The sequence below is a fragment of the Pan troglodytes genome, chromosome X (genome assembly GCF_028858775.2).
Source record: "Pan troglodytes isolate AG18354 chromosome X, NHGRI_mPanTro3-v2.0_pri, whole genome shotgun sequence".
NCBI lineage: Eukaryota > Metazoa > Chordata > Mammalia > Primates > Hominidae > Pan > Pan troglodytes.
The window spans coordinates 116,890,606-117,034,253 of record NC_072421.2 but is presented as its reverse complement, the minus strand read 5'-3'; the positions used below and the strand labels follow the sequence as shown (position 1 = coordinate 117,034,253).

Genomic DNA, 143,648 nt, shown 5'->3' with positions numbered 1-143,648 from the left:
TAGTAGCATGATTTTGACTCACTGCAACCTCTGCCTCCTGGGTTCAAGCGATTCTCCCACCTCAGCCTCCCGAGTAGCTGGGATTACAGGGGTGCACCACCACGCCTGGCTAATTTTTGTATTTTTAGTAGAGATGGAGTTTCGCCATGTTGGCCAGGCTGGTCTCGAACTCCTGGCCTCAAGTGATCCACCCATGTCGGCCTCCCAAAGTGCTGGAATTATAGGCGTGAGCCACTGCACCCGGCCCTAGAGTGATTTTAAGGTACACCTGGTTAATTCCTCCTAAAGAGTTTCCCTATAGGTCTTCCATCCTTTATGTCCTAAAATTTCTATAATTGGAGTCACTTGGGCACCAAAGCCTTTGTTGAAATGTATGTTCGGTGACAAATCTGCGCAGGAAGGCCGAGTGAGGCCCCATCATGAATGTTGATTTTATTCTTGAACTGGACATTTCATTTTTTCCCTAAGAACTGTATTGTTGGCCGGGCGTGGTGGCTCATTCCTGTAATCCCAGCACTTTGGGAGGCTGAGGCAGGCGGATCATCTGAGGTCAGGAGTTCGAGACAAGCCCAGCCAACACGGTGAAACCCTGTCTCTACTAAAAATACAAAAAGTAGCTGGGCGTGGTGGCAGGCGCCTGTAATCCTGGCTTCTCGGGAGGCTGAGGCACAAGAATCACTTGAACCCAGGAGGCGGAGGTTGCAGTGAGCCAAGATCGCACCATTGCACTCCAGCCTGGGCAGCAAGAGGTGAAACTCCGTCTCAAAAAAAAACAAAACGAAAGAACCGTATTGCTACTGCTACTATGAACATGGTTGTTGCTTGCTCATAGTTACTCTGGAATAACAAGCTGGTTTCGTGAGCAAGGCACGGTTGGTTACCTAACCTACACTTTAGGCCTAGTGAATTCTCATTATAACTGCTCCCCCTCATGTGGGGGACCCTTTCTTCACAGAACAGTGAGACATTGTTTTTGAATGATCATCCACATAATTCCTGTATGGATTTTAAAAGCCGATTGTTTAATTGGATGGTGTACTTGTCTATTGTCACTCTAGTACCTGATGAACCACCTGTTCTATATTTCGTTATTATAGCAGTGTTTTTTTTCCTTGAAGCTTCAAATTTCGTTTTCCTTTGTAATTTTCTACATTTTGTATTTGCCTGCTAATTAGATTTAATCCTGATTTTTATTTGTCTACTTGTAGACAAGTGTTTATCTTCTTTATTGTCAGGCCTGAAGTCGTTTTCTAATTGGTTTATAATATTTTAATATCCACACAGTTTTGTTTGCCACTAGCAAGATTGTCATCATTAGCATCAGCAACGATTGTTGTAGCGAAAATTATAATTATATACTGAAGGCCTTGAATTTAGGCCTGGTTCAGGAAGTAGTTTAGGTAAAAAGTTGCAGAATTTAGGAACACGGTCTCACAAAATATTCTCCTCTAAATAATATAGACATTTCCTCATAAAAACTAACAAAAATCCATAGGAGGAAGGACAGATATCCAAGTGACCAAGAATGACAGAGCCTTGAAATCGCGACACTGTTTGGGCCTGCTAAAATGATTTTTTTAGTTTCAACTAAGACCCTAACATCGCTTGGCAATCCTATTGTATGTCCCTGGTCAGCGCATCTTCAGTGTCCTGAAGCAGCCATTTCATCATCATTTCACTCTTCTCTAGCCCCCAACCCCAGCTAGCCCCCTTTTCATCAGAAAGATTGGTTTCCATCTTCACGGAGCAAAATTGAAGCCAACAGCGTGAACTTCAGCCTCACACCAACTGGGCTGCAGATTCAACTCAAATGCAATAGCGCCCCCTTCCTCTCTATAGGAGACACTGCAATGTGCTTCCCTGATCTTCACAACAGAAAGACTCAGTGCCTAACAGTAGAGAGCCCTAAGCTGGTGGACCCCTTTGGGGACAGCCTCAGCTGAAGAAACCCACTTTGCCCAAGGGCATGCCTCCTTCCCAGGGCAGCCTATGTCCAATGAATGACTGATGTGGGGATATAAAGGCCTGGCCCCCTTGTCTCCACTCTTAGCTTCAGAGCTTCCCATAGGTCTGGCTGAGGCCTTTGTTGAATCTGCACTGCAGCCCAATGTCTCCTTTCTCCAGTCCTGCTTCCATTCCTTCCTTTCCACGCGTGATGATCCCAAGAGCACTTCCTAAGAAACCTCCTGCATGCTAATCTCCATCTCAGAGTCTGCTCAGCAAATCCAACCTGCACCACCCTCTCCCCCTCCCCTAACTCCCTCCTCCTGCCCCGGGCTGACACCCACCTCCCCCATGTATTCAGTTCAGTCCTCCTCACTTCCCCTTGGACTTTGCTCTATTACTTACCTCCTCTCTTTCCTGAAGCCTCAACCTTCCCCTCTTTCTCCATCTCTCCTCCTCAGCATGTACATTTGAACTAATGCCTTCAACAAAAACCTTTGACACAGAGCCTACTTCTAGCTTTCATTCTTTCCTCCCCTTCACAGTCTAAGCTTCTTGAAGAGGCCTACTGTGATCTTGCTTCGGTCTCTATCACTGCTGAAATGGTTCTCCTTTTTCAGCCCTGTCTTATTTGACTTCTATGTGAGTGTGGCTCCGATGGCCATCCCCTCTTCCCTTCATTTCTAGGACACTTGGCCCTCTCCCACTTTCTTTTCTTTCTTTTCCTTCCTTCCTTCCTTCCTCCCTCCCTTCCTCCCTCCCTCCCTCCCTCTCTCTCCCCCTCTTTCTTTCTTTTTTTCTTGTTTCCTCACTCTATTGTCCACGCTGGAGTGCAGTGGTGCAATCTCGGCTCATTGCAGCCTCCGCCTCCTGGGTTCAAGTGCTTCTCCTGCCTCAGCCTCCTGAGTAGCTGTGACTACAGGTGTCCATCACCACGCCTGGCTAATTTTTGTATTTTTTGGTAGAGACGGGGTTTCGCCATGTTGGCCAGGCTGGTCTCGAACTCCTGACCTCAAGTGATCCACCCGCCTGGGCCTCCCCAAGTGCTGGGATTACAGGCGTGAGCCACTGCATCTGGCCCTCTCCCACTTTATTTTTTTATTTTACTTACTTTATTTATTTATTTGAGACAGGGTCTTGCTCTGTCACCCAGCTTGGAGCGCAGAGGCTGGAGTGTAATGGTGTGATCATTGCCCACTACAGCCCCAAATTTCTGGCTTCAAGCAATCCTCCCCGCTCTGCCTCCCAATGCACTGGGATTACAGGTGTGAGCCACTGTGCCTACCCATGAAACACTTTTATCTCCAACTGACTATTAGACACCCCTACGTTCATGTCTTACAGGTATCTCAAACCCAGTGTATTCACAATGGCTCTTGTCTTCATTCCCTGCTTCAAACTGGGTCCTCCCTGTGTTCCCGGATTCAGTGAATGCTACTATGTATCTGGTTACTCAAGCCAGAAAACAGATTTCTCTCAGCACAATCTCTCTCCCTTATTACTTACTCCCCAGCAACCAAAGTAATTTGGTGGCACGTGCCTGTAGTTCCAGCTACTCAGGAGGCTGAGGCAGGAGGATATCTTGAGCCCAGGATGCCAAGGCTGACCTGAGCAACATAGCAAGACTCCATCTCAAAAAAAAATGTAATTTGGATCATGGCATTCTTCTGTTTAAGATGCCCCAGTGGCCCCCTGTTGCCTTTATTTATTTATCTATTTATTTTTGAGATGGAGTCTCACTTTGTTGCCCAGGCTGGAGTGCAGTGGTGTGATCTTGGCTCACTGCAACCTCTGTCTCCTGGGTTCAGGCGATTCACATGCCTCAGCCACCTGAGTAGCTGGGACGACAGGAGCCTACCACCACGCCCGGCTAATTTTTGTATATTTGTAGAGAGGCATTTCGCCACGTTGACCAGGCTGCTCTTAAACTCCTGGCCTCAGACGATCCACTCACCTCAGCCTCCCAAAGTGCTGGGATTACAGGCGTAAGCCACCGTGCCTGTGGCTGAACTATTTAATAAATGATGAAGTATTGAATAAAAACCCCTTCAATTGGCACCCCTCTCATATGGCCCTTGCCTGTCTGGTTCCATCGCCCCCGCCCCATCTAGCACTTTATATTCTAGCACAACTGGGCTACTTGAAGTGCTTTGAACATGCTTCATTCTGTCATGTCTTGGGGCCTCCTTTGCATATGTTCTTCTCTCTGCAAAGCTGCCTTGTTCCTCCCTGGTTACTCTTCCCTCCCCCACCCCTTATTTAATCTTCAGGTGTCTTTACAAGTGTCCCCGACTCTCTGAGGTTGACTTAGGCCCTCGCACTTCCTCTCCTCTTTACAGACATCCACTGGATCTCTTGCAGCCTATCCAGTGCCTCTCTTTCTGTGTCTGTCTTTCTATGAGACTGAGTTCCTTGAAGGCAACAGTTTCATCCTGTAATCCCACGACCTGGCACAAGGTTTGGTGCTTGGTTGCCACTCATTAAGTGCTTGTTGGATGAATGAGTCAGTGAAGTGCAAGTAGACAGCAGGAGAAAAGGAAACGAGGTTTGACGGGAGACAGGAGGCTCTTTGGTATCTGACAGACCCAGATTATCCCAAAACGCAATCTGCCGTGATCTCTTAATTTCTCTGCATTACAAAAGAAGCACAAAGGATCCAGAGCCTGTGGAACCCTGCCTTGTGCCTGGGCCAGGCATATAAGACCCTTGCCCAACTGTGCAATGATGGTTTCTACCTGTGTCTATGGACTCTGTGGGTGTCTAAGAGGTAGGGCCACCCACCCAAACGTTTTGTTAACTGACTTATATGGAAAGAGGAGAAAGAGAATCCTGACAATGCTCACTGCTTCTGCAACTGCTTGTATAATACAGTCACATCTGTCAACCCCACGTGCTGCAAAAAGATTCCAGGAATCCTGAGATGTTGCTGCTCTCAGCCTTTGGGGTAGCTGGGCTGAGCCTGGGGCAGCTCTGGCCACAAGAAGCCTCCTTCTTTGTGCAACACAAATACCATTTTCTGTGTCTGCTGCAGACTTAAAAAGGTTAATGAGCACTGTTGGATAATATCTAATCATTCTGGTCAGGTACTGCAATTTTGTGAGTGCCCACCTGGGACCTTGGCATCTTGAATTTACCCATATATTTTCCCCCAATTAAAGCCTTTTCTCGGCCGGGCACGGTGGCTCACACCTGTAATCCCAGCACTTTGGCAGGCCGAGACGGGCAGATCACAAAGTCAGGAGTTTGAAAGCAGCCAGACCAACATGGTGAAACCCCATCTCTACTAAAAATACAAAAATTAGCTGGGCGTGGTGGCACGTGCCTGTAATCCCAGCTACTCAGGAGGCTGAGGCAGGAGAATTGCTTGAATCTGGGAGGCGGAGGTTGCAGTGAGCCAAGATTGTGCCGCTGCACTCCAGCCTGGACAACAGAGCGAGACTCTGTCTCAAAAAAAAAAAAAAGTATTTTCTCATGTTTTCAAGTAGGACAGGGATCTTTGTTTATTCCCCATTGTATAGGTGAGGAAACCAAGGCGCAGCGAGGTCAAGAGACCAGCACACTCCAGCATTGTCAGAGACAAATCAAACTGAGGAGCTGGCTGAAGCCTGCACCCTCTGAGGCTGTCCAGCTGCAGTGCATTTACACTCTGCCCACAAGAGGTCAGTAGGTTCCACAGGAGCAGAGCTGGCTACAGGGAGGCCCGCACAATGAAAGGTGGAGCCATCCTCCCTGAGAGCAGCCCTGGTTACTGGCTGCACAGCAGCTACCTAGAAGGAAATCCTTCTAACACCAGGTTTTCCAAGAAGTCCTTCTTCCAGGGGTGGACCAGCGGTTGGGGCTGGCCAACGGTGTGTATCCTGGGAAGGCTGTGGGAGTTCCCAGGGGCAGCTGCTTTATTATATTGCAATCCTCAGGGTTTGATAAGCTATTTGTGGAGGGCGGTGTCTGTAGATGGGGCAGCTGGCGTGCTTCCATCTGCCTAGAAAGCTGCAACCATCTCCACGGTAATAACTGGAACCAAAAATATCACAGGGCTGTGTCTGCTAGGCCAGAACGTTCCTGTCTGTCTGCTCTCTGGAGGCTGAGGGTGGAGGAGACTTAAAAAGCCATATATTGCTGGGCACTGTGGCTCACGCCTGTAATCCCTGCACTTTGGGAGGCCGAAGTGGGTGGATCACTTGAGGCCAGGAGTTTGAGACCAGCCTAGGCAACATGGTGGAACCCCGTGTCTACCAAAAAAGACAAAAATTAGCTGTGTGTGGTGATGCACGCCTGTAGTTCCAGCTACTGGGGAGGCTGAGGCACGAAAATCACTTGAACCCGGGAGGCAGAGGTTGCAGTGAGCAGAGGTCATGCCACTGCACTCCAGCCTGGGTGACAGAGCAAGACTCCATCTCAAAATAAAATAAAATAATAAGATATATATATTTCTATATATATATTTATATATATATTTATATATATTTATATATATTTTATATATTTTTATATATATTTATATATATTTATATATTTTATATATATATATTTTTATATATAGCATCCCCAAGATTTAGAATCAGACAGACCTGGGTTTGAATCTTGATTTTTCTTCTTATTAACTGTGACCTCAGGCAAGTGGCTTAACTTCTCTAGGCCTCAGTCTCCTCATTAATAGAATGGGGAATAATAATACCTGCTTTTCTGGCTGTTCTGAGGATGTATTCACTCATTTGAAAGATAGTGGCATGCCTGTCCTACAGTTGTTACTAGGTTCAGGGGATACAAGAGATTCAACGCCTGGCACATAGTAAGTGCTGAATTAATGATAACTTGTTTTTGAAGGTCATGCCACGAATTTGGACTCAAAATAGCAGGCAGTTGAAAGCATTCTGAAAAGAGAAGTAGTAAGAAAAAACACTTACTTTTTTTTTTCTTTCTCAGGCAGGGTCTCACTGTTGCCCAGGCTGAGTGCAATGGCACAATCATGGCTCACTGCAGCTTCGACCTCTTGGGTTCAAGCAGTCCTCCTGCCTCAGCCTTCCAAAGTGCTGGGATTACAGGCGTGAGCCACCATGCCCAGCAGGAAAACAATATTGAAGAGGCTTCACCCCTACCTGCAGTGTAGAGGCAGGATTGAAAAATGCCAGCCTTATCATTTTCATAGAGTTGTTCTGAACATCATAAAATAGGACAGAGCAAGAGGCCTAAGACTAATAAATCGTCGGGAGTTGAACCCATATTGCAACTGGGGACAGGGACTGCTCCTAAAATCATAGGGCCACAGTCTGCCTCTCCCCTGGGAAGCAGCAAGCGGAAGGAGGGGCTGAGAAGAAGCCTTCTGTCTGCTCACTGGAAGCTGAGGGGCTTCATTTTGCCGATCACCTGGCCTGTCTTCGGGCAGTGGTTTCAGGATGTGGGAAGAAGGTGTGGGCGTGCATATGCAGCAGTGAGGATGTTTGAAGGATGTGAGAACACAAGAACATAAAATGCCACCCTGTGGCTGAGCCATGGATTCCTCTGACTCAGACAAGGTCATCATGGAACATGAAGACCCAAATGTCATCTTTGAGTCCTTTGGTAAACTATCAGGTGTGAGTTTATCCAAAGCTTTCAGAAATTGCAGTATTTCTTTTCACCCTGCCTCACCAATTGGGATGTTTTCCACACGTTTTCGCTTCCATTTAAAGATAAGTTATTTTATTAAAAACATATCTCTCTGGAAGAGCTCTACAAGGAGAACTACAAAACACTGCTGAAAGAAATCATAGATGACACAAACAAATGGAAACACATTCTATGCTCATGGATGGGTAGAATCAATATCGTGAAAATGACCATACTGCCCAAAGCAATCTACAGATTCAATGCAATTCCTATCAAAATACCAACATCATTTTTCACAGAATCAGAAAAAATCCTAAAATTCGTATGGAACTAAAAAAGAGCCAGAATAGCCAAAGCAATCCTAAGCAAAAAGAACAAATCTGGAGGTATCACATTACTGGACTTCAAATTATACTACAAGGCTATAGTTACCAAAACAAAATAGTACTGATATAAAAGTAGTTACATTAACCGGGCACGGTGGCTCACATTTGTAATCCCAGCACTTTGGGAGGCCGAGGCTTGTGGATCACCTGAGGTCAGGAGTTCGAGACTAGGCTGGCCAACATGGTGAAACCTCATCTCTACTGAAAATATGAAAATTAGCCAGGCATGGTGGTGCGTGCCTGTAATCCTAGCTACTCAGGAGGCTGAGGCAGGAGAATCACTTGAGCCTGGGAGGCAGAGATTGCGGTAGGTCAAGATCACGCCACTGCACTCCAGCCTGGGCGACAGGGAGAGACTGTCTCAAATAATAAAAATAAAATAAAATAAAAGTAGTTATATTAGACCAATGGAACAGACTAGAGAACCCAGAAATAAAGCCAAATACTTACAACCAACTGATATTTGACAAAGCATACGAAAACGTAAGTTGGGGAAAGGATACCCTATTCAATAAATGGTGCTGGGCAAACTGGCTAGCCCCATGTAGAAGAATGAAACTGTATCCCTATCTCTCACCTTATGCAAAAATCAACTTGAGATGGATCAAAGACTTTAAGACCTGAAATCATAAAAATTCTAGAAGAAAACCTAGGAAAAACTCTTCTGGACATTCTTTGCCTAGGCAGGCAAAGAATTTATGACCAAGACCCCAAAAGCAAATGCCACAAAAACAAAAATAAATGGGACCTAATTAAACTAAAAAGCTTCTTGCACAGCAAAAGAAAAAATCATCAGAGTAAACAGAACCCACAGAATGGAAGAAAATATTTGCAAACTATGCATCCAACAAAGGAGTAATATCCAGAATCTACAAGGAACTCAAACAAATCAGCAAGAAAACAAACAAACAAATAATCCCATTAAAAAGGGGGCAAATGACATGAAGAGACATTTCTCAAAAGAAGATATACAAATGGCCAACACACACATAAAAAATGCTCAACATCACTAATCATCAGGGAAATGCAAATTAAAACCATAATGAGATACCACCTTACCCCAGCCAGAATGGCCATGATGATGATTATTATTATTATTATTGAGACAGAGTTTTGCTCTTGCCCTCCAGGCTGGAGTGCAGTGGCATGATCTCGGCTCACTGCAACCTCTGCCTCCCGGGTTCAAGTGATTCTCCTGAGGCTGAGGTGTGCGGATCACCTAAGGTCAGGAGTACAAGACCAGCCTGGCCAACGTGGTGAAACCCCATCTCTACTAATGATACAAAAATTAGCCAGGCGTGGTGGCAAGCACCTGTAATCCCAGCTACTTGGGAGGCTGACGCAGGAGAATCACTTGAACCCGGGAGGCGGAGGTTGCAGTGAGCTGAGATCGAGCCATTGCACTCCAACCTGGGTGACAAGAGCAAAACTCCATCTCCAAACAAAAAAAGAAAAAAAAAGAAAAAGAAAAAGAATGAAATAATGTCTTTTGCAGCAACTTGGATGGAGCTGGAGGCTGTTATTCTAAGTGAAGTAACTCAGGAATGGAAAACCAAATACTGTATGTTCTCACTCAGAAGTGAGAGCTAAGCTATCAGTACACAAAGGCATGTGGAGTGGTATGATGGACACTAGAGACTCAGAAAGGGGAGGGTGGGAGTGGGTGAAGGATAAAAAACTGTAAAATGGATACAATGTACACTACTTGGGTGATGGGTGCACTAAAATCGCAGAATTCACCACTATATAATCCATCCATGTAACCAAAAACCACTTGTACGCCAAAAGCCATTGAAATAAAAAAAATTAAAACAATAAAAAAAGTGAAAAAAAATGAAAATAAAAACACACCTGTCCAAGCTAGGTGTGGTGGTGCATGCCTATAGTCCTAGATACTCAGGAGGCTGAGGGCGGAGGATTATTTGAGCCCAGAAGTTCGAGGTCAATCTGGGTGACATAGCGAGACCCCATCTCTAAAAAATAAACCAATCAACAAACAACCCCTTCCCCACTTGCCACAAAACACACCTTTCCCAAAGAAAGTATATATACCAGAAGAAATGATGCCCTTCTTCTGGTATGTAAGAATTCCCGGCCGGGTGTGGTGGCTCACGCCTGTAAATCCCAACACTTTGGAAGGCTGAGGCAGGCGGATCACGTGAGCCCAGGAGTTGGAGACCAGCCTGGCCAACATGGTGAAACTCCGTCTCTACTAAAAATACAAGAATTAGCCGGGCGTGGTGGCGCACGCCTGTAGTCACAGCTACTCTGGAGGCTGAGGCATGAGAATCGCTTGAACCTGGGAGGTGGAGGTTGCAGTGAGCTGAGATTGTGCCACTGCACTCTGGCCTGGGGAACGTAGTGAGACTCTGACTCAGAAAAAAAAAAAAAAAAAAAAAGGATTCCTTCCAGGAGTCTGTTAGCAGTTGCCCTCAAGACCAGCAAAACTGGAGGGTGAGGGAACTGAGATTTTCTGGAATAGCCTTTTTTATGTCTTTTTCTACGTAAGCAGATTGAGGATCAGAAAGTTAAAGCGACTTGTCCGAGGTCTACAGCTACTAAGTGGTTGATAGAACTGGAAAGCCTCCTAGGTTTCTAGTCAGGGAGACAGGTCTATGCTTTTTTTCCCAAAGCAAATGACTTCCCATTTTGGATTTATTTTTCTAGACTTCCCTCATTGCTTTAACTCTCCTTACATCCTCCCATGACCTCTTTTAATTCTGTCCACACAGCCACAGTTGGCAGCTAGACCAAAGTGGTTTGGTTTGTCAGATCCAGGAACAAGGGGCAGAGGCATCTAGCTAGCCTGGGCCACCTTCTGGGGAACCAGCTAGGTTTTAATTCAATGCCAGTGTTCAGGAAGTAAAGCAGTGGCTCTTCCTGGCAGGCATCAAGGAGGCATGCTGGAACTAGAGTCCTTGCCGAGCTGGACTGAGAGGGAAGCAAGGAACCCGTGGAGAGGGCCATTTCTAGACTGAGGAATGCAGGCCTGGCTCTCCACTCAAGGCCATCCCCGGGTGATGTTAGAAGTCAAACCAAAGTTAGCTGACATAGAAGAGCCATTCATTTTTTTCTAGAAAAACTGATTGAGGCCGAGTGCGGTGGCTCACGCCTGTAATCCCAGTACTTCGGGAGGCTGAGGTGGGTGGATCACTTGAGGTCAGGAGTTTGAGACTAGCCTGGCCAACATGGTGAAACCCCGTCTCTACCAAAAATACAAAAATTAGCCAGGTGTGGTGGTGAGCACCTGTAGTCCCAGCTACTCAGGAGGCTGAGGCAGGAGGATCGTTGGAGCCTGGGAGGCAGAGGTTGCAGTGAGCTGAGATCGCACCACTGCACTCCAGCCTGGGTGACAGAATGGGAGTCTGTCTCAAAAACAAAAACAAAAACTGTCCCGGCATGGTGGCTCACGCCTGTAATCCCAGCACTTTGGGAGGCCGAGGTGGGTGGATCACATGAGCCCAGGAGTTGGAGACCAGCCTGGCCAACATGGCGAAACCCCGTCTCTACCAAAAATACAAAAAAAAAATTAGCTTGGCATGGTGGTGCACGCCTGTAATCCCAGTTACTCAGGAGGCTGAGGCAGGAGAATGGATCGAACCTGGGAGGCGGAGGTTGCAGTGAGCCAGGATCGCGTCACTGCACTCCAGCCTGGGCAACAGAGTGAGACTCTGTTTCAAAAAAAAAAAAAAAACAGTAATGGGCTTTTGGCTGGGCGCGGTGTCTCACGCCTGTAATCCCAGCACTTTGGGAGGCCAAGGCAGGTGGATCACGAGGTCAGGAGTTCGAGACCAGCCTGGCCAACATAGTGAACCCCTGTCTCTACTAAAAAATACAAAAATTAGCTGGGCATGGTGGCGCATGCCTGTAACCCCAGCTACTCGGGAGGCTGAGGCAGGAGAATCGCTTCAACCCCGGGAGGCAGAGGTTGTGGTGAGCTGAGATGAGGCCACTGTACTCCAGCCTGGGCAACAGAGGGAGACTCCATCTCAAACAAAACAAAGCAAAACACACCAAAAAAAAAAAAAATGATTGAGCTGACTAGGTGCCAAGGATACCACTATGAATGGCAGAGATGAAGTTCCTACCTTCATGGAGTTTATGGCCTAGTGAGAGCAAAAAAAAAGTTTTTGTTTGCTTTGCTTTTTTAACACATAGATGTTTTCTAGCCACGTTGTCTGTCCTCCATCATGTTCTGGTCAGGGTTGGAGTACCTCTGGGACCTTTGAACCTTGTGTTTCTGGTGCCAAAGTAGTTGTGAACCTTGGGCTTAACCAGTGGTGAGTTTGTAAATGTTTAACGACCAGCTCTCGGGGTGGGGTAAGGTATGTGTATGTTTTTGTGTGTTTATGTACATAAGCTAATTAATTATAAATTTTACTTATGTAAAGGATATATAGTACACGAATTAGCCATAACAATAAAATATACAATATTATTTATTGTAAATTCAATATAGCCAAGTGATTCTCACAGAATGCTTTCATCGATTGTTGCCCAACTCTTATATCTGTGGTTGCACTTGATGAACAAATGTAGTTTTTTTTTTTTTTTTGAGACAGAGTTTTGCTCTTGTTGCCCAGGCTGGAGTGCAGTGGCACGATCTCGGCTCACTGCAACCTCCGCCTCCTGGGTTCAAGTAATTCTCCTGCCTCAGCCTCCCGAGTAGCTGATATTACAGGTCGACACCTAATCAACACTCAGTAAACATAGTAGATGCTCAATAAATATTAGTTGGATGAATGGATTAAATAAACATTTAATCTACTGTTACCCAGAACTTTACTATTATTTTGAGACAGAGTCTCACTCTGTCGCCCAGGCTGGAGTGCAGTAGCATGATCTCAGCTCACTGCAACCTCTGCCTCCCAGGTTCAAGCAATTCTCGTGCCTCAGCCTCCCGAGTAGCTGGGATTACAGGGGTGCACCACCATGCCCGGCTAATTTTTTGTATGTTTAGTAGAGACAAAGTTTCACCATGTTGGCCAGCCCAGTCTCGAACTCCTGACCTCAAATAATCCACCCGCCTCGGCCTCCCAAAATGCTGGGATTACAAGCATGAGCCACCACGCCCGGCCGAACAAATGTAGTTCTGACATGCATGTTGGTTGATATTTTCATTTAAGTGAGAAACAATGATGTCAGAACTGCATTCATTTGTCCACAATGTGAGTGATTTCTTTCTTTTTTTTTTTTTAAATGGAGTCTCACTGTGTTTGCCCAGGCTGGAGTGCAGGAGTGTGATCTTGGCTCACTGCAACCTCCGCCTCCCGGGTTCAGGTGATTCTCGTGCCTCAGCGTCCTGAGTAGCTGGGATTACAGGCGCACAGCACCACGCCTGGCTAATTTTTGTATTTTTAGTAGAGACAGGGTTTGGCCATGTTGGCCAGACTGGTCTTGAACTCCTGGCCTCAAGTGATCTGCCAGCCTCAGCCTCCCAAATTGCTGGGATTACAGGTGTGAGCCACCGTGCCTGGCTGATTTCCTTGCTGAATAGGTTAGTGGTTTTCAAACTCTGGAAGACTATTTTCTCATTTTTTGGTATTATTCACAATCTAACAGCTATAGATATGGCACACCTTTGAGTTTTATCTGCATTATTAACATTGTTTCTATTGCTTTCTTTCCTCTAGATAGACAACAAAAGAATAGATCAAGCCTGATTTATAGCATTTGCTGATTTCTGAGTTGTAAGTGTTCCCACTGTGGCTGATTTCAAGCAGTTAACTTCAATGTGATGTTGGGAAGAGACACAATTGCACACTATTATACAGTATTTCAACTCTACAGATACTGTAGACATAAATCATCTGAAGAGCACAGGTAATAGTAAAATGAAGGCCGGGTGCAGTGGCTCACGCCTGTAATCTCAGCACTTTGGGAGGCCGAGGCGGGTGGATCACCTGAGGTTGGGAGTTCGAGATCAGCCAGACCAACATGGAGAAACCCCGTCTCTACTAAAACTACAAAAAATTAGCCGGGCATGGTGGCACATGCCTGTAATCCCAGCTACTTGGAAAGCTAAGGCAGGAGAATCGCTTGAACCCAGGAGGCAGAGGTTGCGGTGAGCTGAGATCGTGCCATTGCACTTCAGCCTGGCAACAAGAGCGAAACTCCATCTCAAAAAAAAATAAAATAAAATAAAATGATTAGGAGATGATGAGTTTTGGGACATTGATTACCTTAGTTTTTAATATAATTTATTTAATTGTAATTTTATATATTTTAAAATAAGTGCTATGCTTAATGACTGACTCACAAAACTTCTGAAAATATAGCATCTGGCTCTCATGGGCCAGAGGGAGCCAGCTCCAGCACATACCCGGGGCCAACTATATTTCCAAGTCCTGAATGACCCTCATCCCTACTCCCATGCCCCTTTGCCATTCATTCAGGACCCCATAGCCCACCGCCTTTGATGGGAGCTCCTGGATTCCAAAGCAAACCCTAGCTGGCACCAAAGCCTCACTGCCACCTTGAGCGAGAGTTCTGGCGACAGATTGACAACAGTGGCTTTTCCATGGGTGGGTGGCCTCTTTTTGCCTGGGAAGGGGTGGAAGAGAGCCAGGGACACTTGCATTGACTCTGGAATGCACACCTGGCAAGCACTCAAGTCTAAGAGGAAGAGAAAGATCAAGGTGTGAGTGCAGGGGAGCTCTGGCTCAGCCCTCTGTCAACTTGGCCCTGCTCCTGGCTGGGCTGAAATTGACTTCGGAAGGCTTTCCAGAAAGGCTGGTGATGCTGGAGACTGTGGGCTGGGGGGCAGGGCAAACATTTCTCTTCTGCCTCCAGGATGTTACCCAGAGCTCTGGAAGCTGCTCCCAAGGGTGATCCAGTGTTTGCCCTTGAAGTCTACATTTTCGGCCCTATTTCCTTTTCAGCAGTAGAAGTGGCTGGCAGTGGAATTTGGGTCTGGGCCTCATGCTGAGTGGCTGTCGGCTTTGGAATCTGACCCTCCCTGGTGGAAAAAGCTGGGCCAGCATTTGGGGCGGTCCTCAGCGTGCAGGCCCTATATGCTGTCTACTTTGGGCCACACGCACTTGGCTTTGCTCCTCAGGTAACTCCTGGGAAACCCATCAGGTGCAACTGCTCTGATGCAGTTGGGGCAGTGTTGTGATGGGCTGCTGTGATGTCATTGCATGAATGAAGGTTCTGTGTCTGCACCTAGGCTGGCAGCTCTCCAGGGGCACAGTCCTCAGCCCCACCCTAGCCAGCACTCAGTAGAAGGACCAGCCCTCAGAGACTGGCTGAATGAATTGATGAGTACAAGCCTGGCTGACATTCAAGATTTCTTCCTGGTGAAACAGAAGCACAGTGTGGAGTCCTGTGTGGAAGCTCTCATCTTGACGTCTTGTACAAAGAGTGTCCTTCATTATTGCTAACACTTGAAGGGAGGGGAACCTCACTAATCCCCCCCTGCCCGACACGTACAAACACACAAAGGTTTCTACTAGCCGGATGTTCTGTAACCAGGAAGTTCAGATGCCTTTTTTTTCTCCCAGTCTATGAGAAAAGTCACCTCTGTCCCCACCCACATGCGCACTGCTACACGCTGTGCCTACCAAGGCTGGCAGAAGTGTGCTGGCTGGGAGTGATTTGCTCTTGGCATCAGCCTGAGAATATCCTGTGCGGCTGAGAAGGTGGTGCTGCCCTCCCTGCAACACAGGGATTGGGAATTGATCGGGGTGAGGGTGCACACACTAAGGACTCAATGCACTCTGAAAGGGGAGGGCTCCAACCTCAACAGAATTACAAGTGCTCCACTCCCTGCCATGCCCCCTGCATCCCAGCATTCACACACATCCTCCCGCAGATGCTGTCTGACACTATTCACAGGGGTTTGGAAAAAAGGGAAGGCCTGCCATAAAGTCTGCAAAGAGGTGTGACTATGGAGTTTCAGTAGGAAAAAAATCTCTGGGGGATCACAATTCCTATTGTCCTTATGGCTATGGATCATGGTTATGGTTATGGACAATTAAGGAGATGATGTAAAAATCACTGTCCAGGAACCCTCCCTGCATGTCCCCGAGGATGACACCTCCACACCCTTGTCAACATGTCCTGGGCTTAATGACCCTGTGAGTGCACCTAGCTTTGAAAGTTCTGGTGTTTGCACATGTGTGTGTGTGCGCGTGCGCGCGCGTGTGTGTGTGAAGGAGAGAGAAACAGTGAGAGAGAGAAAATTAATACTCTTGTTTCCAGACCAGACTTTGCTTCTGTGCTCGAAACACACACACTCCCATCCAAGTGCCTCCTGGACAGCCCCACTTACATGTCCTATAGGCAACTCCAATTGAATCTACCCAACACAACTTGTCATCCTTTCCTTCCCCCTCAAACTCACAGTTTGTCCTGCCTGATGATCCCTTTCTCAATAAGTGGCACTGCCACTCACCTACCTGGCCAAGCAGGAAATCTGGGCACACCCTCGTCTCACACTCCCATAGGCCTAGTCATCAAGTCAGGCCTGTTCTAGCCTTCACGTTTTCACTTCAACAACCTCGCTCTCCATGCACAGTCACTACTTCGGGTCAGGCCCCCATCTATGTGGAAGTGCAGCAACGCCTCCTGATGAGCTTTCCTGCCTCTAGTTCCCCGAATATCCCCACCCCACCCTCCAATCCATTCTCAACCCTCTCAACAAACCAGTCCCGAAGGAAGTGCCCAAGGCAGCAGGAAGCAGACCTGCCTGACAAGTCTTTCTCCAGGTTGTAGGTGCCTGATGTTCCCCCTTATTCCAGTAGTTTCTGGGGACAGCACTGCCATATTAGCTAGCTCACCACTCTAGGTTATCTGATTCACCCTACTGGCATTGGCAGAAAGGAAGGAATGTGAACTGAGAAGAAAGTTTTGAGGCTGGGCGCGGTGGCTCATGCCTGTAATCCCAGCACTTTGGGAGGCCAAAGCGGGCGGAATACCTGAGGTCAGGAGTTTGAGACCAGTCTGACCAACATGGTGAAACCCCATCTCTACTAAAAATACAAAATTAGCTGGGCGTGGTGGCACATGCCTGTAATCCCAGCTACTCAGGAGGCTGAGGCAGGAGAATTGCTTGAACCTGGGAAGTGGAGGTTGCAGTGAGCCGAGATCGCGCCACTGCACTCCAGGCTGGGCAACAAGAGCAACACTCCGTCTCAAAAAAAAAAAAAAAAATTGACACCAATGAGGAAGTCAGGGGAAGGCCCAGAGAAGGGTAATGCTCATGTCCATAGGACCAGAGGGGATTTGTGGGGAGTGGCTTCCTGAAAAGGTGTGGGCTGGGTTCTGAAGGGACAGCCCATGAGGAAGCCCGGCCCTGAAGAAGGCAGGGCCAGTGGAAGGGAGCGGTCTCAGCTTGCCAGCTCCTGCCATGACAGGTGACTGTGCTTCCCTCCCAAGGTCTTTCTGTGGGGAGAGCCAGCAAATAGCTCTCAGGGGGAGAGTTATGATCTCCCAGAATGTGGTGTCCAGGCTTCCTTCCAGGAGGCAGAAAGAAACTGGCAAGAGGAAATTTGGGGGTGGGGTTGAAAAAGGGCTCCAATTCTCCCACTCAAGACCTATGACCTGAAAAGTTGACAGAGCCACGCATTTCTTCCTCTGGGTGGGCGGATCCTGATCCTCTTCAGAGTCTGAGGGAGGCTTTTTCTCTTACAAAATTCAAGTCTCTTCTTAACCCCCATCCTCTAGGCCAGCTGGAGAGACAGCCCCCTATAAGATATAGCTTGCACCAACCCCTCTCCAGTCCTGCAAGGTGACATTGAAGCCCATGCCCTTCTGTGGCCGCCTCTGACATCTCCAGGACACTGCCGCAACCAGTCCTCCAGGATGTGACACCACCAGACTTCTTGAGAAGAGCCCACCGTGCCTCATTCATCTTTGTATCTGTACTATGATGTGTCGCTCAAACATAACCAGAGCTAAGAAGATGACCACCATGCATCCTTCTACTCAGCCTGCAAAATGCCCATCTTTTCTCTATCCTGGTACTTCCTCCAAGGTCAACCCCTTCCCCTACACCCTTTTCGTTTTCTGTCCTGTGTTTGCTTTTTGGAGACAGGGTCTTGCTCTGTTGCCCAGGCTGGAGTGCAGTGGCGTGATCATGGCTCACTGAAACTTGACTTCCTGGGCTCAATCGATCCTCTCACCTCAGCTTCCAGAGTAGCTGGGACTACAGGTGCATGCCACCACACCTGGCTAATTTTTGTATTTTTTTGTAGAGACGGGGTCTCTCTATGTTGCCCAGGCTGGTCTTGAACTCCTGGCCTCAAGAGATCTTCCTACCTCGGCCTTCCAAAATGCTGGGATTACAGGCATGAGCTACCATGCCTGGCTCCTTTCACTCCTTTGGGAATATACCTTTTACTGCCCCGAAGTCCAGATTCTGACCATGGTGAGCAGGTCTCTTCAAGAACTAGCTGCTGCTTTCATTTCTCACCACTCCCTCCCCAATCCTTGGTACTCTGTGTCTTGCCATACTTTTTTATTTTATTTTTATTTATTTATTTTTATTTATTTTGGGACAGAGTCTCACCCTATCGCCAGGCTGGAGTGCAGTGGCACGATCTCGGTTCACTTCAACCTCTGCCTCCTGGGTTCAAGCGATTCTCCTGCCTCAGCCTCCCGAGTAGCTGGGACTACAGGCATGCGCCACCATGCCCAGCTAATTTTTGCATTTTTAGTAGAGACGGGGTTTCACCATGTTGGCCAGGATGGTCTCGATCTCTTGACCTTGTGATCCCCCTGCCCTGGCCTCCCAAAGTGCTGGGACTACAGGCGTGAGCCACCGCTCCTGTCCTATACTTAAAAAACTCTTTATTTGGAAGTAATTTCAGGCTGGGCGCGGTGGTTCACGTCTGTAATCCCAGCACTTTGGGAGGCCGAGGTGGGTGGATTGCCTGAGCTCAGTAGTTCAAGGCCAGCCTGGCTGACATGGCAAAACCGTGTCTCTACCAAAAATGCCAAAAAAAAAAAAAGAAAAAAAGGAGCCGGCAGGAGGATCACTTGAACCTGAGAGGCGGAGGTTGCAGTGAGCTAAGATTGTACCTCTGCACTCCAGCCTGGGCAACAGAGTGAAACTCCATCAAAAAAATAAAAATAAAAATAAATTCAAATTTACAAAATGTGCAAAAATAAAAAGAGCACGAGGAACACTTGTATAATCTTTACCCAGATTCATCTGCTTTTAACATTTTATCTCATTTCCTTTATCATTTGTGTTCTCTCTCTCTTTCTCGCTCTTTCTCTCTCCATACAGATACACACACACATTATGTATATACATTTTATACATACACACTATATATACACATATACACATACACGCATAATATATACACATTATGTATATACATTTTATATGCATACTATAAACACACACACTTTTTCTGAACCATTTGAGAATAAGTTGTATATATCATGGTCCTTTACCTCTACACTTCAGTGTATATTTCCTAAGAATAGAGATATCCTGTTCCAGATTTTTAAAAAAGCTAAATGCAATACCTGACCCTAGAGTAGCTCCTGTACTTGAGAGGAAAAAAATGTTCTAAAGAACATTCCCACAGCATTTTTTTTAGATGGCATGATCTTGGCTCACTGCAACCTCCACCTCCTGGGCTCAAGCGATTCTCCTGCCTCAGCCTCCCGAGTGGAGCTGGGATTACAGGCGCGCGCCACTACCGCCCGGCTAATTTTTATTTTTATTTTATTTTTAGTAGAGATGGGGTTTCACCACGTGGGTCAGGCTGGTCTCGAGCTCCTGACCTCAGGTGATCCGCCCACCTCGGCCTCCCAAAGTGCTTGGATTACAAGCATGAGCCACCATGCCCCGGCCTGTTGTTTCTTTAAATCTTTTCAAAAACCAACTTAAAAAAAACTTCAGTAGTTTTCTGGGGTACAGGTTGTTTTTTGGTTACATGGATAAGTTCTTTAGTGGAAAACTGACTTTTCATTTCATTGATCTTGTATTTTTTTTAAGTCTCAATTGTATTTATTTCTGCTCTGGCCTTTATTACTTCTTTCCTTCTACTAATTTTGGGTTTGGTTTGTTCTTGCTTTTCTAGTTTTTGTTTTGTTTTGAGACAGAGTCTCGCTCTGTCGCCGAGGCTGGAGTGCAGTGGCACGATCTCGGCTCACTGCAATCTCCACCTCCCGGGTTCACACCATTCTCCTGCCTCAGCCTCCCAAGTAGCTGGGACTACAGGCGCCCACCACCACGTCCGGCTAATTTTTTGTATTTTTTTTAGTAGAGACGGGGTTTCACCGTGTTAGCCAGGATGGTGGTCTTAATCTCCTGACCTGATCTGCCCGTCTCGGCCTCCCAAAGTACTGGGATTACAGGTGTGAGCCACTGCGCCCAGCCACTTTTCCAGTTTTTTGAGGTGCATTGTTGGGTTATTTGAAATCATTATATTTTCTTGATATAGTTGCTTATTGGTATAAACTTTCCTCTTAGTACTGCTCTTACTGTATCCCACAGATTTTGGCATGTTGTGTTTCATCCGATATTTTTTTCTTTTTGAGACAGGGTCTCATTCTGTCCCCCAGGATGGAGTGCAGTGGCACGATCACAGCTCACTGGAGCCTCAAACTCCTGGTCTCAAGTGATCTTCCCACCTCAGCCTCCTGAGTAGCTAAGACTATAGGCTTGCACCACCGTGCCCAGCTTATCTTCTTAATTTTTTGTAGAGACAGGGTCTCGCTGTGTTGCCTAGGCTGGTCTTGAACCCCTGGCCTCAAGTGATCCTCCCACCTAAGCTTCCTAAAGGGTTGGGATTACAGGCATGAGCCACCACATCTGGCCCATCCAATCTTTATAATGATATTTGCAAAATGATGTGTTTCCAACTCTCATGCTCCCTCCATCCACATTTGCCAGTTGGCCCTTGCACTCTAGCCATTTTGAACCACCTTTGGTTCTCCACACCTGCTAAGTACTATTGGCTAACTCCTATTTATCCTTCAGCCTGGGCTGTTACAATTGGTAATGCACAACATTCACATTGTAGCCATGCCACGTGGCAGCTGTGGTTGAGATGGCACTTCCTTTTTTTTCTTGAGACACAATCTTGCTCTGTCAACCAGGCTGGAGTGCAGTAGTGAGATCTTGACTCACTGCCACCTCTGCTTCCTGGGTTCAAGGAATTCTCCTGCCTCAGCTCCCCGAGTAGCTGGGATTACAGGTGTGTGCCACCACACCCAGCTAATTTCTGTATTTTTAGTAGAGACAGGGTTTTGCCATGTTGCCCAGGCTGGTCTCGAACTCCTGGCCTCAAGTGATCTGCCTACTTCGGCTTCCCAAAGTGCTGGGATTACAGGTGTGAGCCACCGCGCCCGGCCGAGATGGAGCTTTCTCTCGGAAGTGTTTCCAGATTCCCCAAATGTCAGTTAGTTAAACATTCTTCCTTCTTTGCTCCCAAATCTCAGTCTGCTGACCCCTCTTAACACTCTTGTCACACTATATTGTAATTCTTACTTCTCTGCCTCCTTCACTGGGATATAAGCTCCATAAGCGTAGGATTTTTTCTCTCTTCTTCTCTGCTGTGTATCCCTTGCTCCTAGTACAGTGCCTGGCCCACAATATCTGCTCAGCAAATGTCAAGTCAATAAATAGTTTGGTCTTATGTTACAGCTCGTTTTAATTCCACTTTATTAAACTAATAAACTAATTCCATTTATATATGTGTGACTGGCTTCTCTGGCAGAGGACAAAGTCCTTAAGGGAAAGGACTATGCTTAAGTCAACTTTGCATCCTCTTCCCCTCCCCTTGGTACTTGGTACAGGACCTTGTTCATAACAGACACTCAACAAATGTTTACTGAATGAGTCTGTATGTGTATATTGGTTGTTAAGGGTACACTTTTTTTTTTCCTTTCCATAGAACTGCACTAAACTGTTTGTGAGCAAGATCTGAGAAGCAGGCGATGTGCTTTTTGAACGCCTGCTGTTCTGGCACACCTGGGCCCAACCCTGACTGAGCCCGAGGCACAGGAAGGAAATGCAGTTGCAATGTGATTAGGGTCATGAGGGTTTCTGTAACTGAGGGACGCCAAAACCTGAGTGAGTCTCTGAGGGCGATCAAGGGTTGCCCAGGACCTATCCTGAAGCTCTGAAGCCTTCCTAGATGACAGTGTCTGACTCCTCCTATGGAATCCCTCATAGGAGCCCCTGGCTGGGCTAGATCCCTAGGATAGGTGAGCTGACTTTGGAAGTCTTTCTGGTGCAATGTCACTTGGAAGTCAAGCTGTTTGTGTTGGGATAATGTAGAAAGAAGAAGCCTGAAGAGAAGGCCTAGGAGGGGCTGGGCTGACAATCCAGCCCTTTGAAGAGCAGGGGCCACCTCTGTGGTCTAGGGCACAGCCTGCCAATCTGGCAGGATGACCTCAGATGATGGCGGAGACAACAGCTGGATTCCGGATTGTTGTCTTGCCCTGCAACCCTGGGGCCCCCGTACCCTCAGGCCCATTGCCACAGCAGCACACGCTTCTTTGTGGAGGCTGAGACCTTTGATCAGCTCAGTAGCCACAGCAACTCTTCCTAGAAGGCACTGGCTTGGGAAGCTCTCCTGTGGACTCTTACCAGCCCTCTAGAGGCAGAGTGGGGGCCCCAAGAACAGCACCAGGAAAAAGTCAATGTAGTAAGAACTTTAGATGACACAATCTTGCCTTTATACAGGAATTTTAGCCTAGATACAGGCTATTTTTTAGTTTTTCCTTTCTGTGTAAGAAATGCACCATACAACACAACATTTAGCTTTTTCCCAATAGGAAAAAAATGCACCAAAGGGCCTAAGATCGGTAAGTGAAAACCTTGAAACTTACAGCCAGGGAATAGAGGGACATGCACCAAACACGGGAACCACTGACATGGACGTTTTTCTTTTTGTTTAAAAAACATGTATAGGCGGGGTGCAGTGGCTCACGCCTGTAATCCCAGCACTTTAGGGGGCCAAGGCAGGTAGATCACCTGAGGTCAGGAGTTTGAGGTCAGCTTGGCCAACATGGTGAAACCCTGTCCCTACTAAAAATGCAAAAATTAGCCAGGCATGGTGGTGGGCACCTGTAGTCCCAGCTACTTGGGGGGCTGAGGCAGGAGAATTGCTTGAACCCAGGAGGTAGAGGTTGCAGTGAGCCGAGATCGCGCCATTGCACTCCACCCTGGGCCACAGAGTGAGACTCCATCTCAAAAATAAAATAAAATAAAAACAATAAATAAATAAATAGCATGTATATTGCACTTACCACATGCCCAGGCACCGTTCTAAATGCATTGCAATCTGTTAACTCACTGAATCCTCATAACAAGTCTTTTAAAGTAGGTACAGTTATCCCCATTTTACGGTGGAAGAAATGGAAGCAGACAGAGGTTAAATAACTTGTCCAAAGTTGTAACCACCCAATGGGTTCACCTTGCTCACTGCCTAGATAGAGATGATTTATCAAGACAGGGGAATTGCAATGGAGAGTTCGGCCTATGCCCAGGAATGAACAAGGACAGTTTAAAGGTTAGAAGCAAGATGGAATCGGTTAGGTCTGTTTTCTTTCACTATCATAACTTCCTCAGTTATAATTTTGCAAAGGTGGTTTCAAAGTCACACAGGTGATAAATGGCAGAGTCAGGATTCCAGCCCAGGCAGCCTGTGTTTGCTTCGGCACTCTGCCCTGCTGCCTCCTTGAGTTTACAAGCCTCGTGATCATAGAACAGGACAGGGAGTGGCCCTCTTACTCCTCCCTTTTTCTTTCTTCCTTAGGTTCTTTTATATGGATCAAGTGCAGGAGTCCAGCCTGTCCCCTAGCCACATCAGGGAGAAAAAAAATGTGTGTGTGTGTGTGAGAGAGAGAGGGAGAGAGAGAGAGAGAGAATATGAGAGAATATGAAGGTGGCACTGCTGTCTGGATGCTTCTGGAAAACCCAGCTCTGTCAAGGACTGAGGAATACTGCAGTGGAAACTCCTGCATTTTATTTCCTGAGCCAGAATTCTGAGATGAGTATGCTTAGAGACTCCCCTAAGATGAGCAGCATCAAAGTCTCTTTAACCCTTGCCTCAGGGAACAGTCACCTAACAAAGAGGAGCTGGGGCTAAGCTTCTGTTTTACACTGAACAGAGCAGGGAAGAAAATTCATGCATCAGGGTGCTCTTTAGAGTTCTATTGTGAAGGAGAATAACTTGTTTATATTAGGCAAGGCCCCAGTAGCTTCTTTGTAAATTTCAGTCTGGAGAAAATAAAGCCAGAGCTGCAAGTCCAAACAGGTAAAAAAAAAAAAAAAAAAAAAAAAAAAAATTTTTTTTTTAAAAAAAAATTTTTTTTTTTTTTTTTTTTTTGAGACGGAGTCTCACACTCTTGCCTGGGCTGGAGTGCAATGGCGCAATCTCAGCTCACTGTAACCTCTGCCTCCCAGCTTCGAGCGATTCTCCTTGCCTCAGCCTCTCAAGTAGCTGGGATTACAGGCACCCGCCACGACGCCCAGCTAATTTTTTTTGTAATTTTAGTAGAGACGAGGTTTCACCATGTTGGCCAGGCTAGTCTCGAACTCCTGACCTCGTGATCCGCCTGCCTCGGCCTCCCAAAGTGCTGGGATTAGAGGCATGAGCCACCGCGCTTGGCTCCAGGTAAAATTTTGATAAGCTCGTGAAAATTTCAACTAGAGAGTTCAGGCACCCATGGCTGGGATGAGGGCAACAAATCTGGAGCAACAAACATGCAACCAACAAGCTTTTTTTGACAGCATACTTTTGTTTGGCACTCCTCTACGCACTGGGATACAAATATGAGTAAGAATGCTACCACCTAAAATAATAGATGCCTGGATAGGCATAGCTTATCTCTGGAAGGGAACACCAGAATGTGGTCATGGAGATTACCTGGGGGTGGCGAGGGAACAGGGGTGGGAGGGAAACTAACTTGTTGCTGTAAACCCTTTATACCTTGTCAATTTGGTATCCGAGGATATATTACCAATATATTACCCATTCAAAAGATAAATGTGGTATCAGGGAGACACAAATACGTAAATGTGTAAATAGAGAAGTAAATAGCAGCATCAGCTCACAAAAGCATGTTCACAGTGCTAGAGTTATTGACAACAATGGAGGAACCATGATATAAAGACTGAATTTACTAGCCCAGGCATGATGGCTCACGCCTGTAATCCCAGCACTTTGGAGGCCCAGGCCGGCAGATCGCCTGAGGTCAGGAGTTCGAGACCAGCCTGGCCAACATGGAGAAACCCTGTCTCTACTAAAAATACAAAAATTAGCTGGCCGTGGTAGCTCATGCCTGTAATTCCAGCTACTTGAGGGGCTGAGGTGGGAGGATCACTTGAGCCTGGGCTATCGAGGCTGCAGTGAGTTGAGATTGTGCCACTGCACTCCAGCCTGGGAGACAGGAGTGAGACCCTGTCAAAAAAAAAAAAAAAAAGACCAATTTTACCAATTTGGTTTCCTGGCTTAGGACAGAATTGAGGCTTCAGCCATGATAGTGACGTCTAAGAAGTCCCTCTACCTCTAGCCAGAGGTCCTGGCTAGAAGAAAAAAAAAAAAAGTGTGTTTTCTTGTCTTTTTCCAAACACATCACAAGAGCAATATATAACCTGACAAGAATGCAGGGGCAGGTAAGACCTGCCTAAGGCAGAAGGAGTTTTGTCCTTCCATAGGCATTGGCCTCCTCCTCCCCTCACAGACAAAGGTGACTGTGTCAGTAACAACTATTTACCTTGCAAGCACATACCTGTGCCTAGCCAGACCTACTCCCTTGCATAGAGAAGTGATTCCTGACAGACTCTGCATCCAACTGGTCTTGGGGCAACGCCACCTGCTCACTCTAGCCTAAACCTGCTGAGGAGCTAGCACAATCCTGAGAAAAAGGGTCAAGAAATCACGTTCTGGCCGTTGAGTGGTGGCTCACTCCTGTAATCCCAACACTTTGGGAAACTGAGGCAGGAAGATCACTTGAGGCCAGGAGTTCGACACCGCAGTGAGCTCTGATCACACCACTGCACTCTAGCCTGGGCAACAGTGAGACCCTGTTTCAAAAAAAAAAAAAGAATAAGAAGTGGATAACTCGATTATCCACAGGTGGATTGTTTTTTTCTGGATTATAGGCTGACAATTTTTTATTATTATGTATGTATTTATTTATTTATTGCGAGACAGAGTCTCACTCTGTCACCCAGGCACGATCTTGGCTCACGGCAACCTTTGCCTCCCGGGTTCAAACAATTCTTCTGCCTCAGCCTCCCAAGTAGCTGGGACTACAGGCACCTGCCACAACATTCGGCTAATTTGTGTATTTTTTAGTAGAGACAGGGTTTTGCCATGTTGGCCAGGCTAGTCTCAAACTGCTGACCTCAAGTGATCCACCTGCCTCCGCCTCCCAAAGTGGTACGATTACAGATGAGAGCTACTGTGCCGGGCCTATGCTGACAGTTTTTAATCCTGGCCTGATTTTCCCTCATATACCCCTCCCCCAGGCTACCTTTAGACTTCCTTTATCCAAAGCCCAGTGGGTCTACTAGGGAAATAATGTCATGATAACTATGATTGCCACCCTTTATTGAATGCTTCCAGGAGCCAGACATCAGGCTGTGTTACATGTATTAGTCTTCATGCAATCCTCACAGATACCCAATGAGAAAGGTATTCTGGCTATATCTGTGTTTTGCAGATGAAGAAACTCAGGGAGATAAACAGCTAGCAAATGGTGGTGATTGGACTGAAAACCAGACTGTGTGGCTGAGCGCCCATACCACTGGTCTATAAAGGCTCTTAACCACTCTCCTATTCTGCATCCCATAAAGTTAATTTTAATTAGCCCAATCCAGCTCTATTTAGGAAGAGAAATATGCTGCCAAAAATCACTTACAATATCCAAAAGCTAAATATAAAAGGCTTTTCTATTATCACTTGTTTGGGGCTATTTAGGCCAAGGCTTCCTTCCAAGGGCCTGTGTAACCAAGGGTTATATGGCAGCTTAGCATCTGGGCAAACAGGAAATGAGCCCAGCTCTGCTGGCTCTGTCAGCGCCCTAAAAAGATCTACTCATGGGGGAAGTTAAACTTATAGAACCAGGATGGGCCAGGTGCGGTGGCACACACCTGTAATCCCAACACTTTGGGAGGCTGAGGTGGGCAGATCACTTGAGGTCAGGAGTTCGAGACCAGCCTGGCCAACACGGCAAAACCCTGTCTCTACTAAAAATACAAAAATGTAGCTGGGTATGGTTGTGTGTGCCTGTAGTCCCAGCTACTTGGGAGCAGGAGAATCGCTTGAACCCGGGAGGTTAAGGTTGTAGTGAGCTGAGATCGCGCCACTGCACTCTGGCCTGGGTGACAGAGCAAGACTCTTTCTAAACAAACAAACAAACAAAAAAACAAAACCCAGCATGGAAATGAAAACCTTAGACCGGGCCCTGAGATCAGAAATGTCAAGAATAGCCTTCCAGTTTACTGTCCCTGGGGTGGGGAGTTTGGGGGTGGTGGGGGGACAAATGCCCGGGATGAGCATTTTGCAGTTGATAGCTGAGGGTTTCGTGGGCTGGCTTCTGGGTCCCACTGGGTCATGTTCTTGGAATTCTAGACATATGTTCAGGCCCAGAAGAAAGAAACTTCCAGAGTCGCTTATCCCATATTATTGGCTTCTCTGCACCTGCAGAGGGAGATTGGGCCTCATCTTCCTTAGCTTGCGGTCATAGATTTGCCTTCCTCTTCTAAAATGCTGTGGCTGGAGACCAAGAGACTTCTCTAACAATCATCCGAGACACTGTTTCCCTCATATTACTTCTTTGTTTTTACTTTTGTTTTTGAGACCGAGTCTCGCTCTGTCACCCAAGCTGAAGTGCAGTGTCATGATCTCGACTCACTGCAACCTACACCTCCCGGGTTCAAGCAATTCTCCTGCCTCTGCCTCCCAAGTAGCTGGGATTACAGGCACCTGCCACCATGCCCAGTTAATTTTTGTATTTTTTGTAGAGATGGAGTTTCACCATGTTGGCCAGGCTTGTCTTGAACTCCTGACTTCAGGCGATACGCCAGCCTTGGCCTCCCAAGTGCTGGGATTACAGGCGTGAGCCACCGCACCCAGCCCCTCATATGACTTTTTCACTGACTTCTTAATGCACAGTCGGGGAGCTGAGCAGCTGCCTGTACCTGGCTGGGCTGGGCCTGAAACCACTCAGCCCCATCACAGCAGCCTCCATCCTTGCCGATGCAGACCCATGGGACCAGCCCTGAAGACATCCTGTCTTTCCCTCTTTCTGGAATGCCCTCCCTGCTCCGTTCTCACACCTCCTGCCCCTTCACCTTCAATCAGTCAGGGAAAAACCCACTTTCTACTCACCTGCCACTTGTGTCTTCCAAGGTTTTTCTGTACTCAGTATAGTCAATGGTACCACATTGCTTTATTGTTACTGGAACAATAACATGGATTCCAGCTACCATTTACTGAGCACTACCTGTGAGCCAGGCTCTATCTCATTTATGCAATATCTCACTGAAACCCCACAACCACCCTGTGAGGTGGATACTGTTTTTGCCCTCCCCATTTTACAGATGAGGTAACTGAGGTTCAGGAAGTTCAGCAGCCTGATTTATGACATAGTGCTAAGAAGTGATGGGACCGAGATCTGAACCAGGTCTCTGTGATCTCTGAACCAATGTGGGCTTGCCTTTTCTCTTCCATCAGATTGGGTTTGGTGAAGGAGTCTTTGATTTCTCCTGGATTTCCACCTCCCCACACCCAATCCTGGGCTCGGCTTGCAGTGGGCACTTGCCCAACTGATCTCAGTTTGCAGGGGTCTTCCTAGCACCATCAGGCCCACTGGGCCTCACACTCTGCTGTTTCCTGGCCCTGTTAGGGAGATGAAAATGGTAAGGTGTCCAGGAGCTAGAAGCAGGAGGAAGTGTCAAGTTTGGCCAATAACCAATGTTCCCTGTAGTCCGGTAAGGGCTCTTTGGCTTCCCAGAGCTTGCCTCATTGCCATATGGCAACACGCACACCTCTGACGTTGCAGCTCCTGCTAATAGGGCAGGGGAAATGGATGGCATTGATATCCTCCTTGTGCTTGTTCAGATAGCTGAAGCACCTATGAGGGGAGATTACCTTTATTTTTTATTTTTCTGAGATGGAGTCTCGCTGCGACGCCCAGGCTAGAGTGCAATGGAACGATCTCGGCTCACTGCAACCTCCGCCTCCCGGGTTCAAGCCATTCTCTCGGGTTCAAGCCATTCTTCTGCCTCAGCCTCCCGAGTAGCTGGGATTACAGGCGCCTGCCACTACACCCGGCTAATTTTTCTATTTTTAGTAGAGATGGGGTTTCACCATATTGGCCAGGCCGGTCTTGAACTCCTGATCTCAAGTGATCTGCCCACTTTGGACTCCCAAAGTGCTGGGATAACAGGCATGAGCCACAGCGCCCGGCCGGGAGATTGCCTTTTAATATCACTAGTATTGCCATCGTAATTGGACTTTGCCAGATATAATCTGCCCCCTTGTGGACGGTGCTGTCCTGACACTTTGAAGGAAGAGAAGGAAAAAAAAAAAAAAATCCGGCAGTCTCTAAAATTCCTGGGAAAATGTTATTGCCCAAAAAATTTGCAGCGTCTGGGAACTGGCCATTCCAACTTTCACTGACCAGGGCCAGCAGAACCCCCTGTGAGTCTTCCGGGTTATTTTACACTTTGACAGGAGGTGGCAGACAGGCTCAGCTCTGTGCTTTTTGGCAGTAAAACACACGTAGCAGGTCTCTGCATCTTTCTGAGTTCACACCTATTTCTCTTTTCTAATTTGCAGTCATCTCTCCACAGTTTCCTTTCAAAAATAAGTTCTGGCCGGGTACAGTGGCTCACGCCTGTAATCCCAGCACTTTGGGAGGCCGAGGCGGGTGGGTCACGAGGTCAGCAGTACGAGACCTGCCTGACCAACATGGTGAAACCCCATCTGTACTAAAAATACAAAAATTAGCCGGGTGTGGTGGCACGCACCTGTCATCGAATCCCAGCTACTCAGTGAGAGGTGACAGCATGCTGGCAGTCCTCACAGCCCTCGCTCGCTCTCGGCGCCTCCTCTGCCTGGGCTCCCACTTTGGCGGCACTTGAGGAGCCCTTCAGCCCACCACTGCATTGTGGGAGCCCCTTTCTGGGCTGGCCAAGGGCAGAGCCGGCTCCCTCAGCTTGCAGGGAGGTGTGGAGGGAGAGGTGCGAGCAGGAACCGGGGATGCATGAGGCGCTTGCGGGCCAGCTGGAGTTCCGGGTGGGCGTGGGCTTGGCGGGCCCCGCACTCGGAGCAGCCGGCCAGCCCTGCCGGCCCTGGGGAATGAGGGACTTAGCACCCGGGCCAGTGGCTGCGGAGAGTGTACTGGGTCCCCCAGCAGTGCCGGCCCACTGGCGCTGCGCTCGATTTCTCACCGAGCCTTAGCTGCCTTCCCGTAGGGCAGGGCTCGGGACCTGCAACTCTCCATGCCTGAGCCTCCCACCCACTCCATGGGCTCCTGTGCGGCCCGAGCCTCCCCAACGAGCACCACCCCCTGCTCCACGGCGCCCAGTCCCATCGACCACCCAAGGGCTGAGGACTGCGGGCGCACGGCGCGGGACTGGCAGGCAGCTCCACCTGCAGCCCCAGTGTGGGATCCACTAGGTGAAGCCAGCTGGGCTCCTGAGTCTGGTGGGGACGTGGAGAGTCTTTATGTCTCGCTCAGGGATTGTAAATACACCAATCAGCACCCTGTGTTTAGTTCAAGGTTTGTGAGTGCACCAATTGACACTCTGTATCTAGCTGCTCTGGTGGGGACGTGGAGAATCTTTATGTCTAGCTCAGGGATTGTAAATACACCAATCAGCACTCTGTGTTTAGTTCAAGGTTTGTGAGTGCACCAATCGACACTCTGTATCTAGCTGCTCTGGTGGGGCCTTGGAGAACCTTTATGTCTAGCTCAGGGATTGTAAATACACCAATCGGCACTCTGTATCTAGCTCAAGGTTTGTAAACACACCAATCAGCACCCTGTGTTTAGCTCAAGGTTTGTGAATGCACCAATTGATACTCTGTATCTAGCTGCTCTGGTGGGGCCTTGGAGAACCTGTGTGTCCAAACTCTGTATCTAATCTGATGGGGACCTGGAGAACCTTTGTATCTAGCTCAGGGATTGTAAACGCACCAATCAGCGCCCTGACAAAACAGGCCACTGGGCTCTACCAATCAGCAGGATGTGGGTGGGGGCCAGATAAGAGAATAAAAGCAGGCTGCCCAGCCAGCATTGGCAACCCGCTCCGGTCTCCTTCCACGGTGTGGAAGGTTTGTTTTTTCGCTCTTTGCAATAAATCTTGTTACTGCTCACTCTGGGTGCACGCTGCTTTTATGAGCTGTAAGACTCACTGTAAAGATCTGCAGCTTCACTCCTGAGCCCAGTGAGACCACGAGGCTACCAGGAGGAGCGAACAACTCCAGACGCGCTGCCTTAAGAGCTGTAACAGTCACCGCGAGGGTCTGCAGCTTCACTCCTGAGCCAGCGAGACCACGAACCCACCAGAAGGATAAAACTTTGAACACATCTGAGCATCAGAAGGGACAGACTCCAGACGCGCCACCTTAAGACCTGTGACACTCACCGCGAGGGTCTGCGGCTTCATTCTTGAAGTCAGTGAGACCAAGAACCCACCAATTCCGGACACATCAAGAGGCTGAGGCAGGAGAATCGCTTGAACCCAGGAGGCAGAGGTTGCAGTGAGCCAAGACTGCGCCATTGCACTCCAGCCTGGGCAACAGAGCGAGACTCTGTCTCAAAAACAACAACAAAAAACAAGTTCTGTTATGCTTTCTCTGCCATACCTGTCCTTTCATCCCCATTGCCATCACCCTAGCCTGTCCCTAATCCCTTTGCTGTTGCAACAACTGCGACACCTGTGTCTCCTCCTCCACTTCAACCCACACCTCACACCACATCTGTGTTGATTGTCCAACACCCATTGTCCACATCTGTGTTCATCGTCCAACACCCACCCTACTTTTTGTGCGAAGCTCCCCATTGCCTACAGGGATAAAAGGTTCAAGGCCCCAAACTTCCTCTCAGTCAACCTGTATTAGCTGATGACCTACTGTATGCAAAGCACTCCTCCGAAATCTGCTTCAGCCTAAGGGGTGTGATCACAATGGCCACCAATTGTCCTTGAGGGTTGCAGCAGGCACTTTACTCACATTGTATCATGTAATCTGTTTTTTTGGAGAGGGAGTCTCGCTCTGTCGCCCAGGCTGGTGTGCAGTGGTGCGATCTCGGCTCACTGCAACTTCCACCTCCTGGGTTCAAGCGATTTTCCTGTCTCAGCCTCTTAAGTAGCTGGGACTACAGGCATGCACCACGACGCCCAGCTAATTTTTGTTGTTGCTGCTGCTGTTGTTTGTTTTTTTGAGATGGAGTTTCCCTCTGTCGCCCAGGCTGGGGTGCAGTGGTGTGATCTCAGCTCACTGCATCCTCCACCTCCTGGGTTCAAGCGACTCTCCTGCCTCAGCCTCCCGAGTAGCTGAGATTACAGGCACCCACCACCATACCCAGCTAATTTTTGCATTTTTAGTAGAGACAGGGTTTCACCGTGTCGGCCAGGCTGGTCTCAAATTCCTATGCTCAAGTGATCCTCGCATCTTGGCCTCCCAAAATGCTGGGATTATAGTGGTAAGCCACCACACCTGGCCCACCCTTCCGCCCTTCCTTTCCTTTCCTTCCTTCCTTCCTTCCTTCCTTCCTTCCTTCCTTCCTTCCTTCCTTCCTTCCTCTCTTCCTTCCTTCTTTCCTCCCTCCCTCCCTCCCTTCCACAAACATGTATTGAGAGCCTACTATGTGTCAGGGACTGTGCTAGGCACTGAGGGTAGAGCAGAGGCAGAGGGCCCTGCCCTCCTGCACTTGGCATTCTCGATCATTCATACCTTCCTGCTTTTGTGCCCTTAGTGCATGCCCTTCCCTCTGTCTGGATTGTCTTCCTCATGCCTCTTCACCAAAGATCAACGCCATCATCAGGGCCCAACTGAAATCTCACCTCCACCATGCAGCCCTGACCACCCCGCCCAGTGATTGCTCTCTAAGAGAATCCATTAAATACTTATCATCTGGACAGCGCATTTGGCACATGTCAGATGTTCTGGCACTCTTAACTCTCATGTGTATATATGGATCCTATCACTCAGGAAACATTTCCATTCTCCTCAAGAAACATTAACTGGGTGCCTCCTATATATTTTAGCAGTGGTAAACAAAATGAAACTTTGTGGTGCCTCTTTCAGTTACAACAGCTTTCATAACTATTTTATCATTTGGTTTTCACAAAACACCATCACTTCCATTTTATGCTTCAATTTAAAAAAATATAATGTATACCCCAGCTAGAATAGCTATTGTCAAAAAGACAAAAAAAAAAAAATGCTAGGGAGGATGCAGAGAAAAGGGGACTTGTACATTGTTGATGAGAATGTAAATCAGTACAGCCATTATGGAAAATGGTATGAAGGTTTCTTAAAAAAAAAAAAACAAAAAAACTACAAATAGGACTACCATATGATCCAGCAATTCCACTCACTACTGGATATATACCCCCAAAAAGGAAATCAGTGTATTGAGATACCTGCCTCCCCATGTTTATTGCAGCACTATTTACAATAGCTAAGATATGGAATCTATCTTAGTGTCCAGCAATGGATGAATGGATAGAGAAAATGTCATACATATACACAGCAGAATATTATTCAGCCATAAAAAAGAATGAGATCTTGTCATTCATGACAAGATGGATGAGCTTGGAGGACATTATGTTAAGTGAAATAAGTCAGGCATGTTCTGCATGTTCTCACTTATATGTGGGAGCTAAAAAAAACCCCTGAGCTCATAGAAGTAGAGAGTAGAATTATGATTATTAGAGGCTGGGAAAGGTAGAGGGGAGGGGAGGATAGGGAGAGGTTGGTTACAAAGTTACAGCTAAATCGAAGGAATAAAGCTGGGTGCAGTGGCTCATGCCTGTAATCCCAGCACTTTGGGAGGCTGAGGTAGGTGGATCACTTGAGGTCAGGAGTTCGAGGCCATCCTGGCCAACCTGGTGAAACCCCATCTCTACTAAAAATACAAAATTAGCTGGGTGTGGTGGTGAGCGCCTGTAATCCCAGCTACTCATGAGGCTGAGGCTGGAGAATCGCTTGAACCCAGAAGGCGGAGGTTGCAGTGAGCCGAGATGGCACCACTGCACTCCAGCCTGGGCAACAGAGCGAGATTCTATCTCAAAAAAAAAAAAATGTGTACTGTTAAAAATGTAATTTAAATTACTTACTTCATGGATAAGTATGTTCTCATGAACATTAAAACATTATAAATCTGGCTATCATTGTAGATCTGACCACCGCTACCCTACTCCAGACTCCCTCGGAGATACAGAAGAGGAAACTGAGACTCAAAGAAGTGACATGGTGTGCCCAAGGCCACACAGCTAGTGCCTGTGGGGGATTTTCTGATTCTAAGTCTCTCTCTGTTTTTTTTCTTTTTTGAGACGGAGTCTCACTCAGTCGCCCAGGCTGGAGTGCAGTGGTGCAATCTTGGCTCACTGCAACCTCCACTTCCCGGGGTTCAAGCAATTCTCCTGCCTCAGCCTCCCAAGTAGCTGAGACTACAGGCATGCGCCACCACGCCCTGCTAATTTTTTTTTTTTTTTTTTTTTTTTTTTTTTAGTAGAGACAGGATTTTACCTTGTTGGTCAAGCTGGTCTCGAACTCCAGACCTCAAATAATCCACCCACCTTGGCCTCCCAAAGTGTTGGGATTACCGGCGTGAGCCACCGCGCCCAGCCTGACTTTAAATCTCTTGCTATTCTAATTTTTCTACATTGCCTCCCATCACCACAAGAATCCTTTCTATTCCTCACTGTGTCCCTGGTGCCCAGCACAGGGCTCTGCACCAAAGCTGGGGCTCAGCAAATATTTCCATATCAATGGATTCCCTGGCAGAGGGTTTCCTTTGCACGAAGGCATTGCCTTCTGAGGTGGGCTACACCGACCTCATTTGGTCAGTGAAGGCTCGAAGTGGCAACTGAGGCCATGCAGGCATCCTCCCAGGTGTCCCTTCTGCCACCCCAGGGCTTGGGGACATCAGGGATCCTGAGAGTCTCCTTTGGGAGCCAATACAGTGAGACCTAGTAGAGGTACACCAGGTGTTTGCTGGGCACACGCTATGTGGCTGCCGGTATGCCAATGGCCGTGTGTGACTCGGGGGAGAAATGCAAAGTATGATATTGTTGAGCCAAGATTTGTCCCATACGTAGGACACAGTGACCAGCCAGCACATATCCAAGTTCTAAATTATGCAGTGCTGATGATGCTTTGGGGGTTCAGGGGAGGAAGAGCTTGGCTGGAGCGGCCAGGGTAGACTTCTTGGGGGCGGTGGGTTTAGCTGAGCTTGGTGGAAAGCGGCCTGCGTGGAGGACACAGCTCTTCCAGCGGAGTCGGCCGCGGTGCCCAGGCCGAGGCGAGAAGCAGCGCGCCCTCTGCAGGCAGGTGCGAGAGGCGGCCGGAGACCCGCCTGGGCACGTGGACTGGAAAAGGAAGGAGTCGGCCATCGGCTGCTGCCGCTGCGGCTGCGCTGCGACTTTTTCAGCCTGTCTGTCTCAATCCAGCCTTGCACTTCGGCGACTTTCAACCGCCATTAGGCCTGCAAAAGCCGCGTTTTTTCCCTCAGGGCGTGCCCTCTCCTCCTCTCTCCTAGTTGTCTGCAGCTCCCCGCCTGGCGGGCCGGGCCATTTCCTTCTGCTGCTACTCGGCATAGTCCTAGCGGACTGTTTTAGCCACCGCGCTGAGAGCGCTCTTTACAAAGTTTCCCAGATTACAAAACCGGCGCCTAAAGGGAAGGGGCCGACTCTGAGAGAGCCCGTAGTTATTTAACAAACACTTAAGCGCATATTATATGCTAGGCTTTGTGCCAAGCGCCTCGCAAATACTAATTTATTTCATCCTCACTACAGTGCCAGGCAAGTAGTGTTCTTGACCCCATTTTCCGGCTGAGCAAGGTGAGGCAGTGAGACTTAGAATCTTGCTCACCATTTCACAGCTGGAAAGGGGCGGAACCATGCTCTTAACCACCGCACCAAGCGCCTCTCCAGGGGCTCCTCACATGGGTAGGTCCCCAAGCAGGCCGATGGTCCCTAAAGAGCTTGAACCCCTCCCTTCCTCTGGGTCTCCGTGGTTATTTTCCAGGCACCGCAGCATTAAGTGCTACTTCCTGACTCTCTCTAAGTTGGGGGGGTTCCCTTTGTTTTCAGGGTTTTCATCTGCAGGTGTTACACGTGGTTTGCCAGGTGCCTCAGTTTCCTCATCTGGGAAATGGTAATCTTAGCACCTGCATCATAAGGCCACTGAAAGGATTAAATGAGTATCCACAATTAAAAGAGTGCCTGGCCCATAGTCAAAGCTCAAGAAATGACAATGGATGTTACTACTGAGCAAGTCCGCTGCTGCACTCCTGGAGGCCTCCCACTCACAAGTGAGAGAGAACAAACTCTGCCTGCTTCCTGAGCACGTCAAAAAGGGCCACATTCACTCAAGGGTTCTCATGGGCTTTTAGTGGCTGAAATAGTCTTAGAAGCTGGGAACATTAGGCCCAGGTCTGGGAGCAGGTCTGGCCTAATCAGCCCTAATCAGTCACATGGGCGTGCAGTTGGCACAGCTCTATCGGCAGCGTCCTCAGGTGCCCCAGGAACATGTCTGTTCCTCTCCCCTTGGAGTGGCCTGAGTCATGTTGTGTGACAGCCACTGTTCAATATTGTCATCATCACAACCAGACATCCATCAGGCAATTACTATGTGGAGGGCTCTGTGTTAGGGGCTCATGACAAGATGGCCAGCACATGTGTGGCACAGGCCAGCATCCCATGAACACAGTATGGTAGAAGCCCTGGATGTGGAGTCAGCTGTTTTTCATACAGATTTCAGGAGGGGAGGGGTGTGTGCCAAGGTCCCGCCTCTCTGGTTCTCTAGCATGGACAACATAGCAGCAGTACAGGAACCAGTTGATTTCCCAACCCCTGCAATATCCAGATCTTCCCTGTAAGCCCAGGGTCTGGAAAAACAATAGCTGCAAGTCAAAAGGCCCCGGACATTTGCCAAATTATTATGTAAGAAAATGAAAAAGAAAGGCCCTGTACATTTATTGCTACAGAATTGTTCCCAGGTATCAAGTGGCTGGATCGAGCCAAAATTCATTCATGCCAGTCAATAACCAATGCACAAACCCTACAACATGCCATTCATTCATTCTCTATTTATTTCGTTATATAGATATTTATTTATTTATTTTTGAGACAGGGTCTCTCTCTGTCACCCAGGCTGGAGTGCAATGGCTCGATCTCGGCTCACTGCAACCTACACCTCCCGGGTTCAAGCCATTCTCCTGCCTCAGCCTCCCGAGTAGCTGGGACTACAGTGCCCGCCACCACACCTAGCTAATTTTTGTATTTTTAGTAGAGATTGGGTTTCACTATGTTGGCCAGGCTGGTCTCAAACTCCCAATCTCAAGTGATTCGACCGCCTCGGCCTCCCAAAGTGCTGGGATTACAGGCATGAGCCACTGTGCCTGGCTATTTTATTTATTTATTTATTTATTTATTTAGAGATAGAGTCTCTGTCGCCCTGGCTGGAGTGCAGTGGTGCGATCTCAGCTCACTGCAACTTCCACCTCCCGGGCTCAAGCGATTCTCCGGCCTCAGCCTCCTGAGTAGCTGGGACTACAGGCATGTGCCACCACACCCAGCTAATTTTTTGTATTTTTAGTAGTTACGGTGTTTCACCATGTTGGCCAAGCTAGTCTCAAACTCCTGACCTCAAATGACCCACCCGCCTCGGCCTCCCAAAGTGGTGGGATGACAGGTGTGAGCCACTGCACTTGGCCCATTTTCTCATTTATCTCCTCCTTCAGCAAACATTTACCACACATTCACTATGTGTTAGGTTCTATGCTCAGTTTTAGGAATGTAAAGAGAAATGAGACATAGCCCTTAATGAGGACAGACAAATAAACACTTGGTTGTGATACCATGAAATAAACATTATAATTCATTCACTTAACAACTATTTCTTGAACATCTACTATGTGCCAGGCACTGTTCTAGACACTGGGGACACATGAATGAAACAGACAAAATATCTGCCTTTGTGAAGCTGACAGAGATAGATTACTTTAGAAGTACAGAGGAGAGAGCAATGAGTATGGGCAGGTGGAGTCTGGGAAGGCTCCCAGAGGTGGTGCAATCTGAGCTGGGTCTTGAAGGATCATGCCCTGGCAGAGGGGCAGGTAAGGGCATGCTGGGAAAAACAATAGTACAGCCAAGCTTGGAAATATGAAAGTGAATGACATAGGTAGGAAATGGCAAGTGGAACTGCAGATCACGTGCAGGAGGAGGAACAGAACATGAGGCGCACAGTACTGTCTCTCAATATAAGGTGCAATCAGATAAAATAGCCCAAAGCCCAACTCATTTCATTTTTCTTTTTCTTTTATTCTTTTTTTTTCTCGAGACGGAGTCTTGCTCTGTCGCCCAGGCTGGAGTGCAGTGGCGCAATCTTAGCTCGCTGCAAGCTCCGCCTCCTGGGTTCACGCCATTCTCCTGCCTCAGCCTCCCAAGTAACTGGGACTACAGGCACCTGCCACCACGCCCGGCTAATTTTTTGTATTTTTAGTAGAGACGGGGTTTCACCATGTTAGCCAGGATGGTCTCGATCTCCTGACCTCGTGATCCGCCTGCCTCGGCCTCCCAAAGTTTTTTTGAGACTGAGTTTCACTCTGTCACCCAGGCTGAAGTGCAATGGTGCGATCTCAGCTCACTGCAGCCTCCGCCTCCCGGGTTCAAGCGATTCTCCTGCCTCAGCCTCCTGAGTAGCTGGGATTACGGGTGCCCGCTACCACACTCAGCTAATTTTTGTATTTTTAGCAAAGACGGGGTTTCACCACGTTGGCCAGGCTGGTCTCGAACTCCTGACCTCAGGTGATCTGCCCGCCTAGGCTTCCCAAAGTGCTGGGATTACGGGCGTGAGCCACCGTGCCCAGCCTCACTGCATTTTTCTGAGAGCCAACCCTGGTTAGAGGTAAGGGTGCGGCCAACACCAACTCCTCCTGTGGTTGTGTTAGTTGGTATGGGCCTTACGCAAAGTCCTAATGACCCCAGCCTCAGGCTTGTAACCTTAGAGAGAGGCTCAGTATTCCTTGTGAAGAGCTGTCATTTAAAAGGAAGATCTGTCTTGGAAAAGCCAAAGAAATGTGAATAAATTCAAATTTAACTCTAGAGCTTTAGGGTCAAGTAGTTTTTAATGACCATAATTCTTAAATTGGCCGAAAATAGAAAATAACCCATACTCTAAAAATGGACTTTATAAACAGTGCTTTGGTTATTATAATTTATTTTTTCTTTTGTTATCTCTTTTTTTATCCAACTGAGGTTATTATAATTTCTATTTAATATTTGTCAAATGGATTTTGTCAGTTGGTATTGAAACTAGCCGGCTTTCATATTTTAATATAGTTCATGACCCAAAATAAATAGTTGGACAGGGTCACCTTGAAGTTCTCTTTGAAACCTTTTGCCGAGTCAGATAGCTCAGAGGACATTATCTCATCTCTCTAAGCTTCGGTTTCATAGCTGTGAAATGGAGTGAATAATAATACCTGCCTCTTAGGGCTGTTGAGACAATCAGGACAGTTAATCCATGTAAAGTGCTTAGCACAACATCTGGCATATAAGATGTCAAAATAATGAGCTATGATCTTGATTCTGTAGTTTTAGAGAAATTACTGTTACCTGGTTGTATCGATTGTTTAACCTGAAGACGCAGGCTTAACTTAATTCAATCTATCTAGCCCTAGAAACTCCAAAAAGAACCACAGCCCACAGTAGATTTGAGGAATTATATTGTAGCTTAAAAAGGAAAGTTGATTTCCAGGTTTCCTGGTAGACAAACTGAGCCACTAACTAGTGACGGGATGTGATATAACCCAAGACAAAGAAACATGGAGCCGAAGTGGGATTACAATTTCAGTGGTCAAACTCCTAGCTTTCTACCCTAATTGGCAAACAGCACGCTTTTACCCAGAAGCCCAAGCGTCCTTACCCCCTGATCTTCACTTCTGGGATAAAGCCATTATGAAGCTCAATTTTTGTAATAAATGGACTCCTGAACCCTGGACTTAGTTGTGAAAGTGAAAGGAGATCCTTTGCTTCTAAAGGTCTCAGTAAATTTTCTCCTCCCTGCAGCTTCTTTCCCTAGGGAGTGAAGTCATAGGGTTGGGTAATCAGGCTGGGACCTCATGGGTTCCTTGAAATACTACGAGAGCAAAGGAAGCTGTGAGAAGAATCCTGGTGACCACACAGTGGCCCCTGGGTCAGGTGAGCAGTGCAGTCTGGTTGTGAGGCAGGACGGATTTATCTTTGACCTTTGGTCTCTTTCATAATCAGTGTTGTAAAATAAGTGCTCTGAGTTAGAGCTCAGGATTATCACCATAAGCACATGTTTCTATTCATTCAGTCCATTCCAAAAATGTCCTTTTCTTTCTTTACAACCTTCTCTCTCTCTCTCTCTGTGTGTGTGTGATCCACTTTCTATAGTATATATAGCATTTTCTTGAGACTGTTTTAGAAAATCTGCAGGAAAAGGATAAATCCATTAAACCATTCTCCCATGAATGAAGTGAAAATAATTTAAAGCATTTCAATAAAACAATAACAGTCGGGCCAGATGCAGTGGCTCCTGCCTGTAATCCCAGCACTTTGGGAGGCCGAGGCGGTTGGATCACTTGAGGCCAGGAGTTCAAGACCAACCTGGCCAACATGGTGAAACCCCATCTCTACTAAAAATACAAAAATTAGCCAGGTGTGGTGGCTTGCACCTCTTGTCCCAGCTACTCGGGAGACTAAGGCAGGAGAATCGCTTGAACCTGGGGGGTGGAGGTTGCAGTGAGCCAAGTTCGCACCACTGAACTCCAGCCTGGGTGACAGAGCAAGACTCTATCTCAAAAACAAAAACAAAGCAATAACAGTCATAATAAGAGCAAAATTGTGTAAAGCAGGTGCCCAGCATTGTTCTAAGCACTTTACATATATTAACTCCTTTAATCTTCACACTATTCCTATGAGGTAGGTACTAAAGTTATCCCCATATTCCACATGGGGAAACTAAGGCACAAAACAGTTAAGTAAAAGTTGAATTGTTGTCAAGTAAGAAAGTTTGGTATTTGAAAATGAGACCTCTAGCCTCAAAGCTTCTCATGAGTGAGTCCTGAGCGGTGTGCTCCGAGGAAGGTCAGGTGGTGAGGAAGCCCCAGACCTCTCCCTGATGTACAGGGCTGCCTCCAAATTCCTTCATCTACTCCAGTTCCACGGGCAGGAATGGATCTGAGTTTTGTGGAAGTGTCAGCTTATATGATTTGGCTCCCTCTTTTTAAAAACACAAAATATGTCTTTTGAAAATGTTGCCAAACCACATGACCAAATGAATATATGGTTAGGGCTTGGGAGGGGCCCATGCAAGGGGTGGCTCCAAAGGGGAAGCACCCCTAGCTCCACAGTACATCTGCCTTTGCCTCTGCCCATAAGATATCTCTGCTTCTTGCCAAACTGGGTATTGGAGTTCATTTAGACAGAAGAGTTTTCCTTTTCATTCCCAAACACGAGGCCCTCGGAAGTTACCAGTCAACAGCTATTTAACTGATACTTTATTCTGGTTATGTCCTTGCAACCATAACCATCTCTATTCTGGGACTGAAAACATTAGAGACAGTGTAACATGTCATGTGATCAGATTCGGCATGTTCTCTAAAATCTCAACAGTGCTAAATTGCCTCCCCATGTTACGAAAGTTGCCCAAGGAAATGAAATCCCAGGATGGATGCTTGCCATAAAAATAACCCCCTCCTTTCTCTGTCCCCTTCCCTGATAGTCACGGAAAAGCCAAGGATTAATAGACTCCTTTAATTTAACTCAGTTTTGTCTCTGATGAGGGTCTAGTGAAAGCAACTGCCCAATCTGTCGCTTGAATACTGTTTATATTTGTTGCCGGGATACCAAAGGCTCTCTTAAGCCTTTGGCTAAGAAGAGCACCATGCATCTGACCTTGTTCACCTGCACATAAAGCAAATAATGGCTGAAATGATAGGAAAGCTCCTCCAAACATTTGGAGTGGAACACAAGGCATTTTTGTGTCCGAAATTGCAGCGCCTAATATTTGTTGTTCAAATAAATCTCAACCTGCATACGGAAGTGCACATTACACATAATAAGATGAGGCTTTGAGAAGACAGATGTTAATTATTTTGAGGTAAATCAGAGCACCTCTGACCCAAACACCGAGCTGTAATTTGTTGCTCAGCTTCTTGGTCCTGAAATTAATGTAAATCTTTACATTCGTAATTTTACTTGCCAATGCCAAACCACCCACACAGTCTGTAAATGACTGCTCTGAGTCAGAGACTATTCATTTACGATTGTGTTAGATATTTTAAAATGTTCTCTGAAAGGATTAAATCACCTAATCCTGGTCCTTTCACTGGTTCTGCTTTCTGCAAAAATGATGGAGCTGGAGGACGTCTAAACTAGAAGGGACTTTAGAGTTTGTCTCTTCCCCAAATTTCTCCATTCAAGGATAAGAAACTAAGACCCTGATGTTAGAAGTGGCTTGTCTCCAGGTCACTCAGCAACCAAAACTAACCCCCCAACCCCCGCAAAAAGAAAAAAAAAAAAAAAAAAAAAATCCCAGGTTAGGATTTTAATAAATGGCCACACTTAGAAATCCTTGCTCAGAGTCCGGAAGCTACCCTTTCCCTGCCCTCCTGCCTCCGACAGCTTCTGTTAGTCCTGGTACTCCACAGTATGACTCGGTTCTAAAAGAATCATGCCATTTTGAATCCAGGTGGTCAGAATACGATTCCGATAAAACAAATCAGCAGCCGTTACAGCAATATGCATTAATTTTGGGGGAATGGATAGCCAAGAAATTGCTAATAACGGTGACTTTTGAGGAGGGGGCTAGTGATGAGAAACGCAGGACAGGAAGATGTTTACTTTTCGTTTTACATATTTTCTTTACTATTTGGCTTTTATTACCATGTACAGATGTTAACTATTAAAAACCTCAAAAGCAAATTAGAAATACTACGTTCACAAACTTCAAAGGAGAAATAGAATTTACCCCAGTAACACGGATGCTTGAAAATCTATGATACAGTACAGCAGTACTTTAAAAATTTTTTCTCCCAAAGTATCTGTAATGATAGAGGAGACTGAATTGGAGTCTGGGGGCAGTGCCAGAAATGGCCCTTGTATACCAAAACTCTCTTTGCAGTTTATGTTTTTAAAATGCCTTCAAATTAATAGACTCTCTAGCATCTCTGCATCTCTTTTGATACAAAAAAATGACGGTTTAAATGACTTACCATTCACGAAAACTGCCGCTCTGGGAAGACACCCCTCGTTTCTTTCTCCGGCGGTCCGGAGCGCCCGTAGCGCGCTGCTTCCAGTCACTGAGTGCAGAGGGCCCTTGGAATAGGAAGCACGGCAGTGCACAAGCTGACCTGTGTTCTGGCTCTCTCACCTGGAATCAGGCTTCACGGATCCTGTTATGCATTGAATAGTAACAAAACAACGGCATAAATTAGGGTGTTGCTAAGATTGTGTACCATCAACGTTCGCATGAGCGTAATGGACATAATGAATTCTATAGCACTATCCTGCACAGCTTGGAGAGATTAAAACCACTTTGTCTTTAAATTAAATTTCAAAAATCATTGAACAAGAATAGAAAGAACAACAACAACAAAAAACCCCACCTCATCTATGTCAGCTACCCAATTGCAGGAGGCACCACTTCTTGCTTTGTGATCATTAATGCCTGGTCCTAGGTTTATTTTAATAGCTGCCAGCTCAGTGAGTCCACATCTATTGTAATAACCATAAAGGGGGCTTGGGTCTTCTTGCATCGTGTATGCAGCCCTTACTGGAGAGCCTCTTATCCCCTTTCAAGAATAAAATCTACAACTGAAAAAGAACTAACCTGAAGTTTATTTTGTATAAATGCTACACAATATAGTATATCTAGTCTGTTGCAGAAAAAGAAAGGTGAGCTTGAATTCATTCTTAAGCAGTGCTGTACTTGGGCAAATCTTCACTCAACAAACCTGGGTGCCGTATTATGTGAAAGTTCACATCGGAGTGCTTGCTAAATGCCAGGCACCATACTTCTGGCTCTACATGCTTTCTTATGCTTAACCCTCACTCACAACACCCCTAAGAAATATATGAGCAGGCCAGGAGAGGTGGCTCACGCCTGTAATCCCAGCACTTTGGGAGGCCAAGGCAGGCAGATCACCTGAGGTCAGGAGTTTGAGACCAGCCTGGCTAACATGACGAAAACCCATCTCTACTAAAAATACAAAAATTAACCAGGTATGGTGGTGCATGCCTGTAATCCCAGCTACTTGGGAGGCTGAGGCAGGAGAATTGCTTGAACCTGGGAGGCAGAGGTTGCAGTGAGCCGAGCTCGCACCACTGCATTCCAGCTGTTAAAGATTTCATAGTCTTTAACAGCACTGCAATCTCAGCACTATGTAACTGTACCAGCTCTAATCCTCTACTCTGAATGGGCGACAGAGTGAGACTCCGTGTCAAAAAAAAAAAAAAAAAAAAAGGAAGGAAAGAAATATATAAGCGCTATTATATCCCCACTTCACAGACGAGGAAACTGAGGCTCCCGGGGATTAAGTGACTTGCCCAAAGTCACACAGTAATCAGCAGAGCCAGGGTTAAAATCCAGGTATGTCTGATTGATTCTAGAGCCCCTGAAATCTGCCTCCTAAGAACTGTCAGTCACCATTTATGTAATGCTTATTATGTTCTATGGTAGATGCTTGGCATAAATTATTTAATCTTTGCAACAACCCTCTGAGGCAGGCATTATTAATAGCCTCATTTTACAGATAAGGAAAACCAAGGTTTAGAAAAATTAAGTAACTTGGCCTAACACAACTGAACATCAGAGTCCAGAACTTCAGCCCAGGCCTCTTTGATACCAGAACAGAATTCTTAATAACTAAGCTATAGTACGATTCAGGTGCCTGGCCAGAGGACAAACATAAACTCTGGGATCTTTGGGCATTCATCCATGCCATGCAGACCTCTCTGTGAATAGCTCTTATACATGCCAGTGTGTGGGATATTCCTCAAGAATGAGCTTTACATGTACACATGGAGCACCCGTTCTATCATTTTTAAAGTTGTGGCTTGACAGACATAATGCTGCATTCTTAGTACAAATCTCATGGCAAAATCCACTGGATTTGAGCCCTAATCAAGAGATACAGAAAGTCTAAACACTGTCACATGGATTCCAAATAAGGGTTTATTGAAAATAAACATAAATGCCCTCCATTGACTGGGCTTATTAGCATGAAGCAAAAGGCAGATGCTATTTCCTCTTTGTAAGGTTAGTTTTGAGGTCGTGGCCAATGTCTGGCCCTCTTCATAATCTTTAACAGCACTGCAATCTCAGCACTATGTAACTGTGCCAGCTCTAATCCTCTACTCTGAATGGAATTAAAAATGGCTTGAGGCCAGGCGTGGTGACTCACATCTGTAATCTCAGTACTTTGGGAGGCCGAAATGGGCAGATCATGAGGTTAGGAGTTCGAGACCAGCCTGGCCAACATGGTGAAACCCCGTCTCTACTAAAAATACAAAAATTAGCCCGGCATGGTGAGAGGCGCCTGTAATCCCAGTTACTCAAAAGGCTGAGGCAGAATCGCTTGAAACTGGAAGGGGGAGGTTGCAGTGAGCCAAGATTGTGTCATTGCACTCCAGCCTGGGCGAAAGAGAGAAACTCCATCTCGGCCAGGCACGGTGGCTCACGCCTGTAATCCCAGCACTTTGGGAGGCCAAGGCGGGCAGATCACAACGTCAGGAGATCAAGATCATCCTGGCTAACACGGTGAAACCCCGTCTCTACTAAAAATACAAAAAATATTAGCCGGGCATGGTGGCGGGCACCCGTAGTCCCAGCTACTCGGGAGGCTGAGGCAGGAGAATGGCGTGAACCTGGGAGGCGGAGGTTGCAGTGAGCCGAGATCGTGCCACTGCACTCCAGCCTGGGCAACAGAGCAAGACTCTGTCTCAAAAAAAAAAAAAAAAAAAAAGAGACACTCCATCTCAAAAGATAGATAATAAATAAATTTTAAAAAATTGCTCTAGCTGGCCAGGCACAGTGGCTCACGCCTGTAATCCTAGAACTTTGGGAGGCCGAGGTGGGTGGATCATGAGGTCAAGAGATCTAGACCATCCTGGCCAACATGGTGAAACTGTCTCTACTAAAAATACAAAAATTAGCCAGGCTTGGTGGTACGCACCTGTAGTCCCAGCTACTTGGGAGGCTGAGGCAGGAGAATCACTTGAACCCAGGAGGCGGAGGCTGCAGTGAGCCAAGATTGCACCATTGCACTCCAGCCTGGCAACAGAGCAAGACTCTGTCTCAAAAAAAAAAAAAAAAAAAAAAAAAAGGCTTGAGCCAGGTGAAAATGAAGGCAACTAGATGAAATTGGTATTGATTCTAAAAGTTTAAATGAGGTGATATTCATGCAACAAATGTAACCATTTTAAAGTGGATAATTCAGCTCATGGCTCATGATTAATAACCATAGGACTAGAAAAGGTGGGTTCATAGTATTTCTTGGAGAAAGCTCATTCAGCTATGATCATCCATAGGCAATGGAACAATGTTTTTTGGATGCACTGGGCCTGAATTCCTTTGCTAATGTGTTGGAAATGTTTGTGGGTGGCACAACCAAGTTATTCTGTTAAGTGGACTGCTGACAATTGGTTTTAAAAAGACAGTTCTTCATCTCCGGAGATACTGTAGCATGTATTAAAAATGTAGCATTCACTAAAAAGGTAGTATTTATTCGAATGTAGCACTCAAATATGTATTTTTATATGAAAATATACTGCAGACAAAATTTATTTTAGATATTTTTATTTCTCCAAATTTGTTATTTATCAGGAGTGACTGAAATAAAAAATACAATTGAGTCCCATCATCATCATCATGGAAATGGCTTTAAGAGAAAACTGGTCAGATGAATATTATTGCTTCCCATTTTCAACCAGTAAATAGTTGCCACTGAGAAACTGACAGCCAGGAGTCTGTCAAGAATGCTCAAGATATGTTATATAATACAACATGCCTGTTCACAGGGGGAAAAATCCTAGGAAATAACTTATGTGTACTTCTTGATTTCATCATACAAGACAAGCACAAAAGCACCACCCATGCCTCTGAGAACATTGGACCATGCACCCTTGAAAAAAGCTTTGCCTCCTTCATCACGAGCAATCTTCCTCCAGCAGTCAAGCGTGCCTGTGTACATGATGTCAGCTGCAAAGAATAAAGACATGGAGTTGGTGACTGAAGGTCGATGAAAAATCCTAAGATTCACTAGGCTAAATAAAGCAGAGCCCCACCTCTAAGAACGTCAGCTTTAAATCCAACATTCACACATTAGCATGGGCAACACTGAAATATTAATGCTATGACCACAGGAGTACAGACTACCCATTGGTCTTAACCTCTAACACCATTTAAGCACCCTCATTCATAGGCATCTGAAGGGCCAGCTCAAAGGAAGTTGTGGAACAGACACAGATGCTATCAACCCCATCCCTTGACTTGGACAGACAGCCATTTTTAAAGGTATGTATCACCAGTTTGTGGCAGCAGATTGCCCCACGACTACAACTTTATCTTCTGCTCAAGTGGAACTTACTTCCTTTGCGCCCTGACTGCATCATCATGCGGCGGCGAACGGTGTCAAATGGATAGGAAGTCAACCCGGCAACAGCAGTGACAGTCTGTGCGATCATCCAGCTGATAACGATGTGAGTGTTCTTGGGATCCGGAAGCATTCCTGGGAATAGGAAAGAGATGCTTTTACCAAAAAGCAGAGTTTTACTGACTTCCTTTCCCCACATCCCCTAAACACGTCATCTGTACACAAGGGTTGCATTGGATGATCTTGGCTTCCTTTAGCAATTAAAAAAACAACTCTCTAGCTCTTGGACTCTTAGGTTGGTACAATGCTCTTTTAAACTGTCTCCTAAGAACACAACGTTAAAGCCCACAGCAAACTTACCCTTTGCAGTGTCATAGATACCGAAGTAGGCGGCTCGGTAGATGATAATACCCTGCACAGACACGTTAAAGCCTTGGTACAGGCCCTTAATCCCATCAGATTTGTAGATCTTAACCAGGCAGTCACCGAGGCCTCGGAATTCCCTTTCAGCTCCAGCTTTACCCACATCAGCTGCTAGACGGGTACGGGCAAAATCAAGAGGGTACACAAAACACAGGGATGTGGCCCCTGCGGCACCACCCGATGCCAGATTCCCTGCAAAGTAGCGCCAAAACTGGGTTCTCTTGTCCACACCACCCAGGAAGATCTGCTTGTATTTATCTTTGAAGGCGAAGTTAAGAGCCTGGGTGGGGAAGTATCTGATGACATTGGCCAGGTTACCGCGCCAGAAGGACAGAACTCCCTGCTCCTTGGGAATACGGACCACGCAGTCTATAATGCCTTTGTATTGCTTATCTGCAGTGATCTGCTTGCTGGCATGCTGCACCTAACAGACAGGAAGGAAGCCAACAGGGACAGTTATAACCATGGGGAAGGGAAAGAGAAGAGCTTATGCCATCTCGATCAATGCCCTTTAAGGTTGGCTCCCCTCTCTCAAATCTAGTCTTCGTATATCATACTGGCTGGACCCTCCCAACCCTCTGAGGCTGTCACAGGGGAAGAGGTGATCTGCACCAGTAGCATTAAGCCTCCACCCCTCTGAGTGGAGAGGGGGCATCCTCCAGCGGACCCGTGACCTTCAGACCTAGGAGAAAGGTCATTACCTCAAACCCAGGTTCAGAGGCATTAGGGCGAGTCCCACATAGGGCGCGGTCACCTTGGGGACCGCAGCCTACGCCTCAAGTCTCCTGAGCTGCTTCCGTCTCGCTCCGCCCCCACTCCGCTCCCAGAGGTGACCCGAGCGCCGCCGCCGCCAGCCCTACACGCTAGCCCAGGAGCGCCCTCTAGAGCCGGCACTGGAGAGCGCGCGGCGCAGGGAGGCAGGCGGAGACGCGGCGGCAGCGGCCGCGGCTGCGCGGGGGCGGACGTAAAAGGCACACGCGCTTCCCGGCGCCGGCTTCCGGCCCGGCGAGGTTTGAGCGCGTCCGCGGGCTGGGAGGCCGCTGGACCCGGGCGCATGGCCTCCCCCGGGCAGTTATCTCCTTGCCGCGACCTTGAGGTCTTCGGTAAGAACTGGCGTTCCTCTTTCTAACGCCGGCTTTCGGCCTTCGCCCTTGACGCCCAGGCCCGGGGAGGCCGTCACTCAGGAACTGCTCCATCCGAGTCCGCCGCCTCGGAGATGCCGAGAGCCTGGTCCTGCCCTCTGCCCCCGGCCCCTTCCTAGACTCACTACTTCAGGTCACTAAAGGCGCCTCCCACCAGTTTGACTTCTGTTGTGCCTCTGCGCCCCGCTCTGGCCTCTCCTAGCCGCTTCCCTGGCCATGTCTTTAGAGTTCGCTCCCCGCCACCCCTCGGGCGCCCGCCTTCTGTGCGACCCTTCCCCCCACTTCCTGGTTGGGCTCCTGGATCCCAGGACGTACCTGCAGCAGCAGCTTGACCCGCTCGATGGGCGCTACCGCCGTCTTGGAGATGGCTGCGGCCACTCCACCTGCCAGGAAGTCCTTGGCGAAGGACACAGCGGCATCTGTCATGTTGAAAGAGGAGGCAGACTGCTGCAGGACGGTACTGGGCCGGGAACCGGCTTTGACTCCGGCGCTGCGGGGCGGAGCGAAGCAAATGGCCGATTTATATAGGGGGAGCCAGCGCTGGAGCGGCAGGCGTCGGAGGCGGGGCCGGGGCGGGATCTGGGCCCCGGCGCGGGATCTGGGCCCCGGCGCGCTGGGCGGCAGAGCCGCTGAGTGGCCCAGCGCGCAGGAGGAGGAGTCGTGGAGGGCGGGCCGGGACTGCTCTCCGCGCCGCCCGTGCTCGCCCTCGGCACCTGACCCGGCGAGAGGAAGGGGCGGGTCCAGAGAACACCCGGGACTTGAACGCTGGACCCTGAGAGAGGCCTCGGAGAGGGGAGGAAGGGTGAGGTCACGATGTGCCTGGACAAAAACCCTTGGAGCAGGACCAGGACTAGGGTGAGACGCATTTGTTACAGGGATGCCAAAAGAACCCTTCAGTCATCGAGATAAACAGTAGTCAATGCGATACTTTAAAAAAGTCGTATGGGCAAACTACATCCTACTGGCCGGCCCCCTTGTTTTGTAAATAAAGTTTAATTGGAGTGTCAAGGCTGGGTTTAGGGTGAGGCAAGCGAGACAAGGTCATGCAAGTGCAGGTTGGGATCCTGTCTGTATTTCAAATGTTGATCATTTGTTCATCATGGATTTTTGCATTGCTTCTGATTTTTTTAAAATAGTACATGAAAAATCATTTGTCTTAATTACTGAGTTGTTTTTCACCAAGGTGAATGCCTCACTCTTCCCACTCTAGACCGTGCGCTGTCCTGGAGCCAGTGAAACCAGACGAAATTAAGGGAACAGCAGACGAAGGAACTGCCACCGTGCCCCAGACCCTGGTTTGCAAATACAGTTCGACAAAGATCTTGCCGGGAATTGGCCTGGGAGAGTCCAAAGGACTGGGCTGGGGGTGGGGAAATGATTTTAGCCAGAAGACAAATATAGAGGTTGTACCCAGAAGGTTAAGAGGCTTAGGAAGGTTAAGAACTACGTTGACATTTGGCTCCCAGGACCCCAGGTAAAGTGCCCTTGGATCGAATAGATTTCTGAACTCCAGAAACATTTAGAGGAATCAATAGAATTAGATTGGCAGCCATTGTGCCAATGGACAAGTGGTTACTGAGCCCCTTAATCCCTTCACTGGGTAAGCATTTGCCACACATGTCCTCAAAAACCTACTTGTTAGCTTAAGTGGACTCCCTCAAGTTCAGAACAGGAGCAAATAGTGTAATCACAAGTTCCGTGTCTGAATAATCATAACAATGTTTATAAAAATAAGGACGACTGTTGAAAACTGCAACTGCAGCTGAACCTTATGTGCCCAGACTTCAGAATTCCCATAGGCAAAATGCCAGCAGGCCTTTGCACACTGAACACATAGTGTTCATATCCTTCACTTTCCTTTCCTGCCCTCTCCCATCTTCTCCAGATCTGCCTGTGAAAGGACCCAATTCTAGGACCCCCCAGGATGGTTAGGCCCTTCCTCTGAAAGTACACTTTGCAATTTGTTAGTCTCCTCAAGAACCCCAGCGATCGAAACTGATGCACACAAATTGCATGTGTTCAAAGGAGCAATTTTGAATCTAGCTTTGTTGATCCTGGGAGAAATCTTTGACCTGTGTTAGTGAAAGGCTATGGTGTTTCTCAGCTGATTATAATAGCGAGGTAGCTGGATGCAAAAAAACAGTTTCAGAGAATGGTAGAGTATATCCTCCAAAGGCGATACTCACTTCTCTATTCTGGTGAGAGAAACAAGAGCTAAAGCAAAATTCTACAGAGGGCTTTATTTGGAGAGAGGTGGATTTTATTTATAATGCATTTAAAATTCAAAATCTTTCTAGTTTGAACTCTTGACATTCTGATTAATGCATTTTTATTCAACTGTTAATTATTCCTCGATACACCTCACCATCACTTGTGTATCCCTTTTCTACATGTGACCTTTCCCTGGCCACATCTGCTACTCTCTTTGAGCATGATGCCTCTACTGTATTCTATTCCAGAGCTCATTGTTTTGTCAGTTTTTTTTCTCTCCACAAAAAAAGATGATCAAATAATTACATAGAATTTTTCCCTTCTCAGTCTTTGGGTAACTAAGTGTGGTTTTATTGACGATGAAATACAAGATGGGTCATTTAAAAGCAACTTCTTGCCATCACTTGGTATTTTGCTAAATCCACGGTGAGCTGGAGCTCCCGTAGTCACCTATCACCGCGTGTATTTTAAGGAGTCAGATATTCTCGAAACTGTTAAGGTCATGAAAGACAAAGAGACTAAGGAACTGTCACAGATTAAAGGAGACTAAAGATACTTGACAACTGAATGTAATATATGACACTCAACCGGCTCCTGTACCAGAAAAAGGACATTGGTTATATTGGTGAGGTTTGAATATCTGTAGATTACCAATACTATTCTTCGTTATGGTGGTTATGTAAGATTTAGAGAAGTTGAATAAAGGATATAAGGACATTTTTGTACTATTTTTGCAACATTTAAAAAAGTCTGAAAGTTTAAAAACTTTTTAAAAAAGAAGGAAAAAGAAACAAGGAGCAAGCATCCAGGAAAATAGAAAATAGAGTCTCATTCTGTCACCCAGGCTGGAGTGCAGCGGCACGATCATAGCTCACTGCAGCCTCAAACTCCTAGGCTCAAGTGATCCTCCCACCTTAGCCTTCCAAATTGCTGGGATTACAGGTATGAGCCACTGCACCCAGCCGAGAAGAATATTAATGATGATGATGATGATGATGTTGATAATGATATATGGCTGGTCAGTTAATCAAAACTAATTCCTCCATTGAGACATAGTGCTGTGTTAGTAATTATTGTGTTTCTGGGAGCTATGTAAAATATAAGTCTAATTAAGAGGAACTAAAGCTAAGGCAATGCCTAGTAATTCTCAAGGAAAAACAAGGAAGAGAGTCAGAAATGACACTTTTAAGGCCTCAGATATCTATGTACCAACACCCAGAATATGGGTAATAAAGGGAATGTAATTTTTTTTTTTTTGAGACAGAGTTTTGCTCTTGTTGCCCAGGCTGGAGTGCAATGGCGCGATCTCCGCTCACTGCAACCCCCACCTCCTAGGTTCAAGCGGTTCTTCAGCCTCAGCCTCCTGAGTAGCTGGGATTACAGGCACGCCACCACCACGCCTGGCTAATTTTTGTATTTTTAGTAGAGACAGGTTATTACCATGTTGGCCAGGCTGCTCTCAAACTCCTGACCTCAGGTGATCTGCCTGCTTTGGCCTCCCAAAGTGCTGGGATTACAGGCATGAGCCGCAGCGACCGGCCGGGAATGTAAAATTTTAATACACTCAGGAAAATGCAATTTTATAGGTATTGTTTAGACTTGGGAGGGTGGAACTTCTGGCTGGCATCTGGAAAACTTGATTCAGAGATACCATACAGAAGAAGAGAGCAGTAATATGTCAAGAAGGTATAACTAGTAATTCATTGGCTGGAGGGTGAAAAGCATTCAGTGAGAATGAAACGGAGAAATGAAAGTGATTATAGTTGTAGAAGTATACAAGAGACTTCTCAGATTAAAAGTATGAATGGGGCCGGGCGCGGTGGCTCACGCCTATAATCCCAGCACTTTGGGAGGCCGAGGCAGGTGGATCACCTGCGGTCAGGAGTTTGAGATCAGCCTGGCCAACATGGTAAAACCCCGTCTCTACTAAAAATACAAAAATCAGCCAGGTGCGGTGACTCAGGCCTGTAATCCTAGCTACTCAGGAGGCTGAGGCAGGAGAATCGCTTGAACCCGGGAGGCAGAGGTTGCAGTGAACCCACATCGTGCCACTGCACTCCAGCCTGGGTGACAGAGCGAGACTCTATCTCAAAAAATAAATAAAATAAATAAAAGTATGAATGGCATTTCATAAAACTGTCACATAGACGAACAGGAAAGGGTGATCAGAGACATAGAACATCTGAATATCTGCTGGAAGTTATTCTGATAGCAACATATCTGATACATTCTTTTTTCTTATTTTTAAGACCATCTTAAATTTAAGAAAACATCTGATAGATTCTTGGCTCTCTTGCTGATACAGTGTAATTACAGTTCTCAAAAGAATAAAGAAGCAATGAGGTAAATTGCTAAGCTGGGCTTAATCCTGATAATAAATAAGGAAGATTTGGTTAGCAAAGTGAAAGTGACAAGAATCTTGGGGAAAGTGATCCTGTCATCTGGATATCTGTTAAGCAAAAAAACTAAAAAAAAAAAAAAAAAAAAAAAAATTGCTGGGCATGGTCACATAGGTTAATTAACGTGTGTGTGTGTGTGTGTGTGGTGTATGTATGTGTATGTGTAAGGTAGACTTCAAAAGGATCAGAGAAAAGATAAGTATGATCTGGCCTAACACCAAAAGAGAAAGATAGCTTAAAAGGGAGAGGGATCCCGTTGAAAATTCAGAACTGTAGAATTTGGAAAAGTTCCAATGATAAATTAAAAAGGGAGAGATTTCTAATAAACTACAGTGTCCTTATAGATTATTCTCTGATGAGCTCAGATCTTCAAAGTGCATGTATAGATGACAGAAGGAGGACTATGCTTCCAAGGACAAAGCCCAAAGAATATCACAAACCTCTAGGAATTGAGTCATAAGGGCTAAAGTCCAGAATAAACCCAGGCTTATAAAATGGGAAGCATTGCAATAAAGGGTTTTAATGCCCTATTTAGTGCAAGACATTTAAGGATGAGGAGATAGAGCTTAATGGTAGCATGTGTGAAAAAGAGAACTAGGTCCTAGTTTACTGTGGGTTGACAATGCCAAAAAATACTAATGAGTCTTGAGTTGCACTAAGAGAATGGTAGTGACCAGATCAGAGGGACTTTCAGTTCCACTTGGGTTTCTGTTGGCCAGCCCATAGAGTTTTACATTTAATTCTGGATGCTACATTTAAGAGGACATTAACAAACTGGAACATATTCAAACAAGGCAATCAGGAAAGTGAAGTGTCTATAAATCATGTATTATGAGAAATGGCTGAATGAATGAGAGATATTTAACTGGGAAAGAGCTTTGGGTGAAAGAAGGACATCATAACTGTCTTCATAAATTAAACATTCTATATGGAATTAAACCCGCTGGTAGAAGTTTCATGAAGGTAGACTTCAGCTCAAAAAGACATTAGTTTGTAAAATATGCGATACTTAAAGGTAGAATGGGTTGCCATACGATGGGGTGAACTTTTTGTTACTGGGAAGGCTAAAAGTTGAGGCAGAATAGCCACTTGTTAGGGATGCTATGGGGGAGATCGCTGGGTTGGTCTGGAAGAGAGTTCTACACCCTTTCCAATTCTAAGATTCTATGGCTCTGTCCTTTTGTATCTATAAGAGTGAGTGGATCTGAGCGTCTGGGTCTGGGAATCTGGGGCAAATAGGAAGAGAAAGCTAATTTAGCCCAGTGGTTAAGAGGGTGGGCCCTGCAACCAGGTTGCTTAAGTTTAAATTCTGGCTCTGCCATTCGCTAGCTGTCAGGTCTTGGGTAAATTGCTTTACCTCTCCAAACTGCAATTTCTTCAGGTGTAAAATGAGAATGATAGTAGTGCCTATACCTCAGAGGACTGTAGGCACATGCAAATGAGATAATATGTGCATAGAACAGCATTTAATATGTGTTAGATTTTATTAATTTTAAGAAAAATACAGCTGGGCATAGTGGCTCACACCTATAATCCCAGCACTTTGGGAGGCTAAAGCAGGAGGATATCGTGAGCCCAGAGTTTAAGACCAGCCAGGGCAACAGGGTGAAACCCCATCTCTACGAAAAAATTAAACAATTAGCTGGGCATGGTGGTGCATGCCTGTAGTCACAGCTACTCAGGAGTCTGAGGCAGGAGGGTCACCTGAGCCAGGGAAGTGGAGGTTGCATTGAGCCGTGATTGCACCGCTGCACTACAGCATGGGTGACAGAGTGAGACTCTGTCTCAAACAAAACAAAACAAAACAAAACAAAACAAAACAACAGTTGGTGGATTCCAGCCCATGGGTAACTGCTTAAAACAACAGTCTTATTGAGGTGTAATTGTCAGACAATAAGACTGTACATATTTATAGTGCACAATTTGCTAAGTTTTTTCACATGTATACACATGTGAAGCCATCACAATTAAGATCATGAACATATCCATTACCACACAAAATTTTCTTGTGCCCCTTTGTAATCTCTCCATCCCCAAGCAAACTTTGATCTGCTTTCTGTAACTATAGATTAGTTTCCTAGAATTTTGCATTTCCTAGAATTTTGTATAAATGAGATCATATATTATGCACTCTTCTTTCTGGGGTCTAGCTTCTCTCACTTGGCATGTTACTCTTTGAGATTCATTCATGTTTTGTGTATCAATAGTTATTTACTTTCTGTTGCTAAGTAGTATTCCATTGTACAGATATGCCACTTTTTTTTTTTTTTTTTTTTTTTGAGATGGAGTTTCGCTCTTGTTGCCCAGGCTGGAGTGCAACGGCACAATCTTGGCTCACTGTGAACTCTGCCTCCTGGGTTCAAGCGATTCTCCTACCTCAGCTGCCCAAGTAGCTGGGATTACAGGCATGCACCACCATGCCTGGCTAATTTTTGTATTTTTAGTAGAGACAGGGTTTCACCATGTTGGTCAGGCTGGTCTCAAACTCCTGGACCTCAGGTGATCCACCCGCCTTGGCCTCCCAAAGTGCTGGGATTACAGGCATGAGCCACCATGCCTGGCCCACATTTTGTTTATTCATCATTTGATGGACATTGGCTCATTTCCACTTTTTGCCTATTATGAATGACACTGCTATAAACTTTCCTATACAAGTTTCTGTGTGGACATATGTTTTTATTTCTGGGGTTGTCACCTAGGAGTGGAATTACTGGGTCACATGTTAACTCTATGTTGAACCATTTGAGGACCTGCCCAAGTTTTTTCCCAGAGTGATTATACCATTTTACATTCTCAACAGCGGGATACGAGAGTTCCAGTTCCTCCACATCAGGCACTGCAACCTTGACCTCCTGGGCTCAAGTGACCCTCCCACCTCAGCCTCTCGATTAGCTGGGACCACAGGTGCCTGCCACCACCCCTGGCTAATTTTCAAATTTTTTTGTAGAGACAGGGTCTCCCTATGTTGCCCAATGGGGGTGGTTAGTTACCATTTAAATGCAATTGTATATAAATTTTTTTTGAGATAATGTCTTGCTCTGTTGCCCAACCTGGAGTGCAGTGGTGTGATCTTGGCTCACTGCAACCTCCACCTCCCGAGTTCAAGCGATTCTCCTGCCTCAGCCTCCCAGGTAGCTGGGATTACAGGCGCACACCACCATGCCTGGCTAATTTTTGTATTTTTAGTAGAGATGGGGTTTCACCATCTTGGCTGGGCTGGTCTTGAACTCCTGACCTCAAGTGATCCACCAGCCTCGGCCTTCCAAAGTGCTGGGATTACAGGCATGAGCCACTGCATATGGCCCAATTGCATATAAATAATTTAACTCAGAAAAATTTAACTTAGAAATATTTGACATATTTTAATAAATTTTATAAGCTGTGACTAGCTTCTAAACCTGTGCAGGGTAAAATGTACATTATTCAAGTGATGGTTATATGAAGACGAGACCTCCCTACTAAGCAATGTAGTCATATAACAAAATTGTACTTATACCCCTAAATTTACACAAAACACTCCCTGCACATATACATTTTGCTTTATGGATCTCCAACTTTAGTCTGAGTAAGACTAAATAACTTTATGGGAAAAATTACATATCGCATCTATATAATTAAATGTAATTTGATATATATAAAATCAGGCAGCTTGGTATAACAATCAGGATCCCCAGGTGAGCTTATTGAAAATGGAGCAGAGATTCATCTTTGATAAAGATGTATAACTTCTAATTCCAAAGTAAACATAATGAGTACATGAAATTTTATTTCAAGTTTCCTTTTAGAGATGTGAGCAAAAATATTTATTTCAGGATCTAATATGTGGTATTTATCTTCTGATGACTACTATAGCTGTATGTGCTTTGCTGTATGTCAAACACACCCCCCTCATTTCCATCATCCTATTGTAATATTTTATTTATTTATTTATATTTATTTTTGAGATAAGGTTTCACTCTGTCGCCCAGGCTGGAGTGCAGTGGCGTGATCATGGCTCACTGTCACTGCAACCTTGACCTCCTGGGCTCAAGTGACCCTCCCACCTCAGCCTCTCGATTAGCTGGGACCACAGGCGCCTGCCACCACCTCTGGCTAATTCTTAAATTTTTTTTGTAGAGACAGGGTCTCCCTATGTTGCCCAAGCTTGTCTTGAACTCTTTGGACTCAAGCAGTCCTCCCACCTTGGCCTCCCAAAGTGCTGAGATTACAGGCATGAGGCACTGTGCCTGGCCCCATTGGAATATTTTAGACAGTTCCTAAGTAACAGCTGTCAAATGGACCTGAATATCATATCAGTTAGTTTGGATATTACTTTTATTTTTGGCTAGCAATGACAACAAAAGGGAGAGATACGAATGACTGAAGAATTTATTTTTGCTTTCTGCTAGTACACGACTTTTCCCGACTTGCCCCAACTTGCCCCGACTTTCCCCGTGTCTATCCCTTCTCCAGTCTCCTATTGTTGTTATACTTGTTTTTTTCCTCCTCATTGTCTTTGTGATTAGATTAGAGGCACCTGCATCACAATAGAATGTACTAGGGCTTCAAGTCAGCATGCCTGGTTCAAGTCCCATCTTTTTTTTTTTTTTTTTTTTGAGACAGAGTCTTGCTCTGTTGCCCAGGCTGGAGTGCAGTGGTGTGATCTCAACTCACGGCAACCTCCGCCTCCCGGGCTGAAGCAATTCTCCTGCCTCACCCTCCCAAGTATCTGGGATTACATGCGCCCGCCACCACACCCAGGTAATTTTTGTATTTTTGTAGAGATGGGGTTTCACTATGTTGGCCAGGCTGGTCTCAAACTCCTGACCTCAAGAGATTCACCCACCTCGGCCTCCCAAAGTGCGGGGATTATAGGCATGAGTCACCATGCCCGGCCTCAAGTCCCTTGAGGCCTTTCTTTGGCCACCATCCTGAGTGTCAGTTTTTGTTGCTTCCCACTCCCCCAGAAGTTTCTTCCCATCCACTCCTTTGCTGCTCTTAGTCCCTTGCCATCTATCTGCTGATGACACCCAAATTCCTATCTCCAGTCATCACTCTTCCCCACACTCTAGACTTGTCCCTATTATCCTGAAATAATTATCAATAATGTTCTGATATACTAGTTTCCTATGGCTGCTATAACAAATTACCACAAATGCATTGGCTTAAACAACGCAAATTTATTAGCTTGTAGTTCTGTAGTCACAAGTCTGACGTGGGTCTCACTGGGCCAAAATCGAAGTGTCGGCAGGCCTGCATGCCGCTCTGGAGGCTCCAGAGGTGAATTGGTTAGCTTGCTTATTCAGCTTCTTGGCTGAGTTCAGTTCATTGTGACTGTAGGGCTGAAGTCCTTTGTTTCCTTGCTGGCTGTCAGCTGAGGGTCATGCTCAGCTTCTAGAGGCCATACCCATTTCTTGGCACCTGGAAACCTTTGTCTTCAAAGCCAGCAGTGGCGAGTCCAGTTCTTCTCAGGCCTCATTTCTCCTGCCTCTTCTTCCATCCTTGCATCTCCCTGACCCATTCTTCTGTCTTCCTCTTCCACTTGTGATTTTTTTTTTTTTTTTTTTTTTGAGACAAAGTCTCACTCTGTCCCCCAGGCTGGATTGTAGTGGTGTGATCTTGGCTCACTGCAACCTCCACCTCCCAGGTTCAAGCGATGCTCCTGCCTCAGCCTCCTGAGTAGCTGGAATTACAGGTGTGTGCCACCACACCCGGCTAATTTTTGTATTTTTAGTTTAGAGGTGGGGTTTCACCATGTTGGCCAGGCTGGTCTCAAACCCCTGACCTCAAATGATCCACCCGCCTTGGCCGCCCAAAGTGCTGGGATTACAGCCGTGAGCCACCGTGCCTGGCCCCACTTGTGATTTTAAGGATTGTGATTAGGGGCCCACCCAATGAATCCAGGAGAATCCCTCCATCTCAATGTCTGTAACAGTAATCACATCTGCAAAGTCTCTTTTGTCATGAAAGGTAACATACTCACAGGTTCTGGGGGTTAAGGTGTGGACATCTTTGGTGAGGGCCATTATTCTGCTTACCACGACTGGTTTGGACAATTACACAGACAGCATGTGCTCCAGCCCACTGTCTACTTCTCTACTTGCATGTCTCATGGGCATTTTGAATTTAACATGTCCAAAACAGAACTTTGAATTCCTCCCCACCAAAACTCTGTCCCTCCTCAGTCTTCCTCACATCAGCAAATGGCAAGATCATCTACCTGTTCTCAAGTCAAAAGGCAAAAACCAGCCAGGCTCGGTGGCTCACATCTGTAATCCCAGCACTTTGGGAGGCCGAGGCAGGCCTTGATCACTTGAGCTCAGGAGTTCGAGACCAGCCTGGGCAACATGGTGAAATCCCATGTCCACAAAAAATACAAAAATTAGCTGGGCGTGGTGGTGCATGCCTATAATCCCAGCTACTTGGGAGGCTGAGGCGGGAGGATTGCTTGAACCTGGGAGGCGGAAGTTGCAGTGAGCCGAGATTGCGCCACTGCGCCACTGCACTCCAGCCTGGGGGAGCAGAGTGATATCCTGTCTCAGAAAAACAAAAACCAAAAACCTAGGTGCCACCCTTGACTCCTTTCTTTAACTCCCTATATTCAATCCTTCAGCAAATCATGCTGAGTCCACCTTCAAAATACATCTTGAACTCATTCATTCCTCTCCATCTTTATTGCCACCATTCTAGTCCAAGCCATCCTTTCTTGCTTGGACTTCCGAAATCGCTTCTTAACTGGTCTTCTCACTCACAGCCTTGCTTCCCTCCAATCCATTCTCCACACAGCAACTGAGTAATCTTATAAAAATCAAAGTCAGATTATATCGCTTTTCTGCTTAAAAACCTTCAATGCCTCCCCACAGCATTTAGAATAAAATTTAACTTCTTGTTCTGGCCCACGTGGCCACATAAGACCTGGCTGTCTCTCTCCAATCTCATCTCATCCCACTCTCTCACCACACTCTGGCTACCCTCGCCTCCTTTCTGTTCACCAAGGCTTTCCCACTGCCACACTTCTGCGCTTGTTCTTCCCTCTGCCAGGAATGCTTTTCTCCCTCGTTCTTTCTCTCCTTTCTTTCTTTCTCTTCTTTCCAGGAATGCTCTTCTCCCTCGTTCTTTCTCTCCTTTCTTTCTCTTCTTTCTTTTCTTTTCTTTCTTTCTTTCTTTCTTTCTTTCTTTCTTTCTTTCTTTTCTTTCTTTCTTTCTTTCTTTCTTTCTTCTTTCTTTCTTTCTCTTTTCCTTTCTTTCCTTTCTTTTCTTTCTTTCCTTTCTTTCTCTGTCTCTCTTTCTTTCCTTTCTGTCCTTTCTTTCTTTCTTTTTTTTGACGGAGTCTTGCTCTGTCACCCAGGCTGGAGTGCAGTGGTGCGATCTCGGCTCACTGCAACCTCCGCCTCCCGGGTTCAAGGGATTCTCCTGCCTCAGCCTCCTGAGTAGCTGGGATTACAGGTGTGTGCTACCAGGCCCAGCTAATTTTTGTGTTTTTAGTAGAGACGGGGTTTCACCATGTTGGCCAGGCTGGTGTCAAATTTCTGACCAAGTGATCCGCCTGCCTTGGCCTCCCAAAGTGCTGGGATTACAGGCGTGAGCCACCGCGCCCAGCCCTTCTTTTTTTCTTTTTTTTTTTAGGGCAAGTCAAGTGAAGCAGTGGGAGTGGGAAGGAACAAAGAAATCTGTAGCTGATTGTGGTCAATTACTTGTAAACACCACTGCACTTTGACCAGCTCTCCCTGGTTCTTTGCATAGTTGGCTCATTCTCATCCTTCTGGTCTCATCTCAAATGTCACCTGTCAGAGTGGCCTTCTCTGGCTCCCTGATTTAAAATATTCCCCTGTGACTTCAGCTGGGGAGACAGAGGTTGCAGTGAGCTGAAATCGCGCCACTGCACTCCAGCCTAGGCGACAGAGCGAGACCTTGTCTCAAAACAAAAACCAAAAATAAAATATTCCCCTTACCTCCACATAATTCTCTAATAAAGCACCCTGTATATAAGCACCTTCATAACATCACAGTCCATGATTACCTAAATTATTTATTAGTTTACTTGTTTATTGACTGCCACTCTCACTAGAGTGTAAGCTCCTTGAAGGCAAGGACCTTATCTGCCTTTTGTGCCACTGTGTCTGTAGTGCCTAGCAGTTATTGAATAAATGCACAAAGCCACTTTTCTTGCTGTGACCCACTTTTGCTTGCTTCCATCTCTGTGATGCTGCAATGCCCTGCCTTTAACCTGCAATGCCTTCCTATTCGTGACCAATACATATCCCTTAACTTCTTTCAAAACTTAGTTCAAGACTCATGGCTGGGTGCGGTGGGTCATGCCTGTAATCCCAGCACTTTGGGAGGCTGAGGCAGGTGGATCACCTGAGGTCACGAGTTCAAGACCAGCCTGGCCAACATGGTGAAACCCCATCTCTACCAAGAAAATACAAACATTAGCTGGGCATGGTGGCAGGCGCCTGTAGTCCCAGCCACTCAGGAGGCTGAGGCACGAGAATCACTTGAACCAGGAGGTGGAGGTTGCAGTAAGCCAAGATTGCATCTCTGCACTCCAGGCTGGGCAACAGAACGAGACTCTGTTTCAAAAAAAAAAAAAAAAAGACTCACAACCTCCCCAAATCCCTGTTGATCACTAGTCTCTCTCCCATGTGATGATCCCTTTAGTTTTTTATTCACTAAGTTTGTATAGAGCTTCTTGGCAATCTTATGAACAGTTCATACTACATTATCATGCCTTTGCTTGTATTTGCTTTGTAATCATAGTCATTTCATATATGTAGGTATGATTTGTTCCTCAAGACCATAAATTCCTCCTGAGTCAACATTGCATCACACATCTTTATAATCCTTCTCAAGTACTTAGTCCAGTGTGGTGCTCACTGTCAGTCATAAAGCAGAAAGGCAGAACTCTCTCTTCATAATCCAAAGAAAATGAAATTAGCTGGAAGTTTATTTTAGAAATAGAACAAGAGTTTTAGAGTTCTTCTGAAATTAGAAAAATCAGGCGTATTATTTTCCCCACTTAATTTAATGAAGAAAAAATCAAAACTGCAGCTCAGAAAACATTTCTGTGCATGACAACTGCAAGAGTTTAGCTATCTATTTAATAATACTTGTGGAAGGGCAGGGTGTGGTGGCTCACACCTGTAATCCCAGCACTTTGGGAGGCAGAGGTGGGCAGATCACCTAAGGTCAGGAGTTCGAGACCAGCCTGGCCAACATGGTGAAACCCTGTCTCTACTAAAAATACAAAAATTAGCCAGGCATGGTGGCAGGCGCCTGTAATCCCAGCTACTCGGGAGGCTGAAGCTGGAGAACTGCTCGAACCCGGGAGGAGGTTCCAGTGAGCTGAGATCGCGCCATTGGACTCCAGCCTGGGTGACAATTTTTTTTCAAAAAAAAAAAAATTACTTGTGGAAGAATACACAAGATATTATCATGAAATAATGTGAGGTTAGGATTTTATAGTTAAAGTAAAAAATATTTTTGCAGCTTTCAGAACTGTTTGAAAAGTTGTCTGTTTCAAGGAAAATAAAGAGTAATAAACATGAACTATTCACTTTGGGTAAAGAATCTGCCACCCTCCAAACTCTAACAGATTGAGTTACAGATGAGATTTCCATGTGTGTGTGTGTTAACTGCCATTCTCCATAAAACAGAATGCCGCAGCAGTTGGAAAAGTGAATTATTTTGGTATACTTAAATAGGATAAGGCTTTGAGAGTTTACAGATTTGGCCAATATGTATTTAACCATAGTTTTATAACTCAGACTAGCAATAAATGACCAACACATCATTTTTTCTTTGGAAAATAAATTTAATCGGAAAAAATACTTGCAACATACCGAAAATCTCTCTCTATGTATGAGTGTATGTGTGTGTATAAATTAACAATTTTATGTTAGATATTAATGCATTTTTAAATGCATAGATAGGTGCTATTTGACAAGTATAGTTATATAAACTTTACATAGAATCTCTAAAGTGGAACAATCCTGAGATTTGATTTTTAGAAAGTTTGATACAGATGATTAGGTTAAAGTGTTTATAGTCAGTTACATTTTTTTGAGTATGTGTGTCAAATGTTCCATTTGATCCTTTCTAGGCAACTGGGACATCTTTGAGAATAACTTGACTAAATAACTTATTTTCAGAGTAGGCTTGCAAAGCAAGTTAAAAAGGCAGAGAATTTAGGCCACTGAACTGTACATGACTTCAATCAGAAGGTCTTTGGGGGGATAATTAAGCAGTCATGATATAAACTTTCTGAAACACAAGATTTTAAGCCTGGGATGCTTCAAATTTCAAAAAAGAAGGATGATTCTACTACAATGGTGATAGCTTTTAAATGTTCGCTATTTTCATTTAGATTCTGATAAGGCATAATTTACACTGTGGTGTGCGCACTCAGATGTCAGCAAAAATTTGAGTTCAAGAAAGATTGTACTGGGGCAGGGTGCAGCGGCTCACACCTCTAATCCTAGCGCTTTGGGAGGCCAAGGCAGGAGGATTGCATGAGCCCAGGAGTTCAAGACCAGCCTGGGCAACATAGCAAGACCTCCCCCAAAAATTAGCTAGGTGTGGTGGTGTGCACCTATGGTCCCAACTCTCTGGAGGCTGAAGCAGGAGGATGTCTTGAGCCCAGTAGTTCAAGGCTGCAGTGAGCTATGATTGTGTCATTGTACTCCAGTCTGGGTGACAGAGCAAGACCCTGTCTCTAAAAACAAAACAAAACAACAGATTGTATTGGAAAGTCTCAGGTCAAACTGAGTGAAACTAGGCTGATGTTGGTTTGTGCAAGCTTTGCATTGACTACAAGTGACCCAGTGGCTGACCTCACAACGTGGTATCCACTCAGCCACTTCAATTACCTGTTGCTTTGAGATGTCATGGCAATGCCCTTTCTTTGGTGTCATGTTTCTATTCAGAGCGTAAATTGTACATTTTATCACTGCTAGACTCTGGTTATAAAATCTCGTGGAATGCCATCATGATACACTCTTGTTGGGAAACCTTCTCATAGTGCAGGTGTTCACAGGGACATCAGTTTGGAGATCTGAGGTGGTGCATGGCCAAACCATCTCATTTCCCAGAGCAGCAGATAGCAGTAGCTTCTCATCCCTCCTCAGGTGCACAGTTATGAGGCTACATTTATCTGTGATTGCAACATGCTGTCAGTCAGTGCACTTCTAGTTCCATTCCATTTTATAGAGTTGGTTTTTTAGGCTTCAGTTTTCTCGTTTTGAAGAACTTCTTTAATTCTCGTAATTCCTGGGGCTGCAAACTCTGATCGACTCCTGGGGTCAATTTATAGCTCAGTGGAGACAGAATGTAACCATTTTGATAAAGACAGATTCTCTTGCAGAACTCAAAGGTGCTAAACATAATTCCAAAATATGGAACTATCTGTTAAAACCAAAAATGAAAATCAAGTTAAGTTCTTAAAAAGAAAACATCAATGTGTCTGCAGTCAACTTGGATCAGGGTAAATTATCTTGTAAAGTGAGATAATGGCGGTGGCAATACAAATGGTAACTCTTTTTGGAATCAGGAAAGATGGCAAAAGGAAAGCTGGCTCAGTGTGGGTTGGGAGAGGAATGACAGTGATTGAAGGGCATGACCTGCCTGGGAGGCACTAGATCTGGGTCATATGCACGCAGACTATCTGATACTACCTGTCACTATATGTTGGCCTTGACTGGAATCATTTACATGCCAGCTAGTGCAAGGTTAGTCCAGAGTGCTTAACGTTTTTTGTTTGTTTGTTTGTTTGTTTGTTTTTGTCATGGAGTTCTTTGGGAATATGATGCACATATGCATATACACATACATTTTTGCATAGAATTTTAGGATGAGGGGTTAGGTTCCCCTTAGGGGCCCATGAACCTCCACATTAAGTATCTCTGCACTAAATGCTCAGCTCCTCTGGAATGGGGTATAAGATACTCCACCACTGCACAGGTTCCCCTCTCTACGGGGCTGACAGACAGTGTGCATTCATGGGCCTTGTGCTACCCAATAGTGCTAGAGGGGGTTTTCCAAGCAAACTGTAGTAGGGGTTGGGGGTGACAAAGGAAGAGGGTAGAATTGGAAGAGGCAGGGGAGCAGCGGAGGCTGGTGGCTCTTCTCACCTTCAGTAAATTGGCTGTCAATCCATTCCAGAGCCCCAGGACCCCCTGGGCCTTCACTATCTGCCGGAAGCAGTCCACTGCTCCTGAGAAATGGACATCTACTCCTCCACTGTGTGGGAGGTAGGGGCTCTGAGCCTGACAGGAAACAGAAGCTGGGATGAGGTGATTGAAACATTAGGAAATAAATGTCCTAGTGGAAGGAGCCAGGGTCTCAAGTCTACATTCTGGATGCTGGGTTCCTGGCCAAGATGATGGCAAAGAATGGCTGCTGTGGGGTTCTTCTTGTTCTGTGGGCTTAGAACGGATATTAACATGCAATACAATCATGATACCCTGTCCATATATTTGTCGTTTATTTTGCCTGGAAGGAAGCAGACATTTGGGACAGATTCAATTTCATACTTACATTCCCTCCCAACCTGTGCCTTCTGGACATGATAAACATAATCCCATGCCCTTAGCCTTTTTAAAGTATTCTGTTTCCTTGTCTTTACTGGTCCTTCCCCTGTGAAGCTCCCAAGCGGAGGCTGTTCATTTCTCCACCTCACAGATGTGACAGGGTGGGGAGCATTGTGATGGTGGCATTCTTCTCGCTCTCTGTTGCTGTTCCCAAACCCTTCCTCCTTCACTCTCACGACAGAAGCACTTAGCTGGGGCTGATGTCACTGAACCATACTCCTTGGCCTGCTATTATCTACTAATCTGGCCACTCTTCCACGTTCATTGAAGACTGTGATACCTGGTGGCTCACCCTCTCCTAGCCTCGCCATCATCTTAGGTAACTTTGGCATCTATAAAGATGACCCAGCCCATGACCAGTTTCTGGCCTTCGGCTTCAGTGATCCTCACCTTTATACCATTTTGGCCACCCCGTGGACATCATCACCACCTTCAGAGCCATCCTGACGGAACCCTATTATTACCAAAATGCTCCATCTCTGAAAGGAACGTTTTCTCCTTTAATATTATTATTTTTTTGCGACAGAGTCTCACACTCTGTTGCCCAGGCTGGTGTGCAGTGGCATGATCTCGGCTCACTGCAGCCTCCACCTCCCGGGTTCAAGCGATTCTCCTGTCACAGCCTCCTGAGTATCTAGGACTACAGGTGCACACCACCACACCTGGCTAATTTTTATATTTTTAGTAGAGATGGGGTTTCACGATGTTGGCCAGGCTGGTCTGAAACTCCTGGCCTCAAGTGACCCACCTGCCTTGGCCTCCCAAAGTGCTAGGATTACAGGCGTGAGCCACTGCACCCAGCCATCCTCTTAGAAAAATAATTTTACGATCAGATGAAATGACTTTTCAATATACCATCTACATATAAAACTGGTACTACCTGTCCACTGTGAAGGGGATGTCCCCTCAGAGCTGGCTTTCAGAAATGGTGTTGAGTTTAGATTAAGCTATACACATACTTTGGTTTGTTTCTGAAACGTTTAGTTGGGGCTATATGGCATTCTGTGGCAATGGAACCAAGATTATCGATGTGGGAGAGGAGGTGTGGTACAACAGTAAGAAGAGCACAACTCTGGAGTTGAGCAGGTTCGTTTCTAGTCCTAGTTTCTTCACTTACTTGGCCCTGCGACCCTAGGCAGCTTATCTAACCTTCAGAGCATTCACTGCCTTTTAATATTTGGAATAATTTACTTATTTATTTCCTTTATTTATCTGCTCCTTCTCTGCAACTAGAATTTCAGCTACATGTAAGGAGGGATTTTTTGATCTGTTTTATTGACTTCTGTATCCTTAGTATTCTTAACACATAGTAGATATTTAATAAACATTTGAATAAATGAAATGTATTCCATTGTCGACCTCCTGGTTTCCAAATCCAGTGGCTCTTTTTGGCTATATTATTACTGGATTTCTTAGGGGGCAATATTTGGCACTGATAACCAGGAACTCTTTTGGTCCTCCTCAATTTATATACCTTTTCTAGGAAATTCTACCATAGCTTTTGCTTTAAACACCTCCTACAGGCAGATGGCTCCCAAATCTTTAACTTTGGCTCTGACCTCCCACTGACCTCCAAAACCAAGCACCTAACTGCCTACTGGGCAGCTCTACCTGGATAGTACACAAGTACTCAAAACTCGACACACCTAGAATCTATCGTTGCCTTTCTTCTTGACAGTGTCAGATTTATTCTTTCTTCTGTATTTCTTATCTCAGTGATGAATGGCCCAAGTCTTTAACAAGCTACCCCAAGCCAGAAACCTGGAATTCCTTCATTTCGCCCACCCTTACTGCCCTATCCAAGCAATCCTCCTTTCCATCCCCACTGGCACTCCCATAATTCAGGCTACCACCATCTCATGTGTGCATTACTGTAGCAGTCTGTTACTGGCCTCTTGGACCCACTCTTGTCCTTTTCAATTCTTTTCTTTTCTTTTTTCTTTCTTTTTTTGAGACAGAGTCTCGCTCTGTTACCCAGGCTGGAGTGCAATGGTGCAATCACGGCTCACTGCAGCCTCAACCTCCTGGGCTCAGGTGATCCTCCCACCTTAGCCTCCCTGGTAGCTGGGACTACTGGCATGTGCCACCATGCCCTGCTAATTTTATATTTTTTGTAGAGACAGGGTTTCCCTATGTTGCCCAGGCTGGTCTTGAATTTCTGGGCTCACGTGATCCTCCCACCTTGGCCTCCCATAGTGCTAGGATTACAGGTATAAGCCATTACACCCAGCCTCCAATTCATTCTTCTTCTTCTTTTTTTTTTTTGAGACAGAGTCTCGCTCTGTTGCTCAGGTTGGAGTGCAGTCACACGATCTCGGCTCACTGCAACCTCTGCCTCCTGGGTTCAAGCGATTCTCCTGCCTCAGCCTCCCAAGTAGCTGGGATTACAGGTGCATGCCATCGCACCTGCCTAATTTTTGTATTTTTAGTAGAGATGGGGTTTCCCTGTGTTGGGCAGGCTGGTCTTGAACTCCTGACCTCAGGTGATCCACCTGCCTCGGCCTCCGAAAGTGCTGAGATTACAGGTATGAGCCACCGTGCCCGGCCTCATTCTTTATACTACAGCCAGAACGCATTTCTAAAATTCCAATTCAGACCACTGACTACTTTACTGACATTTTACCGCCTATAGGATAAAATCTAAGCTCCTTAGAATGACATGTAAGGCCCTTCATGACAACTTTTCCAACATGAAAAGCATCACTCACCCCAATCATACTGACTGCACTCCTTAGCTCTTTTTTATACTCCCATTATCTCCTCTAAAGACTATTCATTTATTTGCATATTTATTGATACTTACTATATGCCCGACACTCAGGATACATTAGTGAACCAAACAGACAAAAGTCCCTGTTCCTATAAAGCTGAAATTCTAATTGCAGGGGAAGACAAGACAAAGAAAGAAAATAAATAAGTAAATTACGCCAAATACTAAGAGGAGGTGAGTGCTCTGGATAAAATAAAAGCAGGGGGAACATAAGGAGTGTCTGGAGGATGCTGAAGTTTTTATTAGGGTAATCAGAGAAGACCTCACCAAGAAGATGGCTTTTTGGAGATCTGAAGGAAGTGAGGAAGCAAGTTGTACAGATATCTTCAAAGGCCCTGGGACAGGAGCATGTCCGGGGTGTTACAGAGGCAATGAGGAGGCCAATGTGGTGGTAATGGAATGAACAAAATAGAGAGTAATGGGATATGACTTCACAAAAGTAAATGGTGGCTATGTTGTATAAGGCTGGTAGGGCACACAGTAAGAATTTTGGCTTTTACTGAGAAGACTGGTCACTGGGGGGGGGGGGTTATGAATAGAAGAATGGCATGACCTAATTTATATTTTCACATGATCACTGGCTGCTGTGTTGAAAAAGACTCAAGAATGGAGGGAAAAGTAGGATGGAGACTGGTTAGGAGATTACTAGAGTAATTTAGGCAAGAGATGACGGTAGCTTGGACTGGGATGCTAGTGGTGGAGTGGTGAGCAGTGATCAGACTCGATATATTCTGAAGGTAGAGTCAACAGGATTGGCTGATGGACTGGATGAGGGTGTGAGAGGAGAGTCAAGGATGGCTCTAAAGTTTCTGGCCTAAGTGACGGGATAGACAGAAGTGCCATGAACTGAGATGGAGGACGCTATGGGAGAAGCAGGTTGGCTTTTTGTTTTTGTTTTTTGAGGGTGGGTGAAAACATCAGGAGTTCAACTGCGCAATGCTTGTTAGCCATTCAAATGGAGATGGAGAGTTGGCTACATGAGTCTGGAGTTCAGGGGAGAGGTCAGGGCCGGAGACATAATTAGGGAGTCATCAGTACATGGGTGGTATTTAAAGCCAGGAGACCAGATGAGATCACTTAGGGCTTGAGCCTGGGGATACTTCCACATTAGACCCCGCAAAGAAGACTGAGAAGGAGCAGTTGGTGAAGAAGGAAAAGGAAAGTGTGGTGTCCAGGAAGCCAAGTGAAGGTGTTATGTCAAGGAGGAGTGGTGAGCTGCTGAGGGCCCAGTAAGATGAAGACTGAGAAGTGACCATTGGATCTAAACACATGGAGGTCACTGGTTATCATAAAAAGAGAAGTTTTGGCTGGGTGCAGTGGCTCACATGTGCAATCCCAGCACTTTGGGAGGCCATGGGGGGAGGATTGCTTGAGCCCAGGAGTTCAAGACCAGCCTGGGCCACACAGTGGGACCCCTATCTCTGCAAAAAATATAAAAATTAGCTGGGTGTGGTGGTGCACACCTATAGTCCCAGTTACTTGGGGGGGCTGAGGTGGGAGGGTTGCTTGAGCCCATGAGGTTGAGGCTGCAGTGAACCATGATTGTGCCACTGTACTCCAGCCTGGGCGATAGAGTGAGTCCATGTCTCAAAAAATAAAAGAGAAGTTTATTGGGTGGTGGAGCAAAAGTCTGACTGGAATGGACTCAAGAGAGAATCGGGCTGGGCATGGTGGCTCACGCCTGTAATTCTAGCACTTTGGGAGACCAAGGCAAGTGGATCACCTGAGGTCAGGAGTTCGAGACCAGCCTGGCCAACATGGCAAAACCCTGTCTCTGCTAAAAATACAAAAATGAGCTGGGCATGGTGGCGGGTGCCTGTAATCCCAGCTACTCAGGAAGCTGAGTCATGAGAATCACCTGAACCTGGGAGGTGGAGGTTGCAGTGAGCTGAGATCGCGCCACTGCACTCCAGCCTGGGCGACAGAGTGAGACTCTGTCTCAAAAAAAAAAAAGAATGGGAAGAGAAAGATTGGAGATGGTGAATATAGACAACTCTTTCAAAGAGGCCTCTTTCACACTTGTACTGTAATCATGTCCAATTTACATGTCTGTTTTTCCTAGTGTTCTGTGAACTCTGAGGACTGGGTCTTTTTAATTTCCGTATCTCTAGTGCCTTAAGTAGCAGCTGACACATGACTGGTGCTCAATGAATGGTTTGCTGAATGAGTACATAAAATGCCCAGTATAAGAGTGGGCTGGAATTTTTAAAGCATTTTCACATAATTTTATACATGAGTTATAAAAACGGTAGGTCAAGACTTATACAATGTAATGTAGAATCTTTGCAGAAAACAAATATCAAAATTCATTTCATTTCTGTCTTCACAAGACATTGTAGATGGTTCTATTTTACTAAGATGTAACGGCATAGTACAAAATATTACACATGTAGTCCATATTACTATTGCCACTACTGATGCATAGCTGCTGACATTTATTGACTGCTTATGTGTCTGTTACAGTTGAGGAAACTGAGGCTCAGGGACAGGTTAAGTGATTTGACCAAGGTCATACAGCAGGTAATGAACACATTTTATTCTGTTTTATATTCCAGTTAGTTGTTTCCTGTCTCTTTCCCTCAGGATACTATGAGACCTGTGATGGCTAGGACCACATTTTACTTAGCTTTTCTCTCTTCCACCCTCCTTAAAAATCTGTAGAAGAATGAATTACAATCAGTGAAGCAGTGTGAAAACTCGATTTTACTGATTCAAACCAGGCTTTCTGGACTTTCTTTTTCTTTTTTTTTTTTTTTGAGATGGAGTCCCACTCTGTCACTCAGGCTAGAGAGCAGTGGTTGATCTCGGCTCACTGCAACCTCTGCCTCCCAGATTCAAGCAATTCTCCTGCCTCAGCCTCCCGAGTAGCTGGGATTGCAGGTGCATGCCACCACACCCAGCTAATTTTTGTACTTTTAGTAGAGGTGGGGTTTCACCATGTTGGCCAGGCTGGCCTCAAACTCTTGACCTCAGGTGATCCTCCTGCCTCGGCCTCCCAAAGTGCTGGGATTATGGGCATGAGCCACCTCTTTGTTGCCCCTGACAATGAAAGCTGGCTCTTTCTTGCTCTCCTTCTGATTACTAGATCTCTAAGGACTTGATTACTTTAGACTCTGATAACGCAGATCCCTAAACCAGAGACCCCAATCTGAAATGGACCCTAAGATCTTCCCTTCCAATTATTTGTTTCACAAACAAAAACCTATGACCTGGAGAAGCAGAGCGACTTAACCAAAGCCCCCAGCTGGTGCATAGCAGAGGCAGACCTAGAGGCCAGATGCTGTGCCTACTGGGCCACTGCAATCTGTACTCCAGGATCCTGCCTCCTGGTGACTCTGTGACCTTGGCCTCTAGGCTCCAAGGCTTTACACTACAATTTATGATGCCCCTGACAGCCACGTAACTCATGTCCTTGCAGGACACCCCACCCCACTACTGTTGCTGCACAACCCTGGCAATGCCAGTCGTCATCTTGTCCAAGTTAGACTTTAGCTTTTCTCATGACCCCCAACTATAAGGACATTCAATACAGCATATATTAAAAGGCAACTAATTCCAACTAGTGGGTATGTATAGGGGGGAAGTCGGCCTAAATGAGTGAAATCTAAATTATGAAATTTTGGAAAGACACTCCATTTTATTATACATGACTGGAACTAGATTAATGAAGGGCAACCTAGTAGAGACACTTTTCAGGCCTTACTTTCATGCATGGTTGAGTGATCTGTGGAAGCCTAGGTAGAGTGCGAATCTTCTGCCTGTGGGCTTCAGCATCACACAGACCTGGATTGGAACCCTTGTCTCTTCTACTCATTAGCTATTTTTGATCTTAAGCAAGTTCCTTTTTTTTTTTTTTTTTTTTTTTGGAGACAGGGTCTTACTCTGTCACCCAGGCTGCAGTGCAGTGGCATGATCTTGGCTCACTGCAACCTCTGCCTCCCGGTTTCAAGCGATTCTTGTGCCTCAACCTCCTGAGTAGCTGGGATTACAGGCACGTGCCACATCGCCTGGCTAATTTTTGTATTTTTCGTAGAGACAGGGTTTTGCCATGTTGGCCAGGCTGGTCTCAAACTCCTGACCTCAAGTGAGCCACCCACCTCAGCCTGCCAAAGTGCTGGGATTACAGGCGTGAGCCACTGCACCCAGTGAGTTCCTTAACTTCTCTGAGCTTCAATTTCTTTTTTTTTTTTCTTTTTTCTTTTTTTTGAGACACAGTTTCACTCTTTTTGCCCAGGCTGGAGTGCAATGCCACGATCTTGGCTCACTGCAACTTCCGCCTCCTGGGTTCAAGCGATTCTCCTGCCTCAGCCTCCCAAGTAGCTGGGATTACAGGTGCCTGCCACCATGCCTGGCTTTTTTTGTATTTTTAGTAGAGATGGGGTTTCACCATGTTGGTCAGGGTGATCTCGATCTCTCGACCTCGTGATCCACCCACGTCGGCCTCCCAAAGTGCTGGGATTACAGGCATGAGCCACCGCGCCCGGCCTCAATTTCTTTATTTCAAAAATGGGAGTGATAATACCTAGCTCTTAGAGTTGCTATGGAAATTAAATAAGACAATGAAGAGTGCCAGCAACATTATAAGTGTCAATAATATTAGCCATTATTAGTAATAAATAAGTACTTCAGCAGGCTTTAAAAGCAGCTTCTTTTGGTAAACAGTTTAAATATCCCTATAGTTATGCTGTTTATATGACTAATTTGCTTACTAAGCCCTGGGTTATTACAATTTTAGGTTAGTGGCATGCAAATTAACGAGGTTTCACAATTCTTTATTTTATATTAATGATTGTTATATCTTTCCTCATTAATCCAGCTCAAAGAATCAATATTCTATGCTTTAAAAATATAGAATGGCTGGGCGCGGTGGCTCATGCCTGTAATTCCAGCACTTTGGGAGGCTGAGGCTGGCAGATCGCTTGATCCCAGGAGTCCAAGACCAGCCTGGGCAACATGACGAAACCTCATCTCTACAAAAGAAAAAAAATCAGCCGGGCATGATGGCATGTACCTGTAGTCCCAGCTACTCAGGAGGGAGTAGATCCTGAGGCAGGAGGATCGACCGAGCCCAGGAAGTTGAGGCTGCAGTGAGCCGAGATTGCACCACGGCAATCCAGCCTGGGCAACAGAGAAAAACCCTGTTTCAAAAAAAATAAAAATAAAAATAAATAAATAAATAAATAAAAAATAATTCTCCATCAAGTTGAAGGGTGAAACTTTTGAGTTATGCCTTCTCTTTAAAGTGCAGTGACAAGCAAACACAGATGATTGTGAGAAACAGAACATGAAATGGACAAGCTGAATCTCCCAGCCTGGTTGTAATCCCAGCTACTTGGGAGGCTGAGGCAGGAGAATTGCTTGAACCCGGGAGGCAGAGGTTGCAGTGAGCTGAGATTGTGCCACTGCACTCCAGCCTGGGCAACAGAGTAAGACTCTGTCTCAAAAAAAAAAAAAAAAAAAAAAAAGAGAGAGAGAGAATAGAGAATGGGGGCTGGGCGTGGTGGCTCACACCTGTTAATTCTAGCACTTTGGGAAGCCAAGGCAAGTAGATCACCTGAGGTCAGGAGTTCGAAACCAGCCTTGCCAACATGGCAAAACCCTGTCTCTGCTAAAAATACAAAAATTAGCCGGGCATGGTGGCAGATGCCTGTAATCCCAGCCACTCGGGAGGCTGAGGCATGAGAATCGCTTGAACCTGGGAGGTGGAGGTTGCAGTGAGCCAAGATTGTGCCACTGCACTCCAGCCTGGGCGACAGAGTGAGATTCTGTCTCAAAAAAAAAAAAAAAAAAAGAGAGAGAATGGGAAAAGAAAGACTGGAGATGGTAAATAAATACAGACAACTCTTTCAAAGAGACCTCTTTCACAATTGTACTGTAATCATGTCCAATTTACATGTCTGTTTTTCCTAGTGTTCTGTGAACTCTGTGAGGACTGGGTCTTTTTAATTTCCGTATCTCTAGTGCCTTAAGCAGCAGCTGACACATGACTGGTGCTCAATGAATGGTTTGCTGAATGAGTACATAAAATGCTCAGTATAAGAGTGGGCTGGAATTTTTAAAGCATTTGCACATAATTTTATGCATGAGTTATAAAAATGGTGGGTCAAGACTTACACAATGTAATGTAGAATCTTTGCAGAAAACAAATATCAAAATTCATTTCATTTCTCTCTTCACAAGACATTGTAGATGGTTCTATTTTACAGTAGGCAAAATGGCTAGGGGTCTTCAGTGGATGTCTTACTTTAAAGTGTTTCCTTTAGCATTGTTCGGACTCAACCTCCTTTCCTTTTTACCCTATCAGTAAAGAACTTTTACCAAAAGGATAGTAAGCCGCCTTTTCCCTTACAAAGAATCTGCCTAATCACAAGACTTCAAGTTCCTCCTGCTAATGTAAGACTGAAATATTGAAAAGAGGAAATTTATGTTCATTCAGGAAAGTAACCTCCTTATTTTGCTACCAAATAAGATGACTGATTTATCATCTGCCAGTTTCTGGTAAGAATTGTAAAGAGCCCTGGGTCATGAGTCAAGGTAATCATTCTGTAATCTGGTGCTCCCCACAACTAAAACAAAAAGACACTAAGTAACACGAATTACATAACAGGTCAATTATAATCAACTTGTGATAAATCAAGGTCCATCTGTATCCAGTCTTAGGATGTTAACAATCTTCCAAATTTCTTGACTGAACTCTTACCTGCACTGCCAAGGCACCACTGCGCATGTGGATTGTTGCAGCAGTTTCCTTAGCGATCTTGCCTTCTCCCACTGGGAGTCCATTCTTGTACAGTGATGTATTATTATTATTATTTTTTGAGATGGAGTCTCGCTCTGTCACCCAGGCTGGAGTGCAGCGGCGCAATCTCGGCTCATTGCAACCTCCGTCTCCCGGGTTCAAGCGATTCTCCTGCTTCAGCTTCCTGAGTAGCTGGGATTACAGGTGTGCACCACCAGGCCTGGCTAATTTTTTTGTATTTTAGTACAGACGGGGTTTCACCATGTTGCCCAGCTGGTCTTGAACTCCTGACTTCATGTGATCCACCTGCCTCGGCCTCCCAAAGTGCTGGGATTACAGGCGTGAGCCACTGCGCCTGGCCACGTACAGTGATTTTTAAAAATCAGATCCTTTTACTCACCTGCTTAAAACATTTTAATGACTTTACATCACACTTAGAATAAAATCTAAATTTCTTACTGGAGCCTACAAGCCATAGTACTAATATGGTGGCAAAGTTTAACAACTGGTTCTCTGGGGGAAAATAAAAAAGGGCTGAATTGTAGCATTTACCAATTTCAACAGCATCAGTACTCCCACTATGGCTGATTTCAGGCTGCCAAATGCGAAGTCGACCAGCTCCCAAATTTCCTGAAATTTAACAGTCAGTTCTCCTGAGCCAGTAGGAAGTGGTTCCAGCATGCTCGTAGGCTACAAGGTCCTATATGATCTGCTCTGCCCACCGTTTTTTTTCTTTTTTTAAAAAAATATTTTTTAAGTTGGGTGCAGTGGCTCACGCCTGTAATCCCAGCATTTTGGGAGGCCGAGGTGGGCAGATAACTTGAGGTTGGGAGTTTGAGACCAGCCTGGCCAATATGGTGAAACCCCATTTCTACTAAAAATACAAAAATTAGCCAGGCGTGGTGGCTCATGCCTGTAGTCCCAGCTACTCGGGAGGCTGAAGCACGAGAATGGCTTGAACCCAGGAAGCAGTGAGCCGAGATCACGCCATTCCACTCCAACCTGGACGTCGCAGCGGACTCTGTCTCAAAATTTTTTTTTTTTTTTTTTTTAACAGAGATGTGGTGTCACTATGTTGCCCAAGCTGGAGTGGGCAACACAGGCTATTCACAGGTGGAATCCCACTACTGATCAGCACAGGAGTTTTGATCTGCTGTTTCCAACCTAGGCCGGTTCACCCCTCCTTTGGCAACCTGGTGGTCCCCCGCTCCCGAGAGGTCACCATAGTGATGCTGAACTTAATGTGGACATCTGATTAGCTTAGTGCTCTACAGTCCAGAACTCTTGGGCTCAAGTGATCCTCCTTCCTCAGCCTTCCTAGTAGCTGGGACCACAGGCATGCACCACCATGCCTGACCCTCCCACCTTTTCAACTTTATCTTGGGTCACTCTTTTGTGACCCAAGATAAAGGGTCACAAAACCCTTCAACTGCACTGGCCTTCTTTCTGTTCTCCTCTGCTTGATGATTTCCAAATTTCTATCTGTATCTCTCCTCTGAGCCACAGGATCATGTAATCAACTAGCTACTTGACATTGCTACTCAGAAGTCTACTGAACATCTGAAACTTTATATGTCCTAATCAGAACTCTTGATTTTGCTCCACTCCAATCCTGACTGTCCTCTAGTTTTCCTCATGTCAGCAAATGGCACTGTCATCAACCTACTTGCTCAGGCCCAAAACCTGAGTCACCTTTAAGTTTTCTCTGTCTCTCACCTTTCTCTGATCTAATCCATCACTAACCAAGTTCCAGTGGCTCCAAACATGTCCCAAATTTGTTTACTTTTCTTTCTTTCCACTCTCACCCTAGTCCAAGCCACCATCATCTTTTGCCCACACTACTACAACTGTTACTAGCTGGTCTACCTGCCCTTATTCCCCATCTAGCAGTCAGAGCGATTTAATCAGGTTACTCCCTTGACTTCAACTCTTCAGTGGGTCCCCCATTATCATCAGGATAAACTCCAGGCTCTTTAATCTGGCTTACCAGGTGCTCCATGACCTGGCCTCTGCCTACTGCTCAGCCTGATCTCTTGCTGCTACCTGCATTATATTCTATGCTTTGGATACTTTTCAGCTCTACTCCCAGTACCTCACATCATCTCTCTTAAGCAAGGGTCAGTTTCCTTACCCATCGTTTGACCTTCAGTCTCTGCCCTCTCCAACTCATCCTCCACATTGCAGCCAAGTACCCTTCCAAACTCATCAGATGTTACCATTGCTTTGCTCAGAAGCCTTCAACAATTCCCAATTTTCTAAAGAAAACATTTTGAGAAGAAAAATTTTCCAAAGAAGTTTACTAAAGACAATTTTAATAGAATTCAAAACCCTTTACAATTTGGCCCCTACCGGTTTTCCTAGTATCATTTCCCACTGCCACCCTGTGATGATTAATTTCATATGTCAACTTGGTTAGGCCACAGTACCCAGCTATTTGGGAAAAACACTAGTCTAGATGTTGCTGTAAAGGCATGTTTAAGATGAGTTTGACATTTAAATCAGTAGACTTTGAGTAAAACAAATTCCTGTCCATAATGTGAGTGGGCCTCATCCAATCAGTGAGGGCCTTAAAAGAAAAAAGACTGAAGCCCCTCAAGGAAGAGGAGATTCTGCCAGCAGACTCCCTTCAGATTTAAACTGCGACATCAACTCTCCCTAGTCACCCATGCCCAAGTCAGATGCCACCTCATCCTGAAAATTTTCCAGATTCCACAATTGTGTACTGCTTGTTTCCTTCCTTTTCTTCAACTTTACCTCTCTCTTTTATTTTTATTTTTTGAGACGGAGTTTTGCTCTGTCGCCCAGGCTGGAGTGCAGTAGTGCAATCTCGGCTCACTGCAACCTCTGCCTCCCGGGTTCAAACAATTCTCTGCCTCAGCCTCCCGAGTAGCTGGGATTACAGACAACCGGCTATTTTTTTTGTATTTTTAGTAGAGATGGGGATTCACCATCTTGGCCAGGCTAGTTTTGAACTCTTGACCTTGTGATCCACCTGCCTCGGCCTCCCAAAGTGCTGGGATTACAGGCGTGAGCCACTGTACCTGGCCACAACTTTACCTCTTTTAAAAAGTTTTTTTTTTTTTTATGGAATCTCGCTCTGTCACTGAGGCTGGAGAGCAGTGGCACGATCTTGGCTTACTGCAACCTCTGTCTCCCAGGTTCAAGTGATTCTCCTGCCCCAGCCTCCAAGTAGCTGGGATTACAGGTGTGTGCCACCACGCCCAGCTAATTTTTGTATTTTTAGTAGAGACAGGGTTTCATGATGTTGGCCAGGCTGGTCTCGAAATCCTGGCCTCAAGTGATCTGCCCGCCTTGGCCTCCCAAAGTGCTGGCATTATAGGCATAAGCCACTGTGCCCAGCCCTCTTTTTAAAACTTTTTATTGTGAAAAATCTCAACCATATATAAAAGTAGAGAGGCCAGTAAAATGAACACAAAGTTCCATCACCCAACTTCAACAATTAGCTATACGTGGCCAATCTTCTTTCATCTCTACCCCCATGAGACATCATTTCAATTCATCTGACTTACATATTATTAATTAGAATTATGTTTATCTAAACTATAATTGCTCCTCAAAAATATATGTATAATACCGTTATCACACCTAAAAATTTATAATTCCTTAATATCATCACATATTGAGTTCAGTTAGTATTCATATTTCCTTGGTTATTTTATAATTGTTTTCCAGCTTCTGTTTGAACTGGGGCTTTCTCTCTCCATATCTTGTGCTCCCTTAGCCTTTTTTTTTTTTTTTTTTTTTTTTTTTTTGAGATCGAGTCTCACTCTTGTCACTCAGGCTGGAGTGCAATGGAGCGATCTCGGCTCACTACAACCTCCCCATTCCCGGGTTCAAGTGATTCTCCTGCCTCAGCCTCCCAAGTAGCTGGGACTATAGGTGCCTGCCACCATATCCAGCTGTTTTGTATTTTTAGTAGAGATGGGATTTCACCATGTTGGCCAGGCTGGTCTCGAACTCCTAACCTCAAGTGATCCACCTGCCTCAGCCTCCCAAAGCGCTGGAATTACAAGCATGAGCCACCGCCCCTGGCCTCCCTTAGCTTCTCGTTTAGACCTCTGCTGCGGCACACTCTACCTTATATGAGTTATCTGGGTGTCTTTATGCTCCCTCCCAGCCAGCAAGCCAGTCAGCAGGCACGGGGCCTTCCTAGTCATCCAAGCTCTTCAGGATCTTTCACTCTTCATTGTACATACCAGGCACTTATTAAATGTCAAATCAAATTCCTGTCAATATCAGTGTCACTAGTAGCTTTTCCCAAATATAGCTGTTTACTCACATAAGCTACGTGGATAGTCATGAAATAAAGACATGGCCTAGCACTGAGTGCTTTCTTTTTCTTCTTTCTTTCTTTTTTTTCTTCTTTCTTTTCTTTTCTTTTTTTTTTTTTTTCTGTTGGAGACACAGTCTCACTGTCTTCCGGGCTGAAGTGCAGTGGCACGATCTTGGCTTACTGCAACCTCCACCTCCCAGGTTCAAGCGATTCTCCTGCCTCAGCCTCCTGAGTAGCTGGGATTACAGGTGACTGCCACCAAGCCTGGCTAATTTTTCTTAGTAGAGATGGGGTTTCACCATGTTGGCCAGGCTGGTCTTGGACTCCTGACCACAGGTGATCTGCCTACCTCGGCCTCCCAAAGTGCTGGGATTACAGGCATGAGCCACTGTGCCTGGCCCACTGATTGCTTTCTATATACTATCTCATTTAATCCTCACAAAAGCCTCATGAAAGAGGTAGTATTATCGTATTAGCTTGATTATATGGATGACAAAATGGAGTTGGTGAGAGGATAAACGCCAGTCTCTAAAATCACAGACCATGACACAAAGCATCAACTTGAATCTGGGTCTGTTTGACTCAGAGCCAAGCTCCACTCCACTAAGCTCCACTGTCTTCTGACGCTCAGGACTGAAAATACTCTCTTAGCCCTTTACAGACTTGTTACCGCACATCACTGGTGGATGTGGCTGCCAAAGCATGTACACTGAATGAGTTCTTTATGCTGAGACAGGAGCCTGTGCTGTGGTATGAATAAGTGCCTCTACAAGTGTCCTACTAAGTGGGTGTCCAGAACACAAAGGCAAGTACGGGGTGCTGGTTGCTCCCAAAGGGCAAAGCAATGGCAAGCCTAGATCCCAGTACATCTCAACCGTTAGCTGCATTAGGCTGACCACGGAAGCTTTTAAAAACCCTCAGTGACTGGGATCCACCCCTAGAGATTGCAATTTAACTGAACGGGGGCGAGGCCTGGACATTAGCACTTTTTACAAGCTCCCCAGCTGATTCTGATGTGCAGCCAGGGTTGAGAGCCACTGATTGGACCTTCCATGGCACAAGGCAGCTCTGGGCTCAAACCTGAGTCCATCAGCCTGCTGCTGACACTGAGAGTGCCTGGGAGACAAAGCACATGGGCCCTGAAGCCAGACTGTTTGGACTCGGTCCCCCTGCTTTGCCACTCACTAGCTCTGTGATGGTTGGCAAGTGCCTTTACCTTCTGGAGCTTCAATTTCCTCATCTGTAAAATGGGGTAATAATAATAACACCAACCTTACAGAACTGCTGTCAAAATGAAATGATTTAATACATGTAAGTTGCTTAGAACTGTATTTGACATAGAGCAAGCGCTAAAGAATTAACCACCATTGTTATTATTATTTAAACTTGTAAGAAAGACAAGTATGCTGAAGAACAAACCAACCCGCTAGATTGGAATGGCCATTCATCCAAACTGTATCTTACTAGTAAAGAGAAATGAAACATGTCACGCAGCTTGTCACAAGAACCTGAACTTAAGTCCTTCTACACAAACCCAGGCAACTATCCCATAGCTGTCTAGTTCAGACCCACAGCTCCCAGGATGAGCACACTGGATTCTGCAGCCTGACTTTGTTACTATCTGTATAACCCTGGTCAAGTCATTTAGCTCCCTAAACTTTAGTTTTCTCACATGTCAAATGAGGAGACTGAAACAAAATGTCCTTGAAGACCCTTTCCAGATCCTGTAATCCATGCTGCTGGCCAGAATCCTTGCTCCTGCCTTCCTCTAGGACTTCAAACCTGCCATTTCCTCGGCCTCACTAAGTCTGTCTTATTGATCAGAATAAACATCATTTCCCCAGGGAAATCTTCTGAGACCTCCACACGAAGTCAGGAGCCTACTGAACACTTTCAGTCACCCTGTGCTTCTCCTTCATGGCACTTAACACAGTTTGTAATGACTCAGTGTATAATTATTTCATTCATGTGTACTCCTGCCCCCAACTGCTCCATCTCCTAGACTGTAAATACTGTGGGGGCAGCAACCACATTTGTTGTGTTTATGGTTTTGGCCTCAAAGCTTACCTGGTGCATGGTAGAGGTGTTTAATACATATTGAAGGAAAGAAATAACAAACTTGCAGTAGATACAAATAAAGAACAAAGACTTAAAAGCAAAGCACTTGATTATTCCTGTGATAAATTCCTCAGAGGTCTTCCAACAGAGGCAACGTTTTGGTTGTTCAGTCTTTCCATGAGTACTGAAATAACTGAACAATATTGATAAAGATGTAAAACACAGCTGGGCACGGCAGCTCACGCCTGTAATCCCAGCACTTTGGGAGGCCGAGGCAGGCGGATCATGAGGTCAGGAGATGGAGACCATCCTGGCCAACATGGTGAAACCCTGTCTCTACTGAAAATACAAAAATTAGCTGGGCATGGTGGCGTGTGCCTGTACTCCCAGCTACTCGGGAGGGTGAGGCAGGAGAATCGCTTGAACCCAGGAGGTGGAGGTTGCAGTGAGCTGAGATTGCACCACTGCACTTCAGCCTGGCGACTCCATCTCAAAAAAAAAAAAGAAAAAAGATGTAAGACACATATGCCCTTTGACCAAAGCAAAAATTCTAGGAATTTAGCCCAGCAGTCCCTAACCTTTTTGGCACCAGGGACTGGTTTTGCCGAGGACCATTTTTCCGTGGACAAGGGGTTGGGGGGAATGGTTTTGGGATGAAACTGTTCCATCTCAGATCATCAGGCATTAGATTCTCATAAGGAGTGTGCAACCCAGGTCCCTTGCACGCACAGCTCACAATAGGGTTTGCACTCCTATGAGAATCTAATGCCGCCGCTGATCTGACAGGAGGCGGGGCTCAGGCCATAATGCTCACTCGCTGGCCACTCACTTCACGCTGTGTGGCCCAGCCAGGTTCCTAACAGGCCAGGGACCAGGGGTTGGGGACCCCTTTTTATCCTACAGATCTATTTGCATGTGCGTGAAAAATGTATGTAACAAGGAGATTTGTTACAGCATTGTTAGTAATAGCAGAAGACTGGAAATAATCTAAATGTCCACCAATCAGGGACTAGTTAAATAAATAGTATATCATACCATTGAATACTATGTCATAAATGAAAAATATGTGGCAGCTTTATCTGGATTGATGTGGTATCATTTCCAAGACACATTTTTTTTTTTTTGAGACAGTTTCACTCTTATCACCCAGGCTGGAGTGCAATGGTGTGATCTTGGCTCACTGCAACCTCTGCCTCCCAGGTTCAGGTGATTCCTCCGCCTCAGCCTCCTGAGTAGCTAGAATTACAGGTGCCCACCACCACGCTCAGCTAATTTTCATATTTTTAGTAGAGACAGGGTTTCACCATGTTGGCCAGACTGGTCTTGAACTCCTGACCTCAAGTGATCCACCTGCCTCGGCCTCCCAAAGTGCTGGGATTGCAGGCGTGAGCCACCGTGCCCAGCCGAGATACATTTTCAGGTGGAAAAAAAACAGGGCACAGAAGAGTGTATGTAGTGTGCTGCTGCTGACCTAAAAACAGAACATAAATGTACAAGTTTATGTGGATCTTTGCATAGACCATCTTTGGAAAGATACAGGTAAGAAACTGCTAACAACAGTACTGACTCACAGGAGAGCTGAATGGCTAAGGACAAAGGTTAGAGAGGTTTACTTTTCAGCATATACTCGTTGCACCTTTTGGATTTTGTATCATGTGTATGTGTTACCCACTCAAAAGATAGAATACTTAATTTTAAAAGGGCATTAAAAAGGAAAGACCAGAGAAAGAAAAGGAAAAAAAATTCATAGGGAAAAGAAAAGAGTCTTCGAGCTGGAGCACACAGGAAGGAGCTCAGAACCTTCTGCATGTTATCTGGAAACAACTTGTATCTTCTGTGGATGTGGAGGACAGGACCTGATGACTAAGCTGTCCAATTCCCAAACCATCTGAGGACATATATGTGGGGGAGGTGGTTGTGGCAGGAGGCTTCAGTCTTTTGGCAAATATCCAATAATCAAACAAAAAAAAAATTCCAGTCATATTGGAGTAAATGAACCTTTCTGTCCTGTGAACCACATGACCCATGTTTCTCTTGGCATAGCCGGGACCCAAATAGTTGTCCTTGTACAGCTGGGAAGCACCCGGGTTCTGCAGCGGGGACATTGGTACGAGTGGGTGTAGGCAGCTGCCCGCCAGCAAGGCAAGCCTACAAGCTCCCCTTGATCCCCTCCAGCGTGAATGCTTTCCGATTCAGTGGCAGGCTGGAGGGCTGACTAGCTGCTCAGAAAGCCTGCGATCACAATGGGGGAAGCAAGCAAACCACAGTAGGTTAGTATTCAGCTTGGACGAAGAAAAGAGAAACAGCCAGTTCCTGTGTGGTGATTGGGGGTGGGGGTTGGGGAGACCCAAAGTGCAGCTGGGCCCGACTGTAGAAAGCAATTGCCATGCAAGTGAGCAGAGCTGCTGAGGCCTGGGTCACAGGCCTGGCATGTGCTGCCTGCCGTGCCAACTTTGAAAGTGTCACCTTGCCTGGGGGTGAGATAGGGTGGGGAGGGTGAAGGAAAAGATTTGGCAGTGACAGTTCTCAGAAGGCTGAGAACATACAGAGGTGTGCAGTGCTTGCACATGGAGCCTGTCTGTAAAGCCTGTTGTTACGCTAAACAAACCAAAAAATTCTGTACGAACTCTCGATTCCTGTCGCTGCTCATCATTAGCTATACATATCCAAGGTCTGTTGAGGTTCTGTGAGCCCAGCTCATTTGTGTGTTTACAGTAATCATAGGACATGGAAACACATCTGGACTGGTTTTTTTTTTTTTAAATAGAGTTTCACTCTGTCGCCCAGGCTGGAGTGGTGCGATCTCGGCTCACTGTAACCTCTGCCTCCTTGGTTCAAGTGATTATCATGCCTCAGCCTACTGAGTAGCTGGGTCTACGGGCGCGCGCCACCATGCCCAGCTAATTTTTTAATTTTTATTAGAGACGGGGTTTCGCCGTGTTGGCCAGGCTGGTCTGGAACTCCTGGCCTCAAGTGATCCACCCACCTCGGCCTCCCAAAGTGCTGGGATTACAGGTGTGAGTCGCCGCGCCCGGCCTTGGACTGGTTTTTATGGTTCTAATCAGGCCTTCCATGCTGTGCACAGATTCTGAAGTGATGCTTCAAGAACAATAAACATGGCATCTTAGCATTATTGAGAGTACTTATTATGGGCCTGGCTCTGCATTTGCACTAAACGAATTTAGTCTTTGCTGCAAGTAGATGAGGTAGGCACCATTCTTACCCTCAAAACAGATGAGGAAGATGAGGCTCAGATGGGTTATGTGGTGTACACAAGTTCATGCGGGAGTAAGGGGCAAGGCTGGGATCCAAAGCTCACACTGTTACCCACTGAGCTAGTCTGGTCCCCCATTACAGCCTCAAGAGGAACACAGCCGTCGTAGGCAAATAAGCGACAGCTCTGTGGAAAAAAGGAGGTGAAAATTGGTGCTTCCTGTGAATGCTCCCAGCCAGCTGCGGGTCCTCCCTCTTGACAGCAGACCTTTCCTGGGACCTTTCTCTCCCTTTCCCTTATCTCCCTCTTCACCTCCACTTTGAGGTGGGGAGTGAGGGTGGGAACATCCTATCTTAGGTGCTGTTACCGTTTAGCTGGAGTTCAAAGAAGCCTGCTCAGCACAGGGTGGTCATTTTGACTCCCAGATCTTTATCTCTGCCAAGGAATAAGCCAGCTCAGGTCAGGGGAAGAGGACAGAGTGATTTTACACTAAGTGGAGTTAGGAAGGCTCTTCCCCATGCCTTCCTTGCCTTCCCTCTAGGGACAAGTCTTGTTTCCATGCTCAACAGCTGCCATCCCTAAAGTATTTCGGGCACTCTATACCTTTTGAAAAAAAAACAAGGGTGGGGAGACTTTTCCTTTCCTTTCACTTTAATAGTGACGCTCATACAGAGCCACCTTGCCTAAGGGATGTCCAGACATCTACCTATATTTGAAAAGCATCTTTTTTTTTTTTTTTCTGACTGCTAACGCAATGCTACTCAGTTAGAAGAATTTGGTTCACAAAGGGGCCAGACCTAAAAGTAAGATGACAGCAGGGAGTTGAAAATACAACAAACTAAAGGTAAGGCTCCACTCCTCTCCCACTACCCTGAAGGCTTAGAACCTAGCAGTGTTTGTACCTCTGGACAGGTAATTTGACTCTGTTAGGCAAACAGAACTCTGTTCCTACTAAGAGTAGATGCTATGCCAACCGGGAAATATTGAAGTAGGGAGAAAACCTGGAACTTTGTTAGCACCTCCTCGCAGGGATCGTTATAACAATTTACTCTCCCATCCTGGGGCTTTGCTTCTGCTCCCAGCCCTGCCCCCTGTGGTAGGCGGGCTTTCTTCCCAGTCCCTCTGAGCAGTTGTCGTTCAAGGCTGGCCAAAGACCTGTGGCTACTGAATGGTCTATGCCTGTGGCTCACTGCTCATTACGGCTTCTCAAGTCAAAGCAACAAGTAGGGCTTTCCATTGCCAGACTGCCAGGGACTAAAGCAGACCCCAGGACAGCCCAGTTTTCCAAAGATTTTTTTTTTTTCCTCTCTCTAACTTGAGTTAACCATTCCCTGGCCAAAGCCAGGCTCGTTATGCTCTGAGTGTTTGTGTCCTCCCAAAATTCATCTGTTGAAATCCTGACTCCTAGGGTGATGGTTTTAGGAGGCAGGGCCTTTGGGAGGTGATTAGGCCATGAAGGCAAAGCTCTCATGAATGGGATTCGGGTCCTTTTAAAAGAGATGGAAGAAAGCTAGCTCCCCCTTCCACCATGTGAGGGCAAAGCAAGAAGGCTCTAGGAAGCTGGCCTTCGCCAGGTATCAAATCTGCCTTGACCTTGGACTTCTCAGTCTCCAGAACGGTGAGAAATACATTTTGGTTGTTTATAAGCCATCTAGTTTATGATATTTTGTTATTGCAGCCTGAACGGATTAAGACAAGGCTATGGCCTCTCAGTTTCTGAGCTTGCAAAGTATTGATTTTCTCAACTCCTCTTGCACTGAGGCTGTGGACTCCCAATATCAAGGTTTGCTTTCCCGCTCCCTCATCCTCTAGTCCCACACCTGGGGCAAGGGAACTAAAGTCAAAATGATCCAGTTCCCTTGCCTACAGGATTAGGCTCCTGTACTCTTGGTGAATTAAAAAAGGGCCTGAGGAAGGAGAGACATAGGTTCAAGTCCCAGCTTTGCCACTTACTTACTAGCTATGTGATGGTTGGGTAAGTGACTTACACCTTGTGCCTTGTTTCCTCATCTATAAAATAGGAGTACTAAGAGTACTTATTTCATAGGGTCAATAAAGATAGTTAAATGGGATAATAAACTGCCTTGTATACATTAAGTGACCAATAAGTGGTAGTTATTATTATATTATTATAATTTCTTTCTTTCTTTTTTTTTTTTTTTTTGAGACGGAGTCTTGCTCTGTCGCCCAGGCTGGAGTGCAGTAGCGCGATCTCCGCTCACTGCAAACTCTGCCTCCCGGGTTCGCGGCATTCTCCTGCCTCAGCCTCCCAAGTAGCTGGGACCACAGGCGCCCACCACCACGCCCGGCTAATTTTTTGTGTTTTAGTAGAGACGGGGTTTCACCGTGTTAGCCAGGATGGTCTCGATCTCTTGACCTTGTGATCCGCCTGCCTCGGCCTCCGAAAGTGCTAGGATTACAGGCGTGAGCCACCGTGCCAGGCCTATAATTTCTTTCTTTTTTTTTCTCTCAGGGGAAAGCGCGAACACAGTCCCCCACTACCACAAATTGTGCAGTCGAGTTTCCCACATTTGGGGAAATCGCAGGGGTCAGCACATCCAGAGGGCAATGGATAAGCCTCGCCCTGGGAAAACCACCTTTGTGATCATGGTATCTTCCCTGCCAGGTAAGTATATATTATTATAATTTCTTAATTGCAGGGAAGGCTTTCTTGTCATCACTTCCCTTAACATAGTTTGCCCCCATCCTTATCCCTGACAAAAACCTCCCCAACAAAGTACAGCATAGATTTACATGCATTCATTCAAATCTGGTCACATTTACAGAAGGCAACCAACTTTTGTTTTTCTTTTTTTTCCTTTTCTTTTCTTTTTTTTTTTTTGAGACAGAGTCTTGCTCTGTTGCCCAGTCTGGAGTGCAGTGGTGCAATCTCAGCTCACTGCAACCTCCACCTCCTGGGTTCAAGCGATTCTCCTGTCTCAGCCTCCTGAGTAGCTGGGATTACAGGCGTGTGCCACCATGCCAGGATAATTTTGTATTTTTAGTAGAGGCGGGGTTTCACCATGTTGGCCAGGCTGGTCTCAAACTCCTGACCTCCGTTGATCGGCCTGCCTCAGCCTCCCAAAGTGTGGTGATTACAGGCGTGAGCCACTGCGCCCGGCCTACAGTTGACCTTTGAACAACATGGATTTGAGTTGTGCTGGTTCACTTATATGTGGATTTTTTTCAATAAATACAGTCAGCCCTCTGTTTCTGTGGGTTCTGCATCCACAATCAAATTTGGGATGCGGGACTTGTGTATAAGGAGGGCCAACTTTTTGTGTCCACAGGTTTCACAGGGCCGACTTCAGGGCTGAGAAATGAGTGGATTTTGGTATCAGAGAGGGATTCTGCAACCAATGGCCTGCAGACACCTAGGGACGACTGTATAAATTTGATGGTGCTATGATTTGTCAAGCACTTCCAGCCACCATACAAAGCGCCAGGAGGCTGGAATGAAGAGGAGGTGTAAATCAAAATGGTGTCAAGAATTTTTCCTTCTGTCCTTTTAGCATATTTGTCTATCCTGAAACGTTAACGGCTGTTTGCACTGAGATGCATAGAACCTGATTGCTAGGGTAGGAGAAGGAAGACAGTGCATTCTCAGAGCGAAGTGCATAGACAGTTTTAGACAGGGGACATGCAGAGGTTTTCTTAGGGCAGCAGGTTGAGCAGGAGGCAGGCTTGGGTGTTCTTACCTTCATCTTGGGTAGGTACAACCACATGGACTTGGGACTCACCCAGCAGACAGCGAGATCTCCTAAGCTGTCCCTAAACTTCATTTTTAAACAAGTATTAGATGTCTGCTACATGAGGCTGTGTGTTGTGAGGATATACAAATGTGTAAGACATACTTCCCACAGGCAAAGAGTTTGCAATCTAGAGGAAATAAGGGACACAAAAGATTATAACAAAAGGAAGCATGTGGCATGGGCCATAAGACAGCTCTAGCAAGAGTGAGCCATTCAGGAGCGGGAGACTACTGCTTGGAGAGATGGGAGAAGACTTCAGGAGGCGGCTTTGATAGTGAGGGAACAGCAGGGCAATAGTGTTAAGATGGGAAGAGGTAGGGCATGGAGAGAAATGCCATGGAAAAGAAACTGGCTGGATCAGAGGGCACGTATAGGCTAACAGCATCATTTAAAAGGGGTTATTTGGCCGGGCACGGTGGCTCATGCCTGTAATCCCAGCAGTTTGGGAGGCTGAGGCGGGTGGATCACCAGAGGTCAGGAGTTCGAGACCAGCCTGGCCAACATGGTGAAACCCCATCTCTACTAAAAATACAAAATTAGCTGGGCGTGGTAGTGCATGCCTGTAGTCCCAGCTACTCGGGAGGCTGAGGCAGGAGAATCACTTGAACCCGGGAGGCGGAGGTTGCAGTGAGCCGAGATTGCACCACTGCACTCCAGCCTGGGTGACAGAGCGAGACTCTTGTCTCAAAAATAAAAAGGGGGTGGGTGGTATTCACCCACAAAGCTCTTAGAACAAAATAACTATGCCCTTGGGGGTTGGGTGGGGGACAGTGAAAATACGGCATCTGCAGTTATTAACTGAGTAGATTGTTAGTTAACTCAGCTTCTCTTGCCCCAGAATCCCCTCTGAAGTGGGCTGGAGCTCCATTGTGGTTCTACAAAGGCAAAACATCTACCTTGATCCATCAAGATAGGACAGCTGTTTTGGGGATGGGAAAAGCCAACTCATTTCTTAAACAACAGGTATGTGCTACAGTAGGTCAGAAAAGACAGCCATCACTGAGACAAACCTCAGTTGAGCCTTTAAGAAAATTGGGACAGATGTTCCAAGACAGAGGTATCCTCATGAACAAAGGCCTGGTGACTGGAATGTGAAATGCACTTAGTCTTCAGGGCTTGGGAGAAGGGGCTAAGAAGATTAGTTTGATGAACTTGGAGGCTTGAATAGAGCAGAGGTCATACAAATGTGCGTTTTGTTTAGCCCAGCCAGTACTTAACAATTTTCATTTGCCAGCAGTGAAAAACTGGGAGATTTTACATAAAAATCTGGATTTTAGACTCCTTTGAAAACTGGGCCTACATTTCTAAATGGCATCCGTCCTTTGGAGAGGAGGAACTGGCCACAGCCTCTACTGGCTCTCTTTCTTCCTTTCTGTCATCCATATTTAGATGCAAATCACATTTTGTGAGCACAGTGAAGTTTAGCTCTCCAGAATGCTTTTGAAAGCCATGATGGCTCGGAATGCATTTGAAGGCTTTTTTTTTTTTTTTTTTTTTTTTGAGATGAAGTTTCGCTCTGTCACCAAGGCTGGAGTGCAGTGGCACAATCTCAACTCACTGCAACCTCCACTTCCTAGGTTCAAGCGATCCTCCCGCCTCAGCCTCCTGAGTAGGTGGGACTACAGGCACCTGCCATGATGCCCAGCTAATTTTTTTGTGTGTGTTTTAGTAGAGACGGGGTTTCATTATGTTGACCAGGCTGGTCTTGAACTCCTGACCTCAAGTGATCCATCCACCTTGGCTTCCCAAAGTGGTGGGATTACAGACGTGGGCCACCAGGCCCAGCCTGAAGGCTTATTCTTTACAGGGTGAGTGTATGTTATCTGGGTTTCCCTACATTCTCTTTTTCATGTTACTTCCAAGTTTCTGCAGGCATTTGTTTTTGTAACTTCTTATATAAAGGGCCTCTGTGCAACAAGGATCGCACAGTTGGTAAGGGAAACATGCCAAGCCAAGGGGCTCAGCCTTTTTTCTCTGGGGACAATCAAGAAGGACACAACAACAGGCTGAGTACAGTGGCTCATGCCTGTAATCCCACCACTTTGGGAGGTCAAAGCGGGAGGATGGCTTGAGCCCAGGAGTTTGAGACCAGCCTAGGCAACATAAGGAGACCAGGAGACCTCATCTCTACAAAACATTTAAAATATTAGTCAGGCATAGGTGGCGCATGCCTGTGGTCCCAGCTACTTGGGAGGCTGAGGTGGAAGGATTGCTTGGGCCCGGGAGGTTGAGGCTACAATGAGCTGTGATTGTGCCACTGCACTCCAGCCTGGGAGAGAGAGCAAGACCCTGTCTCACAAAAAGAAAAAAAAAAAAAAATCCTTTGTAGGGACATGGATGAAACTGGAAACCATCATTCTCAGTAAACTATCGCAAGAACAAAAAATCAAACACCGCATATTCTCACTCATAGGTGGGAATTGAACAATGAGATCACATGGACACAGGAAGGGGAATATCACACTCTGGGGACTGTGGTGGGGAGGGGGGAGGGGGGAGGGATAGCATTGGGAGATATACCTAATGCTAGATGACGAGTTAGTGGGTGCAGCGCACCAGCATGGCACATGTATACATATGTAACTAACCTGCACAGTGTGCACATGTACCCTAAAACTTAAAGTATAATAAAAAATTAAGAAAAAAAAAAAAAAAGGATCTAACGCAGACAGATCTGAGAAAGATTCATCTGACAGAATCCCATATGGGCTGGGCTGGAGAGGACTGAAATGAGCACTGACTCTGGAGACAAGCTCCCCGGGCTTATATCCCAGCTCAATTACTGGATGGGTGAACTTGCAGGCTACAAAACCTTTCAGTGCCTCAGTTTTCTCATCTGTAAAATGGACTTAATAATAACAGTGCCCACCTTGTAGGGCTGTTGTAAGGATTAAATGAGATAATGAACATAAAGCACTTAGCACAGTGCCTAGTACATATTAATATTCAATGCTTAAGATCATTTTTAGAATTAATCCTGGAGACCAATGAGGAGATTACTGTAATAGCCTAGATATGAGCTGATAAGGTCCAAGATTAGGGCAAGAGGCAGTGACAAAAAGAAAGACCAGCATGGGAATGTTAGGAATGAAGAAGCAACTGGGCTCAAGGTTAACCGGGTGAGGGGAAGGGGAAGAGTCAAATACAAGTTGTGGATTTCCAGCCTGAGTCACTGGGGCAATGATGGAATTGAAATGGAAAACTCTGGAATAACAGTGTTAGGAAAAGAAGAGGTCAGCTTGATGCACATTAAGTTAGAGGTGACAGTGGGGATATGATAGCCAAATAGTGATGTCGAGCAGGCTGTGGGAAATGTGGGACCATGGCTCAGAAGGGAGGTCAGGATTCAAGATGTAGATATGAACATGAAAAACTACAAGAGGGGATGAGCACCCTGAGAGGGAATGAATGAAGTGACTGTGTCCAATTCAACAAAGGTAACCCGAGGTGTCGAGCATCTCTATTTGAGTAGGCTGGGGCCTCTGTTTATTCACTGACCATGTATATTCTGCTCAGTCAGCTGTACCACTCGGATACCACCTTTGTCCTTCATCTTATGTGCTTTCAGTTCAAATGCTGACCTGGCCCAATCCTGCTTACCTTGTGAGCTGTGATGGGGTCAAAGTCCACTGGGGTATAAAGCAACAGGCTCACACTTGGTTTTATATTTGATGAAATGGAGACACCTAATATGGGCAGTAGGGGAGGGTGTCAGGCAGAGTTGTGGGGGGACCGAGCATGTGTCTGGTACCTCCCTCCTGATCCTTTCAGAAGGCCTGCCAGATTCCAAGGCTCCTACATTCTCAGCTGCTCCCTGGATTTTCAGGGCAGTATTCCCCAGCCTATCTCCCTCTCTTCTTCACATACACCTGTGCAGAGAGCCATTTTCTCAGGACTCCCTGGTTCTTATTCGGGGTGCACAGATTAATCAGATGAATTCATCTCTGTCAATATTTTACCCTTCCTACTTGTTCTCTCAATACACTAAGTTCTGCCATCTCTTCTGGCCCAGGCCCTGGGCTAGGTGTGGGAGATAGACAAAAAGGCGAGGCTATACCTGGAAGGGCTTGAGCTAAGATGCACTGAAGCATGGAGAAGGGGATTTCAGGCAGGGTGGTTGGGGTCCGTGAAAGCACACCAAGTTGGGGGCACCTCATTCCATGTGTGCACAGGCCTGACCCACCCCCCTTCCCACCAGAAGCCATTCTATCAAGACATGCACATGCATAATTTATTTACCTCTCCATTCTCTAGCATGCCAGCCAGGAGCCAAGGCAAGAAAAGGAAAAAGGGATAAAATGAGTGTAAGCATGGTGAAGGAAGGGCTCAGCTGGTTAAACAAGACTTCTGATTACTGTCATTATGTTCAAAAGAGTTCCAACCTGATGTGCCATTAAATGGGCTGTGTGTGTCTAGAGAAAAGCATATTAAGAGAAAGAAACATCCAGACAAAGGGGCCAGTCAGTGCAGGGATCGAGAAAAATTCCCTGTGTAGCTCGTTATCCAACAGACACCTGCCATTGATTTGCTTCATGACAGGCAGTGCAATGGGGAAAGCCAATGGAATGCAAATGTTGCCATTAAGTGTGCTCAGGTCAGAGCAGCCCAGTGGCCCTGCAAAGGTCCCTCGTTACTTATTCTGCTGGCAAACCCTGCCTGCTCCAGCGAGGACAGACTGTTATTAAAGCCCTCTCTTCTTGGTGAATTTGGAGTGTGTGCTTTGTAGGACAAGTAACAGTAACAACAAAACCAACAAGTTTAGCATTAGCCTGTGGTTTCTAGGCCTCTTATTCTCCAAACCAAAGATGGATTTCAAGCAGGGATTATGAAGTTGTTAACTGGACAGAGATCACCAAACTTCAGGCTCCAATCAGGTGATGCTCAGCTACTCTCCATTTACTGCAGTGACATCTAATGGCCAGAGAAGCCCAATGCCATGTTTGCATTTAAAAGCAGCCTGCAGTTCTGTCTTGGGGGTGAATTTTTTTTTTAACATAGGGTGGACAAAGTATTAGTATGTTTATTAACCCCTGCAAAATAACACTTTCACTGAAACCCTAAAAGTTCACTTCCTATATCTTTGGATGACATTTATATTGTTATTCATAATTACATGTTGATCCTATTTTGTGAAAACAGTGCAATTACCTCTTTGGATTTTTTTTTTTTTTACAACCATCATGACTTTGCATCTATTTGAAACTTCTTCTTATGCTCTATATATGCATTATTTGGAAGGCTCCCATATAAGGAAAAAGATGATCAGGATTACCCCCAAATACCCACTTCTAGTGTATCTTACCCCAGTTTATAGTGGGTTGTTGTGGTAGGGGTATAGAATGCAGATGGTGTAGAATGCGGTGTTGGCTGGATTCTCCCAGATGAGGTCACTGTTCTAGCTCTCAGGAAGAGAAAGCAAAACTAAGGTTTATGGGGAAGACTGGGACCCTTACCCCGTCCCATTTAGATGTCATTGAACTTCATCTGAAACCTTTTTCTTTTCTTTTCTCTTTTTTTTGAGACAGAGTCTTGCTCTGTCATCCAGGCTGGAGTGTGGTGGCACAATCTCAGCTCACTGCAACCTCCGCCTCCCAGGTTTAAGTGATTCTCCTCTCTCAGCCTCCTGAGTAGCTGGGACTACAGGCACGTGCCAACACACCTGGGTAATTTTTTTTTTTTTGTATTTTCAGTAGAGATGGGGTTTCATCATGTTGGTCAGGTTGGTCTTGAACTCCTGACCTCAGGTGATCCACCCGCCTCGGCTTCCCAAAGTGCTGGGATTACAGATGTGAGCCACCGCACCTGGCCTGAAACCCTTTTTCACGGACTAGCCCTACCCCTTGAGGCTCAAGGCCCTGGTTGTTTTGGACTGGCCCACTATGGGGAGGAAGCTAAGCTGGCGAAGCCTTGAACTAGGCATGAAGTGGCAGAAAGTGCTGGAGAGATGCCCCTGGCAGTGAGAAATTCTTAGGACCAGGATTTTAAAAAAATGAATAAAACACTTACAGTATATCATACTTCTTTCCTACCCTACTTCTCCCCAGATTTTTTAAGAGAAACTATTTTTTTGTTTGTTTAGAGAGAGCATAATTTCCCTTTGAAGAAAACAACTTTTCTAAGGTTTGAACCAGATGAAATTGCTGTTTGAATGATGTCAACAAAGTTGAATATTGGTAATTTCATCTGGTTCAAGCTAAAGAAAGAAGATTGAAAGTAAAGGAGAGACATACTGTGTCTCTGAATAAAAGATGAAATATTTTACATAAATTACTCCAAGTGTATGGGTTTTACATAATTCCAATCATAATCACAAGGTAATTCTAAAGTTATCAGGAAGAACAAATGCCCGAAAATAATCAAGGAAATGTTGAAAAGAAAAACAATGAGGAAGGCTATATTCCACTAGACATTAAAAGGTGTTTTTTGGCCGCGGACGGTGGCTCACGCCTGTAATCCAGCACTTTGGGAGGCCAAAGCGGGCAGATCATGAGGCCAGGAGTTCGAGACCAGCCTGGCTAACATGGTGAAACCTTGTCTCTACTAAAAATACAAAAACTTAGCCGGGCGTGGTGGCACATGCCTGCAGTCCTAGCTACTCGGGAGGCTGAGGCAGGAGAATCGCTTTAACCTGGGAGGCGGAGGTTACAGTGAGCTGAGATCACGCCACTGCACTCCAGCATGGGCGACAGAGCGAGACTCCATTTCAAAAAAATAAAAAAAAAAAGGCATTTTTCTAAAGTTATGGTCATTAAGATAGAGACCCTAGAATAGATATAAACATTTAGTATGTGGTGAAAGCTGCAGCACAAAGTAGTGGAGAAAAGAATTATTCAAAAAATGGTGCTTAAACAATTGGTAAACTATTAAAAAAAAAAAACTTAGATGACTGTTTCACATCATGCACCAGGAAAATTCTTTTTTTTGAGATAGGGTCTTGCTCTGTCACCCAGGCTGGAGTGTGGTGGCACAAATACGGCTCACCGCAGCCTCTACCTCCAGGGCTCAAGTGATCCTCCCTCCTCAGTCTCCCAAGTAGCTGGGACTACAGGTGTGCACCAGTTACAGGTGTGCCCAGTTAATTTTTGTATTTTTTATGGAGACGGGTCTCACCATGTTGGCCAGCTGGTCTCGAACTCCTAGCCTCAAGTGATCCTACCTATCTCAAACTCCCAAAGTGCTGGGATTACAGGCAGGAGTCACGGCACCTGTGCACCAGGTAAATTTTTTTTTTTTTTTGAGACTGAGTCTTGCTCTGTTGCCCAGGCTGGAGTGCAATGGGATGATCTCAGCTCACTGCAACCTCCATCTCCTGAGTTCAAGTGATTCTCTTGCCTCAGCCTCCTGAGTAGCTGGGACTACAGGCACGCATCACCACACCCGGCTAATTTTTGCATTTTTAGTAGAGACAGGGTTTCACCACGTTGGCCCGGCTGGTCTCGAACTCCTGACCTCAGGTGATCCGCCCACCTTGGCCTCCCAAAGTGCTGGGATTACAGGTACAAGCCACTGCACCCTGCCACACCAGGTAAATTCTAAATGTATTAAAATGTTAAGTGTAAGGCTGGGCACAGTGGCTCATGCCTGTAATCCCAGCACTTTGGGAGTTTGAGATGGGTAGGATTGCTTGAGTCCAGGAGTTTGATACCAGCCTGGGCAACATGGCAAGTCTCTGTCTCTACAAAAAATACAAAAATTAGCTGGGTATGATGGCCAGGCACGGGCGGCTCACCCCTGTAATCCCAGCACTTTGGGAGGCCAAGGCAGGCGGATCACGAGGTCAAGAGATTGAGACCATCCTGGCCAACTTGGTGAAACCCCGTCTCTGCTAAAAATACAAAAAAAAATTAGCTGGGTGTGGTGGCACGTGCCTGTAGTCCCAGCTACTCAGGAGGCTGAGGCAAGAGAATTGCTTGAACCAGGGAGATGGAGGTTGCAGTGAGCCGAGATGGTGCAACTGCACTTCAGCCTGGCAACAGAGCCTGACTCCGTCTCAAAAAAAAAAAAAAAAAAAATTAGCTGGGTGTGGTGGTGCATGCCTGTAGTCCCAGCTACTCAGGAGGCTGAGGTGAGAGAATCACCTGAGCCTGGGAAGTCGAGGCTACAGTGAGCTGAGATCGCACCACTGCACTCCAGCCTGGGCAGTAGTGAGACCCTGTCTCAAAAAAAAAAAGAAGCCAAGTGTAAAAATCACAACTAAAAAAGTATTTAAATAACATATAAGTGAATAGTCATAGGATCATGGGATAGAATAGGCCTTTTAAGCAGAAAAGCAAAGTCAGAAACAAAAGATAATACTAATAGATATAATTAGATAAAATTCTAAAAATATGTACAACAAAACATCACCACTCCAGCCTGGCCAACATGCTGAAACCGTGTCTCTATCAAAAATACAAAAATTAGCCAGGCGTGGTGGCAGGTGCCTGTAATCCCAGCTACTTGGGAGGCTGAGGCAGGAGAAATGCTTGAACTGCTACTGCACTCCAGCCTGGGCGACATAGCGAGACCCTGTCTAAAAAAACAAAACAAAACAAAAACCCACCACCACCACCAACACATAAACAGCATTAGAAGGCAAATGTCAAACTGGGAAAAATATATGAAATGTATGACAAAGGGTTAATATCTTTAATATATAAAGACTTCTTACCAATGAATAGAAAAAGTTGAATATTCTAGAAAAATAGGGCAAGGACATAAATACAAAACTTACAAAGAAATACAAAGGGCCAGTGCAACCTTGCTTATAATCAATCAAATTAAAATTAAAATGATGGGATACTATTTTTCAGCTATTAGGTTCACAATGATTTAAAAAGTGACAATTAATATTCATAATTAATATCAATGATATTGAGAGTTTAGAAGCTGAGCCACTGCTTTAGTGCTGGTGGAATTACAAACTTACAACCTTTCTGGAGTGCACATTTCATGAAGAGTCTTAGAATTGTTCATATTTTGTGACCTATAAGTCAATTTCTAGGAATATAGCCTAAGGATATCATCACAGATATGAAAAAATGCAAAGGTTTTTGTTACAATGTTAGTATAACTCAAGAATTAGAAAAAGCCTAAATATTAAAAAAAGGAGAAATTGTTACATATTTTTGGCACATCCATATGGTGGAATATTATTTGATAATTAAATACTTAATGGCCCAGGGAAATACCCATTATATAATAAGTGAAAAAAGGATACTAATTTTTTTTTTTTTTTTGAGATGGAGTCTCGCTCTGTCGCCCAGGCTGGAGTGCAGTGGTGCAATCTTGGCTCACTGCAACCTCCATCTCCCAGGTTCAGGGGATTCTCTTACCTCAGCCTCCCAAGTAGCTGGGATTACAGGCATGTGCCACCATGACCAGCTAATTTTTGTATTTTTTAGTAGAGACGGGGTTTCGCCATGTTGGCCGGGCTGGTCTCAAACTCCTGACCTCAGGTGATCCACCCGCCCTGGCCCCCCAAAGTGCTGGGATTACAGCTGTGAGCCACCACACCCGGCCTAAGGATACTAATTTTTCTATACAGTGTGAACACAATTTTGTAAAAGAAATAACCTTATATATCTTTATATGTGTGTGAGTGTGTTTATGTATATATATGAAGGTCCATAGAAGGAAAACTATTAATCATTATAATCCATGGGTGTTGGGCTATGGGTAATTTATTTTCCTTTTTGCACTTTTCTGTATGTCCCAAATTTTCTACAACTTATGTGTATTACTTTTTTTTCATTGTGGTCAAATATACATAAAATGAACCATTTTAACCATTTTAAAGTATATGTGCATTACTTTTTTTTTTTCTTTGAGACAGGGTCTCTCTCTGTCACCCAGGCTGGAATGCGGTGGCAGGATTATAGCTCACTGTGACCTCGACCTCTTGGGCCCAAGTAATCCTCCTGCTTCAGTCTCCCAAGTAGCTGGGACCACAGGTACACACCACCATGCCCAGGTAATTTTTTATTTTTAGTAGAGACAAGGTCTCGCTATGTTGCTAAGGCTGGTCTCAAACTACTGGGCTCAAGTGATCCTCCCATCTTGGCCTTCCAAATGTGCATTATTTTTAAAATTAGAAATACTTAAAAAAAAAGATAAGCATGCACTAAGCAGACTTTACATTTAAGCAGAAAAGCAAAGTCAGAAACAAACAAACAAAAAAGTAATAGATATAATTAGATAAAATTCTACAAATATGTACAACAAAGCACCACCACCAACAACACATAAATAGCACTAGAAGCCAAATGTTGGCTGGGCCCAGTGGCTCATGCCTGTAATCCCAGCACTTTGGGAGGCTGAGGCGGGTGGATCTCTTGAGCTCAGGAGTTCGAGACCAGCCTGGTCAACATATAGTGAAACCCCATCTCTACCAAAAACACAAAAATTAGCTGGGTGTAGTGGCACATGCCTGTAGTCCCAGCTCTTGGGAAGCTGAGGCAGAAGAATCGCTTAAACCCAGGAGGAGGAGGTTGCAGTGAGCTGAGATTGTGCCACTGCACTCCAGCCTGGGTGTCAGAGTGAGACTCTGTCTCTCAAAAAAAAAAAAACCACCAAATGTCAAACTGGAAAAATTGTGTGAAATGTATGACAAAGGGTTAATATCTTTAATATACAAAGACTTCTTACCAACGAATAGAAAAATTTTGCACCTATACTACCATTACAATGATGCGACAATTATCTGTTTGGACAAGGACAGGAAAGGAATGCAACCCAGACAGATGAAGTTTCAGGGAGTGGAGTGGCAGCTTTGATAAGCACCTTCAGGCTGTTTAGTGCTGAGGTAAGCGATGGCCCAGGGCAGCCGGGACTACTACAGAGGGAAAGCGGGGAGGGACATTGAGCAAGCGAGGACAAGTTAGAGTCACAGGGGAAAACCAAACTTGGCTGGGACTGCTCATTTAAACTTGGATTCAGCTGACCCCAAATTAATTTCTATAGAGTTCTTCAGGAATATATTGCTTGTATAAATCAGGGTTTGCCCAGAAGAGGCCATGGAGACAGCCTAGCCTATGGAAGTGGAATTTTTAAAAAAATTTTTATTTTTAGTTCTGTGGTACACGTGCAGGATGTGCAGGTTTGTTATGTAGGTGAACATGTGCCATGGTGGTTTGCTGCACCTATCAACCCATCACCTGGGTATTAAGTCCAGCATGCATTAGCTATTTTTGAATTTTAAGGGCCTGAGCAGGGCTAAGAGAAGATACAGCACCTCAGCCCTGCTAGGATTCTGGGCCTGCCCCCACTGTACAGATATAACTGTTACCCACCCAACCTTATTTGAACTAGTCTGATTTTTCTTTGATCAAAATTGGCTTATTCTAGGCTAAGTCAATTACTCACTTTGGAACTTCTGATTCTAGGATTTTGCCTCAGTGGTCTCACTAAGATGCCGCCTCATTTTTTTTTTTTGAGACAGAGTTTTGCTCTTGTTGCCCAGGCTGGAGTGCAATGGTGCAATCTTGGCTCACTGCAACCTCTGCCTCCCGGGTTCAAGTGATTCTCCTGCCTTAGCCTCTCGAGTAGCTGAGATTACAGGCATGTGCCACCACAACCAGCTAATTTTGTATTTTTAGTAGAGACAGGGTTTCTCCATGTTGGTCAGGCTGGTCTCGAACTCCCGACCTCAGGTGATCCGCCCACCTCGGCCTCCCAAAGTGCTGGGATTACAGGCATGAGCCACCGTGCCCGGCCTGATGCTGCCACATTTTAAATGCAGTTCCTTCCTCAGCGAGGGAGTCAGGGATGCTGGACCCTTGTTAGCTACAGTTCCTAGCTTATGTTGGTCCTATCCAGTCTGCTTCACTGAGGTAAGGCACAGTGAGGAAACCAAGAGTGGCATCCTTGCTGTGGAGGCAGCAAGGACAGGGAGCATTAGCAGGCTGCATTTCATATTCTACTCTCTGCTGGTCTTGGAGGAAGGAGAGCCACAAGTGATATAATCAGGAAGTCAGGAAAGAAAAGAGAAGCCTCATCTGGAGGCTTCTTTTTTTTCTTTCTTTCTTATTTTTCTTTCTTTCTTCTTTTTTTTTTTTTTCTTTTTTTTGAGACATAGTCTTTCTGTGTTGCCCAGGCTGGAGTGCAATGGCGCGATCTCAGCTCACTGCAACCTCTGCCTCTCAAGTTCAAGTGATCCTCCTGCCTCAGCCTTCTGAGTGGCTGGGATTACAGGCGCCTGCCACCACGCCCAGCTAATTTTTGTTTGTTTAGTAGAGGCGGGGTTTCACCATGTTGGCCAGGCTGGTCTTGGACTCCTGACCTCAAGTGATCCACCCGCCTCCGCCCTCCCAAAGTGCTGGGATTACAGGCGTGAATCACCGCGCCTAGCCTGGAGGCTTCTTAAAAGACCAAAAAACAGAGGATGGGAATGAGGAGGCAGCCGGGGCTCAAGCCAACAGCTCTGAGGTTAGCAGCAGAAATGCCACAGTGGGGGTTTGCACAGTATTTGTGAGCAGTCAGAAGCTCCTTGGAAACCTGGCATCACTTGGGGTCAGTGTTCTTTGCTGTTATTACCCGACCACAAACACTACAAAGCATTCCACCCCCTACCCCACTCTGATAACTCCTCACCTGCATCTTTCTCTTCACGGTCTCAAAGGGAAAGGAGAGGGTCTGGGTCACTGCAGCAGCCAGACAGACATTAGCAAAGTTCTGTGGGAGAGAGAACTGATCTCGGGGTCCGTTCCAGATTTTCTCCAGGTTCATGTAAACAAGAAGGGAGCCAGCAGAGAACGGGAGAGCACCTGCGAAACAAGGCCAGGGAGAAGCTGCTGCTGTCTTGGGAAAACACTGGCTTGAGAACATAAATTCCTGGGGGGATTCTGGGGAAAGAAAACAGGAGGGGCTCTGGGGTTGCTAAAATCCCTCCAACCCAAGGAGCATGAGGGAACTTTCTTGAGTGACGATAATGTGCTATATTTTGGTAGGGGTTGTGTCATTTGTCAAAATGCATCAAATGGTTCACTAAAGGTTTGTCCGCTTTACTGGATGTAAATTGTACTTTAAAAAACAACCATACGGCTGGGCGTGGTGGCTCATGCCTGTAATCCCAGCACTTTGGGAGGCCAAGGCGGGAGGATCACCTGAGGTCAGGAGTTTGAGACCAGCCTGGCCAACATGGTGAAACCCCATCTCTACTAAAAATACAAAAAGTAACTGGGTGTGGTGTTGGGCACCTGTAATCCCAGCTACTTGGGAGACTGAGACAGAAGAATCACTTGAACCCAGGAGGCAGAGGTTGCAGTGAGCTGAGATCGCACCACGGCACCCCAGCATGGGTGACAAGAGAGAAACTCCATCTCAAAAAAAAGAACCATACACAAATATTGAACTCTAGTTAATGACACACATGTTGAAGGGTTTAGGGGTGAAGTGTATTGATATTTGCAAGTTACACTGAAATCATTAAAAAAAAAAAAAAAGGTGAGCTGGCTGAGCACAGTAACTCACGCCTGTAATCCCAGCACTTTGGGAGGCCGAGGTGGGCGGATCACTTGAAGTCAGGGGTTCGAGACCAGCCTGACCTCGTCTCTACTAAACTCCATCTCTACTAAAACGGAAACTCCATCTCTACTAAAAATACAAAAAGTAACTGGGCGTGGAGGTGCGTGCCTGTAATCTCAGCTACTTGGGAGGCTGAGGCACGAGAATCGCTTGAACCTGGGAGGCAGACGTTGCAGTGAGCCGAGATTGCACCACTGCACTCCAGCCTGGGTGACAGAGCAAGATTCTGTCTCAAAAAATAAATAAATAAATAAATAAATAAAATAAAAATGAACTGATGAATGGCTGGAGGGATGAATAGCAAAATGTTAATTATAGCATCTAGATGGTCCATGGATGTATACTCTAGATTTCTTTTAATATTTCTAGATGTTTGAAGCTTTTTTTTAATGTTCGGGGAAAAAAATCACTCAAGTAAAAAAAGCCAGTGGGCAGCACCTCATTATGTTTTGGAGGACAGGAGGGACTGATCTCTAGCTGAGAAGGAAACATTTTATGAAAACTGGAAAGTGAGAGACTCTCGATGGTAAGGGAGGTCACCTGACCTCACCTTTGGGAATGACATGGTCATATCATGGCCCAGTGGGCACCCTACACTGTGTGGCTTCCTCACCTTTCTAAGAACTGAGATGGTGAGTAAGTAATATAGTAGGTGGCACTTTCACAAACTTCCAGAACCTTTAGGAGACATCTTTAGTTTACAGAGGGACTAAATTTCTCCCTCAAAATGAAATTTAAAATAGGGGATAATACAAGTGAAATTGCTTATCTTTAGAAAAATGTAATGTTTATTTAATTGGCTCACCAACCTTCCATTTACCTTCATTCAGAAAATGTCTGGAAAGCTTAGGTTATGTGCCAGGCCCTATGTCAGGTGCTGGGAATCGAAAGAGGAGCGGGCTAATTTCTGGAGATGCTCATCATCGAGGAGAACAGACAGCCAGGGCAAAGTCAGTATAACACCCCTGATGTGTGCCACAACAGGGGGGCTATATGAAATGCATTAGGTACACAAGGATCAAAGGGATTAATTTTGCCTGGGGGAGTCAGGAGGGACTTGATGAAAGAGAGAACTTTTGAACTGGGTCTTGAGGAATAAATAGGAGTTCATCAGACTTTGACAGAGTGGAAAGGCAAAGGGAATAGCATGTATAAAGGGAGTGGTATTTCCAGGAAATCCAAGTTTTTCTGAAGGGCTGGAGCATGAATGCAGGTGGAGGTATGGCAGGAGATGAGGTAGGACAGACTGGCAGGGGCCAGGTCTGAAGGATCCAGAATGTCCTAAGGAATTTGGGCTTTCTCCTGTAGCTCAGGAGTCGCTGAATACTTTTAAGGAGAGCAGTGAAATGAGGGCCGTGAAACGATGAAATTGCACATGGAGAGATCACCTCAGCCAGGCAGCGGTGCACGGGGAAGACTGGGGCAGGAGATACCAAGAGTGGAAGCAGGTAGGAGCCGGAGTCTGTGGGAGACCCTGAGAGTCTGAGTTGTAAGGACCTGTGGGAAAGAGGATGAGTCAAATCGACGGGACTTGGTGATTCAAGTGGGGGTGGAGTGAGAGGAGAAGTTGAAGTGATCCCTAGGCTTTTTTTTCTGGCTTGGGCTACAGGGTGAAAGGAAGGTAGTCTCATTCATTAGGGAACACAGGAGGAAGAGCTAGTTTGAGACCAACGAGGACATCAGGGTTAATCTTGAATTTGATGTGCCTAGGGAGCATGGAGGTGAAGGTGTCCAACAGCAGGGACTCATACTACCATTGGGAATTGGTGTCAGTCAGGGGCTAACAGAGGGCTCTGGAGTTCTATTGCTAGTTTCTCCTGCTTTCTATCTATGTGGACTTGGGCAAGTCACTTAGCTTCCTGAAGCATCTATCTCCTCATCTGTAAAATAAGGCCTCATGAGAAAGCGCATGCAATGCATTTGGTCCAGTACCCAGAACATGGTAAGTACTTCCCCCCAAAAGTTGGCCATTGTTACTAAAGAGGTAGAGAATGAGGGTCACAGAATACACTGACGCTTGTTTAAGCCACTAGCATAGATGAGGCCACCTAGGGAGGGTTTGGAGGATGAGAAGCAAGCTAAAGGGGAGGGTAAAAAGAAAGCTAAGGAAGGAGCCCAGGGGAAGAGCAACATGTAGGGGCTGGCAGTATCAGACGACCCAGATGGGCCGGATAAGTCAGATAAGAAAGAGCTGCCAGAGAGATGGGAAGACACCCAGGACTTGGAGGGGTCCTGGAAGCCAAGTTTCCAGAAGAAGGGGTGGTCAACCTTATCAAATGCTGCAACCAAGTTCAGATAAAGGGCAAAAGTCTACTGGATTTTGCAATTGGGCCATAAATGTGTAGCTCTGGCAAAGGTTACAAAGACCCCAGAAGACACAGTTGCTACCCTAGTTGCCCTCATGGCATATCAATGTGTATGTACACTGAATACTACTTCTGCAGTCAGATGGAGAGTGGTTAGAATTGCATTCTTACCAGTTTGCTGAGTCACCTCCACTTTCTGGTCTACTCCCCTCCCGGGGATGTAACTGGCCAAAGTTTAGGAGTGGAGTGTATGGCTATGGAATAGAATGAAGCTAATTGCCTCTATGTAGGTTGAATCCATATAACCTTGATCTCAGTAAAACTGATTTAGTGGCTCACAAAGGTATACAATACATTTGTAATTTCAGAGAACATAGCCTTTTCTTGGACAAGGTGAAAAGGTCCATCTTACCTACAACAGTGAGGGAAACCCCTCGATAAAGGGCAAGGAACCCTTCCTGTTGGTAAATAGTAGAAAAAGCATGGAGGAGCCCCCTGTACGATGGTTCCAGTATGTTCTGCATGATCAACCGGGTTTTGATGAGGTCTGTAGGATATGTCACAATGGTGGAAACCATGCCTGCGAGACTCCCAGCCATGATGGAGCTCCACTGGGAAATGTGGCCCAGGTCATCTGTGAACAGCACAACAAATCTGGGAGAAAATAGGGGGAAAGGCCAGAGGAATCAGCTATGGATTGTGCTAGAGTTCTCTCCACTAGTTCTTGAAATATTTTCCAGCATTTCAAAGTACTTTACAAAGTGAAAAGTTACTATAGTACTATATAAGCATTCATGAATAATACATTTACATTTTTCTATATTTATATGATGCTAGTTGGCTATAAGAGATGCCTAACTTTCTTAATTTACATCTATCCCAAGTCCTTCCCACTTAAAGCATTTTCTACTTTTATCTACATAATTGTCAACACTGGCTTGCCTGTGGGATGTAAATGCACAGAAGTACCTGGTAAATACCAACTGGAGTGCAGTCTTTCAGTTCTGTTGAAACTTAAAAAGGAACAAAATTTCTTCAAATGATAACTTTGAGCATCTCAGTAATTACGTTTTTTTTTCGAGGCAGAGTCTCACTTTGTCGGCCAGGCTGGAGTGCAGTGGCACGATCTCGGCTCACTGCAACTTCCGTTCCCCAGGTTCAAGCAATTCTCATGCCTCAGCCTCACAAGTAGCCGGGACAACAGGCACACGCCACCATGCCCAGCTAATTTTTGTAGTTTTAGTAGAGACGGAGTTTCACCATGTTGGCCAGACTGGTCTCGAACTCCTGACCTCAGGTGATCCACCCCGCTCGGCCTCCCAAAGTGCTGGGATTACAGATGTAAGCCACCGCACCCGGCCCAGAACTGGGCACTTTGGGAGGCCGAGGCAGGCGGATCGCCTGAGGTCAGAAGTTTGAGACCAGTCTGGCCAACATGGTGAAACCCCATCTCTACTAAAAAATACAAAAAAAATTAGCCAGGCATGGTGGCCTGTGCCTGTAATCCCAGCTACTCGGGAGGGCTGAGGCAGGGGAATTGCTTGAACTAGGGAGGTGGAGGTTGCAGTGAGCCGAGATTGCACCACTGCACTCCAGCCTGGGCAACAGAGCAAGACTCGTCTAAAAAAAAAAAAAAGAGATAAAATATTTTTATTCTAGCCCAGCTCTGTTCACTTACCTTTGATTCCAAACTCTCCCTATCCTTCTCCCTCTCTCCCTAGCCCCACTCTCTGGTAGAAAAAAAAAAATTTTTTTTTTTTTTTTGAGACAGGATCTCACTCTGTCGCCCACGCAGAAGTACAGTGGCATGATCTGGGCTCACTGCAACATCCACCTCCCAGGCTCAAGAGATCCTCCCACATCAGCCTCCTGAGTAGCTGAAACTACAGATGTGCGCCACCATGCCTGGCTATTTTTTTTTTTTTTTTTTGTAGAGATAGGGTTTCGCCATGTTGGCTAGCCTGGTCTCAAACTCCTGGGCTCAAGTGATCTGCCCGCCTCAGCCTCTCAAAGTGCCGAGATTACAGGTGTGAGCCACTGTGCCCGGCCTATCTTTTTAAAATGAGAGCATCCCCAGTTCCTTAGCCTTCAAACCTCCAGTGAGGAGGTGCATTTCCTGTTCTTTCAGTTGCCCATAGGCCAGGGGCTGCTGCATGAGAAATAAGAGTGGGCATTCAGGTGAAACCATTTAAGGGGTTCTAGGCTAGCTCTTTTGCTTTCAAGTAAACACTCACTGATTAAAAACATCTTCAAGCTGTAGGAGTCTTGACTTCATTTTGTCAACCTACCTTAGCCGCATTAACTGAAACAGTCATTTGAGTTAATCAGCTACTTTTAAACATACAGGGAAGTAAAGGTGATGTGGTGCTATGATACATACATTGGTTTTCACCCATGGTTCCTGGCTCCTAACTTCCCTAGTCCTTGTTATAATGTTGGGGCACTTTAGGTCTCAGGAAACAGAATCTTTCTCTCTTTGACCTTCTCCTGCCCTCCTTTTACCTGCCCAAGGTAGGACTCTAATCTGATTGTGGGTTAAAAGATCCTCATTCCAGAGAGGGTCCTGCCGCATACCCTAGAGCAAACTTGTCCAACCCACAGCCCACAGGCCGCATGTGGCCCGGGATGGCTTTGAATGTGGCCCAACACCAATTTGCAAACTTTCTTAAAACATTATGAGATTTTTTTGCAATTTTTTTTTTTTTTTTTTTTTAGCTCATCAGCTATCGTTAGTGTTATTGTATTTTATGTGTGGCCCGACAATTCTTCTTCTTCCAGTGTGACCCAGGGAAACCAAAAGATTGGATACCTCTGCCCTAGAGAAAGGAACACTGCATAGAGGCCAAGAAAAGTCTGAACAGACAGGCCTTGCTGGGTTTAGATCATGTGCTTTTCATCCAATCACATTTCTACATGGTTGTCAATCATGCCTCTGTAACAAATCTTCCATAAAAACCCGAGAGGACAGGGTTTGGGAACCTTCTGGATGGCTGAACATGTGGAGGTTCCTGAAGGGTGGCGTGTCCAGGGAGGGCATGGAAGCTCCACGCCCCCTGCCCCTTACCTCACCCTGCGCATCTCTTCTCTGTATCCTTTGTGATATCCTCTGTAGTTAACTGGTAAACATTAACTATTTCCCTGAGTTCTGTGAGCCGCACTAGCAAATTAATCGAACCCAAAGAGGGAGTCGTGGGAACCCCAACTTGAAGCTGGTTGGTTAGAAGTTCTGGAGGCCTGGCTAGGCATGGCGGCTCATGCCTGTAATCCCAGCACTTTGGGAGGCCGAGGCGGGCAGATCATTTGAGGTCAGGAGTTCGAGACCAGCCTGGCCAACATGGCAAAACCTTCTCTTTACTAAAAAAATTACAAAAATTAGCCGGGCATGGTGGCGGGTGCCTGTAATCCCAGTTACTCAGGAGGCTGAGGCAGCAGAATAGTTTGAATCCGGGAAGCAGAGGTTGCAGTGAGCCGAGATCACGCACTGCACTCCAGCCCGGGTCACAGAGCGAGACTCAGTCTTAAAAAAAAAAAAAAAGTTCTGGAGGCCTGGACTTGTGACTAGTGTCTGGTTGGGGGCCATTCTTGGGGACCAAGCCCTTAACCTGTGGCTTGGTCTGACATTATGTCCAGGTAGACAGTGTCAGAACTGAATCAGAGGACACCTAGTTGGTGTCCATTTATCAGAGTGTGGGGTTCCCCACACTCATTTGGTCACAGAAGTCTTCTGTGTTGAGGGTTGTTGTTGTGGTGTGAGAGCAGAGGAAAAACCAAGTTTGACAGAGGTTTTTCTCAAACAGGTGGCATTCACCAACAGACCATCTGCCTCAGTTGTACTGCCTGCCTGCCCGCTTCCTCGTTCCTCCCTCTTCTATACCCTGGCCAGTCAAGTTGGAGGGGGACCTCAGGAAGGACAGGAGAAACAGAGGAAGTAGAAATTTTTGACTGGGGCTGGGCGTGGTGGCTCACGCCTGTAATCCCAGCACTTTGGAAGGCCAAGGCAGGTGGATCACGAGGTCAGGAGTTCGAGACCAGCCTGGTCAACATAGTGAAACCCCGTCTCTACTGAAAATACAAAAATTAGCCAGGCATGGTGGCGTGCACCTGTAATCCCAGCTACTCGGAAGGCTGAGGCAGGAGAATCGCTTGAACCCGGGAGGCGGAGGTTGCAGTGAGCCGAGATTGTGTCACTGCACTCCAACTTGGGCGACAGAGCAATACTTCTTCCAAAAAAAAAAGAAATTTTTGACTGGAGGGGCGGTCTGCAGCAAGCTGGAACCACCTAGAAGGTGGAGTTTGAAATGCCCAAAGAAATACCATTCATTTTCCTTGTCCCACTCTTATTCCCCATCCCACTTGGTCACTTCTAGGGCATAGTTAATTCACTATTTATTGAAGGTCTACAATGTATCAGACCCTGTGTTAGTCCTCAGCATAGAGCCTAAGGGAGTTCAACACTTCTGACAAGGAAATGACTGGTAGTGGCAAGCGGAGAGGAAACAGGCCCTTAATTCACTGAATGACTTGATGAACTAGGAAGAGGAGCCGTATTTTATATCAGTTTCTTTTATAGAGTCTCAATATCAAATATACACAATTAAAAAGAAGAACCATAGGAAGTCCTTTTTTCGCAGACTTCTCCCATCTGATACAGAGATAAGTCCTATCAATTGTTCCCCTTAGAATCTCAGAGTCAGGGCAGGCAACCCTGATAATCCGCCAATGACGTCATCTCAGTCCATGCATCTTAAACATTTGATTTGCTAGGGCGGCACTGTTCCCTTTTCTGTTCTTCCTCCCACCCCCACACATACATGCACAGAAGCTTTTTCCAGTGAGACTGGATACACTGGTGAATTGCAGCAACCCCTTCCTTTCAGCCAGCACAGATACAACACACACCCTGGATATGTGTAATTAGAACTGCCAATACTTCAACCTAACAGGTTAGCAGCCAGTGCAGCCAAACATAAGCTCATGAAGTGCTTATTCAATAAAGAAATAGTGTTGGTTACGAACAATTTCAGAGCTGCAGGGACCCAAACTAACGTTTATTAGAGAAGATAGACAAGCGGTTGTGAAGTTCCGGGGCGGGGGGGTCTTCTATTTGATACATCTGAAAGCCACCCATTACAATAACCTAGCTCCCAACAGACTACTGAGTGGACTCTTGATCGTCAATCCAACTAAGCAGATATTTCTGCTGTGCAATGGTAGACAGAGACCTGAACTAAGGAGCCAGAAGACTTGGCTTCAAGTTCCAGCTCTTCCATTAATTGCATTTGTGGACAAGTCACTTAACTACCCCATTCCCTGAACATTCTGGATGTTTATGTTTTGTTCAAACCCATGATCACAGGCCCCCAGCCAACTGTTTTGCAAATTCATGGTCAGAAAAGAGTAGAAATGAATCAGTATAATGATGAATCAAGAGTACCATGTTGATGTAGGAAGGATGGCATCGCGATTAATCAACCACTTTGCTTTCCAACTATGCCTTGCCATTCACCAAAATACTTCCTTTTAGTTTTCAGAAAGAAAATAATCCTGTAGGGGAAAAAAAATTCCTAGCAAACCTAGCCCAGGTAAGTCTCTGTTCTCGTTCTCCCACATATCTCCTCCTCTCTGCTCCCATGGTCACCTATTGCCGGTGCTCTCAGCTGCTATGTGGACTAGTGCAACAGGTTCCTAACTGGCCCTGCTGTCTCCACTCTTCCTCCTCTCTAGTCATCTTACTCTGCCACGATGTGACGATCATTTCCATTGAATTGCTTTAATCACAACACACCTCCCCCCACCCCCCACAAAAACCTCCCACAGCTACCCTTGGATACCAAGTCAAGTCCAAATCCCTTAATCCAACCCTCTAATATCTCATTCCAACCTGCTTTTCTGGTTGGATTTCCTGTTGTGCTGCTTGCCTTCCCACCTCTGTGCGTTTGCTGACATCAACTGCAGTATCTTTCTCTCCATCTCTGCCCAGCAGACTCCTACTCATTCTCCCAATGCCAAACTCAAATTTTTTTCTCCTCTATGAAGTCTTCACATTTTCTCCTCCTCATCGCTCATCAGAAGGGTACATTTCTAGAACACATTATCCATGACAATCACATGCTACCTTGTGTGTTATGGTCATGGACATATTAGTCTTACTCTTCTATTACTCTGTAAGCTCCTGGGGCACAGGGACCATGCCCCTTCCATCCTGACATTGTCCTCAGCATCGTGCACACAGTGGGGACTTAATGTAGCCTAACTAAATTAGTGTCAAATGGATGCAGGGAGGCAGCATGATGTAACAGAAAGACTATGAGATTTGGAGTCAGAAGGCCAGGTAGTGGAGCTCAGCTCTGTCACTGACAAGAGGTGTGATCACTCTGAGCCCAATTCTGCATCTGTAAAACAGGCACAATGCTTCCTGTCCTATGGACCTTACAGGGCAGGAGGCAGGAGCTTAAAAAATCTAATGTGCATATACTAGGTGCTTAGCAGAAGAGCCACAATACTTAAACCAGCCTTTGAAGTTCTGCCCCCCACCCCTCTGGACATATTTTATCCCATCCAAAGGAAGATTTCCACACTACTTTGTAGAGAAGAGGGTGAAGTGGGGAAGAAACTGAGTCATTAAGACTCAGAGGAGAACTGTTTACAGACTGCAGGCCAGATGTTGATGAGGGCAAGCAGAGGTGGGGAGGAAAAAGGGCCTTAACTAAATGTCATGGTCCCACCCACGAGTCCCTCTGCAGAGGAAGAGAAGGGAACTCTATTTCCAGGCAGAGGCAAAATGAGTACTGGCCTAGAGGCCTAGGTAATAAGGATGATTCCGTTCGGCTTGTCGGCTGCCAGGTGAGCCTTCCACCTCTGGCCTCCCAGGTGAGTGACAGTGTCAAGGCAAAATCCTTTGACTATTAGCCGCCAAGACTAAACTATGCGGTCAAGACCGACTCTCCCAAATGTGGGCTGTTTGTCTAATTCAGAGCCAAGGCGATATCAAAGATGCCACTGTGCCCACTGAATGAGGAACACAGGGACCGTCCCCCCAATACAGAAACATCTCTGCTTCCTGAAATGCCATCACTACCAATTCATTCTTTCAGGCTTGGTTTCCAGTTCAAATGCAGGTACCTCTGAGCTCGGTGGAAGCTTTAAGGCTGCATTTATACCTTTAGATCTTTTCCTAAGGAGCAGCTGTTAATGTGGGAGAAGGTGGAAAAGGCCCAAATAAATGAGGCCAGTGGGGTGAAGCAGTAGGCTGAGGGGGCCGTTCTCAGCTTGGGGAGGGGAAGCTGCAGCCTCTGTCGGAGCCTGAAGTCAAGCTTCATTTAAGTTGGGGAGATGTGTGGGCAAAAATCTGCGGCCTTTTCGTATCGATGGATTGGGTCCTTTCCCCACACCAAGCACTTTCTTCTCGGGGCTTGAGTCACACAGACAAAAACACCTTTAAAAGGGTCTCTCTCTTCCTAAGCCAGCCTAAGCAAAAGTTTCCAAATTGGAGGACGGTGGAAATGGTTAGGGCTCATCTCTCTGGAGAGCTTTTCATTCCTTTCCTCCAAATCCTTTGCTGCATTCCACCTCCTCGCCCGGTCCAATCCGGAAAGCCTCTCGGACCAGGGCTGCGGACCACAAAACTGCATCTTGCAGGGCGGTAACCCCAAGAGAACGTGAAAAGCATTGGGGCTGCACTCTGGGGGCCATAGAGGTGGCCCACCGCCCCGAGGGGTCCCCAGGTGATCGACAAGGGGGCCGTCCCTACTCCAGGGCCCCGAGTCCAGGCAGCAGGGCGGCGTCGGGCCGCGGCTCCCCCACCCCACCCCCGTCCGGCCTCCCGGTTCCCCGGCCCCGCCCGGCTCTTACTTGCGGTAGGCGGCGAGCTGCACGGCGCTGCAGGGGAAGAGGCGCAGGCACGCCACCGCGTTCCCCTTCCACAGGGCCCGGAGCCCCTCTGCCCGCCACACCCGGTGCCCTGTGGCCCACGGTCCCCGGGCGTGGCCTCGCACGACGCCAACCTGGGCCAGCACGGTGGCGAGCTCCAGGGGCGCGGTGAGGCTGAGGCTGAGCGTCCCCGCCAGCCCAGCGCACAGCAGCCTTTGGACGCCTGTCAGTCGGCCGTCCCGCCTCCACGTAGCCATCGAGCCCCGACCCGGGCCCGGGAGACCGCGTGGCTCGGGCCTGGGGCTCTCCGGCCACGGGCGGAGGCGGCGGGCCCCAGGCCCCGCCCGGCATGGGGCGGACCCGCGTGAGGGACGGGAAGCCCCGTCCACGCCCTAGCCTGGCCCGAGGCTGGTCGGGGGTGGGGCGCGAGGGCCTGGAGGGTCCGGGGTCCGAGGCCGCGGATATCATGGGCATAGTCTCCCCAGTTGGCAAGGCTCGAGTAGCGACTTTCAGTTGCGAAACAGTTACTGTTCTCTCAAGGCCCAGCCTGCTAGACATCTTGCTTCCTAAATGTTCAGTGCGCCCCCGCCGCCCCTCCCTGCCTCTCCTCTGGTTTGCCCCTTTTCTCCCTTTCACGTGCCGCTTCTCTGTCTTCCTCCCCTGGCGCTTCCCTCCTCCTCCTCTTCCCTCCAACCTCTTTTTTTTTTCCTGCCTAACCAAAAAGCCTTGATGGTTTCCCAGTGCAGAAGGTAAAAATTCTAACAACCACAGTTGCTATCTCTCAGGCACTTGTCAAGTACTGGGCTTTACAGACGTTCTCATGTAATCCTCAAAACGGCCCTAAGTACGTATGTCCTCATTGACAGAGGCTGTGTGGGTGTGGGGACTTGAATCTGGACTCTTGAACCTGTGTAAGATTCTTGGCTCTGCAGCTTACCAGCTGTGGGACCTTGGGGAAGTCACTCAACCTCTGTGTGTCAGTTGCTTTATAAAACAGAGATTATAATTTTTTCCTCCTAGGGGTTGTTGTAAGGATTAATGAACAATGACTGGTATGGGTAAGCAGTTTATATGTGTTAGTTCTGATTAGGTATTCTTTTACAGGAGAGGAAACCAAGACACAGAGAGGACTTGCTCAGGCTCACACAGCTACCTACAAAGCAGAGACCGGTTTGAAATCTAGGTCGTTTTATGTCAGTTTCCACTAACGGCTACACTATATGTCTACTAGGACTGCAGAGTTAACTCCTGTAGGGACATTTTCAGTGGTTCTGTAAGCTAAGAGAACAATAGAGGCAAAGAATGGCTAAGAGAGGCTTGGCCAGAATCCAAGGATTCTTTAATCAGTTCAAAAATTTCAGAATTTCAGAATTTCTTTCTGTCTCTTTTTTTTCTAAAAAAGCCATGTCACTAATAATTACAAGGAAAGGAACTGTCAGCAGTCTGTTGGTGTGAGCAAGATGTTCCGGGTACATAGTTGTTTTTAGGCTTGTATAGTTATTTACATTTACTAACACACAATGCTATAGGAACGTTTTCTAAAAGGCATTGCAGGGTTTCTCCTTTTTTATTTTTCACTGTCAATCTCACTTGAGTATGACATTACAAGGTTTTGACTGTGAGAACTTGTTCTAGTTGCAGAAGCCATACTCTGCTCTCAACAATTGGGGAATGCTTATTTTCATGTTTTGTGAATTCTTCTGTCTTGCTGTAAGCTAATTTGATGGCTGGGGGAAGCTTGAGAAAGATGTATGACTCTGAAGACCGGAGGACCCTGACTTTAAAAGGGCTTGAATTGGAATTTGGGGATTACAATAAGGAAACATTTGGGTACTGGTACTTCCTAAAGCCCTTTGTTGGATAACGGGACAAGATTCTAAAGCTCTTTCAGGAAGTTCCTGGGTCTGGAACATTTCATGTGATAACCCCATTGTATGGAGATTGGGTCAGCCAAGTTATGTTTTTTTTTTTTTTTTTGAGACAGAGTCTCGCTCTGTCGCCCAGGGTGAAGTGCAGTGGCGTGGTCTTGGCTCACTGTAACCTCTGCCTCCTAGGTTCAAGCGATTCTCCTGCCTCAGCCTCCTAAGTAGCTGGGGCTACAGGCATGTGCCACCATACCCAACTAATTTTTTTATATTTTCAGTAGAGATGGGGTTCGCCATGTTGGCCAGGCTGGTCTCGAATTCCTGACCTCAGATGATCCACCTGCCTTGGCCTCCCAAAGTGCTGAAATTACAGGCATGAGCCACCGCGCCTGGCCTATTTTAACCTTGAAAGTAAAATGTATGGCCAGGCGCGGTGGCTCACGCCTGTAATCCCAGCACTTTGGGAGGCTGAGGCGGGCGGATCACGAGGTCAGGAGATCGAGACCATCCTGGCGAACACGGCGAAACCCCGTCTCTACTAAAAATACAAAAAATTAGCCGGGCGAGGTGGCGGGCGCCTGTAGTCCCAGCTACTTGGGAGGCTGAGGCAGGAGAATGGCGTGAACCCTGGAGGGCGGAGCCTGCAGTGAGCCGAGATCACGCCACTGCACTCCAGCCTGGGTGACAGCGAGACTCCGTCTCAAAAAAAAGAAAGTAAAATGTATATTTTTCACTGCAGGTACACTGAAGTATAAAATGAATAACACCAAACTATATATTGGATGCCTTCTGTCTTTTCATGATCATGTGCTAACCAGGTGTTCATATTTTACTCAGCCAGAGTCTCATTCATCTGCTTAGCATTGGGTACCTTATGTATATTCATCCTAAACATAAATAAATCTCTGAGGATATCCTGTATTTGGATTGTGACTTGTAGACTCAAGCCAACCTTATTGCCTCTTTTTCACACTTGTTGAAAAGTCTGTGGAGAGCATAGTAGGTTAACAAGCTCCAACTTTGGAAAATGTACATGATGTGAAATTGGGGTGCTATGCTAAAAATAAATGTACGATAACTAAAAAGGAAGAGGCAGTGAGTAAAAAAAAAAAATCTTAGAAGTTATGTTGCAATATAAGGAGAAAGGTGGCCAGCTGAGAGTTAAGCCCTAGGCAGCCTCTCATTGCCCCAGTCAGGGCTTGGGAGATGCTAACAGTTTTTTAAATTCTCCAGCTTTCATTTTTCAGTTTATCTTCTCACCAACTGAAATCTCTCAGTACATTACTTTAGTTTAACTTGCTAGTATTTCTTAGAATATATAATTTATCTTGTTATATTTATACTAATGTTGATTGATTCCTGCTCTCCTAATTTTCTTTTATTTTTTACTTTTTGGGAAATTTGTAAATTATAAAGTAGTATATACCTGTTGTAACAAGACAAATAGTCCAGAAGTGTATTAAAGAAAGTTAAGTTCCCCTGCCCATGCCCTGAGGTAACCACAGTTAAGAGCTTGATGTGTGTGTGAATGTTTTTCCTCATATTTTTTTTTCATACTCAGAACAATAAATATTTATATGGGGTTGCTTTCTCCTCCTTTCCGCTCTTCCCTCCTTCTGACCTTCCTTCTTTCCTTCCTTTGAAACCGAAAAGAAATAATTCCTCTGGAAGGATACCCAAAAAACTGATAATCAGGTTATCTTTGGGGAAGGAAACGGGGAGACTTGGGAACAGAGGTGGAAGGGAGATTGAGTTTTGACTGTGTGCCGTTTTATTTTCTTTTATTATTTATTGATTTATTTAGTTAGTTTTGAGACAGAGTCTCGCTCTGTTGCCCAGGCTGGAGTACAGTGGCACGATCTCAGCTCACTGCAACCTCTGCCTCCCAGGTTCAAGCAATTCTCATGCCTCCCCAGTAGCTGGGACTACAAGCAGCCACCACCTCACCAATCTAATTTTTTTTTTTTTTTGAGACGGAGTCTTGCTCTGTCACCCAGGCTGGAGTGCAGTGGCGCGATCTCGGCTCACTGCAAGCTCCGCCTCCCGGGTTCACGCCATTCTTCTGCCTCAGCCTCCAGAGTAGCTGGGACTACAGATGCCCACCACCGCGCCTGGCTAATTTTTTTGCATTTTTAGTAGAGACGGGGTTTCACCGTGTTAGCCAGGAGGGTCTCGATCTCCTGACCTCGTGATCCACCTGCCTCGGCCTCCCAAAGTGCTGGGATTACAGGCATGAGCCACCGTGCCCGGCCCTAATTTTTGTATTTTTAGTACAGACGGAATTTCACCATGTTGGCCACGCTGGTCTCAAACTACTGACCTCAAGTGATCTGCCCCCTTTGGCCTCCCAAGGTGCCAGGATTACAGGCGTGAGCCACCGCACCCAACCCTGTGTGCCTTTTTATACTGTTTACCTTTTTCTCCTGTTTTTTTTTTTTTGTTGTTGTTGTTGTTGTTTTGTTTTGCCGTGGCCATGTATCATCAATTTAAAAAATTCTCTTCTCCATCAATTTTCTCTGAAGGTGCAGTGTTTTCTGTGACATTGCCTTGCCATTGGTGAGATTTTTTTTCCTTTTAATGACACATCTTTATTTCCTTGGCAACTTTTTTTTTTTAGATGGAGTCTCACTCTGTTGTGCAGGCTGGAGTGCAGTGGCGCGATCTCGGTTTACTGCAACCTCTGCCTCCTGAGTTCCAGCGATTCTCCTGCCTCAGCCTCCTGAGTAGCTGGGGTTATAGGCGCCCACCACCACACCCGGCAAATGGCTAATTTTTGTATTTTTAGTAGAGATGGGTTTTCACCATGTTGGCCAGGCTGGTCTTGAACTCCTGACCTCAGCTGATCCGCCTGCCTGGGCCTTCCAAAGTGCTGGCATGAGCCGCTGCAGCTGGCCGGCAACTTTTTTTTTTTTTTTTTTTTTAATGTTAAACAACTCTTGATGAAGTTCTGAAAGAAACAAACAAGATACAACCTTCCTTCTATTTACATGGTACTTGCGATCCTGGAAAATGCCATGTACAAAAACACTGTGCAAAAAATGTTTTGTCTTTAGCAGTAAAGCAAAGTTAAGTTCTTGACACAGATAATTGTAAACAGGTTTTCCACCTACATGAATGTCTGATGGGATCTTTGAGAGCCATGAAGGATGCAGGACTGTCTTGCGCATTGCAGATGTGCAGCTTCCCTGGCCTTTCTCCAGTAAATGCCAGCAGAATACCCCAATCACTGTGGTACTCTTCCCCGCAAATTTCCAAAATGCTTCCTAGGAGGTGGTGCTATTCTTGTTGAGAACCACTGCTCTAGCTGCTTCCTCTGATTGGAATGTTCTTTCCCCAGTTTGCAGAGTTGATTTCTTTTTGTCGTTCAGAGCTCAACTTAAATGTTACCTCCTTGGCCGGTTGCGGTGGCTCATGCCTGTAATCCCAGCACTTTGGGAGGCCGAGGCGGGCGGATCAAGAGGTCAGATCGAGACCATCCTGGCTAACATGGTGAAACCCCGCCTCTACTAAAAACACAAAAAATTAGCCGGGCATGGTGGCGGGCGCCTGTAGTCCCAGCAACACGGGAGGCTGAGGCAGGAGAATGGCGTGAACCTGGGAGGCGGAGCTTGCAGTGAGCCGAGATCGTGCCACTGCACTCCAGCCTGGGTGACAGAGCAAGACTCCGTCTCAAAAAAAAAAAAAAAATGTTACCTCCTCTCAGAGGGCTTTGCCTGACTGCCCCATCTACAGGGCCCTCATTCACTCTACCACATTGCCCCATTTCAATTCTCTGTATAGCATTTATCCCTGTCTGCTGTTTTTCTTTCCTGTCATTTTATTGTCTGTTTCCACCTACCAGAATGTAAGATCCATGAGGGAAGGGATCTTGTCTCTTGTTCACAGCAGTGTCCTTGTTACCTGCAGTGGTGGCTGGCACATTAGTGCCCAGCAATCATTAGTTAGATGAAAGGAAGGAAGGAGGGAAGGAAGGAAGGAAGGAAGGAAGGAAGAGAAGGAAATCTCTTCTTCAGTTGTACAAGTTGCAAAAGATTGGCAGAACATGATGTCTTCATGAAGTGGCTTAAGTTAAATATGATAAATACCAAAATATTAGCTAAATTCACAAGATCAGTAGACTCATCAATTTGCAGCAAATAATATCAATCTCCTCAGAAGTTGGATATTTGCTATTTTAAGTTTCCAGCCACATCTGTAATTTTAAAAAGAACTGTGATATTTGACAAATACACTTGCTTTGTTCCCAGTCATCATTTTCACTATGTCTTTGGCAGCAGTTTTGGTAAGTGTGTGAACAATGAATTCAGTAGGTCTAACCTTTGCAATTCAGTACAACCTTATAAAATGTGGTTTCCACAGCTTTTGCCTTTGGCCTGTTGTGTTTAGCTTTAGGTGATGATGAAATGTCCTTCCATTCTAGGTGGATAAGTCTCACGAGATCTGATGGTTTTAAAAATGGGAGTTTCCCTGTACAAGCTCTCTGCCTGCTGCCATCTGTGTAAGAAGTGCTCCTTGCCCTCCGACATGATCGTGAGGCCTCCCCAGCCACATGGAATTGTAAGTCCACTAAACCTCTTTCTTTTCTAAGTTGCCCAGTCTCAGGTATGTCTTTATCAGCAGTGTGAAAATGGACCAATACACCAGGTCATGGTAATCCAAATTTCAGTTATTTTTCATGGGAGTTGCATGATACTTTTAGTTTCTTTGCTGCTGTTTTTTTGTTTGTTTGTTTGTTTTCAGAGACAGGGTCTCGCTGTGTCACCCAGGCGGGAGTGCAGTGGCATGATCATAACTCACTGCAACCTCCAACTCCTGGGTTTAAGTGATACCCCCACCTCAGCCTCTGCAGTAGCTAGGGCTACAGGCATATACCACCATGCCCAGCTAATTTTCAAAATTTTTTCGTAGAGATGAGGTCTCACTATGTTGCCCAGGCTGGTCTTGAACTCCTGGGCTCAAGCAATCCTCCTCCTGCCTTGGCCTCCCAAAATGTTGGGATTACAGGCATGAGCCACTGTGCCTGGCACTGCTGGTATTTTTTTTTTTTTGAGACGGAGTTTTGCTCTTGTTGCCCAGGCTGGAGTGCAGTGGTGTGATCTTGACTCACTGCAACCTCTGCCTCCTGGGTTCAAGCGATTCTCCTGCCTCAGCCTCCTGAGTAGCTGGGATTACAGGCATGCACCACCACACCTGGATAATTTTGTTTTTTTAGTGAGACGGGGTTTCTCCATGTTGGTCAGGCTGGTCTCGAACTCCTGACCTCAGGTGATCTGCCCGCCTCAGCCTCCCAAAGTGCTGGGATTACAGGTGTGAGCCACCGTGCCTGGCCAGTATTTTTTTTTATACCAATAGACGGTCCAAGTGTTGGAGTGATACATCTCTAATAACTATCTGAAGACCTACGATTAAAGTCATAACATTTTTACCACAAATTCCACCACTATACTTTTTGTAATTGATATGCAGCATAATCACATCATATTTTGGTGTAGAGTCCTAGGAATTTGAGCACATGTATAGGCTGGTGTGACCACTACCACAATAAGGATCCAGAGCTGTTCCCAACTTCTCATGTGCTGCCCTTTTGTAGTCAAGGCCTCCCCAACCCCCACCTGGGCAACCACAGATTTGTTCTCTATCTCTATCATGTTGCCTTCTGAGAATGTCATATAAATGGAAGCATATAGCATGTTACCTTTTGAGACTGGCTTCTCCCACTCAGCACAATACCTTTGAGATTTATCCATGTTGTGTTCATCAATAGTTTCTTCCTTTTGATTGCTGGGTAGTATTCCATAGTATGGATGTACCACAATTTGTTTATCCATTGTTTTAGTTTGTGCTGCTACAACAAAATACCTGAGACTGGGTAATTTATTTATTTATTTATTTATTTTTTTGAGACAGAGTCTTGCTCTGTCGCCCAGGCTGGAGTGCAGTGGCGCAATCTCGGCTCACTGCAACCTCCACCTCCCGGGTTCAAGCAATTCTCCTGCCTCAGCCTCCTGAGTAGCTGAGATTACAGGCACCCACCACCACGCCCAGCTAATTTTTTTGTATTTTTACTAGAGACGGGGGTTTCACCATGTTGGTCAGGCTGGTCTCGAACCCCTGACCTCGTGATCCACCCGCCTCAGCCTCCCAAAGTGCTGGGATTATAGGCGTGAGCCACCGTGCCTGGCCAAGACTGGGTAATTTATAAAGAACAAAAATTGATTGCTTACAGATCCGGAGGCTGGAAAGTCCATAACCAAGGTGCTGGCATCTGGTATGGTGAGTCCTTCTTGCTGCACCACCCCATGGCAAAAGGTGGAATAGCAAACTAACCAAATGCTACATGAAGCCTCTTTTATAAGGGCCTTATTCCCTTTAATGAAGGAGAAGCCCTAATGGCTTAATCACCTGTTAAAGGCACCACCTCTTGATGCCATCACATTGGCAACACCTTTATTTTGGAGGGGACACATTCAAATGATAGCATCCCTTCATCCGTTGATGGTCTGATTCTGGTTTTTGGCTATTATGAACAATGCTGCTGTGAACATTCATGTACAGATGTTTGTATGAAAATGCTTCCTTTTATTTACTACCTAAAAGGTAGCATTCTATAGACATATCTTTGGCACTTTGCTTTTTCACTGTAACTTTATTTTAGAAGTCACTCCACTTCAGTTTGTAGAGGGTTTTCTCACTTTTTTTTTTTACAGCCACATAGTATTCTATTGTATGGATGTACCATAGCTTATTCAACTATAAACCTATGTATGGACATTTATATTATTTCCAATATTTTGCAATTTTAAGCAATGTTGTGATGAATGACCTTGTGCATATGTATCTTTGGATCATTAGGGGTTTATCTTCATCTACTGTGACATTTTAAAATCCTATTTATAGGCTGGGCATGGTGACTCAGCCTATGATCCCAGCACTTTGGGAGGCCAAAGCAGGAGGATCACTTGAGGCCAGGAATTTGAGACCAGCCTGGGCCACATAGTGAGATGTCGTCTTTACAAAAAATTTTAAAAATTAGCTGAGTGTGGTGGTGTGCACCTGTAGTCCTAGCTATTGTGGAGGCTGAGGTGGGAGACTCCCTTGATCCCAGGAGTTCAAGGCCCTAGTGAGCTATGCTCTCCAACCTGAGTGACACAGCAAGACCTCATCTCTGAAAAATAAAAATAAAATAAAATCCCATTTGTAATCACTGACCCACGGTGAGTTTAACAGAAAACAAAACAGAAAGAATGAAGCACAGGCCCAACTTCTAATAAAAACAATACACACTTTTACCTATTTCCTGTTCTAAAGAGTTGTCAACTTTTATAAACCATGTGCTGGTGTACCAATGAAAAAAATTAATTGAAGTTTATGAACCTTCAAGATATAAGGCCCCATCTTGCTGCTCTGGGTTGTGAAGTATGTCCCAAAATGGCAGTAGTTATTTGCAATGGGCAGATCAAGGAAACATGAGGTGTGCACGCTGGGTTATTGGCCACGTGAATGTTGAAATCACTGAGAATGACAGGGGAAGTTGGGACAAAGAGGACAGAGAGACTGTGAGTACAGAACTAAATTCTTCACAAATGAGGGTAGTGACTGGGAAGGTATAGAAGACTGCTACCAGGAATGGGAGAGGATGATACAAGCGGATAGCATGAGCCAAGGAAAAACCAAAGATTTCTCAGGAGGGAGGAGGAACAAAGATCAGAAAGTGGTCTTGGGGAGCGACGAGAGCTCGAGCTCCACCTCCTGGCACTCCCTGAGGCATTTAGCTGTGGGGGGGATGAGAAAATAAACAGCTCGCACTTGAAAGGGGTCAGCAGACAGCCAAGGTTTCAATTACAGCAGGGATGGGGGAAGAATATCTTGAGAGATTTGAGGCTTTGGGATTTAACCCATCATAGACTTGGAGTGCTAAGCTTAACTTAAATCTCTCTCAGCCTAACCTGCTGATAAGGTCCAGCAGTTGGAGTGTAAAGTGTTCTTTTACTTCTAGGTCAGTTGGTATTTGGCAGCATCAATGAAAGGGGGTGCAGTGAGCCAGTAGCCTTTTGCTATTGGGGCATTGGTGTTATCGGTAGAAGGTCTTGACTGCAAGCTGTCCAGATTCTTGAAGTTTTGAACAAATAATTGGACAAAATGCACAGCAAAGCAAGGAAAGAATGAAGCAATGAAAGAATGAAAGCAGGGATTTATTGAAAATGAAAGTGCACTCCACTGTGTGGGAGCGGCAGAGCAGCGGCTCAAGATCCCCGGATACAGAATCTTCTTGGGTCCAAATAACCCCTAGAGAGTTCCCATTGGCCACTTGATGTTCACCCCATGTAAATGAAGTGGTGGCCCACAATCAGAGGCTGAAGCGAAGTTACAAAGGTCACACTCCTATGCAAACATCTGACTGGTGCAACGAATCAGAGGCTAAAGTGAAGTTACAAAGTTACACTCCTTTGCAAAGTTACACTCTTTTGCTTTTTGCAACCAATGAGAGGTACTTTCAATTTCCCATCTGCCATCCAGAAAAGGTGGGGGTTTGGAAAGGGAGTAGTCTCTGGTCCTTTTGTTACTTAGGCGTGGAAAGTTAGGGTTTTCCTTTCAATTTAGTTCTAGGAAGTCAGCATGAAATGGCCTTAGGGTCTTTAACTCCAGTCCCTATTCTCCTGCCTCACTGGGAGTGGTTTTCAGTGTCTCTGCTGGGTGTTCTCCAAGGTTGGCCTGAGGGCCTGGTTGGAGGGTCACAGGGTGGAGCTCCTCCTGCCAGTGTGGCATGCATGGCTGTAGTGTTTAATGTCTGTCCCTAAACAAGAGACTAGCCATATCTACCGCAATATTGCCGTCCTGATGTTTTTGCATATAATTTGCATCAGATTTTGTTGCATTTAAAAGATATCAAAGGAAAACGCTGACTGACTACTTAGCTAGACTTCACCAGACAGCAGTACCTTGGTGAGGGTCCCTGCTGTTGATTTCTTAGCTCTGCAGATCCAGAAATTCAGCTTTATCAGGATACCCTGCAGCCAGCAGGCTCAGAAGGCTGACTCTTGATAACTACCATCACTCCTTCTTGGTCTCCTTTGTTGGTTCCTCCTCATCTCCATGACCTCTAAAATATTCGAGTGCTCTAGGCTCACTCCTTGAGCTTTTTCTCCATTTAAACCGATTTCCATGCTGATCTCATTTAGTCTCATGGGTTTAAATGTCATCTATGTCCCGATGACTCCCAAATATATACTGTAGTATTCCCTCATCTGAAGTTTCATGTTCCTCAGTTTCAGTTACCTGTGGTCAACTACAGTTTGCAAATATTAAATGGAATATTCCAGACATAAACAATTCATAAGTTTTAAATTATGCACCATTCTGAGTAGTGTGATGAAATCTTGCTTTGTCCTACCTGGGATGTGAATCATCCCTCTGTCCATTGTACCCAAGTTGTCCATGATACCTGCCTGTTGGTCTCTTAGTAGCTCTCTCGGTTATCAGGTGAAAAAAAAACAGTATATATATTGGGTTCAATACTATCCATGTTTTAAGGCGTCCACCAGGGATCTTGGGACAGATCTCCTACAGATAAGAGAGGACTACTGTATCTCTAGTTTGGACTTCTCCCCTGAGCTCTGGACTCCCATTGAGAGGTGACAGCCTGCTGGCAGTCCTCAGAGCCCTCGCTTGCTCTCGGCACCTCCTCTGCCTGGGCTCCCACTTTGGCGGCACTTGAGGAGCCCTTCAGCCCACCACTGCACTGTGGGAGCCCCTTTCTGGGCTGGCCAAGGCTGGAGCCCACTCCCTCAGCTTGCAGAGAGGTGTGGAGGGAGAGGCGCAAGCGGGAACCGGGGCTGCCTGTGGCACTTGCGGGCCAGCTGGAGTTCCAGGTGGGCGTGGGCTTGGCGGGCCCCGCACTGGGAGCAGCCGGCCAACCCTGCTGGCCCCGGGCAATGAGAGACTTAGCACCCAGGCCAGTGGCTGCGGAGGGTGTACTGGGTCCCCCAGCAGTGCCAGCCCACTGGCACTGTGCTCGATTTCTCACCGAGCCTTAGCTGCCTTCCCGCGGGGCAGGGCTTGGGACCTGCAGCCCGCCATGCCTGAGCCTCCCACCCACTCCATGGGCTCCTGTGCCGCCCGAGCCTCCCCGACGAGCACCACCCCCTGCTCCATGGCGCCCAGTCCCATCGATCACCCAAGGACCGAGGAATGCGAGCGCACGGCGCGGGACTGGCAGGCAGCTCCACCTGCAGGCCCAGTGCGGGATCCACTAGGGGAACCCAGCTGGGCTCCTGAGTCTGGTGGGGACGTGGAGAGTCTTTATGTCTAGCTCAGGGATTGTAAATACACCAATCGGCACTCTGTATCTAGCTCAAGGTTTGTAAACACTCCAATCAGCACCCTGTGTCTAGCTCAGGGTTTGTGAATGCACCAATGGACACTCTGTATCTAGCTACTCTGGTGGGGCCTTGGAGAACCTTTATGTCTAGCTCAGGGATTGTAAATACACCAATCGGCACTCTATATCTAGCTCAAGGTTTGTAAACACACCAATCAGCACCCTGTGTTTAGCTCAAGGTTTGTGAGTGCACCAATGGACACTCTGTATCTAGCTGCTCTGGTGGGGCCTTGGAGAACCTTTATGTCTAGCTCAGGGATTGTAAATACACCAATCAGCACTCTGTATCTAGCTCAAGGTTTGTAAACACACTAATCAGCACCCTGTGTTTAGCTCAAGGTTTGTGAATGCACCAATCGACACTCTGTATCTAGCTGCTCTGGTGGGGCCTTGGAGAACCTGTGTGTCGAAACTCTGTATCTAACTAATCTGATGGGGACGTGGAGAACCTTTGTATCTAGCTCAGGGATTGTAAACGCACCAATCAGTGCCCTGTCAAAACAGGCCACTCGGCTCTACCAATCAGCAGGATGTGGGTGGGGCCAGATAAAAGAATAAAAGCAGGCTGCTGGAGCCAGCAGTGGCAAGCCACGCGGGTCCCTTTCCATAGTGTGGAAGCTTTGTTCTTTTGCTTTTTGCAGTAAACCTTGTTATTGCTACTGCTCACTCTTTTGGTCCACACTGCTTTTATGAGCTGTAACACTCACTGCGAAGATCTACAGCTTCACTCCTGAAGCCAGCGAGACCACGAGCCCACCGGAGGAATGAACAACTCCAGACGCGTTTCCTTAAGAGCTGTAACACTCACCGCGAAGGTCTGCAGCTTCACTTCTGAGCCAGCAAGACCACGAACCCACCAGAATGAAGAAACTCTGAACACATCCGAACATCAGAAGGAACAAACTCCAGACGCGCCACCTTAAGAGCTGTAGCACTCACCGCGAGGGTCCGCGGCTTCAATCTTGAAGTCAGTGAGACCCAAGAACCCACCCATTCCGGACACACCATGTTCACAGGCCCCTTTAGTAGCTCCACTTAGATTATGCATCTCAATCATAAAGTGTCTCAAGTGAGACCCCTGATCTACCCCACCAAATCTGTCCCTCCCTTGCCTTCCCCATCGTGGCAAATGGAAACTTTTTTTTTTTTTTTTTTTTTTTGAGACATAGTCTTACTCTGTCACCCAGGCTGGAGTGCAGTGTTGTGATCTTGGCTCACTGCAAACTCTGCTCCCGGGCTCAAGCAATTCTTGTGCCTCAGCCTCCCTAGTAGCTGGGACTGCAGGTGCACAGCACCACACCTGACTAATTTTTGTATTAGTAGAGACAGGGTTTCACCATGTTGGCCAGGCTGGTCTCGAACTCCTGATCTCGTGATCCTCCCACTTCGGCCCAAAGTGCTGGGATTACAGGCGTGAGCCACCACATACGGCCAATTGATCCTTTTAGCATGAAAGTCAGATGGTGTCACTTCACTGTTTGGAACCTTCCAATGACTCTACATCTCAAAAATCCAAAATCCTAATACTGCTCTGCAAGGCCCTACACAATCTTTCCCTCATCCCCCCCACTGCCCCCACATTATCTCTCTGACTCCTCGCCACTACTCTCTCCTGTGTTCACTCTACTTCAGTCACACTGGCCTTTCTGCTGATCCATAAACAAACCAGGCACTCCCCACCTCAGGCCTCTGCGCTTGGTGTCTCTTCTGCCTGGAATGCTTTTCCATAGCCATCTGAATGGTTGCTTCTTCACCTCCTTCAGAGATTTGCTCAAATGTCTTCTTCCCAGTGAGGCCTGAATACTCTGTTTAAAATTGTAACCCCCACCTTGGTACATTCTGTCCCCCTTCCCTGCTTTCTTGTTCTCTATAGAATTTACCACTATCCATCTGACACACTATATATTTTTCTTAAAAAAAACCTCTCTCTCTCTCTGTTTTTTTTTTTTTTTTTTTTTTTGACAGAGTCCTGCTCTGTTGCCCAGGCTGGAGTGCAGTGGCTCGATCTTGGCTCACTGCAACCTCTGCCTCTTGGGTTCAAGCAATTCTCCTGCCTCAGCCTCCTGAGTAGCTGGGATTACAGGCATGCACCACCACATGTGGCTAATTTTTTGTATTTTTAGTAGAGATGGGGCTTCACCATGTTGGCCAGACTGGTCTCAAACTCCTAATCTCAAGTGATCCGCCCACCTCAGCCTCCCAAAGTGCTGGGATTACAGGTGTGAGCCACCACTCCGGGCTAAAATCTGTCTCTCTTTAGCCTACTAAGATGTAAGCTCTGTGAGGGCAGAGGTTTTATCTGTTTGGTATACTTCTATATTTTTGGCATTTAAAACTGTAGCCTACTAGGCACTCAATAAATATTTGTTAAATATATGAATGAATGAATGATTCTACTCCTAAGTTACAGATATATATGAACCAAAATGTCAGTTTATTAATTGACAGTGAGAACTATAACTGTTAAGCAGACCTGAATACTCACATAGGATATTCAGGGAACCCTCTTCCCTTTAGGGAAGTCTTAATGGGCTATCACACTGCAATAAGAAGTTAGTATAAAACACACCCTTAGAGCAAAGGGAAATATTAAAATACTCTTCATAGGTCGTTCTATTTTATTTTCTTTTTTAAAATGAACCTGACATTGTGAGCATAACTTCACAGGTAATTCTGCCAATCCATCTTCACTTTAGGAATTCCTTCCAAATGGAATTGTAATATTCATAGAAGCTGCTCTGGGATCACTCCTGCACAGGGCTCTTTGGCTTTCTTTTATCCAGTTTCTTTTTTTCTTGAGATGGAGTTTTGCTCTTGTTGCCCAGGCTGGAGTGTACTGGTGGGATCTTGGCTCACTGCAACCTCTGCCTCCTGGGTTCAAGCGATTCTCCTGTCTCAGCCTCCCGAGTAGCTGGGATTACAGGGACCCGCCACCATGCCCAGCTAATTTTTGTATTTTTCATAGAGACAGGGTTTTACCATGTTGGCCAGACTAGTCTCGAACTCCTGACCTCAGGTGATCTGTCCGCCTCGGCCTCCCAAAGTAGTGGGATTACAGGCGTGAGCCACCATGCCCGGCTCTTTTATCCAGTTTCTATGTAGCAGAAACACAGATAAATTTTAAGTTTTGCACTTGAGCAAATGGGTGGATGGTGATGTAATTAATTGAGATAGAGAAGAAATTTAAGCTTATTGGTGACTTTATGTGAATAACTTAGACTGAAGGTGATGTGTCAGGATAAACTATAAAGAGTGTGAAAGCTTAGGTAAATCCAACGTTAGAGCTTGTTTCATGTTTTCAAGCTGTTATATCAAAAGCAAAGTCTATTATGCCAGAGACTATCCACCAATATCCACATGCTCCCTTACATTTCCAAGCTTTCTTTTTGCCTAAATGGGACCATGTGGTTTTGTTTTGGCAAGAGAACATGTGTAGGATTGATAACTGCCACTTCTAGGCCTAAACCATGTAATACCCTTCATGATTTTTCATGCTATTAATAAATCTCTTTGCTCTTGTACAGCAGGAAGCAAAGGACTCTGAAATGGTGGAACACGATGCAAGGAACCTGTATCCTTGGGTTTACCCCTCAGAGGAAAACCACCCTGGAGAGTTGCTCATACAGGAACCATCTCATAGGACTTTGTGTGAGTGAAAAATCAACCTTTGGTTAAGCCACTGAAATTTCAGGGTTTCTTCGTTACCACAGCAGATTCTAGTCTACCTGACTGTCTCAGTCTGTTTGTGTCGGTATGCAGAAATATCTGGCTGGGCGCAGTGGCTCATGTCTGTAATCCCAGAACTTTGGGAGGCCAAGGCAGGCAGATCACTTGAGGCCAGGAGTTCGAGACCAGCCTGGCCAGCATAGTGAAACTTCATCTCTACTAAAAATACAAAAAATTAGCCAGGTATGGTGGTGTGTGCCTGTAGTCCCAGCTACTTGGGAGTCTGAGGCACGAGAATCGCCTGAGCCCAGGAGGCAGAGGTTGCAGTGAGCCAAGATCGTGCCACTGCACTCCAGCCTGGGTGACAGAGCCAGACTCTGTCTCAAAAACAAAAACAAAAACAAACAAACAAAAAGACCAGCCTGGCCAATGTGGCGAAACCCCATCTCTACTAAAAATACAAAAAATTGGCTGGATGTGGTAGTGCACACCTGTAGTTTCAGCTACTCGGGAGACTGAGGCACAAGAATTGCTTGAGTCTGGGAGGCAGTGGTTGCAGTGAGTTGAGATTGTGCCACTGCACTCCAGCCTGGGTCACAGAGTGAGACGCTGTCTAAAAAAAAAAAAAAGAAAGAAAGAAAAAGAAATATCTGAGCTAATAAAGAAAAGAGGTTTGTTTGGCTCATGGTTCCACGGGCTGGAATGTTGGGCATCTTGGTAAAAGCCTCAGGGTGCTTCCACTCATGGTAGAAGGCAAAGGGGAGCCAGTGTATGCAGAGATCACATGGCGAGAGAGGAAGCAAGGGAGAGAAGGGGGAGGTACTAGGCTCTTTTTAACAACCAGCTCTCATGAGAAGTAATAGAGTGAGAACTCACTCACCACTTCCCTTCCTAGGGCATTAATCTATTCATGAGAGATTTGCCCCATTACCCAAACATCTCCTAATAGGCCCCATCTCCAACACTGGGGATCAAATTTCCACATGAGTTTTGGGGGAACAAACATCCAAACAATAGCACTAACTAACACAGCTACACACTGTTGACCACAAGAAAGCCCTCTCTACCTGAGCTACACATGAAGGTTATGAGAAGCACTTAATGCTTGCCAGTTATGTTAAAGGTTTTTTTTTCCAGTTTTGTTATGAGGTTAGGGTAATGACCATAAATAACTACTTTTGCTCAAGGAAGTCACTGACTTCCCTAAGGAAAATTCATCACTTGACTGAGTTTCAAGAAAAATCTTGTATCTTTCTGGAACAAAAACCCTTAATCTGAATGATCATAAGCATGATTAAGATTAACTTTACGCAGCCCAAATGTATGCTTGTATGACAAGCTTCATCAGTGTTCTATCCTTCCAGATAAACCGAATGCAATGATTGTAAAAACTGTAGCTACAGCACACATGCCTTTTTTTTTTTTTTTTTTTTGAGACTGAGTGTCACACTCTGTCCCCCAGGCTGGAGTGCAGTGGCACGATCTCGGCTCACTGCAACCTCTGCCTCCCGGGTTCACGCCATTCTCCTGCCTCAGCCTTCCGAGTAGCTGGGACTACAGGCGCGTGTCACCACACCCGGCTAATTTTTTGTGTTTTTAGTAGAGACGGGATTTCACCATGTTAGCCAGGATGGTCTCGATCTCCTGACCTCATGATCTGCCTGCCTCGGCCTCCCAAAGTGCTGGGATTACAGGTGTGAGCCACTGCAACTGGCAGCACACATGCCTTGATGGAGATTGTGAGGCTGTGGTATTAAATGGTTTTCATTATCTGATTTTCCTAGTTATGAATTAAACTGAAGAACTTGCTGAAAACATTTTGATCATAATGAAGAGACTCTTGAAATGCTTGATTAAGTGTATTCTGAAGAATTTCCCCAAAGTGGATGGCAGTGGTGTGTGGCTAATTGTGTCTATTTGGGTCCTCTAGGAAGCAGATGCTAATACGGAGTTAGGAATGCAGGATGTTGATTGTGGCTAATACCTGTGAAAGATAAAAGGGCAGAGAGCAAGATTGGGCAGGAAAGGCATTCAAACTACAATGCATATCTGACACATGTGAAAGGATAAGGGGTGGAAACAGAATTTGGCAGAGTTGCCTTAGACTTTGAGGCAAATATGACAAAGTCTTGGTCTCAACCCAGTGGGGAGTTCTGGAGGAAAGTCTGCCTCTTAAAAGAGTCTCACATTGGGCAGAAGTGGCCAGGCCCTAGAACTACCACCTTGCTTAGTTATTGACTGGAGGCTGCCCAGGGAAAGCATGGTTTTGTCAAGAATACTGCAGCCAGTCTTGGAAGGTCCTACAACCTGAGGCTGTAAGCTAACTTCACTCCTCATAGTTCCATGGCAAAGTCTTTCTTGATGGGAGCTCTGAGCTATGCAGCTCCATGCTTGCCACAGTCCATCCTTTGTGTTGCTTGGATTAACTTCAGAGTTCTTGTTCAGAGTTCCTGTGAACCTCTCTTCCTGAGGGAAGACTTAGAAGAGGAGGTTAGTGGGAAGAGCAATAGCTCATCTTGCTGCAGTTGGTCTCAGGGCTGCCACTAGGTTTCATTTTCTTCCTTCTCCACAATCCATTCTATATTTGTACTGATTTTCTGCCTGCTTAATCTATCCATTGCTGACAGAGGGGTGTTGAAATCTCCAATGATAATAGTAGATGTGTCTAGTTATTCTTACAGTTCTATCAGTTTTTGTCTCATTTATTTTGATGCTTTGTTGTTAGGGCATACATGTTTTAAGATTGTATTGTTTTCTTGAGACTTGACCCCCATAATGCCCCATTTTATTTTATTTCTTTTTCAGAATTGTAAAATTTTATTTTCTATATGTCAACATTCTTAATAATACAGCTTGATCAAAAAAAATTCTGACCATAAGCATGTTGATTATTTCCCTTTGGAACTGCTGAAGTCAGAAAAATAAAATATTTATTTTGAATATATAGCATCCAAAAGATTCACTTAATGTGGCCTTATTTGTTTATATTCAAAGGCTTTCTTCCCTCAAAATAAAGGTTCTAAGGTAAATTCAAGATTCTTTTGAATGAAAAAAAGAAAACTGGCTGGGCACAATGGGTCAGGCCTGTAATCCCAGCACTTTGGGAGGCCATTGTGAGCATTTCACTCCCAAGAGTTCAAGAACAGCCTGGGCAACATAGGGAGACCCTGTCTCTACAAAATTTACAAAAAATTAGCCAGGTGTAGTGGCACGCTCCTGTGCTCCCAGCTACTCAGAAGGCTGGGGTGGAAAGATTGCTGGAGCCAGGGAAGTCGAGGCTGCAGTGAGCCAAGATTGTACCACTGCACTCCAGCCTGGGCGACAAAGCGAGACCCTGTCTCAAAAAACGAAAACAAAACCTTCGAAAACAGTGAGCTTACAAAATGCAACAGACCGCTAGACACACTTAGTGTAACGTGAAAGTATGTTCACTGAAAAGAAAATTTGAAGCATGACCATAAACCTTTGTGAAAAACCATAATATGCCCTTTACTTCATTTGCTTTTAGCTATTTCATAAATATCACAAGAGAAATTGGACACAGTTTGTGATGAAACTTAGAAAAATTTCTTTTTCCATAAAATAAACAAACATGTAAATCTTTCCCTTTGGCTTCTTCTTCCGTTCCTCCTTCACTGTGCTGAAGAGATATTGAGTTCTTCCAGATTTTTGCTTACCTGGGTGGTTTCCGAACTCAATGGACTCTCCAGATAGGTAGTTCCTGCACAAGGTTTTCCTGTCACTGGATCTACGAGTTTTCCAACTTTGAAAACAATCTCAGCCAGTTCATGTTTCACATGCTTTGTTTGTGGAACAGGTAAAGCTTTGAGAAGCACGATATCCCCAATTGTGCACTGCTGAAGGGCATTGTGAGCAAAGTACGTTTTTTGCTTATTATAATACTTTAATAAATGGGGATCCAGAACAAGCCTGATCACTCTCACTTTAGCAGTCTTTTGCATTTTTGTCCCAGTCACCTTCCCCACAATCCATTTGGCATGGACGGATAAACGAACTATGGACATTATGTGGCTATGGTCACCTCCGCCACTGCTGTGCAGCCATCTGACCTGTGGAGTGCCGGTTGCAGAATGATCCCCATTTTATTCTTGATGACATTCCTTGTTATGAAACCTGCTTTATCTGATAGAAATATAACTACCCCAACTTTCTTGTGGTCAGTGTTTTTTTGTTTTTTTGTTTGTTTTTTGTTTTTTTTAGTATATCTGTGGCTATCTTTTTACTTTATTTTTAATTTTTTTGTAGAGATGGGGTCTCACTATGTTGCCCAAGCTGGTCTCAAACTCCTGGGCTCAAGCAATCCTCCCGCCTCAGGCTCTCAAAGTGCTGGGATTACAGGTGTGAGCCACCATACCTTTGACTTTTAATATGTCTATGTCTTTATATTAAAAGTGGATTTCTTATAAACAGTGTGTAATTGGAGCTTATTTTCTTATCCACTGTGACAATCTCTGTCTTTTAATTGGTGCATTTAGACCATTCACATTTAAAGTGACTTTGATATAGTCAGACTAATATCTACCATCTTTATAACTATTTTCTTTCGTATATTTATTTATTTAAATTGATACATATTAGATGTACATACTTTTGGGATACATGTGATAATTTGATGCATTTACATAATCGGATCAGGGTAATTAGAATATCCATCATCTTAAACATAAATCTTTTCTTTTAACTAGGAACATTTGAATTATTCTCCTCTAGCTATTTTGTTTTGTTTTGTTTTGCTTTTTTGAGACGGAGTCTTGCTCTGTCATCCAAGCTGGAGTGCAGTGGCACGATCTCAGCTCACTGCAACCTCTGCCTCCCGGGTTCAAGCAATTCTCCTGTCTCAGCCTCCCGAGTAGCTGGGACTACAGGCGCATGCCACCACGCCCAGCTAATTTTTGTATTTTTAGTAGAGATGGGGTTTCACCATATTGGTCAGGCTGGTCTTGAACTCCTGACCTCAGGTGATCCACCTGCCTCGGCCTCCCAAAGTGCTGGGATTACAGGCGTGAGCCACCACGCCCGGCCTCTTCTAGGTATTTTGGAATGTACAATTGGTTCACGTTAACTTTAATCACTCTACTGATGACTGAAAACCAGGTCTTATTTCTTCTAAGTGTGTATTTGTGTCCATTTTTATAACTGTTTTCTATTTATTGCTCTTGTTCTTTGTTTTTTCCCTATCGTCTTTTTCTGCCTTCCCTGGTTTAAATTGAGCTTTTCATATGATTCCATTTTATCTCCTCTCCTAATGTATCAGTTGCAATGGTTGCCCTAGACTTTATAATATACATTTTAATTAATTAATTTATTTTTGAGACCGGGTCTCACTTTGCCACCCAGGCTGGAGTGCAGTGGCTCAATCTCGGCTCACTGCAGCCTCGACCTCCTGGACTCAAGTGATCCTCCTACCTCAGCCCCGCAAGTAGCCGGGACTACAGATGCGTGCCATGCTGCCTGGCTAATTTTTGTATTTTTTTGTAGAGACAAGTTTTCACCATGTTGCCCAGGCTGGTCTCAAACCCCTGAGCTCAAGCTATCCTCCTGCCTCAGCTTCCCAAAGTGTCAGGATTACAGACATGAGCCACCACGCCCAGCCTATAACGTGCATTTTTAACTAATGTAAGTCAACCTTCAACTAACACTATACTGCTTCATGAGTAGTGCAGGCATCTTATAACAGAGTATTTCTAATTTTTACTCCCCATGTCTCTGACCTCCAAAATGCTCTGGTGGCAGCTGTAGCGTATAGTTCAATGGGACTCCTGCTACGCCCCTGGCAAGAGTGTGCTCACCTCTTACACTGTAGAGCCCCAGGTTGTGGAGACTGAAAGCACAATGTCTTGCTACTAGTAGGTTATTGAGAATGATGGTACTCCTGCTTTCACTCCTTGGTTCCTGCACCCATGTATTTTTCCTCTTGGCGAGATGGTGCCATATAGAGGTCTCTAATTTAGTGCTTACACTGCATCCTGGAGGATGCTACCACATCTTTGCAGAGTGTTGCTTCTGAGCTGGTGCTTCAGCTGCTCCTTGCCATTCCATCACTCTTGTCAGGCCAGCTACTTATGAATGGTGTGGAATGTTGCATGCCTAGGGGATCCTATGGTCACAGGCACACTCCCAAACTTCCTTTGCTATGAAATAAATTCCCTGTTTGGATGCTGTGCTGTGTTGGATTCCATGGTGTGGATCAGGCACTCCTTAAGCCCCTGGATGGTGGTGCTGGATGAGGTTCTGTGGGCAGGAAAGGCAAAACCATATTCAGAAAGAATGTCCATCCTGTGAGAATGAATTGCTGGCCCTTCCAGGATGGAAGAGGCCCCGTCATCCCCATTGCTAGTTATGAGCCCAGCTCTGTGATTGCCCCTCCTATCATCCACTCTGGCCTGCAGAGGAGAGCCACATTGAATTTACTGGTGATATGCTGGCATCCCTCTCTCCAGCACATTCCTTATGGCCTGGGTGAACTGGGTGTTCCCTGAGTCCTTCTGTACAAGAGAATCCTCCAGTGGGTCTTCTGGCCTCACATGACATACGCACTCCAGCGTGTCCACCTCCCTGAGCCTTCTCATTCCTTTCTTCACTATCTGCCAGGGCAATGTAGGCATTTCTACTGCACTTAGTGTCAGACAACATGTTTTTCATGCTTCTAGGATCTATCCTAGCATTGTGTTTGTGCTGTCTTCCAGGGCCCTTCCCCGGGTGTATACCAGGAGAGTACTCCTATATTGGTAAACTATCTTCTATCCAAATTTGTGTTCTGTCTCCTTGCTTATTACCTGGAATTTCTTGTTAGAGAAACTTTTTGGGTCTCTAGACATCAATTTCCAGTAGTCTCTAAATGTCTGTCCTTCGTGTAGAGTCATCTAAGTCTTAGGTCCTTTTGGGAGAAGGACTCAAACTATGGTTTATAATTGCCATGGTGATGTGTAGGGTTCTTCTTCCAGGGGACCTAGCCACCTCTTCAGTCAATGAGTCCTAAGTCTGATAACTCAGATCCAGGAACTAGGCAGGAGATCATGGCTTTTTACAGGAGTGTTGACCTTCAGCCTCCTCCTCATCTATTGCCACTTAAAAAATTATGTAATTAAACGATATTCTTGTTGGCAATCCACCTATTTTGCCTCTAGGGACAACATGCACAATCCTCTTGACTCCTGGAGTGTCTTTGGCTGCTCCTCTGATTGCTAATCATTATGGTCTAAGTGCAGCCTTCTGACTTCGGGCAGTTAAACACAGTCACTCGGCCCTTATAACTTTGGCTTCCATTAACAAGCCCAGCTCTGTGATTGCCTCTCCTGCAGTCCACCTTGGCCTGCAGAGGAGCAACACCATGGAACATCTTGGTGATGCTGGCACCCCTTTCACCAGGGCATTCCACATGGCATTGGTAAATCGTGCATCTCCTGAGCCCTCCTGTGCAACATAATTCTCTGGCTGGTCTTCGGGCCTCAGGTTATATAACCACTCCAGCATATTCACCTTCCTGCGCTACTTAGTTCCTTTCATTACCATCTGTCCTGGCAATTTAGGCATTTCACCCTCACTCAATGTGAGTTATCACTTTCCCCAGGGTTCTAGGGGCCACCCTGACTGCCAGTTTACACCAACTCCTAGGGTCCTTGCCACAGTGCTAAGTCCTGTATTCCTGGACAGTGCCCCCAAATCAATAAACTCTCCCTTACCTAGTCTTATGTTCTGGCCCCATTGCTCAAACACTCTAAATCCAGTCCGTGGGACCTCTCTGACTCCTAGTATATGTTGGCTAGATCTTACAACTCCTTTGGGGTATAGATCTTTTCCTTTCTTACCAGGCCCAGCACATCCCTGGCAGGCTTACACCCTGACTTAACCCTACTTACTGGTCTTATAGCCAGGAGAAAAGGTGGAGGCAGATCTTGGTGCCTTATAAGGGAAAGGCCTTTGTGCTGTCTTTCCACAAAGGATGGGGTGAATGCCAGCCCTTAATAGGGAGAGATGAGTTACTGCTGCAGGCTCTAAAGGTTCAGAGCAGTCTGAGGAGTCAAAATCTTTGGGAGCACCCACTTAGACATTCCCATGCTGTTTGCCACGATCCTGGGTTTGCCTAACTGGAGTGCTGACTTGAGTATCGTGGACCTGGCTTGGATGAGTATTCAGTCACCTTTGAAGCTTGGTCATTCTGAATTTGATCTCTAGGTTTTTCTGCTGTCTCACTGAACGAGATAAGAACATCTTTATGAGCTACCAAAGAGGTCCTCTGGCCTTCATGCTTAGTTTTCAATAGTTAACTGCCCTCAGCCACTTAATTGTCCCTTCATATGGTGTCTGTGCACCTTAATGACAGCCAGCCAAGTCCACTGTCCTTCTATGCAAAGTTATTCATCTCTACTCTTCATTGCACCTGCCAGAGCATTTTCTTTTTACCAGAACACTCTCCCAAGTTACTACCAGTGACAGTTTTAGCAGTTGGGCCACCATCTTGTACCAGGGACTATCCATGGTCCACATACTACTTGGGAAGAAGTCCTCATTTCATTTCATTAAGTGATCCAGTGCCAAAACCCCAATCATCTGCTTTCTCAGACCAATCCTGGTACCAATTGTGTCAGTTCAGGTCCTCTGGGAAGCAGATACTGAGACAGAATTAGCAGTGTAAGAAGTTTATTGGGGTCTGCTTGTGAATTACAAAAGGGGAGGAAGCAAGATTGGGCAGGAAATGCCTCAGACCATGACACAGACTTGACACTTGCGGATAGAAAGGGGAAAGGCAGTATAGTTGGGAAGGGAGAGTCTCAGATGACAATGCAGATCTGACAATGCCAAATCTCTGAGTCAGGATGCCCCAGGACTCAGTCCTTGGCCCTTCTCCCTTCTCTAGCCCCACTTACTCCCTTGCTAATAATCGTTTCCAGTTCCAGGGCTATAAATACCACCTATATTGATGACTCCCAAATTTCTATCTCCAGCCCATGCCTTTCTCCTGAGCTCTAAGCTTATATATTGTTTCCCACTTGAAGATTTACTGATTCCCAACTTAACATGTCTAAAACTGAACTTTTGCTTCCTACCCTGACCTATTTCATTCTTCCTAGATTCTTCCACACCTCAGTCAATAGCTCCCACTATTCACTCAGTTTCCCAGTTAGTCATCTTTGACTTTTTTTCTCTCTCTTATTTCCCATGCATATCAAGTTCTAATAGCCCTTCTGTTCTTTACCCATGCCAACATATTTCTACATCAAGACCCTTGCACATGCAGTTTCTTCTGCCTGAAATGAGCTTCCCTGCCTTCACATAGAGATTCTTCTCTTCCTTCAACTTTCCAGTTTAAATATTGTCTCTCCAGAGAGGACGTCTATGAATACTCTCTTATACTCTCTCCTAGCACCCTGTCTTTTCTTTTCTTTTCTTTCTTTCTTTCATTCTTTTTTTTTTGAGACAGAGTTTCACTCTTGTCACCTAGGCCGGAGTGCAATGGCACTTTCTCGGTGCACTGCAACCTCCGCCTCCCAGGTTCAAGTGATTCTCCTGCCTCAGCCTCCAGAGTAGCTGAGACCACAGGTGTGCACCACCACGCCTGGCTAATTTTTGTGTTTTTAGTAGAGACAAGATTTTACCATGTTGGCTAGCCTGGTCTCAAACTCCTGATCTCAGGTGATCCGCCCGCTTCGGCCTCCCAAACTGCTGGGATTACAGGTGTAAGCCACTGCACCCGGCCACACCCTGTATTTTCTTAATATCACTTAACAAGTTTGTGGCTATGTATTTATCTTTTTTTTTTAATGTCTGTCTCCTTCATTAGCATGTAAGCTCCACCAGGGTAGGGGATTGTCTCTTTTGTTCCCTACTGTGCCATGTAGTGTGTTCAATGAATATTTGTTGAATGAATAAATGAATTAAATATATTTCCAACAATTTATTGTCTTCTGTCATTGAATTGAACCATTTTAAAAATTGTGTATTAGAGAAGTAAAGAAGTGCCCTTAAGGACATCTAGTTCAGTATTATGCTGGACAATGTCAGTGCTTCATTAACTAATGCTGCATTTATTACCTAAGGCTGTTATAACATAGTGGCACAAACTGAGCGCAGAAATGTATTGTCTCACAGATCTAGGGAATAGAAGTCTGAAATCAAGGGGTCAGCAAGGTTGGTTTCTTATGAAGGCTGTGAGAGAGAATCTTTTCTATGCCTCTTTCATTGCTTCTGGGGGTTTGCAGCCAATCTTTGGCATTCTTTGGCTTGTAGATGCATTGCTTCAATCTCTGCCTTCGTCTTTCTTCACGTGGCTTTCTCCCCATGTCTCGGTCTCTGTCCGAACATTCCATTAAAAAAAAATTTATGGCCAGGTGCGGTGGCTCACGCCTGTAACCCCAGCACTTTGGGAGGCCAAGGTGGGTGGATCACCTGAGATCAGGAGTTTGAGACCAGCCTGACCAATACGGTGAAACCCCATCTCTACTAAAAATACAAAAATTAGCTGGGCGTGGTGGCGTGTGTCTGTAGTCCCAGCTACTTGGGAGGCTGAGGCAGAAGAATCGCTTGAACCCGGGAGGCGGAGGTTGCAGTGAGCCGATATCATACCACTGCACTCCAGCCTGGGCGACAGAGCAAGACTCCATCTCAAAAAAAAAATTATTTTAAGTTCCGGTATACACGTGCAGGACGGACAGGTTTGTTACATAAGTAAATGTGTGCCATAGTGGTTTGCTGCACAGATCAACCCATTAGCTAGATATTAAGCCCCCCATGCATTAGCTATTTATCCTGATGCTCTCCCTCCCCCCAAGAAGATTCTGTATCCAGGGCCCTTGAGCCACTGCTCCGCCCACTCCCACACTGTGGAGTGTACTTTCGTTTTCAATGAATCTCTGCTTTCCTTGCTTCATTCTTTCCTTGCTTTATTTGTGTGTTTTGTCCAATTCTTTGTTCAAAATGCCAAGAACCTGGACACCCTCCACCCGTGACAGAACAGAATAGAGAACCCAGAAATAAAACTGCATACCTACAGCCATCTGATCTTTGACAAACCTGACAAAAACAAGCAATGAGGAAAGAATTCCCTATTCAATAAATACTGCTGGAATAACTGGCTAGCAATATGCAGAAGATTGAAACTAAACCGCTTCCTTATACCATATCATACAAAAATTAACTCAAGATGAACCAAAGACTTAAATGTAAAACCCAAAACTATAAAATCCCTGGAAGACAACCTAGGCAATACCACTCAGGACATAGGCACAGGGAAAGATTTCATGACAAAGACACCAAAAGCAATTGCAACACAAGCAAAAATTGACAAAGGAGAGCTAATTAAATGAAAGCACTTCTGTACAGCAAAAGAAACTATCAACAGAGTAAACAGACAACCTACAGAACGGGAGAACATTTTTGCAAACTATGCATCTGACAAAGGTCTAATATCCAGCATCTATAAGGAACTTAAACAAATTTACAAGAAAAAACTAAACGACCCTATTAAAAAGTGGGTAAAGGACATGAACAGACATTTTTCAAAAGAAGACATACGTATGAACAACAAGCATATGAAGAAAAGCTCAATATCACTGATCATTAGAGAAATGCAAACCAAAACCACAATGAGGTACCATCTCAAGCCAGTCTGTATGGCTATGATAAAAAGGAAAAAAAAAAAAAGGCAGACACTGGCAAGGTTGCAGAGAAAAGGGAACACTTGTACACTATTGGTGGGAGTGTAAATTAGTTCACCCATTGCAGAAAGCAGTATGGTGATTCCTGAAAGAGCTAAAAGTAGAACTACCATTCAACCCAGCAATCTCATTACTGGGTATATACCCAAAGGAATATAAATCAGTCTGTTGTAAAGACACATGCACATGTATGTTCATTGCAGCACTATTCACAATAGCAAAGACATGGAATCAACCTAAATGCCCATCAGTGATAGACTGGATAAAGAAAATGTGGTACATATACACCATGGAATACTATGCAGCTATAAAAAATAACAAGAGCATGTCCTTTGCAGGGACATGGATGGAGCTGGAGGCCATTATCCTTAGCAAACTAATGCAGGAACAGAAAACCAAATACTGCATGTCCTCACCTGTAAGTGGGAGCTAAATGATGAGAACACATGGACACATAGATGGGTCTTTCACACACTGGGGCCTTTCAGAGGGTGGAGGGTGGGAGGAGGGAGAGCATCAGGAAAAGTAACTAATGGGTACTAGGCTTAATACCTGGTGGTGAAATAATCTGTACAGCAAACCCTCATGACACACATTTACCTATGTAACAAGCCTACACATGTACCCCTGAACTTAAAATAAAAGATTTAAAAAATAGAATAAATAGGGTTACTATACACAAAAATACATTATTTTTTTTAAAAAGGCCATTTTCAAGAGCAACAAAAAATAAAGCATTTAAGAACAAACTTGTAAAGCTTCATTGAAAGACATTAAAGATCTGAATAAATCATGAGATAAGCCATAAAAAAATCACCTACTCATCAATAAATTCAGTGCCATCAATGAATAAAAAAAGAAAATGGGGCCGGGTGCAGTGGCTCATGCCTGTAATCCCAGCACTTTGGGAGGCTAAGGTGAGTGAATCACCTGAGGTCAGAAGTTCGAGACCAGCCTGGCCGACATATCGAACCCTATCTCTACTAAAAATACAAAAATTAGCTGAGCATGGTGGCGCATGCCTGTAGTCCCAGCTCCTCAGAAGCCTGAGGCAGGAGAATCGCTTGCACCGGGAGGTGGAGGTTGCAGTGAGCTGAGATCGCGCCACTGCCCTCCAGCTTGGGTAACAGAGTGAGACTCCATCTACAAAAAAAAAAAAAAAAACCAAACCATAAATGGGTGTAAAGTAAGTAACAGTAGATAGGATATTGAAATAAAAATACGATAACTTTGTGAACATCTTTATGCCATTAAATTTGAACACTTAAATGGATAATTTTATATAAAGCTAAAATTTACCAAAATTGACTCAAGAAAAAATGGGGAAAACTGAACAGACTTATGTTTGTGAACTAAATTGAAGCAGTGGTTAAAATCTATCAACCAACAAACAACCACCACCTACCTGCTAGATAGTTGGTTGTATAGGTGAATTCTATCAGATATACAAGGAACAGATAATCTCAATACTATATAAACTGTTGGATTAAATCTCCCCCAACTCGTTTTATAAGGCTAGCATAACCTCTATGCTAAACCAGGCAAAGATATTATGAGAAAGGAAAATTACGTGCTAACTTCACTTATGAACATACATGCCAAAATCTAAAACAAAATACTAGCAATCAGAATGAAAAATGCATTGAAAATACCTATGACCAAGGTGGGTTTATCTCAGTAATAAAAGAGTGATCTAACTTAAGAAAACTATTAATTTACGTCACCATAATGATACAAAGGAGCAAAACTAGCACTTCTATTCAACCTTGTACTGTAGGTCCCAATTAGTGTAGTAAGAAAAGGAAAATAAATAAAAAGTAAGGATCAAAAAAGGAGAAACAAAGCTTATTATTTGCAGATGACATGACTGTCCACATAGAAAATACAAAAGTATATGTAAAATATTGAAGCAAGGTTTTAGGATATAAGAGCAATATAAAAAAACAATAGTGTACCAATTAGAGCTTACAGTAGAAACAAAAACTAAAAGACACCCAGGAATAAATCTAACAAAAGATGTACAAGACCTATATGCAAAAAAGTATAAATCTTTATTGAATAACATTAAAGAAAATCTAAGTTAATAGATAAAATATGTTCATGTATAGGAAGACTTAATAATGTAATGATGCAAAGTCTCCCTAAATTCATTTAGAGATTGAATGCAATTCCAATTAAAATTCTAAATAGAACCAAGAATAAGCAAGACAATATTAAAGCAGTACAATATACCCTACCCGATGGCAGCACTTCTTATAAGCTATAGTAATTAAGGCAGTACAGAGAAAAATAGACCAGTGGGACAGAATGCAAAGAGCCCAGAAACCACATGTAAAGAAAATCTTAATACATGATCAGTGTGGAAATGATTTATTTAATAAATGTTGCTGGAACCACTGGTTATTATTTTGAAAAAAATAAAATCTCAACCCCACATTGTATACAAAAACAAACTCAAAGTGGTTTTATTTTATTTTATTATTTTTTTGAGATGGAGTCTCACTCTGTCCCCCAGGCTGGAGTGCAGTGGCATGATCTCGGCTCACTGCAACCTCTGCCTCCCAGGTTTGAGCGATTCTCCTGCCTCAGCTTCCCGACTAGCTGGGACTACAGGCACGTGCCACCATACCTGGCTAATTTTTTGTATTTTTAGTAGAGATGGGGTTTCACTGTGTTACTCAGGATGGTCTCGATCTCCTGACCTCATGATCCACCTGCCTCAGCTTCCCAAAGTGCTGGGATTACAGGCATGAGCCACCGCACCCGGCCCAAAGTGGTTTTATGACCTAAATGTGATAAGTAGTTACAAACTTTTAGAAGACAGCATGGGAAAATATCTTTGTTTTTTTTTTTTTTTTTTTTTTTTAGACGGAGTTTGGCTCTTTCACCCAGGCTGGAGTGAAGTGGCATGATCTCGGCTCACTGCAACCTCCGCCCCCCGTGTTCAAGCGATTCTCCTGCCTTAGCCTCCCAGGTAGCTGGGATTCTAGGTGCCTGCCACCATGCCTGGCTAATTTTTGTATTTTTGGTAGAGACGGGGTTTCGCCATGTTGGCCAGGCTGGTCTCGAACTCCTGACCTCAGGTGATCCACCCGCCTTGGCCTCCCAAAGTGTTA

General features: G+C 45.7%; 3 protein-coding genes, 2 long non-coding RNA genes and 1 other non-coding gene across 6 annotated transcripts; 2 read left to right on the top strand and 4 right to left on the bottom strand.

Annotated features, from left to right (window-relative positions):
• Positions 1-46,889: 46,889 nt before the first annotated feature.
• SLC25A5 (solute carrier family 25 member 5) lies at positions 46,890-49,981 on the bottom strand. Its single transcript, XM_016943509.3, has 4 exons — positions 49,583-49,981; positions 48,063-48,549; positions 47,697-47,837; positions 46,890-47,308 (listed from the first exon to the last, which is right to left on the bottom strand). The coding sequence occupies exons 1-4, from the start codon at positions 49,691-49,693 to the stop codon at positions 47,151-47,153; spliced, it is 897 nt and encodes a 298-aa protein (XP_016798998.1). The 5' UTR covers positions 49,694-49,981; the 3' UTR covers positions 46,890-47,150.
• Positions 49,101-52,195, top strand: LOC134809310 (uncharacterized). Its single transcript, XR_010154719.1, has 2 exons — positions 49,101-49,228; positions 50,478-52,195. It is a non-coding gene; the product is annotated as an uncharacterized LOC134809310 (long non-coding RNA).
• Positions 52,196-63,649: 11,454 nt separating this feature from the next.
• SLC25A43 (solute carrier family 25 member 43) lies at positions 63,650-113,317 on the bottom strand. The gene is made up of 5 exons (XM_016943508.4): positions 112,931-113,317; positions 105,492-105,733; positions 101,841-102,013; positions 65,985-66,119; positions 63,650-65,259 (listed from the first exon to the last, which is right to left on the bottom strand). The coding sequence occupies exons 1-5, from the start codon at positions 113,203-113,205 to the stop codon at positions 65,059-65,061; spliced, it is 1,026 nt and encodes a 341-aa protein (XP_016798997.1). The 5' UTR covers positions 113,206-113,317; the 3' UTR covers positions 63,650-65,058.
• Positions 87,989-88,152, bottom strand: LOC112207244 (U1 spliceosomal RNA). Its single transcript, XR_002941694.1, has one exon. It is a non-coding gene; the product is annotated as a U1 spliceosomal RNA (small nuclear RNA).
• LOC129138859 (uncharacterized) lies at positions 89,987-129,040 on the top strand. Its single transcript, XR_008542080.2, has 3 exons — positions 89,987-90,233; positions 119,234-119,370; positions 128,716-129,040. It is a non-coding gene; the product is annotated as an uncharacterized LOC129138859 (long non-coding RNA).
• A 3,449-nt stretch (positions 129,041-132,489) lies between these two features.
• LOC100615166 (small ribosomal subunit protein uS17m-like) lies at positions 132,490-132,882 on the bottom strand. The gene has a single exon (XM_054676722.2). The coding sequence runs from the start codon at positions 132,880-132,882 to the stop codon at positions 132,490-132,492; it is 393 nt and encodes a 130-aa protein (XP_054532697.1).
• Positions 132,883-143,648: the final 10,766 nt, after the last annotated feature.

Coding starts and splice junctions, on each gene's coding strand:
- SLC25A5 (XM_016943509.3), bottom strand. CDS start 49,693: ATGACAGATGCCGCTGTGTCCTTCGCCAAGGACTTCCTGGCAGGTGGA. Junction 47,838..48,062: donor TATCTATGACACTGCAAAGG/GTAAGTTTGCTG, acceptor TCCTATTCCCAG/GAATGCTTCCGGATCCCAAG. Junction 47,309..47,696: donor GCAGTCAGGGCGCAAAGGAA/GTAAGTTCCACT, acceptor TATTCTTTGCAG/CTGACATCATGTACACAGGC.
- SLC25A43 (XM_016943508.4), bottom strand. CDS start 113,205: ATGGCTACGTGGAGGCGGGACGGCCGACTGACAGGCGTCCAAAGGCTG. Junction 105,734..112,930: donor CAGCTCGCCGCCTACCGCAA/GTAAGAGCCGGG, acceptor ATTTTCTCCCAG/ATTTGTTGTGCTGTTCACAG. Junction 66,120..101,840: donor CCGTGAAGAGAAAGATGCAG/GTGAGGAGTTAT, acceptor GTTTCCTGTCAG/GCTCAGAGCCCCTACCTCCC.
- LOC100615166 (XM_054676722.2), bottom strand. CDS start 132,882: ATGTCCATAGTTCGTTTATCCGTCCATGCCAAATGGATTGTGGGGAAG.